Below are 110,215 nucleotides of genomic sequence, written 5' to 3' on the forward strand. Positions count from 1 at the left end.
GACAGGAGATAGTTTTGCCTATCAGAGTGATGAAAGTTTTAAAAGCAAAAGTCAAGAGTACAGCAGTCTCTGTGGGGAGGGATGAGGGAGAGGAGAAGAAAGGCAGGGGTGTGCAAGTTATAATAACAAAGGTCTCGTCTTTTAAGTGGGACATGAGTTCAAGAGGTTCATTACATGTGTTTTATTTTTACAAGTATAATGCATGCCATCATTCGGGTGTAACACAGTATTTTAAAAGGTGAAAAAAAGAAGAAAGATAAGTCAAATGAAAATAGATACTTTTGCCCGTCGTAGTGATTAAAGTGTCAATAGTGGTTATTTCTCGAATGATAAGATTATGGGCTGCTGTCTTCTTTTGGCTTAACTGTATTTTCCAAAATTTTTAAGATAATGGTCAATGTTTTTATATTTAAAATTTTATTTTTAATATAAAAAATGAACTGCATGTATAGCATGATTCCTTTTTTTATACAACTATCTATGCATATATGTTTGTAAATGCACACAAAGGCTTCTGGAAGAATCCACTCAGGACTACTGGCAGTAGTTTCCCCTGGAGAGTGGATGCGGGGAGAGTGGGGTAGGTGCTATTTTCACTTTCTGCTTCATAAACTTCCGGGTGGTTTGCATTGGACTAATTTGGGAAGTTAATACCACTTTGTTTTTAATTAAAACAAAAGTCAGGGGGCCCCCAAGGTCCAGCCTCCAGGCCATAGGAGGCACTGCCCACCAGGCAATGCGGGGGAGCGGGGTGGGGGGCGGAGTGCAAACAGCCGCGGGTGCATGCAAGGCTTCCTGCCCCCCTGGTGTCCACCTCCATCTGCTTCCTGAGCCTCAGCCCCATCCTCACCCCAGCCCTCCTCGGCACCTGACCCACCCTGCTGGCCACAGGACAGAAAACCACAGAGCAGGAGGCCCGGCAGTCAGGCAAGACACCTGATGAACGTAACTGCTGGGAGCTCAGAGAACGGGAGCCCCTTGCTTGAGGTCACAGGCAGGTTAGAGGCGAGGGGTGGAGGCACCCAATCCACCCCTCGCCCTTCTCCCAGCTCCAGGCCAGTGACCTAGACTCCGGAAATAAAAGGGTGCCGCAGCCCAGCTCCTGGACCAAATCCGGACCTGGAGCTCCCCCGTCAGGCCTGCTGTGTCTCTAGGGCCAGGCTTGCTCCAGGAGGCTCTGCTCTAGGGCTAGCTTCCCTTTCCTGGGCCCCAAGAACAATAACAACCATTTCCATAATATTAACAAGGGGACTTCCCTGGCGGTCCAGTGGTTAAGACTCTGCACTTCCACCGCAGGAGGCACAGGTTTGATCCCTGGTCGGGGAACTAAGATCCTCCATGCCTCGCGGCACGGGCCAAAATAATAATAATAATAACAACAACAACAACAAGGATACGAAAACCCACACAGCTCCATGTGTGTCGGGTGCTTTCTCCTGTGCTAATAAGCCCTTTGCAAACATACCTCGCTGAATCCTTAAAATAACCTATGGGCGCTGCTGTTACTCCCACTTTCCAGAGGGAGAAAATGAGGCACAGAGAGTACAGAGGTGCCCCGAGCTGGGATTCCCGCAGACCTGTCGGCTGAATAACCACAAGCCTTTCTGCCCCCTGGAAGCCCCAGGCCTGCCTCACACGCACGCCAGGGCCTTCACGGACGGCAGGTTGCGGCCAATCCCGGCACTGCTCCCCGACCCTGCCTGCAGCTGGGCAGTCGGTCCCCCACCCCGGAGTCGCTCCCCCATATGGTCTGAGGGAGGTGGCCTATGCTTCAGCCCTTCCTGCCCCAGGATGGGGGTCCCGGGTGTGACTCTCCCCTTCTCACCCCTTAGCAATCTTTACACTGTTAGGTTTCTTCCCTTCCATGGGATACTGGAAAAAGCCCTCAGAGGCCTCTGGGCAGTGGGTCTGGAACCAGGAAGTACTTGGTTCTTCTCAGACAGAGGCTGGAGCGGTCAGGCTGGCCCAGGTGACGCCGGACATGGGTGCCCACCAGTACCTAGGAGAACCAAGGTTCCTGTCCTCACCTGGCTAGATGAGGTTTGAATGTGAGTTCCTGACCTGGCCCGAAGTTCCTTCTGAGGAGAGGCTCCTTAAGATACCTCCAGGCTATGAGACTCACCCAGCTTCCCCTCTGTCCTCAGGAGGAAGCAGAGGGGGTCCCCAGCAGGCCTGCTGAGGAGACAAAGGAGCCTGGGGGCGACAGGAAAACAGAGGCCCAACGAGGGGCTGCACGCCAAGGTGCCCCCCCAGACACACTCCTCAGGGCTGGGAGGTGGCTCCTGTCCCCCAACTCACCTCCCGGAAGCTGTAGGAACTGCAGTGGCAGAGAAGGGGGTCCAGAGAGCTGTCAGCAGGCCCAGATCCAGTCACCAGTCACCTTCATCTGCCTGGAGGAAGTAGCTGGTGGATCGTCCCTGCCGGGTCACCAACCCAGAGACACAATACTTGGGCCAACACAGCAATAAACATCTCACCCACCCAAGGCCAGGGCCAAGACAGAGATGCCTCTGTGCACTGGGCCCCAAGGGCTGGGCCAGCATCTCCCAGGCGATGGAACAGGAGGAGGAGGCAACCTGCTGGGAGAGGGTGGAGTTGGAGTCCTAGCAAACCCAGCAGACGCTGGGCCTTGCAGACGGCGGATGACGCGGTGAGCAGACACAGCTGATGGGAGTGGGAAGTCTTCCTGCCCAACTATCACCACCGAGGAGGGCAGGGTTGGGTGAGCAAGGGTGACCCCATTGAAAATGATGGCTCCCACATATCAAGTGCCAGCCCTGGGGACAGGTACTTTACGGATGCCATCTCTCCCAGTTTGTACCATCCCGTGAGGTAGGGACTACTTTAGTACCTTTTACACACGAGGGAGGCACTAACCTGCCAGGGTCCCGCAGCAGGAAGTAGAGCCAGAACGAGGCCAGGTCTGACTCCAGAGTCCTCCCTCTGGGCCCAAAGTTCCCCCACCAACCCCTCTGCCTGCCAGGTTACATTCCCCCCTTACCTCTGCCCAACACCTGCTCATAAGCACTCGCCGGCTGCTGGGCCAGCAGCTGTGGCTCAGCTGCCAGCCTGCTCCCTCCCAAGGGCGTGCTCCCTGCCCCCCAGCCCAGGGCTCTCCTCCCACGCCTGCAGAGGCTTCTGGGCCCACCTGGCACCCGGAAGGGGGAGGCAGGGCACAAAAGGCAGGTGGGCCAGGTGCCAGGTCTCCAGTCTCTCCTGAGAAGGCTGGGGGTGGGAGAGGGACTGTCCTGGGTCACCCAGACTCCCTGGCACAGATGGTTACATGATTTGTGAGGTCTAGTGCAAAAGGCGCAGCCCCTTGTTAAAAAAAAAAAAAGAATTTCAAGTGCCAACAGCAGAACGCTGAGCTAAGCGTGGAGCCCCGGGGCAGTTTCTGCACAGGTCACCAGCCAATGAAGTGGCCAAGCCCCGGAGCTGGAAGCTAGAACCCTAGGGCTCCATCCCAGCTGACAGCCTGGGGTCCCGGCCCTCCATTAGTCTCCTGGTCTCCAGAAGAGGGAGGGAGGGAGGAAGGAAGTTAGGAGGGAAGAAGGGAGGAGGGGGGTGAAGCCTCCGTGGGCTTTTTCCAGCCCCCTGGTGCAGGGCCCAGACACTCAGGCGCAGCTCTCAGACCTTGGATTGCACCCTGGCTCGGCCAAGCAGCTTCATCTCACCTGTAAAATGGGCTATAACTCTAACCCACCCCAGCGTGGCTGTACACCCTTGCTACCTGTTCATTGGTGGATGTGCTTTTCCACTTTACAGGTGACCAAACTGATACTCAGAGAAGGAAAGCCCCAGGCCTGCCCTCCTCCTTCCTTTCTAGCAGTGTAACCAACCCCAGAGTTAACTGGGAATTTAACTGGCAAGGCCAGTGGAATTTGACCCTGGACCAGGAAGTCAACATGATGTGGAAGAATTTCCTCCCACCCTGACTCTCCTCCCACTGGGTACAGGGTGGGGATCCCATGGAAGCCTCTGAGCTGGGGTGTTCCCTGGGTCAAGTGCAGTCATGGGGTCAGACTCCCTGACCTGGTGGGGAAGTGGGTAGGTTCCTGGGGAAGAAACATGCAGGCAGATTAAATGGCCAGAAGCCCAGCCGGCTGTAGGTCTGCCCTCAAGACAACAGGTCATGGCATTGTGGCGGCGAGAGGAGCCCCAATCCCCACCCCCAGACACGTGACAACAGCCAGGACAGGCTTTCAGAAAACATGTTTACCCATACACTCCAGAGGCGGCCCTGGCAGTCACAGTTCAAAGGCCCCTTCGCCCAACAAACCCCAAGCTCTGGGTTGCCCTGACCAGGGCGACCAGCCTGGGAAGTGTGGCACCAAAGGCAGGTGGAGAGGGAGTGCAGAGAGGAAGGGCCAGGGCTGGTGCTCGGTTGAAATTCATGGTGCTGGTGAATGAGGCGCCACCAGCCCCGGGAGCAAACGCCACCGGACAGACTCAGAGGTGGGATGAACCTGACTCAGATTACTCAGGGAGCAAGGGTAGGGAGGAGGGTGCAAAGGTCACCACGGCCCTCCTCTTCTCCCCCTAAGTCTGGAGGCCTGAGATGGCTCCACGTGTCCCCAGGGTAGGGCAGGAAGGGAACTTCGGTCTGCTCGGCACATGATAGGCGGCAGGATCCATAAATTAAATGTTTTTGGTGGAGTGTGGTCGGAACAGAGGCCTGGTGAAGGCGTTGTGGCTGGCTGGGCGATGGGGCTACTGGGTCCTCCAGGACGGGTGGGCGAACACGATGGGCCTCTTCTTGGCCCAGCGGGAGAACACGGCCTTCTCAGTGATGAAGCGGTGAGCGCTGCGGGGTGCCCGCTCGTGTGCCAGGTACATCTGACACTCGTCCAGCCGGCCCTTCTCGAAGTAGTGGTAAGGCACTGAGGGGTGGCTCTCCTCCCTGTGGGTGGGGAACAGGGACGAGCGTGAGGCACCAGGACTCGCCCGCCTCCCACCAGACCCTGCCACCTACCGGACCACCCCTCGCCAGGTACTACAGGCCACAGAGCCCCATGCTTGGTCCCAGGGGAGGCCAGAACAAAGGAGGAACAGGGCAGACCCTGAGGATCCCAAAGGCCGGGGTTCAAGCCCTGGCTCTGCCTCTTGCAAGCTGGCTGACTCTAGGCCAAAGACGTACGCCGTGAGCTTCAATAACCCATCTGTAAAATGGGGATGGTGATTATCTACCTTCTCGGCTGAAACCACCGGTCAAAATATGCAAAGCGCCTGGTGCTGGGCTCTTGGGGACGGACCCCTCATTCCCCGCAGCATGGAGCTGCCAGCCCTGCACACCCACCTACACACTGGCTGTCTGGCCAGGTGCCATGGCAGAGGGCACACGGGCTACTTCCATCTCACCCACGTGCTCAGCAAAGAAGTTCCAAAAAGAAAAGAGGGTGAAGACGTGGGACCCTTTCAGTTCAGTTAATTATGTCAGTTATGATAACGTTGAACTATATAATATCACAAGTCAAAACTTAGGTGTAATAGATCACTGACACCATCAGCCCTGATGCTGTGGTAGGCACTTTGGTAGATTATTCTCTCTCTAAACCTTTCCATAACCTTCTGAGGAAAGTGTGATTATTTTCTCTCTTGGACATGAGAAAATAGAGGCTCTGGGAAGTGGCGGCCAGGCCCAAAGGCCACACGGGCAGAGCGGAGGCTGGTATCCAGCCTGTTCCAGAGGCCGGGCTCCTTCCCACCCTGGGCCTCGGCCACCCATCGGGAAGCCCACGCACTCTCCAGCATGGACAGGGCCCACGCATGGTGCCCTCCCGCCCGGCGTCTGGCTGGCCTGACCTGCAGTAGCTGTCGCTGACCATTCCATAGACCACGATCTCCTCACACAGCTCCAGGGCGAGAATCATGGTGAACCAGCCGGTGCTGAGAAAGGAGCCCGACTGCCTCCTGGCAGAGGGAGGGAAGCAGTCAGCCAGCCGCGACCCCCAACTCAACTGGGAGCAAGGCGGCCCCAGCCTCAGCTCTCTCAGGGCACAGCACTGGTTCCCCTCCCAGCAGAGGGCCTCTCACCTTGACGCCCACAGTGGGGCTCTGGGGGTGGCTTAGGACGGGGCAGCCCCAGCCCAAGGCCAGCAGTGGGCAACAGGTGGGGGCGGGGTGCAAAGCTGGGTCCATTCAACTCTTCCTACCCACAGAGGACTTGAGCAAACCACCCCTCCCCCAGCGGTGGTGCGGCAGCCTTGATCACATCCTGTCCACAGCTAAGGGACCAAGCTTGGGGAGACAGCACGAGGCAGCAGAGCACCGTCGTTGAAAGTGGGGAAGAGGGTCGTCTGGAGTCAAATGGTCTTCGATTTGAATCTGCTCTGCGGCATCGGGTTTGCTCGTGAACTTCTCTGAGCCTCAGTGAGCCATCCGTGAAATGGGGATAATTATGGGTGGTTATGGAGAGGGAACACTGTCAGCCTAGCTCCTCTCCCAGGCCCCAACACCCAACTCAGAGCAAGGAACTGTGTGGCCACCCCAGGCCTCGACTCTCTCAAAGCACCAGCACTGGTTACTCTCCCAGCCGAGGGCCACTCACCTCCACCTCTACCGAGGGGTTGTGGGGTGATTCAGTCATTCAAACTGAACACCTCCTAAGCCCTGTGCTGGCCTGAACCGGCCCCGCCCACTGCTAACATTCTCAAGGGAGGGGGCAGCTGGGAGAGAACTGCTGGGAAGACGAAGAAACAAAAGAATGGGATGAAGGATGTCAGGTAGCAGATGCTCCTTCATTTGGGGTCAACATGACCCTCCATCCACATCTGGAAGCAAAGAGTCATCCGTGGGAGGACCTGGGGGAAAGAACGGCACGTGCACAGGTCTGCAGGTGAGAGCAGCGTGGATGTCTGAGGAGGCCCAGACAGCCAGGGTGGCTGGAACAGGGTAAGCGAAGGAGGATGAGGTCACAGAGGCAGGCAGGGGCCAGATCACGCGGGGCTCACAGGCCAGGGGAGGGAGGAGGTGGGAGTCTGGACTTTACTCTCCCCGTGATGCGAAGCTGCTGTAGGGTGAGGGCGGGTGACTGATGGGATGAATTCCCTGGGGCAGTTGGAGCTCAGACTGCAGGGGGTGCTGCGAGAGCAGGGGGGATGGTGGCTTAGGTCAAGGTGGCACCCGTGGGCACGGGAGGAGATTCGAGAGCCCATCGTACGTGGCGGGTGATGAAACAAGGGGAGTCAAGCGCAAAGCCCAAGTGTTTGTCTGAAAAACTGGAGGGAGGCTGGCGGCCGTATTTTCTGAGCTGGGGAGGTGGCAGGGAGGAGCCCGTGTGTGGAGGAGGGGGCCACAGGAGTCGGCGCGCTCTTTTAGGCGTGTGGTAGAATGAGATATTGAGGGCAGCGCCTGGTGCATGAAAAGGGCTGTTAGAACTGTCACTGTTGCTTTCCTTATCAGGAAGGGACGTCAGAGACCAGTTCAGGTCTCAGAGCACCCCCTCCAGAGAGAAGAGCTCCCTGGCGCGGGCTCACACCAGTCACCCCCGAACGTGTGCTGGCGAGGCCGAACGCCCCTCACCACCATTTGGAATTCTTCATCTATATGATAACTCGAAGAATGACAGCCCTCTGATTCCCATCCCCCATCACAGGGCAGGACCACGTCCGCCTGTATCACTGCCGAGCCCCGGCGCCTGACAGAGCAGACCCTCGATGGACCAGAGGCTGCTGCAGAAGGCAGGCCCCCAGCCTCCAGGGAGACCCCAGCAGGCAGGCCCCTGGCTCACCGGTTCTTGCCCGTCTCGTCCTGGAAGACCTGGTCGCAGTAGGCCATCATGCGCTCGGTGAAGGTGTACACCTGCAGGCCCGGGTACGTCCTGGTGAGCTGCAGCAGCACGCGGTAGGTGCGGCCGCCCAGCGCCCGGTCCATGTGTCTCCCCTGGCCCCACACCACGTAGACGGTGTCGCGGGCCTGCTGGAAGTAGTGAGAGTAGTTCCGCAGCAGCAGCGGCACGCTGGTGTGGGAGATGACCCGCAGGGTGCTGCGCCGGCCCACGTCCGCCTCGAAGCCCACGGTGGGCGCCTGGTTCATGCGCAGCACACACTCAGCACTGTCGATCTTGGCACCCAGGCCCGAGCCCAGCATCTGGCCCGAGCTGGACACCACGGCACAGCTGCGGCACGGCTCTCGGACCAGCGGCTGCAGGGGGAGGGAGAGAGAAAGAAAGTCCTGGGGGGCTTCCCTGGTGGCTCAGTGGTTAAGAATCCGCCTGCCAATGCAGGGGACATGGGTTCGAGCCCTGGTCCGGGAAGATCCCACATGTCGCGGAGCAACTAAGCCCGTGTGCCACAACCACTGAGCCTGCGCTCTAGAACCCGCGAGCCACAACTACTAAAGCCCACACACCGAGAGCCCGTGCTCCGCAACAAGAGAAGCCACCGCAATGAGAAGCCCGTGCACCGCAACAAAGAGCAGCCCCCGCTCACTGCAATTAGAGAAAGCCTACTCGAAGCAATGAAGACCCAACACAGCCAAAAATAAATAAAATAAAATAAATTTATATAAAAAAAGAATGAAAGCTAAAACAATTCTTTAAAAAAATAAAAAGAAAGTCCTGGGCACACAGCTTCCACCTGCCAGCTCCCCCACCCAGGAACACCCCCTGACCACACTTGACATCTGCATCAGTAAGATGTATCAGTAAAGGGATGTAAGTCCCTTTATCAACCCATTTTGCAGATGAGGAAACCGAGGCTGGGCAGCTGGCGTGACTTTCTCAAGGTCAGACCGATGACAAGTGGCAGAGCTAAGATTCTGCGTTCAGGGAATCTTCGTGCTTCCTCATCAGCCACATTCCTGACCCTGGTCTCTATTGCTGAGGCCCTAAGAGGCCCTGCATTGCATTTCCTCATTAGGGTTACATAAGCAAATATTTATAAAGCACTCAGAGCAGTGCCTGGCACAGACTGGGTGTCAGGTATGTGTTTGTTAGGTAAATATGAACCTCAGCTCTTCGGAATCACTCTTAGGTCACTCCCTTCTCCGCCCCAGTCCCATTCTCATTGTCCCAGTTTATAAGTAAAGGCAGTCTTTAGTGCCCACGACAACATTGGGAACCTCTCGTTCTGAGCCTCAATCCTGGCTCTGCCCCTTCCTAGCTGTGTGGGCTTAGGCAAGTCACTTTGCCTCTCTGAGCCTCAATTCCCTCATCTGTAAAATGGGGATGAAAATAGCATCTACTTGACCAGGTTGTAAGGAAGGATTCAATTGAAAATGCCTGGAGAGTGATCAGCACAGACCAAGGGCACAATAAGGGTCCAACCCTCACCTCATTATCCCCCAAGAGGCGGAAGCTGAGCCAACAAGCCTGCAAACATTGACTGGGTGTCAGGGGTCAGGGCTCCCAGAAAATGACTTGCTGCCTACCCCAGGCCTCCATTCCCTCCTGGGGGAACACAGGTTTATGGAGGCGTGTAAAGGATATGGGAACATTAATTCTAGTCAATAAAAGACACAGTGTTGTAGCCCACTCAGGGACATTTTATGTCTGACATAATGTTGATTTAAGGGCTCGTAGCCCCATTTTCCATGCCCCAGCAATAAACAACAAGACTTCCTTATTCTGCCCTCAGTTTGAGCCTGACCTGACAACTGGGGTCTGGTCAGATCCAATGTCACCATCAGCCCCAGGAGGTGTTCTGCTTGTCCTACACAGGGTCTTTAAGACAATTAATACTTAATTTATAAAAATCAGCCCTTTTGACATTCCAAACTTAGATTTCGTGCTCTGTTAACAAACTTGGGGGACTTCCCTGGTGGTGCAGGGGTTATGAATCCACCTGCCAATGCAGGAGACACAGGTTCAATCCCTGGTCCGGGAAGATCCCACATGCCACAGAGCAACTAAGCCCGTGTGCCACAACTACTGAGCCTGCACTCTAGGGCCCGCAAGCCACAACTACAGAGCCCACGTGCTGCAACTACTGAAGCCCGCCCGCCTAGAGCCCGTGCTCCGCAACAAAAGAAGCCACTGCAATGAGAAGCCCACACACCGCAACGAAGAGTAGACCCCAATCGCTGCAACTAGAGAAAGCCCGCGCGCAGCAACAAAGACCCAACGCAGCCAAAAATAAATAAAAAACAAACAAACAACAACAACAAAAAAATTCAGAGGATCTGGCCACCCTGGGCCCACGGCACCATGAGCTCTGAGCATCTGAAATGAACATTGGCCGTGACCATGGAGCTGGGACAGCGTCCACCCAGCCCACCTTGCCATTTGTCCCACCTGGCCAAACCTGTATGGCACTTGAGTTTGTCCCCCCGACCCCAGCTGTTTTTGCATCTTGATCAAAGATTTACACAGCACCCGTTCTAAACACTGTCCATGAATCATCCAGTTGGACGTGCACAGCAACCCTACTGAGGTAGGAACTGTAATGACAGCCTTTTGCAGATAAGGCAACTGTGACTCAGAGGGATGAAGGCCTGAAATAGGTCTCCTCCAAGCCAGGGTCCCTGAGCACGCCTCCCTCTGGCCAACACTCAGAGAGCTGTCAAACTCCGAACTGGGAGCTTCCTGCACCGGGTGTCATTGGGGGATGCCTTTGAGAAACATACCAGATGGGGCCGCTGAAATCAGGGTGAAGGGGATAAAGTACTCCAAACCTCGCCCAGCAGAGCAAGCATGGGGAGGTGCGTGCCGTGGGGCAGGGGCCTCAGCTGCCTTGTCACCCCCGGGCCCCACTGTCCCTGTCTCTCCCAGAGGGAGAGCTCTGGGGCTGATATGACTTTTATCTGTGTCATCTGTATCCCCAGCAGCAATCAGCACAAGGCAGGGCACATCCAAGGCACCAAATACACACTTGCTGAACAAACGGATTGTGCGTAGACAGGTAAATCTAAAGACACACGCATCACTGTGATGTGATGATGTCTGGCTCCCCTCGCTGGACTGGGACTTCCGGGTGGCCACCCTGTCTGACTCACCTTTTTTTATCCCCAGCACCCAGCTGAGAGCAGCCAGGCAATTATTTGCTGAATTTAAAAAAAAAAAAAAGACATTTGGGAATTCCCTGATGGTCCAATGGTTAGAACTCGGCACGTTCACTGCCATGGCCCGCGTTCAATCCCTGGTCGGGGAACTAAGATCCTGCAAGCTGCGCGGTGCGGCCAAAAAAAAAACAACAGACATCTCCTCTTAGAACTTGAGGCTCAGAGAGGTAAAGTGACAGGTCAGCTTGTGAGCAGAGGAGCCAAGCCCAGGGTCCAGGCTGGTCTGACATGAGCCCATTTCTCACAATCCCGAGAGTTGGGGGGCACCCTGGTAGCCTCGGCCGGGCCTGCCCCCCACATGTTGCCCGGCCAACTCACCTTGCCATCTGGCACGCTGCTGTAGCCACTGAAGTGCTGGGGCCCTGGCACAGTGGGCCTGGGGTTGATAGAGAGGTGGCAGTCCAGGCAGGAGGCCAGGCAGAAGGGCAGGCACGTCCAGCAGCACAGCAGGATGTAGACAGCGGAAAAGCCCAAGGAGCACAGGAGGACGAGTCGGAGCCGACCCTGGGGGAGGCAGCTGTCACGGGGTGGGAGTGCGGGTCGCTGGGACTCCTAGAAGCTTTTGCAGGCGTGCTGTACCCCAGCCTCATGGGTCCAAACCCCAGCTCAGTAGTTCCCAGAACATCAGCAGAGGCCACCATCTCCGTTAACCAGGCCTTCCTCTGGGCTGCCAGGCTCAGAGCACATGACCCTGAGATAAGCCCTATTAGTATTCCTATATTCTAGATAAGGGAACCCATCTGGGGTGAAATGGGTAGCTCAAGTCCACACGGTAAGAAAGTAGCAGGGTGGGGCCTCAAAACCAGAAACGGTGCTCTTAACCAGAAGCTGAGGTGTACTGTGCAGCCTTGGGTATAACTCTCCACCTCTCTGGGCCTGCTTCCTCTTTGAAATAGATAATGCCTGCAGCGTGAACTTACTGTGAGGACAGTGGCCAAAGCACTACCATGAAGCGCTGTGCACATGAGGACAGGAGAGTGGCCCATCAGAAGGGTAACCAGCCCCCTTCAGACCCTGGGTTGAGGCTGCCTGCATGCCCATAGCCCATCCCCTCCCCCAGCTGACTCAGTGGCCATCCCCCTAGCTGATGATCGCGATTTGGGTCAGCAGACCGGCTGAGTAAAGGGATGGTAGAAAGGGATGTGAGGGGAGCATCATTCAACGAACGGCTTCAATAACTGAAAGCTGCAGCCCAGAGGCTCCCGCCTCCAGAAACCACGTGCCAAAGGCCATCTGAACCAGGAAGCCCTCCTGGCCCACTGCCCGGCGGGCAGACTTAATGAGTACCCCCCACCAAGCCTTCAAGGTGGGGTTGCCTAGTGGGGGACACAACCCAGGCCTGCCATTGTGCGCTGAGCCACCTTGGTCACCACCTGTGTCTCTCTGGGTGCTAACTCTCCCCCAGCCTGCCCAAGGCACAGGTCCCTCTGCCACCCCTCAGAAACCACTGAGCAGCTGGCTGGGCCTCTGTGAAAATCAGAGGTGAAAAAGCAGCCCCACCAGCTCCCCCAGGCATATCCTGCCAGAGGCCCTCGCTTTTCTGCCCACAAGCCACTTCAGCTTCTAAAAATAAATCTCTGTGTGGCCAGCTGTGCGGAGGAGGGGGCTCAGCCCTGAAGCCTCAGGCTGTGCCTGGCACCTGGTCCCCTGCCCACAAGGGACCCAGAGACCTTGATTCAGGCAGCCGTGGCTGACTTCCCACAACATCCAAGGCTCTCACCAGGGGCTCCTGAATAAAATCAAGAGCAGCTAAACTGAACTTTCACAACATATTCCACTCCCAGGTAGACAGATGCCTCACCTGGGTGACCCTGGATGCTCACAGGAGGTAGTACTATTATCTCCGTTCTACAAGGAAGAGGGGCAAGGCCCTGAAACCAGAGATGGAATGCCACTTGCCTGGGGCCACACAGCCTGCCAGGTCAGGGCTGGCCTTAGAGGCCAGTCTGGCCTTCTCCTCAGCTCAGGAGCAGTGGAGTCGGAAGTGATGGTCAGCCCTGGGGTGGGAGAGGCTACTGAGGCTGCTGTGCCAGAGGCCACCTCCAAGTCCCCTGTGAGCCTTCCTCCTTCCGCCACTTACCGGAGCCTTCATGCCGTCACTGCCGCTCAGTAGCCGGGGGGCTGCTGCCTCCAGGGATCACGCTGGGAAGGGATGGGAGCCGGGGACCTGCCAAGACCCAGACACTCAGAGCTGGGTCCCAGGCCTCTGAGGAAACTGCCCAGGGAAACTGAGGCAGGGGAGGGTACAGGCCGCGGTCAGGGCAGATGGCTTCTGGTAATCAAACGCCTTAAAGTCCCCAAACACGGGAAAGCACTGTCCCCATCCTAAAGGAGCTGGAATCAGTGACCCTTGGGAAACCTCCAGCCAACCCAGTCCCCATTGCACAGATGGGGAAGGAGAGGCAGACAAGAGGAGCCCTCGGCTCAAGGTCACCCCTCGACTCTGGGTCGGACAGAATCAGGAGCCTGGAGCCTCGACTCCCATCCCATCCCTCCTACCTCACTAATGGAGAGGCCTGGGGCGGGACAGCACGAGGGATTTCCACCCCACTCCCAGATTCCACCACCCCTCACCCGGCCGGGCGCTAACCTGGAGGGCAGGTTGGGACGCGCCGGCTGCTCCCGATCCGCAGCTCCGAGCTCCATGACCCGCGAGCCGGACGAGCCGGGCAGGAAGCCGGAGCCCCGGGGCGGAGGCAGCACCGTCGCCGCAGCTTCTGGAGGCTGGAAACTGAAAGGGCTGTCGCTGCCGGCGGCAGGGGCGGGGTTTGCCAGGACGGGGAGGAGACAGGCGCGCTGGGGGCAGGGCTGAACGGCGGTGGCGGGGCTTACGAGCGCGGCTTGCGCGGCGTGAGTGGGAAGTACGCGGCTGGCAGTGGCGGAGGGGCCTCCGGGGCTGGGGGCCGGGCCTCGGCAGCTGGGGGCGGAGTCTGAGCTGCAGTGTCTCCCGTTTGCTGTCCTCCCGCACGTCTCCCAAGCTCCTGCCGGAGGTGGGTTGGGCGGTCCGCCTAGGAAAGGGCTAGAGGGTGTCGGAGCCAAAGTGCCGTGGCTCCCTTGTCGTCCGGACTGGAGTTTCTCCATTTATGAAGTCGGGCGGCGGGGGGCGGGGAGGGGAGCGGTGCGGGACGGTAATTAAGCGGGGTTTTAGGCTCAGGCAGCCCCGGGTTTCAAGCTTGGTAGGGTTGCCAGATTTAGCAAGTAAAATACAAGATGCCCACTTATACTGGAATTTCAGCAACAACCAATAATTATATTAGAAATCTGAAATTCCAGTGTCATTGGGCGTCCTGTATTTTCTCTGGCAACCTTACCTGGACTACCTCGGGTGAGTTCACCTGAGCCTCAGTTTTTCTCCTCTGTGGAGTAGGGGTGATGATAGCACCTACCTGATGATAGCATCTCTCAGTGAGATGGTGCAGAGGCATCTTGTGACAGAGCCAAGATTCCAACCCTGGGCGGTTACTGCAGAGCCAGGACTCTGACCACCTACTTTCACCTCCCAAACACCTCCGTTTTGCTGCAAGATCCAGCGGTAAGACCAGGTTAGAATCACAGGACTGGGGATATACAGAACATAACCATGGGACTTCCCTGGTGGTCCAGTGGTTAAGAATCGGTCTTGCAATGCAGGGGATGCCGGATCGATCCCTGGTCAGGGAACTGAGATCCCACATGCTGCAGAACAACTAAGCCCATGCCACAACTAATGAGCCTGGGTACTCTAGAGCCTGCGCACCGCAACTAAGACCTGATACAGCAAATAAATAAATAAATATTTTAAAAAAACAAAAACCATAACCAGTATTCAATTCATGAGTCACTTGGTTTATTGCACACAACACAGGTTAGTGGGGAAAATAGGAAAGGGGGTAACAAACAACAAGGAGAAGACTGGGAAGGTCACGTCTCAGCACGAGCGAGCGGCGGGCTTTGGTCCAGCTGAACCAGAATCTCATGACAAATGTGAGTGGGAAGTCGCCTTCCGCTCCAACAGAGCATCCGTCTGGAACAGCTCACAGCAGCGCCAAGTCCTCCAGCAAAGAGCCTTCAAGTTGCTCAGTCTTGTAGTCTCATTTTAAAGGATCTGCCTGTAAGGTGTAACAGTTATGCCCCAAAGAATCTTGTCTCTATCAGTCTCTGTGCCAGTAGAGTCTTCCCGAGGAACCAAACAAATTCCTTACCTAAAGCAAAACTACTGGGACTTCCCTGGTGGTCCAGTGGTTAATACTCCACGCTCCCAATGCAGGGACCCCGGGTTCGATCCCTGGTCAGGGAACTAGATCCTGCATGCCGCTGCACGTGGCAGCGAAGATCCCACGTGCCAAAACTAAGACCCAGCGCAGCCAAATAAATAAAGCAACACTGTTAATTTTTTTTTTTTGGCTACGCCAGGCGGCATGTGGGATCTTAGTTCCCAACCAGGGATGGAAGCCATGCCCCCTGCAGTGGAAGTGCAGAGTCTTAACCGCTGGACCGCCAGGGAAGTCCCTAAAGCAACACTATTAATTTATGACACTCAGACACTTGCAGTTCTGTACTGGACAGTTCACAACAACTAATATGGAAGTTCACATTGGCCACTGTGACTCCATCTTGAATTACTGAGCTTAAACCCTATGAGTTTCACACAAGATGAGGAAGAATCATGGTACAAAAGAAGTCACACTATAACACCCCCCTTCTCAAAGTGTCCTCCAATTCGAAGCCAACTCAGTGTAGGGCCCCTGCAGGTGCTGAAATGTGTCCCATTCGAAGGCTCACCTGGGGTCCCTCGGGGATTCAAAGTCAAGTGCTTTCCGGGGCCAGATAGGATCGAAGGGGCAAATAGGAGGCAATAGGGAGAGGTGGGCCTGGGGTGAAGTGGAGAGCATACTTCCCATCTAAACTGTTTTTCTTTTTTACAAAATGCTTCATGAGCATTGAAAGAAAGCTCATCTTACCACACGCATCCCCTTCTGCAGGGCCCTGGCCTGGGAACCAGCCTGGGCTCTGGCTCTGGTCCCATTTCAAACTCCATTTCCCTTTTCTAAGAGGTTCTGGTGTGGGCACAACAGCAGGGTATCTGTGTTGGATATCTGCACCCAGATCAGCAGCTTTCCAGGGCTAGCACTCCATATGCAAAGCCAGATTCCCCCAAGCCGGTGATCTAGGCCTCCATGCCTCTCCCCATCCTGCTGGGGGCTGCTGTTGAAGCAGCCCTGCCCCCGGGGCCTCTGTTGAGCACAAGCCTTCCTTGTATCCCCCACTCCAGCCTGGGCACACCTCAGTTCAGTCTCTCTCTGTGGCCCCAACCCCAGGGGGAAAATGGTGAGATGTTCCCTATGGATTCATTGATCACCCACAATGGCTGGTGACGATTCCTTCCCCAGAGAGGCAAATCCTTCCTTGCTAAGGCCGCATGGAGACATGGTCAAGTTCCTGTCTTGATAAGCCCAGACATGCCCAAATGTCCTGGGCTCCCAGAGTAGATGAGGATCATACATCCACAGTGGAACTGACACTGGGAAGTCCCACAGCCTCAGATGAAGCTCTTCAATTTGGCTTTGGCAAAAGTCCTCTCCTTACTCTTCTTCATAGAATAAGGAGGCCCTCCTGCTTCCTTCTTAATCACCGTCCACCCACCCTGGCCGCCGTTCCAATCTCCAGTTGCATTGAGCTCGTTCCTACTTCAGGACTTTTGCACTTGCTATATCCTCTACCTGGACTTCTTTATTCAGATGGCCGGCTCTTGTCATTCAGCTCAAATATCACCTCCTCAGAAAGGCCCTTGCCAACTTTTCTATCCAACACCGCACCACCATCCCTCTTGTCCCAACATGATTTATTTTTTTCATAGTACTTGTCACACTCTGAAATCATGCTGTGTATTAACTGGTTTTCTTGTTTATGGTCCATCTGCCCACCAGCTTCTAAGCTCCATGCGGGCAGTCAGGCCAGTCATGTTCTTAGGGCATTTCTGACACCGGCACAGTGCTCGACACACACTCAGTGCTAGAGAATGTCTGTTGAATGAGCCAGTTAGAAGAGCCAGGAGTCCTGGGCCTCGTGAGACCTTGGACAAACCACTTCCTTTCCAGCCGCAGGCCCTGCCTCAGCCCATTGCCAGAGATCCAAAGTGGGTAGGGGCTGAGCCATCCCCATCTCTGAGCGTAGGGCTCGGGCCCTGACTCAGCCCTGTCGGATCCAGACCCCAGGGAAATGTAGGGCCAAACCCCAGTTTCCTGCTGTGCTGCCCTTCCACCACAGAGTCTCCACGACCCACCCACCTCCTTAGTGATGACCTTAATGCACTCTATGTCTCAGCTTCCTGCTGAGCCAGAACAAGAAATGCTCTGTGGCTTGTGCCAGCTCAGAAAGGTAGAGTAATCACCCAGAGTCACCCAGACAGCTAGGGGTGGTGTCAATTATATATATGTATATATATTCCAGGAACCCTCACTCCAGCCCTGCAGCTTAAGATTTCCCTTTCCTCTCCCTTCCCCCACCAGCCATTTCTCCTCCTTTTCTCTCAAGGCCAATGGAATGGCAGTGGTGGGTGTAACTGAGTGAATTTCCCAAGGTCTGGAGTCATCCAGTCCAGGGATCAGCCATTGGCCCACAAAGCCCCCCACACCATCACACTGTCCCCCCAGCCCTGAACTCCAACCACAGTGTCATGTTTTTCTCTCTAGTGCCAGGCTCTCTCTTACTCCAGATCTTTGTTGTGTCCTTGGCTTGGGACCCTCCCAGAGCTGCATCTGATTCTTCTGGTCTCAGTGAAGGGGTTAGAGCACACCCACCCATCAAATAATTAGGTAGAGGCTCCTTCCCTGAGCTCCACGGCCCCATGTGCCTTCACAAGGCTTTGTCACACAGGTTGCTTTTGTCACTGTCCCCCCCCCGACTGTGAGTTCTGTGGCGGTGGAATCTATGCATCTTGCTCCACCCCACGTCCCCATTTCCCAGCAGAGGGCCTGTCATATAGCAGGTGCTCAGTAAATATTTAATGAGTTAAATGTTTCCATTTTAACGATTAGACCACTGAGGCACAGAGAGGTTTAGCACCTTGTCCTGATCACTCAGCCAGGCCCCAGAGAAGCTCTAGAGGAAAGGGCCACTTGGGCATGGTCGGATTGGACTGGGGTCAAAGGCAGAGTTGGAGTTTCCTGGAGGGGGGAGAAGGAAAGATCAGAGGCTATGCAGGCAATTTTCTTCTCTGCTCCCAGTGATGTCTGTGTGTCCAGGTCCCTCTGTCTGACCACCAACCCCTGGTCCCATTTCACAGATGATAAAAGTGACTCCCAGAGGAGGGCAGAGCTTACTCAAGATCAATAGTGGACCGCAGTCTAATGTTTCCCAGAGCTGAAGCCCCCCCACTCCCCCACCTCCTCCCACCTGCATCCTAGAGGAGCAGGAGTGAGGGGGGCCACCCCAGAGGGAGGCCAGTGGGCCCTGCTTGAGCCAGGGCGGGGGGGTGGGAGGCGCGGGTTCTTGGGCTGGCCTTGCCACTTACCCGTGCATAAGCCCCTTAAAGTCTTTGGGCCTCAGTTTCCCCATCTGGACGACAAGGGGGCTGGGCTTGGTGGCTTCAGCCTCCCCCTTTCCCCAATGAGGACAGGGCTGCGGGAGCTGGTGAGTAAGAATACAGGCTCCTGAGTCCAAAAGGCATAGTTGAGTCCTGGTTCCAGCATTTATTGCTGAATGATCTTGCTCAGTCCCTTCACCCCCTGAGCCTTCATTTCATGGTCTGTAAAAAAAAAAAAAAAGAATAATAGCATTTTTTTTTTTTTTTTGAGGATTAAATGAGCTAATGTAGGGGAGTCCCTGATAACAATGCCAGGCACAGCATCCCCAGCAAAATGAGTTCATAATATTAATTAGGGGATGCTGCCCTCTGGAGGCCAAGTGGAGGAACAACAGGCGAGGAGAGCCCGACCCTCTGCCCGGGCCAGGCTGGAACCCGCGTCCCCAGCGGGCGACCATTGTCCAGGTGGGGAGAGCGCGGCTGGGCGCCGGTCACTCGGTGTGCGCCTCCACCCACTGGCAGAGGCGACGGGCGTAGCGAGTTGGGCTGACGGTGGAGAAGGTCCGGCCTGGATAGCGCAGCGTCTTCCACAGGTGCTCCAGCCGCTTGCGGAGCCCGTAGACTGTGGCGAGGTCCACGAGGCCCAGGAAATAGCGTTGCTCTGGCCCGTCCAGGATGTGTAGGGCGTTGGGGGCGTCGGGCAGCAGCCGGCGGTTCTGGGCTTCTGGCTCCTCCAGGCTCTGTACCCCTCGTATAGACCTGGGGGCAGACAGGAGGGTGAGGTTACCACCTCCTCCAGGGAGCCCCAGCCTATGGACCCTGTCAGCATGGCCATGCTGCCCCTGGGTCATTCTCACACCTCCCGTGTGCCCGGACCTGTGACGTCAGATAAACTGGGCGGCTGAGTGAAGTGCAGCTGACGGTCTAAAGCTGAGCTGTTCATTATGCAGCCACCAGCCAGCCATATGTGGCCACTGAGCACTTAAACGTGGCCAGTCCCAAATGAGATGCGCAGTTAGTATAAAATACATACTGGATTTCCAAAACAGTATGAGAAAAAGAATGTAAAATATCTCATAAATGTTTATATTGATTAGATGATGAAATGATAAAAGTTTGGATGTACGAAGTAAGTGAAATATGTTATTAAAATTATTTTTACCTATTTCTTTTTTACTTTTTAAAATGAGGCTACTAGAAAATTTAAAACTACATGTGTGGCTCGCATTAAATTTCTACTGGGTAGCGCTGGTCTAGAGCATTTGGGTCACACAGACTCTGGCTCTGCACTTATGTGCCACATCACTTTGGGTAAGTCCCATGTTTGGGTACTTCCTAAACTGCTGTTTGGGGTCGTCCACCCCTGGAAGTTTCAGGGTGGCAGAGTTGAAACCTTGCAGACAAAGTCCAACCTGAGTTTGCAGATGGTGTGTCTTTTTGCCTCAAATTGTATTCCAAATCAGAAGATGCCTCTGGCTGGGCCCCCAATCCCAACCAGAAGCAGGCTCAGTTCCCTAACATTGTCCTCTTGTGATGGTGGGAGTTTGGGAGTGGGGGTCGCGCGGTGGGGGGGGTCGCTGAGGGCTTTATCCCTGCCCTGCCCAGGTCTTGGGGGAAAAAAGCCAATCAAAGAAAGCCCCACCCAGGCACCAACCAATCAGAACCGAGTGGTCTGGGAGCCAGGACAGAGTGCTGGTACCCTCTGCAGTGCCAGGGTTAACCTGGGGGTGGTGGGTTCTGAATGAGGGGCTGGGAACTGGGTGGGGGTGGGGCTGTAGCTGTGACCATTTACCAGGCAGCATGGAGAAACAACCATCGTAGGCAAACTTGGGTTTACCTGCTGAATGACGGCTGTAATCTGAGCACCATCTGGGGGTAGAGGGCAAGGGAGAAGCTGACCTAGGTTGGATGGGCAGACTTGGTGGATTCTGTGCCCCATGGCAGGCATTCCACCATCTGGTCAGGATGTGCCCACCAAGCCATTACCTTGGGTTGTGCCCAAGACTCACCCATCCCAAGGTCTTCCTCCAAAGGGTGGGGATGGGGGCTAGGTGAGTGGACATCATTTTTCACTTGTCTTGTCCACCCACTAGATCAATGAACTTATTTCCTTGAAGTGCCTGTCTTAATCCCTGAGTAATTCGGTTCAACCACAGATGTGGGCCTTGGAGGACTGAAATCCAAGTAACTAACCAAGTACTAACATGAATCCTCAAAAGTCATTCTACAACTTCACCTCCTCTCTCTGAGGCTCAGTTTCCACATCTCTAAAATGGGAACGAGCCCATCCTCTCAATGAGGCTCATAGTCAGCATGCAAGGATTGGCTGCATGCAAGAGGAAGGCAACAAGATGATGGTGCCAGTGGTGATGACTTTGGGGTCCTCAAAGTGAAATGACCGAGTTAAGGGGCAAGGGCTCTTTCTAAGGCAAAAATTAAATAGTTCTGAAACCTTTAATGGCTCCACATCTCCTTCTGGAAAATGGGCAGATTCCTCAAAAGCACAACTGGATCTCACCTGGTCTTTCCTCTGCTGTGATCCATCTGTGCCTGCTACCCCTGCCGGCCAGACTTCTCCAGCCCTCCACCCTACACACACACACACACACACACACACACACGTACACACATACACACAAACACTGCACTTTCCAGTCTTCGAGCCTTTGCCTGTGCTGTTCCCCCACTACACCATCTGTCTTTTCCATGTTCTCATCACCTCATTCTTGCTGTTGCCTCTGGGGGGCCCACCTGGCTGTGCGGAAGATGAGGCTACTGCCTGGGCCCCGCTCATCCTCATGGAGACGCTGAAAGGCCATCAGGAGGCTGTAATCCAGCACGTTGAGCTCCCGGAGGAAGGCGGTGTCCAGTTCCATCTGGCGGAGGAGCCAGCTCCGCTGGGGCCCTGCCGGAGCATCAGTGCCCCCACCTGAGTGCTCGTTGTGTGCCAGGCAAGTTTCTGAGGGCTCCACACACATCTGCCCCAGAAGGGCAGATGTCATTACTGTCCCATTTCACAGATGAGGAAACTCATCTGTACTTTGCCTTGGTCACCTAGCTAGAAAGCTGTGGAGTTAGGATTCTCTGCCTGACTCCAGAATCTGGGCTCTTAAAGACTCAGGCAGAGAGCAGTGCCAGGGACACCCTTCTAACTTCACTCTAAATGGAGGAAGAGCAGGCAGTGACCGCCCCCGTGGCTCACCCAGGTTGATGGTCTTGCCCTGAAAGTTGAGGTCTTTCAGCACCAGGACAAGGGGGCTGCCCTCAGGGGCGGGCTCCACCCAGCGGCTCACCTCGCAGCCCTTGATGTCATACCTGGGAAATGAGGGGTGGGGGAGACAGAATTCAACCTTATAGAGACTTGAGACATACAGGGAACTCACAAGGTAATAAGAAACAAGAGCTTCCACTGGGTGACTGTCCAGATTCTCAGCACAACCCCAGTCCGTTATTGTCCCCATGTTAGAGATGAAGAAAAAGCCTCAGAGAGGTTTTTTGTTTTGTTTTGTTTTTAATTTGCCCAAGACCACACAGTGAGTAAAAGGGCAGAGCAGGGATTCCAACTCAGGCCCTTGAACGTCCAGTCCAGCCTTTACCCCTGCCTGTGACTGCCTCTTGGAACCTTGTCATCCCTGGGGTATCCTAGACAGAGGGGCCCAACCCTAGACGCAGCACCAGAGGGCATGAGTGAAGTCCGCGGCCCTGGGAGAGCACCAGAGTGGAGCTCGGAGGCAGAGGCAGGGCTAGGAGGCTCAGAGGGCCACCTGCAATCAGAGGCTAGTTTGAATCCCTGCTCCTCACGTAGTAGCTGTGTGGCTTTCCCCTCCTCAGTTTCTCTTCGACAAAATGGGGATGATTAGGACAGCTACCCCTCAAGAGTTGTTCTGGGAATAAGGATGGTGATGAATGCAAATGGCTCACACAGCGCCCATGGCATACTGAGTGCTCAAGAGATGCTGGTCGTGGGAATCACTGTCTCCGACCCGTCAGGAGATCTTGGTAACGTCCCTTCTCCTCCCTGCGCCTCAGTTTCGCTGTCTGTCTAGTGAGTGTGGGTGCTTCAGGTGGCACATTCCGGGTGGGGCCGGGAGGCCGACTCACCTCTCGGAGATGCGGCCGGTGGGATAGAAGACGCTCTGCATGATGATGAAGTATTTCTGGAGACGGGGGTAGGGAGTGAGGGAGGACAGGATCTCACCCTCCCCCCGCCCCCTCCGGCCCGGCCCCCTCGCCTCGGCCTCACCCACCTTCTTTCCCCGGGCCACCCGCAGACTGTGCACTCCTGGAAAGGGAGAGGGCGTCAGGTAGAGAGGCCCCAAACTCGGCAACGCCGGGTGCATCCTGCCCCAGTTCCAGGCCACGCCTCCTTCTCGCAATCCGCCGCTTCCCGAGCCTCCAGGCCACGCCCCCATACCCCTTCCCCAGCTTGGGGTAGTGTCCCAAGTCGACCCGCTTCTAAATTTAGCCCCAAAGATGCCGTGTCCCCCAGGCCTAGCCCTGCTCATATATCCTCCTCCCGGGACTATTCAATCCCAACCTCGCCCCCTTTGGGCCCCGCCCGAGGTCTTGGCCCCGCCCACCGACCCCCGCCCTCCTACGTTGCTGTCTAGGACCCGCCTCCCCACTGAGCTCTGCCCCCAGCCGGCCCCGCCTCCTGTCCAGTCCCCTCCACCCTGCTCGGGCTCAGGTCCCCTACAGCCCCCGTCCTGAAACCGCCCACTCCCTGAGCCCCTCCCCTTCTCGCTCTCTCTCTTCACCCCTCCCCTCGCCCCGCAGTCCCGGGTCCCTGGCCGGTCATACCCAGCAACCGCGCAAGCAGCGAGTGTGGGTGCCGCTGCAGGTGCTGCACGTAGCGGGGCAGGTGGGCGAGCAGCGCCCGCACCTCCCGGCGCCGCAGGGTCTTCAGGAAGAAGCGCTGGTCGTGGCTGGGGGGCGGGACGGAGAGGTCACTGACCAGGTGGGGCAGGAGCCGCCTCCCCACCGCCCCTCTCGCCTCCTGCCCTCGCCCTCAGTCTCTCCTCCTCCATCTGACCTCTATCTGGCCCTGACCCAACCTGACCTGGCCATTCTGTCTCTCTCCTCAAGAGCCCCCCTCCACCCCGGACACCTCTCCCACCCCTTCCCCACCCCAGCCGCCAGCTCACGACAGGAAGAAGCTGGCCTTGCTCTTGGAGGTGCTGAGGAACTGCAGGTAGGGGCCGCCGGGACCCAGCGCAGCCTGATAGTCCTCCTCTGCCAGCCCTAGGGAGCGCCGCAGTCGGGCGAAGGCGGGGCCAGCCAGGGTGCCCAGCTCGAAGCCCTGCGGAAAGGAAGAGCAGCCCCAAGAGTGTCCCTGGGGCCCAGGTGTGTGCAGTCGGCTCTGGCGCGGGAGGGTCAGGGTAAGCACACCCTTCCTGCAAAGCCCCGGGGCAAGCCATCATTCCCACTGCACAGATGGGGAAACTGAGGAGAAGAGCAGAACACACCCCCTCCCATGCAGCACTCTTGGGCTTTCTACCTCGTGAACCTGGGTCAGGACCTCAGAGAAATCCTCCTCCGTGGGCAGCCCCTGTAGCAAGGAGCAGAGGGGCTCAGGGCAAGTCTCAACCCCCCGGTGCCAGCCCAGGGTCTCCAAGCATCCTGTACCTGGCCTCACCCCCGTTCCCCCCAATTTGATTCCTCCAGCCAATGGGGACCACTCTGGGTGTGCCTGAGTTGGGCAGATAGACTGCCAGCCCTCCCAGAGCTGGAGGGAGGAGGAGAGTAACCCAAGGCAGGTCCTAGGTGTGTCTCATTCACTGCTGGGTCCCCAGCACCAGTCTCTGAGTTAGAGCCTGACACATGTGCCCAGACACACGTTGGCCAAAGTGTCGCCAGATGCCCTCCCAGTCGAAGGGGATGGCCTAGAAGCCTAGGACTGTCTGACTCAGCCTGGGAGAAGCAGAATCAGAGAAAGCTTCCTGGAGGAGGTGCCCCCTAAGCTGAAATCTCAAGGGTAGTGGAGAGAAGGAGCAGGGTGCTCATAGGAGCGGGAACAGCAGTGGGGGCCACCAGGAAGGGAAGGAGAGCCTGAGTGACTGAAGCGAGTAAGGATGGACTGGGAAGGAGGCTGGACAGTCGGCCCTTGGGGTTGAGCCAGCAGGACCGTGAGTCCAGGCTGAGTATTGGGGAGCCATGGAAGATTTTCAGCAGGTGATGAGATTTAGAGGACTCCTACTCTCTCCCTGGACCTCCAGGTCCCTGTGCTAGGACCTGGCTCACAGGATGTGGTCACACTGTGCACACATATGCACACACACAAACAACACACATGCTCACCCGGGCCGTCCAGCTGCTGAGCTTGCAGTGGGCGACCCTTTCTGCTGAGCCAGCCTGGCCCCAGCCTGAGCTCCGGGGAGGATGGGCTGGGCTGGTGGGGTGGGGGCGGGGTCCCTTCTCAACCACACACCCTGGCAGAACCGGGAGGGCCTCAGAGACCAAGGAGTACAATCCCTCCCACCCATTATACAGAGGTGACATTGAAGCCCAGAGAGAGGCAGAGACCCACCTAGATCACACATCAACCACCCGGGTCAGGGGGTTCCTCGCACTCCCCACACACCCTGGGCTTTCTGGCTTCCTGGCCTCAGCCCCCACCCCAGAATGTCCCTCCCTCCCCTCACCAAGCCCCTGCCTTCCTCTCCTTCTATCTAGCCCGCTCTGTTCCCCAGCCCTGCAGTATTAGCAGGACAGGGCATCAGCCTGGTCTTGCTGTCTGTGCTGTGGAGGTGCATGGGACAGACTGGCCACTCACCGTGGGCGGGTGGTCCATGGACACTTGAGTGGCAGCCCACAGCCCTGCCTGCATCATACACGTCAGCTGGTGCAGCTCATGCCCTGGGCCAATCTCAAACAGGCCTAAGCGAGACTGCTTGTCTCGTAGACGCCAGAGGAGGCCACGGCGGCCAGAGCTCGAGGTGGCAGCTCTGTGTCCAGCCTCTGGGGAGGGGGCCAGGACCTGGGGTGGGAGGCACCAGAAGCAATGAGCCTGAGGCAGCAAGCATCCCACAGGGGAGAGACCCTCGTCTGAGTCCCACGTCCACTGCTTGTCAGCTCACCCCTCATCCCTCTCTGCCTCAGTTTCCTCAGTTGTAAAATGCAGATAAGGCTGGTACCCACCTCACTGGGTGTTGTGAGGGGACAGTACCTGGAATGCAGTCAGCACCCAAAATAGTGATGGTTATTATCAGTAGGTAGAGCATTTGTTCTGCAACCTCTCACTAGCTTAGGTAAATCACCTAACCTTTCTGCACCTCGTTTTCTCATCTGTAAAATGAGAACTACAATAACTCCTTCGTGGCAGGTATTAACTGTTGTTACTGTTGAGTTTGAGCATCCTGCACAGGAACTCCTTATAGTAGGAGCTGTGATGTCAGTGATTCAGTCATCTATTCCACTCGTCTATGCCGAGTTCCTCCAGGCCAGCGCGGAGGGTCAGCACGAAGCTGAGATCATAGCTGCTGACCCCTTAGCATTGGGCACCCACCAAGTGCCCAGCACTGTCTGAGAGCTTGACCTCCTAACAGCCCTATGAAGGAGAAGCTTTTATCATTGTCTCCATTTTCCCGATGAGGAAACTGAGGAAGTTCTCGGGGGATACCCGCCGGACTCCCCGCTTCAGACCTGCGGCCCCATGTGGGGCGTGTCCCAGTCCCGCCCAGTGCAGGACCCCTTCTGGGCTTGGATGGGGGTGTGTTCGCCGTGCACGGGGAGGGGAGGCCCTGCCCCTGCCCTCCAACCCTTTCCTTTCCTGTCCTCTCTCGGGTCTGCACCTACCTCGCGGGGCCCCGAGCTCGGCGCGGCCATCGCCCCCGCAGCAGCTTCCCCGGGCTCTGGCCGCGTCCCCCGCTGCCGGGCCGCCCCGCTGCAGGAGCCAGGCCCCGCCCCTGCTTCTGGACCGACCAATCGCGTGGTGCCGGTCACGGCTGCACCCAATCCGAGCGGGGGCGCGGGGGATCGCCTGCGGGTCCCGCCCCCGGGTCCCGCCCCCGGGGCTGCAGCACCCTTCGGACCATGGTCCAGGGCGGGGCAGGGCCGCCGCGCGTTGATTAGGGCCCCCACCGGGGGAAGACCCCACATTCCTTTCCTGGGGTGGAAGACTCAGGTCTTGGGGCGCTCGGGGAGGCGGGTAACCTAAATCCAGTCCCGCCCACCCACCCTGGCGTGAAATTCCCACCGACCGTATTTCGGGTGAGGAAACTAAGGTCCAGAGAGAGAAGTGACTACCTCCAGGTCACACAGGAAGTCAGGGGCGTGCGTTCATTCAACACTTATTTTGAACATTCACTATGGGCCAGGAGCAGTGTAGGCCGGTGTGGCGTGGGGGGGGGGGAGGCGGATTTTAGTGGTGAGTGAGAGGGAGGAACACAGCTGCCAGCGTGAGCTTTTAAAAGCATAAATCGCATGATGTCACTCGCACGCTCTAAGCCTCCAGTGGCTTCCCACGGCACTGGAACAAAGTCCAAACATCTCGGTGTGGCCCCAGGCCCACCTGCCCGCTCTCCAGCCCCATCTCAAATCACTGTCCCTGCACCCAGCACACGGTCACAGGGGATCCCTGCTGGCCCTTGGCCACCAAACTCTTTCACACCTCCGGGCTTTTGCAGGTGCTGTTCCCTCTGCCTGAAATCCTCCCCCACCTCCACCCTCGACTTGATTTGCTTTATTCCTTATCACCTTGCCCGACTCTAAGTGTCCCCTCCCTTCAGTCATGATCACATCGCTTTATTTTTCTTCATCACACTTAACACTGTCAGAGACTGTCTTGTTCATTTATTTGTTTATTATATCTCCCCACCCCCACCCAGAGCGGGAGTACCAGGAGGGCAGGAACCATGCCAGGCTCCTTCCCTGGCTCAGTACCTTGCACAAACCAGTGTCTGAGAAGTATATGCTGAATCAATGTGAGTAGGATGTGCAGAGAACCTCAGTGAGTCCCAGGAAATGAAAGGCCAGTGTGACTGGAGTGAGGAGAGCTCAAGCGAGCATGCAGGCTCTTGTCGGCCAGCCATGGGAGGGAGAGGGACGGCAACCCAGAGAAGCATTGTAAGTGTGTGAGAAAGATTCTCAGAGGAAGAAAAAAAAAAAGCTCAGGGACTTCCCTGGCAGTCCAGTGGTAAAGAGTCTGCACTTCCACTGCAGGGGGTTCGTGTTCGATCCCTGGTTGGGGAAATAAGATCCCGCATGCCGCGTGGTGCGGCCAAAAATTAAAAAAAGAAAAGATGCTCAGATGTTTTCAAAAGGCCACTGGTTATAGTGCAGTCAGATTGGAGGGGGCCATTGTGGGCAGGGGAGAGCAGTGAGGAAGCCTTTGGTGATTTAGGGCAGGGGACGGTGACTTTGCATCTAGAAGGTGATGGGGGAAGGGGAGAAAAGGGGAGAATTGACAGGATTTGGGGTCATGTGGATGGGGGGGTGGAAGAGGAAAGCCAAGGTCAGTGATGTCTGCCAGGCTTCTGGCTGTGGGTCAGGGATGCAGGGTGATGATGCTAAGGCAGGGCACGAGGGGAGAGCCAGATTTGTGCGGGGGGAGAGTGAGGGAGTCTGAGAATTCAGATCATGACAGGATGAATTTGAGGTGTCACTACGACAGCCGATGAGGATGTCAGGTGGGCAGCTGGTGCATGTGCAGTACATTGGGGCTCAGAAGAAAGCTGGGCTGGAGGTGAGCCTGGGTAAGCATGAGGTCACCCAGAACAGCGTGGGGTGAAACAGCCTGTGATGAGTCCCGAGGAACCCACCCTCTCGTGGCAGAGGAGCATGAGTGCCAGAGAGAGCATAAAGTAGGAGAATGGGTCATCCAGCGTCTGAGGGTGTACCCAGGGGGGAGGTCACTGGCCAAATGTGGCAGAGGGGTCAAGGAAATGTGCTTTGGATTTAAAGACTGGATGTCACAGGTGGTCTGAGTGCAGCCCCCCTGGAATGCTGCCAAGCACAGCAGGGGTGAGCAAATGCAGGAAGCAGGTGTGGATACCCTTTTGGGAAGTTTGGCTGTGGAGGGGAGAGCGCGGGAGAGACCCGGAGGGAATTACTGGGTTGATGGAGGGTCCCTTAAACGGAGCTTGTAACATGTTCATTTAACACTGGGGGACCTTGTTGAAAGGCAGAGGCTGTTCCCTTGAGAGGGATCATCAGACAGAGGCTCCTGCTATAGCAGTAGGAGCAGACAGGACCCAGAGTCCAGGTGGGCAGCTCTGCCTGAACTGGAAGATGGAGAGAGAAACAGGTAAGGACAGGGCAGGTGTGCCTGTAGTTGCTCTCTCTTCTCTGATGAGGGGGACACCTTTGCTAACTGGAGGAAGAATGAATGTCCAAGGTGTGAGGGGTGGAGGCCCACACTGTGAATGGGAGAGCTGGCTGCCCAGTGGGGCATGGCGGGATTGCCAGGGACTAAGGCTGGGCCTGTGCCAGTTAACCTGAACACAGTGGAACCAGCCCTGCTCTGGCTCATAACAGCCCTCTGCTCAGAGCCACGCTAAGTTGGGCTGCTGGGTACAAGAGACAGATGACAGGCTTGGGTTTTCGGGGACTAGCCTGAGGGTCCTTAAAATACCAGTGCCAGCTGGCTAGGCTGGCACGGGGGAGACCTGGTAGAGGCTGATGTGGCGTCTGGCAGATCGCTGTGCCTCCACAGACTCCCCAGCCATCAGCTGCGCCAGGCCAGACACGTATCGGTGCCGGTCCCGGTCCCTGCTTTACCCTGTGTCCAGCACACAGATGGTCCAGGAGGCACCGACCGCACAAACCAGGGTCTCCTGGCCTGAGACCAACGCAGAGGCCAGCCCCCAGCCCCTCTCCAGCCCCTGGGCGGCCCAGTCCCCTGGTCAGGGATGGCACTGAGACAAACACACCATCAACGTTTATTGTTCAGCTCTCCCCAACAGGCCAGCACTGAGGCTGGGGGGCTGGGCCTCCATGAGAAGCGGTCAATCCAGGGGCCCCCCATGTGGCCACCCTAATGTGCTCTGGGGCCTGTCAGGCCTCCCCCTAGGCTTTCCAGGTCCAGAAGTCCTTGTGGGGTCTGGGGTATGTCAGACCTGGGAAAGCTGCCTTTGTGGAGGAGCAGGACATGGGGGGAGAGGTCACGTGATGCCCCAGAACCTGCCAAGTCGAGCAACAGCATGTGACATGAGGGAAACTGAGGCAAGAGTGTAGAAGCCAGAGGAAAAAGCGACAGGGAGCCTGAAAAGTGAGGTGGGGAGGACCAGCATTTTCCAGGCCCTGAACCTGAAGAGGGTGAGAGGGAGACTTCCAGGGACCCCTCCCTCCTGGCTTCTGGAAGGGTGAGCAGGGCCTCTGGTCAGTCAGGGCTGAGTCCTGAGCAGCTCCATCCCACGAGGGTGTCTGCAGGGTAGGCAGGCTTGAGGGGCCCTCAGCGCCTGGATGGGTCCTCTGGGCCCCCACCCTTGGTCTGCCCTGGAGAAGAAGCAGAGAAGGGGCCGGCAGCCTCATCCCTGCTGGGCCTTCACTGAGCCTTTTTGGTCACCTTCTGATTCTTCAGCATCACGTAGGTGATGAACACGCCTGGAATATACAGACCAGAAAGGTCAGGTAAGAAAGCTCAGGGCTGCTGGGAGGCCAGAGCAGGACACAGCATGGGAGAGCGACCCACACAGGGGGCCAAGCACCTACCCAACCACACTCCAGGCCACCTGGTCATCTCCCCAGTTGTTCATCAAGCCACACATCCACCCATTCATTCAAAAAACATCAGCCGGGTGCCTACCACAGGCAGTTTGCTGAGTTTGGTGCTTCCAATTCTACAGGGAATAAGATCCACCCAACTATCCATCTACTCACCCCGTCAACCACCTATCCTCCTACCTCCCCACTGACCCACTCAGCATCCATCAACCACCCATCCCATCATCCAGACACCTGACTGGTGATGCATCCAAACCACTTTCTTGAGCACCAACTCAGTGCCACAGCTTGTGCCGGGGGCTGAGTACATAGCAATGATAAAGCAATAGTCCTTGCCCCTTAAGAGGCCCACACACTAGACCCTGGGAGACAGAGAGGTGCAGGGATCTTGAACCGGGGTGACAAGGGGGTGAGAGGTGATGGAGGTGTGAGCAGAGTGATGGTGGTGGTGGACGGAGCAGGAAAAAGGGAGACATCCCATTAGAGTCCAGTGAGCCTGGGGCATCGGGAAGACTGACTTAAAGCCCTGAAGGATGAACAGGGAAACCCCAGGGGATGAGTTGGGGGCAAGGAGCCTCACGGAGATGTACAGCCAGTGACAAAGTGTAGCAGCATGTTCAGGGCTGGGAGAGGGTCATGGGGTCCCTCAGACACGCTGCCCAGGGTTGGGGGAACTTACCCACAAACAGGAGCAGCAGGAGGCCGGCAGCTAGTGGGATGGCAACGGCATAGGCTTGGGGCAGGAAGTACTTGTGGATGACATGCTGACTGTCGATGAATGGCTGGCATCGAGGGCAGAGCTCTGGTGAGCATTCCTCGCCCTGCTCAGCTCCCCAAGCCCAAACATCCCACCTCCTCCGTCTCCGGGACTGACCCCATCAAAGCACTGAGACTGCATTTGCTTTTCTTTAAGATGATGGCATTTGGGGTGCCTTGGTTTGTTCCCTTCCTTCATTTATCTAATAGTTGTGTACGGGGCACTTGCCTGGTGCCTGCCCTAAGTTGGGGCTGGGGACCTGGCAGGGGACAGAAGACAAAGGACTTGCCCTAAGGCCCCCACAGCTTAGCAGGGGCAAAGGGTACATGAGGAATCCTCGAATGATTCCCAACCTGGGCTCCAAAGTCTTCTTTACTAACATTTTTCTCCAAAGGATACCAAGTTCTGCAAGATTTTGCCTTCCAAACACTACACTTTTAAAGCAGTAACCAAGAACTTTTCCCACAGGGAAAAGAAAAATCTTAAAGACTCTCACAAAATCCACTGGCACCTGTCATGCCCAGGGGCCCGCAGGATAACGAGATAACGACTAGAACTCCCATCAAAGGCAGCGCAAATCAAGGACAGGACTTTACAGTGTAGTGGTTAAGGATTCCACCTTGGGCCTGAGGCTTCCCCCTGAGCTTCCGCTTCCTCGTGTATAAAGTGGGGGACACCGCTAGCATCTTCCTCATAGTGCTGTTCTGGAGCTTTCGTGAGGTATGCAGGTAAAGCACCTAGCACAGCACCTGTCATCACATTGCAGCTGCTTAAATGATGTTAGGAGTTGGCCTCAAGATCCAGGGATGGGAGGTGAGAGAGGACGGGGCAGCACACATACCAAGAGAATCACCCAGACGGTGTAATAGGTGAAGATGATCAGGCTAACGGCGACGAGGCCGAGTCCCACCACCTGGTCTGTTCCCGTGGCCTGCAGAAAACGGAGAACTCAACTGAGGCAGTGATGCTCCATTTAGGTGCACTAATGAAGGGGGGCGTTGCAGCCTGGTTACGCCCATTCACTCAGCAGACGTATCAGACGAGGCGGACTAGGTCAATTTTAGGCCGGTAGAGAGAGCGCCGGGCCAAGGCCTATCACCCGTACGACGGACCGGCGGGAGAGCGATGCCGGCTCCAAGTACTCAAGCCCCAGCTCCTGAGCAGACCCAGGACCCCACCCCAGACGCCCCCGTTTCCCGCACTCGGCCCCAAGCTCACCATCTCCCCAACGCTGCGGGCACTGGGGCAGCAAGCCTCACCCGCTTCCGGATCCGGGCCCTTCTGGCCTTGGGCCGCGGGGCATGCCGGGAGTCGTAGTCCTTAGGCCGGTCCAGGACCACATCGCCCGAGACAGGCAGGCACCGCCTCCCCTTTGCATGTCGGGAAATGTAGTTTCTCAAGGGCATTGTGGGCCGCGTTCCCGAATCTCTAGGGAATGGGACAGAGAGGGGCGGGGAGGGACTCAGTCTGGCTGGCATTTGTGGTCTCAGTCCTGTCGAACTCGCCCGAGAACAAAAGCCCCTCTCTCGATGTCCCAGAGTCCCATAGCCAGAGCGGGATGGGGGTGGGTGGTCGGAAGTCCCATATTTCCGATGGAGAAAATGAGGCTCAGAGAGGGGCGCGCTCTTGCAGGAGATCACAATCTGAGTCAGTGGTGTAGCCGACTTCAGAACCCGAGGGCACTACTTCCTGGTCCCGAGGCCCTAACTTGTCTGTTGAGGGTAGGGTGCAGAAAAAGTTCACCGACCGGCCTGGGGTGGGAGGAGGAGTTGGCTGGGGCCCCCAGGGATGGGGAGGATGTCGACTGGCTGTGAGAGGGCACCCCCTTACCATGCCAGGCTTCCCTGGCGACCCTTCGGGTGTCCTCTCTTCACTGCGTGAATGAGGCTAGGGTGACCCTACCTTCCTTCACCGTCTGCCTCTCGGGCCCTGGGTGTCCCGCAGCCCAGACAGGTCTTCGGACTGGGCCGGTGTGCAGGCCCCTCCCTAGGCTTGGAGGCCAGATCATCTTCGATGTCTCCTCCAGCTCCGAGGTCCGGAACACTGTCTCCTCACAGCTCATGGGGCTGGCTGCTTCTCCCGCATCCGGTCTCACTGGGATGCCACACATCCCAGGGAAGTGACCTTCACAGCTGGGCAGGGTTCCCTCCTCTGTGCTCCATAGCCCCAAGTGTGGCTCCAGGATGACACTTATCACTGCGTTTTAATTAGCTGATTTACTTGTTGATCTGGCCCACGTGACTGTGAGCTCCCTGAGATTAGCATCTGTGGTCACTGCTGTATCCCCAGTGCCCAGAGTGAGGCTGGGCACAAGTAAGAGCTTTGAATCAGTCAACCACCTTTAAAATTTCGGTGACTTCTGGAATGCTACAGAGGACAGCATGTGGAGACTCCAGGCCTCCTGAGTGGTTGTGTGGAGGCTCTCGGTGTGTTATCTTCACTTGGGGGGCCGGGGCACACAGAGATCGGGTCTGAACTGGGCATGACATGCTCCTGCTGGCAGCATCTGTCTCCTTGGGTCATCCAAGCCCATCACAAAGCTGAGAGGGACGTTTTTTCCCCCTACCACTTTGTATACTGATTTTTCACTAAGCATTACTGTGTTCCAAAGGAGCAACCTTTTTTTGGCCTACAGCCCAATTCCTTCCCTCTCTGTCTCAGGAGAATTTGAGCTCAGCCAGGAGCCACCTTTTCCCTCCCCAGGTGTGCACAGAACAGAGGAAAGGACTGAGAATCAGCCTCCAGGGTTTACAGGGGCCATGAGTGGGCATCAGCACTAAGAAAGGGTGGGGACAATGTGGTGCTGTGGCAGGGACAAGGCCTGGTAGTCTGGTCCCTTCTGTCTTGTCCAAAGCCCTGAGGATTCCTGCCACTTCTGAGCTCATTAAAGGCCCAGGGTGACTTGCCTTTCCCAGAGCTTGGCTAAGTCAGCTCTTCTGAGTCAGGGGCAGAGAGTGAGGGGTGGTCCCGGCCTGGAGACGGTGCTGGCCTGTGGCTTTAGAGAGGCTGGGGAAACGCTCGGCACCTCCCGGGGTCTAGCTCCCTAGGAAGGCCTGTATACCCACTTTCTCATTTGATTCACAACCCCATTTGCAGCTGAGAAAACTGAGGCACAGTTGTTTGTCCTCAGGCATGCCTGTTAGAGGCTACCTGACTCTGGGGAGGTTAGAACTTGGGCTCTGAGGTCAGAGCTACCACCTAGTAGGTGTGAGACTGGCAAGAGACTGCCCTTCTGGGCATCGGTTTCCTCCCCAGAAATCTGGAGTAATAACAGTGGTGGTAATTGTGATAACTACAGTCAGGACTTTGAGAACCCTGGGCACCGACATCTCCCCCACCCCCAGCATGTCACCTTATACATCCTGCTTCCTTCTGATGCCGTCTGTGACCCCGACTTCAACTCAGTAAAACAAACAAAAGCCAACATGCCATAACAAACAAAAACTGCAACATTTAATTTTTTTTCCCCCCAAAACCAAGACACTGACACTAGGTTGATTTCCCTTTACAATGTTATTTTCTACAATAGAAGCTGGGACAGAGATACAAACACAGCCCACTGAATCAGGGGGTGGCGGTGTTATAACATTCTGTTAGAAAGGAGGGGTGTTAAAAAAAAAAAAAGACCTCCCCTCCCCCCATCTCCCTGCTCACCTCCCTAAAGAGAGGAAGCCATGGACATTCTCCGTCCTGGCAGATCATGCCATGTGGTCAGTTTGTGGGGTGACCAGAAAAAAAAAAACAAAAAAAAAACTAAAAATATTGTAGACCTTTATTTCTTTTCTTTAAATCTCCTAGTAAAAACGTTAAACTATCTTTCAAGAAGATTCCAAACTGGCATTGCATAGACCAATTCCTTTCCAAAAATATCTCTAATATACTCTTTCTATCTCTCTCTCTATATATAGGATTTTAAGTCCAGAGCTGTGGGCACCTAATTGGAATTCACTGAGCTTGAGGCGACCAGAGGGCCGAAGAAGGAGCTCCCACGTGGGGATGAGGCCAGGACTCCAGGCCTCTGGCTCCAGCCAGCATTAATTTGGTTGTGGCCGAATTCTGTTAGTCCAATTACCCTGGCCCAGGGCCTAGCGTGGGAGGGTGTGGCAGGCTCTGTCTCCTTCTGGGTGACTGTCAAGTTCAGACCTCGCCTAGGTTGGGGCTAGGGTTCCTGGTTTGGGGAATTCTCCCCAACAGCACCAAAGCCAGCTATTTTATGTCTAAAGCCCCAGAACTTTGAATCAGACCCCAAATACACCCTGAATGCATCTCCTCACTGGGCTGAGGTCATGAAGACACAGAAGGGAAGGACAGCATTCCCCCATCTTCTGGAGGGTCACTTCAACTGGAGACAGTGCGGCCAGCTCCCTTTTAAAGTGCCAGGTGTCTGTGGGGCAGGAAGGGACCCGCAGAGCTGACCAGAGCCTTCTCCAGCCAGAGCAAATGCTCCGTCCTGCCTCAGCAGGCACCTTCTAACATTCATTTTCTAAAAGTTAGGTAATTAAAAACAACAACAACAAAAATCCTAGAAATGCTCTGGTCCCAACGCCAGGAGGTTCCAAGACCAAGACTCCAATTCTTGCCAGTGGGGCAGAAGGGCAAGGACCCCTCCCAGCCTGGGGAGGAGACACCCCCATCTGCACCCCACCCAGATCCCCAGCCCTGCTGGGACCCAGCCAGCGGGTAGGGAGAGAACAGAACCACCTCCCCTCGCCTGGGGGAGGAGAAAATACCAAACTGTGAACTCTAAAAAAGAAAAGAAAAAGAAAGGAAGGAAGGAAGGAAAAAAGAGGAAAAAAAGAGGAAAGAAAAGGAAAAAGGAATAGGGCTAAGTAAACACCAGCCTGCTGGGTTTATACAAAATGAGTGAAATTTAAGAGCGGCAGGGGGGTCTGTCCAGGGACTGGCTGGCAGTTAGAACCCACCTTCAAGCAAGTAACGAGGACTAGGGCGGGGAAAGTGCTGAGAGCAGAGGATTTAGGGAGGGGCGGGGGCGGGGGCAGGGCCAGACTGCCCCCTGCTGGGAAAACCCCATTAATGGACCCCACCTCACCCTTGCCCAGAGAGGGGATGCTTTCAGAGGATGGCTGAGGCTTTTCTGGCCAGGAAGCCAGCTCCAGGCCAGTCCAGTCACAGCCCACCTGCCTCTCCAGCACTGGCCCCGGCCTGGGCCAGCTGACCCTGAGGGGAGAGAAAGGGTGCTTTGCCTGCCCAGCCCAGCCCAGCCAGGCCACAGAGCTCCAAGGGCTTGGGAGGCACCTGCCCTGGCCTCCTACTGGAAGCCAGCTGCTCAGGACCCAGTCCCGGGCAGAGGGGAACCACCGACCACGCTCACACCTTTCTCAGCACGGGGCTCGGGACTGAGCTGGAGCTAACTGGAGGGGGGAGGGGCAGTGCCACGTTCCAGCCGGGCTGCTAGGGCTGGGCTGCTGACCGCACAGCAGGCAGCGCCCAGGAATCCTTGGGAAGGGCTCAGAGCACGGGCAGGTGAGGGCCAGGGCGCTGTGCTGGAGACAAGCGTGTGCAAAGTGCAGGCTGCCAGGGCAGCGGGAGAACATTCGTTGCGGGGGGAGGTGGGGTCTCAATCTGGAGTGTGGGTGGGGTTTGAGGTCTTGGTTCCCAGGAGGAGGCCGCCAGCAGGTCCCCCGGGACACAGGGAAGGGACGGCTGAAGCACTGAGCAGTCCGAGGGCCATGGTGGCAGGATTCCAGGGGTGGACTGGTCCCCCAAGGGCAAGGGAGCAATGGAGCAAGGCCCTGCCAGGGCCACTGGCTGGAACAGTGCTCCTGGAGTGAGCAGGGACACAGGACAAGAGGCCCCTCAGCCACAGGCATCCCTGCATGTGCAGGAGTTGCTGCATGTCCTCGCTGAGGGGCCAGGTGGGTGTCCATAGGGGCAGTCCCCGCCATGTTTGTCTGGCCCACCTGCTTCACAGGCCCATGTGTCCTGCCCTCTAGTGGTTCAGAGGAGAATATTCACAGTGGTGCCCGGGGCCCTGGCGGGCCATGAGCGTCCCAGCAATGATGGGAGGTCAATGGAATGATGCTTTGGGGCTGGAGTGCACGGAGCAGGCACAGATGAAATGCGGCACGGATGGTGATCCGAAGGGGAAGGTCCCTTGTGGAATGACTTGCGTCTGGACGCCTGTGAAGGCAGGGCCCTTCTCCAGCCTGGACGCCCGCTCCTCAATGGCTTTCAATCACGACTGGCTCATAGACCCCAGAGGAGACCCTGCGGGGAGAGACAGGTCAGCTTGTCATCCCTGATGGTCCTTTGGGCCAGGTCCTTTGGGCCAGGCCCTTGGGAGTACTTCACAAGCAGGCCCCATTTTGCAGAGAAAGAAACTGAGGCTCAGAGAAGTTGAATCACTTGCCCAGGGCAACACAGATGTTAAGTATCGGAGTCTGTAGGAGTGCAGAGCTGGCACAGACCATGCCCCAAGCCCTCCTGGGCACTGGCAGCTCTCACGCTGGGGTGTGCTGCGCCCATCCTCACGACAACTCTGGCAGGGAGGGTCTGCAGCTAGCCTCACTTGACAGGTGAAGAAACTGAGGCTCAGAGGGATTATGAGGCTTGCTAAAAGCGCAGTAGAAGGTTGGGGAGCTTGATTGGCTCTTCTCCCCACTGAGGGAGGCCAGAGCCACCCCTGGGATTGTGGACATTCAGGGCTCAGCATACAGCTCTGCAATGACCTTGCTGCCAAATAGATTGGTTCTTCCCGTCCTGCATCTCAGTTTCCTCATCCTCAGAGGGGGCTAGAGAGGGATGTCACAAAGCCCCAAAGAAGTGCCCTCTGTTTTCTTCTTGCCCACCCCACCCGGGGCAGCTGAGGCGGCCATGGAAAGATGGCAGTTGCAATTTCAAGCCTCAGCCAGTAGGGGTCAGCAGAGCAGCACCAGAGGGGAGGTCTGGAGGCCCTGCATGGCCCAGCCAAGCCCCCTTCTCGCTCCGGCCGGAGATGTTAAATGGGCACTTTCCCATCTGGCCCACAAGAACCAGGGGAAAAGGCTTCAGCACAACCCCGCAGGTGGGAAGCTCCACCACTCACTCATTCGTTCATTCATTCAGTGAGCCAGGCACACAGAAAGCATGCTGTAAGTGAATGATCATGAGAGGGCACTCTATAAAACTGTAGAGTTCAAGTCCAAGTTTGATCCTACCACCTCCTCGTCTCTGAACATCATGCAGCAGAAATCTGTGTTGCTCACTGCCGTATCCCCAGCACCTACGGATAGCTCAGTACCTGGTGTGTAGCTGGTGTGCAATAAATATTTGTTCAATAAATAAACAAGTCATCATCATCATTTTTTAGGAGTTCCCAGATCCAGGAGGAAGGGAAAGAAAAGTAGAATCCAAAATAAAGATGTATTAAGCCCCTGCTATGTGCCAAGCCTTGTGCTAGGCACTTACCAAGGTTCCTCAGAACCCCCAAAACCAAACCCAGGGCCTTTGTCCCAGGTTTCCAGGTAAGGTGGTGTGGTCCACATCATTTGACAGATGGGGAAACTGAGGCTCAGAGAGAAGTGACTGGTCCAAGGTCACACTGACAAGAGCTGGCATTCAAAGCTAGGTCAGTGGTCTACAGAAGCCATATGCTCTCACCACTATGCCCCAGAGCCACACTCGTGACCCACCCAGAACCTTCAGCCCTACCTGTTGGCCAGCTGGATGCCACTCAGGGTGGTGGAGCCATCACGGCTCACGAACAGCCGGAGGTTGCTGTCTGTGGGGACACAGGGAAGGATGGGGGCTGAGCGGGGCGGCGCCACCAGGGAGCCCCTGGGCATCGTCCCTGGCCCGCCGGCGCGGGCAGCTCACCCTCAGTATTGCTGCCGTCCGTGAAGTCCTGGCTCTGCATGATCTTCTCCACGATGTCGTCAGCGTCAATCCGCGTGTCATCCACCCACGTCGGGTGGCTCTCCACGGAGTCCTTCTTCCTCCTGGGGCGGGGCGGGGCAGAGTCACAACAGTCAGGGCAGCAACAGGCACGACGACGACAGGACCAAGCACCCGCAGCGCTCAGGAGGCTCAAAGTGCACGTGAGAGCTGGTCCAGACTGTATTCATTTAACCCTCACATCAAACCCTACGTGCGGATGCTGCTACGACCTGGTTTTACAGAGGAGGCCACGGAGGCCCTGAGAGGTTAAGTACCAGCCTCTGAGAGGCTGCAGAGCAAGGGAGCAGGCGGGGACAGAGGGGACACTAAACCGCACGCAGCAACCGCTCACTGAGCATGCGTGCCAGGCCGGGGCGCCGCGCCTGTGAGCGTCAGCTGGTTGAATAGCCACGCCCACGCCGCTGCGGCGGGGGCCCCCTTGTCCCCGTTACAGGTAGAGAAGCAGAGGCTCAGGGAGCCACCGGCGGGGTCTGCTCTCCAGGAGCACGTATGGTGAGACTTACCGAAACGAGCGGTCCGACAGATGTGGGGGCCGGGGTGGCCGCGGCGGCTTCTCGGGGGGCCGGTGCTCACGCTCGCTGCCCTCGGGACCCTCCACAGCTATGCTGAGGCCGCCCGAGGCGCTGCTGCTGGTGGACGTGTTCCGGCGGTGCGTCAGGTCCGAGAGGCTGGAGGAGCGCGAGTGCTCGGTGCTGTAGCCTGGGGGGCGGTCGGGGACGTTGATTACCGGGAGCGGGGAGCCGGGGAAGGTGGAAGGCCAGGGGCAAGGGGCCGGGCGGGCACTCACCAGAGATCTTGGACTGCTGGCTGGCGTAGCTGGAGTTGCGGGAGTGGCCGGAGTGGAACACCTCCTCGGGGCTGGAGAGGTTCTGGTCCGGCTCCTCTGGCACCCCTGGAAGCCGGGTAGGGGCAGGGGTTACCAGTGTGCCCGCCCTCGCCCTTGCTCCTCCTCTCACTGAGTGTGGCGGGGGGTGGAGAGCACATTATGTATTTCCATTTAAGAGACTGAAAAGCTGAGGTCCAGGGGAGCAGCAACCTGCCCCGAGCCGCAGGTCACCACTCGAACCCAGGATCATTCGTTCATTCCACAAATATCTGTTGGGGACGTCCTCCATGCCGGGCGCTCTACTGGGTGCTGGGAACAGGAGACGTGGTGTCACAGGCACCAATGGTGGGAAAGAAGAACGTTGAACAAAAATGACCCACGATCAACCACAACTGGCGAATGGTGCAGAGCAGGGAGCGTATGGGGGGGTCTGACCCAGTCTGGAATCAGGGAAGGCTTCTCTGAGGAGGTGGCCTTAATGCGAAACCTTCAGGATGCGTGGAAGGGAGCAGGCCAGATAAGGCATCAGGGAAAGGGCCTTCCAGACAGAGGGAACGGCATAAGCAAAGGCCCTGAGGCTTGAATGGGCTTGGGTCTGTGTAGCTGGAGTGGAGTGAATAAGGGGGTGCGGGAGGCGGGGAACACACTTTCGGGCAGTGACAGCAGGAGATTCCAGGGAACCAGGCGGGGTCTGCCCAGGGCTCCATGAGTAACCCCCACCCCGACCAGTCCTCCTGGTCAACACAGGAAGCAAGGACTCATCCATCCTCTCTTCGGAAATGAGCACACCCAGGCCATAGGATGGACCCCAGGCCTGCCTGTGTCCCCACCCAAAGCCACATGGCTTTTCAAGTCAGCAGGTTCTCCACATCTGAGGGGTTGCAGAAGAGGGAGAGCGAGAGGCAGAAAACCAGCTATAGAGGCCTGTGGGGGCTCAAATCCCACCCCCCGTGGGAGAGGCACCTCTTCTACTTTGCACAAAAGGCTCCATATTTGCTGGAGTGGCCTGGTCCCCAGATCTCTCCTCTGGGGACCCCCACCCTGAAGCTGGAGAGAGCAATGGAGCTGGGGAGCCCCCATTCCTGCATGCAGCCCCCAGGCTGAGGCAGCTAAGAAGCCCAGCTTTCTGCTCTGGGCCCCACTAGGCTGGGTGTGCAGGAAAAACGGGAGTGGAGGGAAGCTGGCCCTTGGGGTCAGAGGGTCCGTCACTGCTCCCATCCCCTGGGGGCAGAATCACCCAGCAAACAGGGCCTGAGGCCCTGTGCCCTAATTGCTCTTGCGGCACAAATTAGGGCTGCCGTGTGCCGCCTTGCTTACTGATCAGCTGAGGGGCAGTCCTCCTCCCAGCTCTGAGCTCACCCCCAGGGAAGGGGTGCAGAGGCCAAGGCTCATGCTCGGAGGGGCGTGCTTCACCCCGCACAGCACTCAGGGTTGCGGGGTGGTGCAGGCTGGAGCCTTCTCTCCTGGTATCACCTCCCCCTCTTAATTGCCACACTGATTCCTCTGGGGATTCAAGCTCATTTGCATTTTTCATAATATTAGTAATAATGATAATTTAGCAAAACACGTGCTGGGAAATACAGAGGACGTACTATGTGCCAGGCAAGGCACGCACGTACGTTTGCTCAGTTCATCCCCAGAGCAACCCAAGATGTGATTGCTACTGCTGATCCCATTTTGCAGAGGAGGACGCTGAGACCTGGAGAGGCAAAACGGCCAGTCAAGGTCACGCAGCAAGTAGCAGAGCAAGAGCTCACAGGACATCCCTCTGCCAGGAACACTGCACACCACACCCCAGATTCAGCTCAAATGACACCCTTTCAGGGAGCTTTCCCCAGTTGTCCCCAGGCGGACGCCTTCTGTGTCTCTCTGACATCTCGCGTCACAGCTGTAGGTGGACATGCATTTGACATATTTATTGTCTCATTGACACCTGTCTCTCCTGCTAGGCCAGGGACCCGGTTAGTCTCGGTCCAGGGCGCTGCTGTGATCCTGGGGCCACGCACAGAGCCCGGATCACAGGAGGGGCTCAGACGCCTGCCTAATGGAAGCATGGGTGGGTGAACGCCATCCCACTAGCCTTCTCTTCTCAGCAAGCATCCCCCTTGGGACCTAGGGATATGGGGAGGTAAAAGCCTTCGGCCACGGGAGGGGTAGGGAGGGCAGGTGAGGAACAGTACCTGAGCTGAGGATGGTGGGCCGGGCCTTGGGGGGCCGGGACCCTGTCAGGGAGTTGGTGCCACTGCCACTGCTGCTGGTCCCGCCACCCTTACACGTCAGCTGCAGGGAGGAATCCTGGCCTGGGATGGAGATGGACTTGGCAGTGGACGGCGGCCTTGGGAAGACAGATGGGTGTGACCAGAGTGCCCCACTTTGGGGTCGGAGAAGACAGGGGAACCCAAGAGCCTGGAGGAGGGGACAGTCCCTTGTCCCCCCTCCCCGTGTCCAGGACAGAGCCCCCACCCCTCAGGCACCCTGCACCAGCACTCACGTCTTGAAGCAGGGGTCTCCAGAGAGCAGGAACATTCCAATGGTGACCTGTGCAAAAGCCGGAGAAATCAGCCACGCCCCATCCACGCCCCAGCCCAGGCGCCCGGCCTTCCTGTGGCCTCCCTGCTCTGGCTTCAGATGGGCTTGGACTCTGATCCTATCTCTGTCCCTTGCTGGCCCTGGCAAAGCCACCAAACTTCAGTGAAGCCCAGTTTCCTCGTGCAGAGGACAAAACTGATCCTAACGCCTACCTTGTGGAATAGTGGAGAGGATGCTGGGCACCTGGCACGGGGTGAGTGAGGAGGGAAAGTCAGCTACTGTCATTGCAAAACTACAGATAGACTGTGAGGCCCTCGAGGGAGGAGCCGCAGACACTCTCCATCCTCTCCGTCCCTCGCAGCCCTCAGAGCGGGTGAGCAGGTGGGAGGGAGGCTCTCGATGCCTACGCAGTGGGGAGGGGTTCACAGATTCCAACACAGAGGGCAGGGGCTTGTGAAAGTTTGTTGAATAAAGTAAAGCAAGAAGCCATTAGAAATGTAACATCCACTCGGGCAAAGATTTTGGCAATGGTCTAAACAAGGCAAGGTTTGGGTCCCCAAATCTGGGCTGGGACGGAGTGACAGGCAGAGGGGTGATGGGGTGGGAAAGAGGTGCTCAGATCACAGGGACACCTCTGACAAAAATGGTGACCGCTGGGGTGAGGCTTTGTTTTTAATGGATTGTTTCATATGGCCATGATAGCAACCTACAAAGTACGTGATGGCCCCAGGCTGTAGACGAGGGAACTGAGACTCAGACTCAGGGGAAGGGACTGCTCAAGGCCCTGCAGACAGGATGTGGGGGAGATGGCCTTGAACTGAAGGCCACCTGCCCCTGGGGCCCCCTCGATCTGGCCTGAGGATGCACTGGGCCACTGGAGCGAGGCTGAAAGGGCTTGGCTCTCACAACAACTAGCCTGGACCTTTTCAGGTGCCTCTGGTTTCTTCGGCAAAAGGCCCAGGAGGCCCCAGAGCCCTTGCCTGCCACCTCTTGCCCGGCTCTGCCAGGCATAACATGCTCCCGCTGGGTCAGCTCGCAGAGGTGTGGTTACAACAAGACTGTTTTCTCAGCCAGGTGGAAGGGTGTGGGGACGAGGAAGAGAGGCATGCTAGCAGCGAATGCCCAGATATCTCTGTCCCAAGAGGCCAAAGCGGCAGCTGCCTGGGGGGAGGGTGATGCCCCGGCTGGGCCCTCTGAGCAGCCGGCCGGGTCTGCCAGGTCCGGGCACGGCAGGCCATCTGCTCACTGATGCTCTGGGAGCTCAGGCTGCCTCATGACGTGTGGGGCAGTGGTTGGGAGCTGGACCGCAGGGTCACGCGCCAGCTCTGCTTGTGACCCCAGGCGGATGATCTAACCTCTGTGCCTCAGCCCCCTGCGGTGCAAAACTGGGGCCAATAATAGATACCACACCCCACGGGGCTGTTGTCAGACACCACGAGATAAGGGGTGGTAAGCACTCAGCCATGCTGAGCTCACCGAAAGTGCTCACCAAAGCGTTAAAGAGACTATTGGGTCCACCCCTGACCCCCGATTATGGATGGGGAAACTGAGGCCAGTGCCTGAGCCAGGCCTTCGATGGTGGCTTCCTGACCCCAGGGCCCACGTCTTTCCCAGTGTCTCTCACTGCCTGTCTGGGGTGAGAACCTGTATTCTTAACAACCGTTCGGGGGACTCTGACACGGAGCACGTTTGCCCCCGCCCCTTGCTGGGAAGGGGCGGATGGGGCAGCGGAGCCCTGGTACCTTAAGGATGGAGTTGTCCTGTCGGGTGTTCTTCGTGTCATATCCCTCCAGCAGGCAGCAGCGCACTGTGGAGCCCGAGCCTGCAAACTCCGCCAGGTTCAAGTCGGCAAAGCCCAGCTGTGGGGACAGAGGAGAGGGTGGGAGGCTGAGGGGAGTGCGGGCGCATGGCTGGCAGCCCAAGGGTTAGCTTGGCAAGGTGGGATGGGGAGGGGAGGCAGAGCCCTTGGGCCCGCCCCACGGCCCAGAATGCCTGTTGCATAACCGGCACCCAAGGACAGAGGCCCGGGCTGGCGGCTCCAACGTGGCAAAGCCAGGAGCTCACATCCCTGAGCTGCACAAAGCGCCCTTTGTGCCATGTCCCAGCGTGCACCAGGGCAGCGCCTGAGATGAAAGGACATTGTTGTCTGTGACACAGACGCATTGTTCCCTGGGAAACAAGGCCGTGCTGTGGGAGCCACCAGGCCAGCGGACAGGAGGGGAGGGAAGGCCCGTGGGAACTTGGCGTTGGGCTGGGAGGGTGGAGGGCACTGCAGGGTGAGCAGGAGACCCTGGCGGGAGCTGGAGTGAGGGGCTGGTGGGAACTCCCAGCTGCTCCTGCGATGCAGAAGGGAGCAAGGGATGCGGAGGGAAGCGAGAAAGTGTGAGAACATGGTGTATGAGCTGAGAAGGCCTCCTGGGTGGAAGCCAAGTCTGCCAGACCTGGAGGTTGAGGTTGGGGGGATGCTGGGCTTGGCGACTTGGAAGACAAACCAAGCCAATCAGGGACATTTATTGAGCACCTGCTGCATGCAAGTCTCTACTGCAGAGCTTAGGGCACATGCTTCAGACAAGGAAATTAAGGTTCAGAGCGGGGAAGTGACTTGCTCAGGGGCTCACACACCTTAACCAGCAGAGCCAGAACTGACACTAGGCCTGATCTGCGTCAAGTCTCACCACCTTTCTGGGCCTCAGCTTCCTCCTCTGATTAAGGGGAGCTGAGCCTGTGGTGGAGGTTTGATTAAAGAATGGAAGGGAAGGGCCTGGCAGGTCTGACATGTGACATAGCAGGTTTGTGGGGGGGAGGGGGAAGGAGGTGGGATGTTCCGGCTGTTTGCTGGCAGTTTCTTTCCTGGCTGTCCTTCACCCACATGCATCAACAGGAGGAGAAATCTCCACTCCGAGAGCATCTTCCACAGCCCGGTTCTAGCCACCCTGCCCTCTGCTTCTGGAGAGGGCATCAGCGCCCCGGCCAAGGAGGAGTACAAGGCCTGGTCCACTGAGCTTCCTGGGCTCTGGTCGGTGGGAAGGAACACGCCCTGCACAGCACCTCCCTCGGGCTCTCCACGCAGAGTGAGGTGAGGCAGAGGCATGTCCCCTCTGGACTGACTGAGCCCACCCCCTGCTGCCGGGTGCCTCCCCAGGCCGCAGACGGTGGGCGAGAGTCCCCACGAGAAGGGGGCTTAGGGCAGAGCAGGCGGATTCAAAGCCAGAGGTAACCCTTCCAGAGCCGTCTTCCCCCACCTTCCGCGGTGGAAAAGGTTTTAATGCGTAGGCCTGAACTGTCTGTGGGCACAGGGAAAGCCCGGCAACCACACAGATGTGCAACAGCGGGGCCTGGCCGAGCCCTCTTCACCCAGCCAAACGATGGGCCCCGCCGCTGTTAGACAGCAAAAGGAAATTTGTGATGACACAAAAACATGCCCATGATGTGTTGGTAAGTAAAAAACCAAGTTGCAGAATCTGTTTAGAACAAGTCCCTCTTGTGAATTTAAAAATCATATCACCTGCGTGTGCGCAAGTATACACATAGGGTGCTCCTTGTATGATCCTCTAAACCATATGCACACGTTTTATTCACTGCTCTGGACGTATATTTCATGCATTTTATTTTTTTTTTCCTTAAAAGGTCTGGAAAGACCCTAACAAATCAAAATGGTGGAGTCTGAGGAGGAGGCCTAGAGAGGAATGGGGTGGAAACCACCCTTTCCCTCTGAAAACCTCTGTCCCATTTGTGCTGCAACAAGCATCCACTGCCTTTATGTTAAGTGCAAAGACTATCAATAAAGATATTTCAAAAAAATTGGGACTTCCCTGGTGGTGTAGAGGTTAAGAATCCGCCTGCCAATACAGGGGACACAGGTTCGAGCCCCGGTCCGGGAAGATCTCACATGCCGAGGAGCAACTAAGCCCGTGAACCACAACTACAGAGCCTACGCTCTAGAGCCCGTGAGCCACAGCTCCTGAGCCCACGCGCCTAGAGCCCGTGCTCCGCAACAAGAGAAGCCACCACAATGAGAAGCCTGCGCGCTGCAACGAAGAGTAGTCCCCGCTCACCGCAACTAAAGAATGCTCGCGCGCAGCAGCGAAGACCCAACACAGCCAAAAATAAATTAAAAAAAAAAAAAAAAAGATATTTCAAAAAAGTAATACATCTCATGGAGGGCAGGGCGTCTTCTGTTTGGGGCAAGAGAGGCGGCTGGAGGTTCGTCTAGGAGCTTCTCTCATGCCTGTCCCATCCACCCATCCTGTCCCACCCCGCCACCCCTTCACATGGTCCCGCTTACCTTGGAGTAAGCCTTCCCGCCTTTCAGCTCCTGCATGGGAAACAGACGAAGGCAGCAGGATGACTAGGGGATCCCAGGGACCTCACGGGTCTCCCCAGTCCACCCCACCCCCCAATCTGACTCCCAGGGAAGGAGGACAAGCAAAGGGGTTGACTGACTCACTCAGGGGATGGGCCTAAAGCCAGTAGCCCCGTGGCCCTACCAGCGCCCCCTGGCCTCTCACCTTGCGCACCGACACACGGAAGATGCAGGGGTCCAGCAGGCCGGTGGCCGGGTTGGCGCTCATCTTACACACGAAGGTGAACCTCTTCCGCCACCGCACACAGTTCTCTTGCACCTCCTCCCTGCGGGTCAGAGAGACAGTGAGCACAAGGGTACAGGGTCCACTTTTAGGGAGGTGAGGGCCCTGCTGCCTTTGGGACGGGGAGGGAAGCTCTCACTTTTCACTTTGTATCACAAAGTGACTGTATTTTCATAACAAGAATCTGCTTGCGTATGTGTTATAAAAAAAACAACAAAAACATAAAGATAAAAAAATGAAAAAACACAAGGCGAGGGTGAGATCAGGCTGGGGGCAGCTGTCTGTTTCCAGCACTGCCTGTCCCACCCGCAACCTTGCTCTGGGGTCTCGGGAGCTCCTTCGGCTCCCGTTACCTCCCCCCAGCTGGACTGCCACTGGCCATCTCAAGTGAGCCTCACACGGTGTTCCCAGGATGGACTCCCAGCCCTTTTTACAGATGAAGAAACTCAGGCTAGATACACTGCCCAGTACTGCCCAGCCAGGAAACAGCTGGCCCTCAGCCCAGTGCTGCCTGGCTCCAGAGCCCCCTTCTTCACCAGTAATAATGACGATAATAATAACAACAACAACAACAACAGCTAATGCTCACACGGCACTTCTGTGTGCCAGGCACCACCCAAAGCACTTCACAAAACCAGCTGCCACAGGAGCCTTCTCCAAGTGCTGGCGATCCAAGGTCACGCTAACCCTCCCAGCAACCGTCTGGGGCAGCTACTACCCGTAGTCCCAGCCCACGTTCAAAGAAACCGAGAGCTCTAGGGCTAAGACCCCGGCCCGAGGCCCACCACTGGCGGAGCAGAACAGGGACTTGAACCCAAGCAGCCTGGCTCTGGTGCCACATGCTCAACCCTCCCCGCTGGGTCAGGGCGGGGTGGGGGGGGCGGTGCTGGCTTTCCAGCCCCTGGAGCGCCTCCTGGACCTGAGGAGCACGACGACCAAGCCCACCAATTCAGCACCCCCCCCACTGGGGAGGCACCCTGTGCCCTGGGGGTGAGTGGGAGCCAGTGGGAGCAGTCCACCAAGCCTCTCCAGCTGCCTCAGGGGCCGGTGGGCCCCGGGGGCGGCAGCGGCACGTGGTGGAAATGAGCCCCCCTGCCACGGCAGGACACGCTCAGGAAGGGAGGGGCAGGCGTACGAGGCATGATCTCCAGCCTCATCCCACCTAACAGGAACGGCGAGTGGACAGCTGAGGAAGTGACCGCTCCACACCCTGGAGACCGGAGGGGCTCAGGTTAACGGCCAGACGGGGGCCGGTGGGCGGAGGGTCAGCACAGGTTGAGCATCTCCTGAACACGGGCTGGCCTGCTTCTCACGGCAACCCCGGAAGGAGACTCTGTGCCACCCCTTCTACAGCTGAGGGCACTGAGGCTCCTGGAGACCACCCAAGGTCACACCCCCGGTGATGGACAAAGCAGGATCTGAACTCAGGACGGTCCAACTGCAGAGTCAGAGCGCTCAGCCATCACCGTGGTTCACGGGTCAGGGGCTCGGGAAAGCATGGCAGACAGAACCCCCTGGGGTTGTGGAGCCAGCGGCGCCCTAATCTGCACCCAAGGTGTCTACCCATGTCTCTGAGTCCCAAGTATGCGCCAGGTGCTGGACGCTGCGGTGGACTTGATTCACAGACTGACATCTGACGGTCATCCCACTGATGACTCAGTGTCACCAGGACAGGGTAGGGGACGGGGTGAGTCAGGGAAGGTGACTGGCTGCAGGGAGGTGGCGTTCAGGCTCAGACCCGAATGAAGAGGGGGGAGTAGCAAGCGGGGGAGACGGTTCCTGGCAGAGGGAACCGCATGAGTGAGGAACAAACATACTCTTGGTTTCTCGGCCAGTGAAAGCCCCCGAGCCAAGCCTCTATGAGGAGCTCCCTCCTAGCCCCACAAGGCTTTGAGGATGGGACCAAGGCTTCCCCACATCCTGCCAGGGCTGTGACAAGAAGCAACAGGACTCAGTCGGGCAGACCTGGGCTCGCAGCCTCACACTGTGCAACTTGGGCTGGGGCCAATCCCCAAAATGCTCTGACCTTGTTAGGAAGGTGAGCTCCAGCAACCCCTGCAGACTGGGGACAAACAGAAAAGGTCAGGGCTAGAGATGAGGGGGAGGAAGGGAGAGCTCCCAACCCCCCAGCGGACATGGGCAGGGACCCTCAGGAAGCAGGTGCCAAAGGAGGAGTGGGAACCCTGGGCTGGAGCATCATCTGACCCAGCCATGGCGGCTCTCCTCATTCATTCATTCAAATAATTGAGCACCAGTCGTGTGCTAGTCCCTGTTCTATGCACTGGGGCCACAGCAGTGACGAGCTTACGTTTTGCTGGGAGTGGGAAGGAAGAACGAAAACTACCTCTTTTGGCAAATGACTTAGTCTTGTATGTAGAAAATCCTAAGGAATCCACTAAAAAAACTATTAGAATACATGAGTTCAGCCAGGTTGCAATATACAAAAATCAGTTACTTCTATATACAGTACTAGTGAACATCCACAGTGAAATGAAGAAAACAATTTCATTTACAATAGTATCAAAAAGAATAAATTTAACAAAAGAAGTACAAAACGTACACTCTGGAAAACTACAAACTACATTGCTGAAAGAAATTCAAGAAGATCTAAATAAATGGAAAGACATCCCACAGTCATGGACTGAAAGATTTAATATTGTTAAGATAATAATACTCCCGGGCTTCCCTGGTGGCACAGTGGTTAAGAATCCGCCTGCCAATGCAGGGGACACGGGTTCGAGCCCTGGTCCGGGAAGATCCCGCATGCCACGGAGCAACTAAGCCCGTGCACCACAACTACTGAGCCTGCGCTCTAGAGCCCACGAGCCACAACTACTGAAGCCCGTGTGCCTAGAGCCCATGCTCCGCAACAAGAGAAGCCACCGCAATGAGAGAAGCCCACGCACAGCAACGAAGAATAGCCCCTGCTCGCTGCAACTAGAGAAAGCCTGCGTGCAGCAACGAAGACCCAACACAGCCACAAAAAAAAAAAAAAAAAGATGATAAAACACCCAAATTGATCTAAAAATTCAATATGATCCCTATCAAAATCTCGGCTGGCTTCTCTGCAGAAAATTGACAAGTTGATCCTAAATCTTGGAAATTCAAAGGACCAGAATAATCAAATCAATCTAGAAAAAGTAGAACATAATTAAGGGATTCACATGTCTTGAATGCAGAACTTCTACAAAGCTACAATAATCAAGAAAGAGTGGTTCTGGCATAAGGATAGACACATAGATCAATGGAATAGAATTGAGAGTCCAGAAATAAACCTTCACATATATGGTCAGTTAATTTTCAATAAGGGTGCCAATGGGGGAAAGAACAGCCTTTTTAACAAACCTTGCTGGGACAACTAGATATTCACGTGCAAAAGAATAAAGCAGGACTCATTTCTCACACCGTATACAATAAGTAACTCATAAGTTTAGGAGCTGAAACTATAAAATTCTTAGAAGAAAACATAGGGGTAACTCTTCATGACCTGGGATTCGGCAACAGTTTCTTAGATATGACACCAAAAGTACAAGCAACAAAAGAAAAATATAGATATTTTGAACTTCATAAAAATTTTTAAATTTTGTGATTCAAAGAACACCATCAAAATAGTGAAGACAACCCAAAGAATGAAAGAAAATATTTGCAAATCATATATATGATGAGACTTGTAGCTAGAATATATAAAGGGCACTTACAACTCAATAATAAAGACAAACAACCCAATTTAAAAATGGGTAAATGATCTGAACAGACATTTCTCCAAAAAAGATATACAAATGGCCAATAAGCATATGAGAAGATGCTCAACATCATTAACTATCAGGGAAACACAAATCAAAACTATATAACGAGTTACCACTTCACACCCACTAAAATGGCTATAATCAAGACAGATAATAAGTGTTGATGAGGATGGGGAGAAATTGGAACCCTCGCGCACTGCTGGTAGGAATGTAAAATGGTGCAGCTGCTTTGGAAAACAGTCTGGCAGTTCCTCAAAAGGTTAAGCATAGAGTTACCATATGACTCAGCAATTCTACTCCTAGGTATATACCCAACAGAAATGAAACATATGCCCACACAAAAACTTGTACACAAATGTACGCAGCAGCATTATTCATAACAGCCAAAAAGTGAAAGCAACCCAGATGTCCATCAACTGGCGAATGGATACATAAAATGTGGTATATCCATACAATGGAATATTATTCAGCAATCAAAAGAAACTGAGCACCTAAACATGCTACAATGTGAATTAACCTTGAAAACATTATGCTAAGTGAAAGAAGCCAGTCACAAAGAACTATACGTTGTATGATTCCATTTCTATGAAATGCCCAGAATAGGCAAATCCATAAGAGACAGAAAGACTGATGATTGCCAGGGGATGGGGGAGCTGGGAAAAAATGGGAACGACTGCTAATGGGTATGGAGTTTCTTTTTGGGGTGATGAAAATGTTCTAAAATTGACTGTGGTGATGGTCACACAACTCTGTGAATATATTAAAAACTACCAAACTGTACACTTTATTATTTTTTTTTTAATTTATTTTATTTATTTTCATTGGGTCTTTGCTGCTGTGCGTGGGCTTTCTCTAGTTGCGGTGAGCGGGGACTACTCTTTGTTGCGGTGCGCGGGCTTCTCATTGCGGTGGCTTCTCTTGTTATGGAGCACGGGCTCTAGGCGCGCGGGCTTCAGTTGTTGTGGCGTGCAGGCTCAGTAGTTGTGGCGCACGGGCTTAGTTGCTCTGCGGCATGTGGGATCTTTCCGGACCAGGGCTTGAACTCGTGTCCCCTGCGTTGGCAGGCGGATTCTTAACTACTGTGCCACCACAGAAGCCCCCAAGTTGTACACTTTAAATGGGTGAATTGTGTGGTCTGTGAATTACATCTTAATAAAGCTGTTACCAAAACGAAAACATGTTCAAATAAAGAGAGAAAAATGGAGAAAACAGAACAAGGAAGGTGGGTAGGGAGTACTGGAGGGAGATGAGAAGGTGGGGGCTGCTACTTTGGGCAGGTGGTTAGGGAAAGCCCTTTGGCAGTGACGTCTGAGCAAGGTCTGGAGTGAAGTGAGGATGTGGGCTGAGCAAAGACTGGGGGAAGAGCTGTCCTGATGCATGAACAGCAAGTGCAAAGGCCCTGAGGTAGAAACAAGCTTGGCAAGTGGAGAAGCAGCATGGGGGCCAGCGGCTGAATGGGACTGGGGAGGGGAGCAGAGGGGACGAGGCTGTCGAGGGAACAGGGGTAGGTCATGCTGGACCATGGTGAGAACTTTGAGTCTTCCTCTGACGGTGCCTCTGTCTCGCCATTATGGATTCCAGTTTTAGGCAGAGGCTGAAAGCAGCCCTGAGGAGGTGAACGGAAGGGTGAAAAGAGCAGAATACTTCCCAAGCAGCCAAAGGCCCAAGCCTGAAAGCAGGGAAAGCTAGGGGGCGGCCAGGGCTCCCATGTGGACCCTCAGATCTCTGCCCACCCCCTCCACTTGCTTGAGCCAGCCAGGAGTTGGAAGCAGCTGCTGCAGCCTGAGGAGGAAGCTCACAGTGCTGGGCGTGTTGAAACACCCAGAGGAATTAGGATTCGTGTCTGGGAACAAAAGCCGATATCGAATTGTGGGCTCTCTCCCTTCCCCTTTGTGAGTCTGCCATGGGAACACCCGGCCAGGAAGCCTGCTTGACCGTGGTTCCTGCAGGCCTGGCCAGAGAAAGCCATGCGGAGCCCTCCCAGGCTCAGGTAACAGGCTGCTTCCTCTCCCGCTGTGGGAAGGTGGGCAGGGGCAGGGCTCACGGGATCAGCCCTGGGCCTCCCTCATGTTTCCACAGGGCTCTAAACACACACTCTTAAATGCCACCACTCCCATGGGAAGAAGCTCAGAGCCTCGCCCTGGCCCACCCCAGGAGGTCACAGCAAGGATAAAAACAAACACCCCAGCAGTGGCCATTCCCTGTGGGCCTACTGTGTGCTGCCTGGAACTCTTGAACGCTGCAAGTTGGGTGTTATCGTGGCCCACTTTACAGATGAGGAAAATGAGGCTCAGAAAGGCTGAGAAACTCACCCACAGTTACAGAGTGGTGAGGAGCAGAGCCCGGTCTTGACTCCAGGCCCATCTGTGTCCAGAGCCAGAGATGGCACAGCCAGGACTCAGCCCCGCAGCCGCCTCCAGGGCCCTCTGGAGAGAGGGAGCTGGGCACCCTCAGTCAGGTGGTATGGCTTCTCAGGCACAGGGCAGGGATAATGGGGGGAGATGAAAGATGAGCACAGGCTCAGGGGTGGGGGTGAGGGGGCATTCATTTAAAAAAAAAAGACAGGAATTAAGATGCCAAGCAGGGGACCATGAGCCCCAGGTGGGAGCTTGCCAGGCCAGGTTTGAGGGAATCTCAGGGGCTTGATTCATTCAAAAACCTCTTACTAAGCACTTATTAGGTGCCAGGTACTGCTGAAGGCCCTAGGGACATAAACAGTGAACAAAACAGAAATTACTGCCTTCAAGGGGCTTATAGTCTGGCAGCAGGAAGGAGACAGACAAAATAAGGCAAAACCACACAGATGGTGGTAAGTGCTGTGGAGGAAAAAGGAACAGGGAAGGAGGCAGGCAGTGTCTGGGTTGGGGGCGCCTGAGGGAAAGATGACCAGGGAAGGTGTTAATGGGAAGGTGACATCTGAGCAAACAGCTGAAGGGGGTGAGAGAGTGACCCACACAGACGCCTGGGGGAAGAGCAGTCCAGGCATGAGGAACAGTCAGTGCAAAGGCCCTGAGGTGGGAATGTGCCTGACATGTTTAAGAAGGCACGAGGAGGGGCTTCCCTGGTGGCGCAGTGGTTAAGAATCCACCTGCCAATGCAGGGGACACGGGTTCGAGCCCTGGTCTGGGAAGATCCCACATGCCGCAGAGCAACTAAGCCCGTGCACCATGACTACTGAGCCTGCGCTCTAGAGCTCGCGAGCCACAACTACTGAGCCCGTGCGCCACAACTACCGAAGTCCGCGCGCCTAGAGCCCGTGCTCCGCAACAAAAGAAGCCACCGCAATGAGAAGCCCGCGCACCGCAACAAAGAGTAGCCCCCGCTCGCCGCAACTAGAGAAAGCCCGCGCGCAGCAACAAAGACCCAAAGCAGCCAAAAATAAATATAAGTAAATAAATTTACTAAAAAAATAAAAAAAAAGAAGGCACGAGGAGGCTAGAGGCCAAAAAGCCACCCCAGGAACAGCAAAGGCCCACTGCAGCGCTGCCAAGAGCCCTGAAGGGTGACCAGGATCCTGAAAGTTGAGCACCGCTTGACACCAGCCATGACCTCGACGGACTGTGGCCCCGGGGGCAGGGACAGGGCCTGTGTGGGAAACGTGGATCTCTGCATACATTTCCCAACTCCCCAGGTGCAGTGAGCCAGAAAGAGGAAGAGCGTGAAAAACTTACGACAAATGAGCATCTATGACGAAAAATCATAAAGAAGATGCTCATTAAGAACACACAGGACTGTGCATCCGCCCCCCCACCCCAACCCCCGCTTGCCCCGCTAACGTGGCTGAAGATGTGCTGAGAACTGAAATGTAAAGATGATGGCACCAAGCAAAAGAGGACACAGTCCAGAGCCCTGGACTCCGGGCTCCCAAGCCGAGTGGCTTGTTCCACCTGCAAAGGGGCAGGAGGAGACAATGGCTGAAGGAAGGAGGGAGCTCGGAGCCGGTCTGGCTAAGGTGGGGTGAGGAACCGCAGGGCCACTGTCTTCGTGTCTGTCCAAGAATTGTTTCTGTAATTGAACTTGAAATTGAAAAATGAGAAAAGGGTGTGAGGTTAGAAGAGCTGGTCAAAAGCAAAGGGATTTGAATGCCCATCTGCCTGATTCAAGGCCTGAGCCCACACTCACCCTCCCGGCAGGACCGGGCGGCCCTTGGTAAGAGATGAAGATGGCCTCCCTAGCCTGGGGTTTCAGGGCTTGAGTCCCCAGCTCCATGCTGCCAGGGATAGGTAATTACAGAGACTGGGTTTTCAGGGGAGTTTTGTTTTTAGATTTAAGATACACAATTAGATGTCCAAATCCCAGAGAGTCAGGGCGAGCCCTCTCCACCCACCACAGCCCGCTGGCAGAATTCGGCTCTTTCTGGGTTGTCCTGAAATAGAGCAGAGCATCCTACCAGGCTGGTGTCTCCCTCGGAGCTCCCCTGGCCCCAGATCCCGACCAGGGCCTCTATGATGCATCCACAAAGCCTCACTGTGGACGCCGGCTCGGTGCCGGGCCCACGTGGGTGTGGGGACACAACGGGAGCAGACCTCCTCAGGAGCCCCCGGCTGAGTGGGGAGACAGACTCACACAAAAAGCAACTGACAACTGCCGCCAGCCTCCAAGGAAGTGGAAGGGGCTGCGAGGAAGCGGAACAGACTGGGGGCCTGACTTGGTCGGGGCAGTGACGCCATAGCTGGGACCTCTAGGCTGCGGTTGGCTGGGCGAAGACGTGGGGAGATGGTCCAGGTGGTGGGAAGAGCCCAGGAAGACCCAGAAGGAAGGAGGTGGCTCTCAGGAAGAGGCGAGAGAAGGCCGGGGGGAAGGGGATAATCAGGCAGGTGAGGGTAGGGCTGCATGAGTGACCCGGAGGCCCACCACCGGGAGCCTGGACTTCATCTGTGAAAGGGTGACACTGCCCACCGCGTGGGGCTGTCGCATGACCCTGCGGTGCCGTGTCCAGCTCCTTTCTCCACTGCTCACCCAGAGAGGCGATGCAGAGAATTCTACCGGCACGATGGGTGTGTAGCCACATCTTTCTAGCACCTGCCCTACCATGTGTCAGTGACCAAGAAAGGCAGCTGGCCACCATCGGGGCCCCACACAGATGGCACCTATCTGCCACCACTGCCTCCCCAGAGCTCAAGACAGAGCTGCACAGAGCGGGACCCTCGCTCTAGAACACTCGCTCCTGCCTCCCAGGTTCATCTTTAATTAATCAACAGTAAAACTCAGTCCTGTTCATTGAGCTTGTTCTACAGAACATGTGTTTTATATACATGAGCAACTACCACAAGCCTAGGAGGTATGTGCCATTATCATTCCCATTTTACAGATGAAGAAACTGAGGTCCAGAGAAGGGCAGAACAAGCCCAAGCAAGGTTGGACAGAAAAATAGGGTTGTATGCTGACCCAAGGCCATGCCTTCACCTCTTCCCCATGTTGGTTCCCTTCAGAAGCAGGAAGGTAAGTGGATACCTGGGAGGAGGGAATGCTTCTTCCCAGGGCCCCAACAACTCAAGATGCCTCAAAGGCTGTGAAGGGCAGCAGACCAGGTTGAAGTGAGCCACCATCCTCGGCCTCTCAGATGGGGAAGTTTGGGACTCCCAGCAAAAGGCCACCCCAGAGTCCGGGTTCCGTGTTTCCCCGAGGGTGGCTCACTGCCACATCCCTAGCACCTGGCCCAGACCAGCCTCACTGCCCAGGAAATGCAGCAAGATCTCAGAGCGTTAGCACCCCCCAGTCTCCATCACGCAGATGATGAGGGGTCAATTCCATGGGAGCCACCTCCTGGCCACAGGTTGCCCACGGCCCGCAGGGTCCTCATAGACAGGGGCCATCTGGGGCCCCTCCCCGGAGTCGGAGTGAAGGCACAGCCAGCAGTGGTCTCAGAGCAGGAAGTTGAGAGAAGGGAAACCGGGGTATCAGTGGGGAGCCATGGAAGGGCTCCAGCCTGACCCACCCTCAGTCCCTCACCTCCCCAGCAGCCTGGCTGCAAGTACTCGTCTGCACATCCGTCTGGTCACCACCGTATACCCAGCACAGAGCCTGCCTGGCAGGGGGCAGCTCAACTGTGGCCACTATCTACGGATGGGGGTGGTGAGGCCTGGGAGGACAGAGCTTCTCAGACTCAAGTCAACACTGAAAATTCCTTGGCTTGTCACAAATGAAGATTCCCAGGCCCTGCCAGAACTAGACTCTGTTATGGCAGGGTTTCTCAACCTCAGCACTACTGACATTTTAAGCCGTTCTGCTTTTTGGGGGGGTGTCCTGTGCATCACAGGATGTTTGGCAGCATCTGGCCAGTAGCACAACTCCAGCTGTGACAACCAAAAATGTCTCCAGATATTGCCAACTGTCCGGGGGCAAAGTCTCCCCTGGTTGAGAACCACTGCTGCAGGCCTTGGACTGGACTTTTTAAACCAGCTCCCAGGTGATTCTGAGGCAGGAGCTGGGCACCTGGCTAAGCGAGGGCATATCCATGAGAACTGAGTGGGACCCCAGGGGCTCCCAGCCCCACTGCCCTCCTGTGTTCCTGAAAGGGCTGGTCCCCGGATTCCTCCCCTTCTGCCCCCAGGATGAGAGATAACCAGAGCAAGGCCCCATCGCATGAATCCCTCCCCGCTGGGCCGGCAGTCACAACGTCCAGCCTGCACCTCCTCAGCCACACCCACTCCGTGATCTCCCCGACCTTGGTCCTTGGCCGGGGTTCTGGAAGAGCGAGCAGTCACAGTGATGCAATCAAGGTTCCCGGCTGATGAAACCCAGCCCAGGCTGGGTCTCGTCCAGGAAAGGCGAGAGTCTAATAAGGAAACAATTTAAATCGACAACATCTGCCTGTGCTTCCCTGAAGAGAAGAGAGTACAGCCGCCTGAGAGAAGAGAGTACAGCCGCCTGGGGAGGGGCCCACCCTGGGGACCAGGCAAGGCATCTGTCCAGGGGCTGCAGGGCGGTAGAGCCTCCATTCCAGTGACGTGGCCGACGTGGCCGCCCAGCAGCGTCTGGCTCCTGCCAGGAACTCAGGGCTGCATGCAGGGGAAGCAGCTTGTTGCAGTTCTGACACAGCCAGCCCCTCCTCCTGTGACACGATGAGGCAGCAAGAAGTTCCTAGAAGTCAAGCCACTCAGGCTTGGTGGAGAGGCATCAGTATTAGGAGTAAGGACTCCGGAGTCAGAGGCACCTGGGTTCTACTCCTGCTACTCACCAGCCCGGTAACCTGGAACCGCATCAAAAAACCCAAAGTGGGCAGATGCTGGCTTCCCCATTTTACAGACACAGGCACGCTGCCTCCCTGGTTCTGCCTTCGCAGAGGTGCCTGGACCCAGAGGCAGGCTCTGCAGGCAGCTCGAGCTTCCCTATCACCCAGGTGAATGTGTGGGCATGCTATTCTCAACTGATGCACAGCCCAAGAGGAGAGCAGGCCATTGAAAGGAATCCAAAGTAAACTGCTGGCTTTGACCAAGTGCTGGTCCAAACCCAGGCACCTGGGTGAAGGTGCCCCCATCACCAAATGTGGCCCAGCCTGGCTCCTGTTTCCCAGGTACCCTTCTGTGTGCCAGGTGCTGCTCAAGCATGTACCCTCTGCAGACACGATCAGCACCCACTTCACAGATGAGCAAATGGACACTCAGGGAGTCCGCAGGTCACTCAAGAGGTGAGGGGTGAACTGCACCTCCAAGCCCTACCTCAGGAGCACCCCCCCCCCACTGCCCTGCAGGACCGCTGGGAAGATGCTCTAAGATAGAAAAGCTGTTCTCAGGGGACAGCAGCAGCCGTCAATGTCCCTGCGCTTTGTGGGCTGACCCTTCACAAGTCTCAATACCAGGGAAGAGGCGGCCTTGAGACCAGTCTTATCCTAAAGGAGGGGTGGTCATGAGGTCAAAGTGTACGGTCAGTGGGGCAGGGCACTGGACCAAACTCGTCAAGACCTGCTGGTGTTGGGGACCAAGCCTGGTCAATCCAGGGTCGAAGGGAGAGTGGGGAAATGTTCCTATAAAAGTCCATAATGTCAGCTTCCTGCCTCCTGGGCATTTCCTACTTACTGGGCACTGAACTGAGAGCTCTCCCTGCCTGACCTCCTGGAGTCCACACCCCAAGCCTGGGAGGTAGCTACCATCATCCCCACGTCACAGGCAGGGAAACTGAGATTCAGAGCAGAGAAGCCACCGACCCCAGGTCTGGCTTGGAGAAGGCCGTGATCTGATCTGAACCCATAGCTGTCTGACCTCAGAATCTTAAACTGGGCCCAGGCTCTCGAAATTCAAAGCAAGGAGCCGCAGCTAGGCTATAGTAGCAATGTTCCCTCCTCCGTTCCAGAACCCACGACTGTAAAACACGGAGCTGTGGGGTTGGCTGTGCACAGGGAGTTTCCCTTCCTGAGCCCCTGAGATCCCCAGCGGGACCACTCACTCACAAGACAAGGGTACAGGAGGCAGATAGGCTGGGGACCAAGGCCAGGATCTGCCACTCACTGGACACGACCTCTCTGGGCCTCAGTCACTGCCCTACCCTGTCTCACGGGTTTGCTAAAAGGCCTAATGAGAGAACAGGGCCTGGCACATACCCAGAGGACACTCACACTGAAAGGGGGATATGGCCGCTACCATCGAAAGTAACTCTGAGACAGATGGTCCAACAGGAAGCCAGGGCCCTGATGGAGGCCCCACTTCCCCACCCCAGGACCATGGATCAGGACATTTCCCCAGACCTTGAACCTGGCTGGGACGTCCTGGGAGGTGGACGGGCAGGTAGCCCAGGCATGCTCAGGCCGCTCCTGGCTGACTCACGCCTGGGTGGTGTTTGAATCACCCAAGGAAGGGAAGAAACGGGAGGGAGGTATCCCCATCCCCAGAGCCCAGTTCCTTGAATAGCTGGACTCAAGTGAGTCACAGGGATGTCCCTGTCCTCTGAGCCCCTACCCAACCCCATAGCCTTTCCTGAAAGCACCCTCCCCACAACGATTGCAGACAAATTACTTCCTCTTCTGGACATGGGTCTTATTAATGGTGAAAACGGAAGGAGGCTTCCATGTCCCAGAGCGCAGGGGTCCTGGAGGCAGGGCCTTTGTTTCACTCACTGCTGCTTCCCATGTCCTAAGGATGGCACCTGGTACATGGGAGGTGCTCAGTAAGTCTCTGATGACTAAATTAGTGATATTCACAGCGCTGCTCCCAATAAGGGCCACCCTAGACCTTCTTCCACTGATATTTCCACCTCCAGGAAAGGGGCCTCCAGCTGTGGTCAGGTCATGTTCTCCAGCTCTCTGTAGTCACTGAGGGGTCAGAGGTCATCACCATCTCTGGATCTGCCCCCAGGTGTTCCCACTGCTCCACACCGCATTCCCCACGGCTCCTTGGACTTCTGAGGTGACCGAGGAATAATCAGGGACCACTCAGCCAGAGTCACGTCTCCTCACAAAACCAGCACAGACTAAGACCTGCTTTGCTGGCCATCCTCAGCAGCTCTCTGAGATTCCAACCACAAGACAAAGGGCTCGGGGTCAGGTGGGACCAGGAGGCCCAGACTCACCAATCTCCACCTCCTCCCCAGACAGCTGATTCTCCTGCAGACTCATGGACTGATCTTGGGCTAATCGCTGCCCCTGTCATTCACTTAGTCCACACACATTAACTGAGCACTTACTACGAGCCAGGCCTGAGTGGGACACTGGGAAACAAACCTGGGCCTTGGTCTTGTCTGCATCCAAAAGGGGCATGGCCATTCTCACCCAGGTCCATGTGATTCCTCTTTAGCCGACAGAAAACCCTTAGGAGGTGCTGGAGCCCTGGGTCAGGACTTCTCTCGCATTCAGGGAGAGTACCCAGTCAAAGGCCCATCCCCATAGACAGCGGTCAGGGCCAGAGCAGGCAGGAGTGGCTGATGCCGCCCCTCCCCCACCGTGCTCAGCACTGCTTGGAGAGCTGATGTGTCTAATGGTCTCCCCTGGCTCATGGGCCCAAGGTCAGGGGCCATGGCTGTCTCAGCCAATGCTGGACCCAGTGCCCAGTGCAGGGCCAGGGCAGCAGCCTGGCTCTAATCACAAATGTTTGCTGAATGGGTGAAACATAGGAAGAGAGAAGAGAAACAATTAAGGGGAGAGCAGGAGGAAGGTGAACCTTTCCTTCCTGCTCCCACCCCTGGATCCTCTCCAATGATTGCCCTGCATTAATACCAACCACTGCCAGCCTTTCCTGAGCACTTACTCTGTGCCAGGGGCTATGCTGGGCACCTAACGGGGGCGTTGGGGCAGGGGAGTGGTAATCCACTTAATCCAAGCACCAAGAAGGAGCTTATCACCCCATTTCACAGAAGAGGAAAGTGAGGCTCAGAGAGATCCGGTGGTCTGGCAGCCTTGGGAGCCCGCCCTCCTTCTGAACCGCCAAGCCCCACACCCAGCAGCCCCTGCCAGGGTTTGCAAGAGGCAGAGGAAAATCCCCAGCCAGAGAAGACTGCTGGCAACTGCTGAGTTAAGGCTCATAAGTGATGCTTATTGGGTAGGGATGGTTCAGGCTGCCCTGCCAGAAAGAGTCTGGAAAGACCTGAGGACCTCCTCCAGGGTCTCAGGTGCCCAGCACGATCAAAGGTGTGGGTGTCTCAAGGCCTTTCTCACACAGACACGTGCACACGTCAGTGCACAGCTGGCTGGCTCTCAGAGCAGTCCTGTGTAACCAGCCTCCTAGAAGCAGGACTTTACAGGTCCCAGAAGTCCCCTCCAGACATGACCGCCACCCCAATAAAGACAACATCATCCTGACTCGTATCAGGATGGGTTTTTTTAATCAGAATGCTTTTGAACTTTATATAAACGGCACCGCACAGCATGCTCTTGTGTCTGGCTTCCTTCCCTCGAGGTTGTTTGCGACACTGTCCTTGTTGTGAGTAGCACCGGCTGCTGCGCAGCAGGCTCGAGTTTTGTTTTTAATCATTCCATGATGACAGAGGTGGGAAACCGCTCCTCTCAGCTGACAGCTGCCTCCCCTCCTACAATGTGGAGTCCCAAGTGGTCAACCCCATGGCTGCCCTCGGGGGTTCTAAACTACAACTCTGACTCTGATTCACACCCCTTTGTGGGTCCCTGGTCAGAGAAGTCCAAGCCCCTCCCCGTGGCCTCCCCCGACTCCGAGCCCCCAGGCCACTAGCTCTTCCCTGCTCAGCACTCTTGCCCTTGCCTCCCTCTGCCCTGTGCTGCTCTTCTCTCCCCTCCACCCCAACCTACTCACCCACTGTCCCTGGGACGGAGCCCAGCATCCATTCCTGGGCGGGGCACTGCGGGGCGGGGCACTGCGGGGCGGGGCTGGAACCCCGGGAAGCTGCACGGGGGCCCCACACACAGAAGGTGCTCAGGAACTTGTCCCTGGGGGTCAGGGAGCCGCAGGTGTGCTGCCTCTGTGTGTCTGCAGAGAGTCCAGCACTCGCGCAGAGGAAGTGGTGGGAAGTAAGGGCGCCTTGCGTGCAAAAAGGGCGCAGACTTCTGCCTTCCCCAGCGCCCTCCCCAGCACGTTTAGTCTGGTTTCAGCTGCCGGGTGCCGGGCCCTGTGTGAGCAGGTCGCCCTGATCTAGGGAGCCCTCCCGCCCCCACATGGGCACCCGCACCCCACTTGATGGAGGAGCAAGCCCAGGCTGAGAGGACAAGGCTGTTGGCCACGGTCACAGAGCCAGTGAGTAGCTGCCGAGGTGCCTCCCGGGGCAGGCACCAGCCTCCGCCGCCTCCCCATCCCCCAGGAGCATCCCCACTCCACACACAGGGGCCACGCGACACAACCCATCGGTGCGGCCAGCTGCCTCTCAATCGCAGCCTCTGAGCCCAAGGCAGTGCCCAGCTGCATGGTATGCAGGCGAGGGCTGCTCCTGACACGCGCTGATACCTCCCGCACCAGGGTGGGGAGGGACTGGGCCCAAGCAGCTGGCGGTGACTGGCACTTGGTCCAGCACCATCAGCGCCCACACTGGTTCAGGGCCAAGGGAGAAAAGTTCCAGCCCTGTGCCAGCGCCAACCCTCGGCAGGAAGCCCCAGGAGTAAGATGCAACAAAGGCCACTCCTGCCCACGGTCTGGGGCAGGAGCTAAGACGCATGGCCCACAGGGGTGTACAAGGCCAAAAGAGGCCAGGGAAGGCCTCCCAGAGGAGGTGGCTCTCGGGCTGAGCAGGAATTCAGCAAGGTGAAGAAGCGGGGGCAGGGAGCTTGAGGACAAGGCAACTGCAGAAGCAAACAACTAGAAAAGTCAGGTGTGGTAAAAGTCAGGGAGCACCAGGGGCCTGCCACCCACCGAGGGCCCCTGGCTTTCTCCCCTGCTCCCCCGTCCCCCAGCAGAGTCTGCCCTCTGCCTCACGTGGGGGGCGGTCTTCTGCTTGCCAGAGTGGGTCCCAGAACTGGCTGTGCAGAGGGCCCCTTCCTGCAGGCAGAAGCCCCCTACACCCTAGTCCCGCCCCACCCCGGGAGCACTCCAGCTCTCACTGGCTCGGAGCCAAGCACCCCAAGACAGGGCAGGTTCAAGCCAACAGAGGCAAGAAAGTGCACAGGCCCCACTGGGGACCCTGAGCTCCAGCGTGAGGCCCAGCTCCTTAGACACTAGGTGTGCTCCTCACCTGCTTCCCATCCCTCCGGAAGTAGCCTCTCCCCACAGCACCCCTAGAATCATGAGACAGAGACAGCACCCCAGTCAGTCCTGGCCCACAGGGAAGTTCCAGCTGCCACAGAAGGGCAACTGAGGTGCGCCATCCAGCCCACCACCTTGACTCAGCCAGGGGTGGAAGGATGGGCGGCCGAGCTGGACGTTTGACAGGCATTATCTCACTTGGTCCTCCCAAGAACACTGCGAGGCAGACACCAGCAGCCCCTGAGGCTTAGAGACTGAGTCCCTTGCCCAAGGTCAAACAGGCGACAAGAGGCAGAGGACAGGAATGTCCTCCCCAGGCCTGTGCAGGGCAAGCCATCAGCCTGAACAAACAGGCGGCACGTCCTCCATCGGGGCTCCTTCCTCCCAACTGCGGGCTGGCCACTCCCAGTTGACATCTGGGCAGATGGGGGGGTGGGTGGTTCCAGGCCTGCATTTGAGAGCCATTCCAAGCCCAGGCCACCAAAAGAAGCTCACAGCAGAGACCGAGGGTTTGCAACGACAGTCCTAAGCAGACACCAAGGCCAGGCACAGGCTGGGCAGCTTCAGGCCTCACCAAGGCCACCAACGGCACAGTGTGACCTCGTGGAGAGCCAGAAGGCCCAAGGGTGATAGACCTCAGGTCACAGAGCACATCTGAGGCCCTGGGGGCAGGTCTGGTAGCCCCAGAACCCAAAGCACTTGCCAGGCCAAGTGGATAATGAAGAGAGACAGCCCTCGCCCCAAATTAGTTCCAGGTCTCGTTCTAAGCAAATCTGATGTCTCTCCCCTGCTCAAACCTTTCCGTGGCTGTCTGATGAGATGAGGATAAATCTATATTGGTTGCCATGGGTGCTATACTGCTCCTCCCAGCAGCGGGCAAGTGACCGCAAGGTCACCACACAGCAGTCACCAGACTCCACATACTGAGTCCCCAGGCTCGCGAGGCCCGTGAGCAGACATGCTAGCAGCTATCATGAGGTCCAGGCAGGGCTTCGTGAATGCAAGTCAGGACTTCCAGGTAGTGAACAAGCAGAGTTCAAAGGCACTCGGGGCCCTCCGACACACGGTGTGGTTGCTACTAAGAACCCCTGGCCAGAGTAGCTCCCAGAACAGAGATCAAAGTGAGGAACAGGCCTCGGGGAACAGCCCTGGCTCCACAGGGCCAGATCACCTCGGGTCAGGGCTCTGCCACAGCCAGGCTGGCAGGCAGGTGGCAGGCGCCGCCAGGGTGGCACCTGCCAATGGTGTGGCCAGCTGGCGGCAAAGGCTGGGCTCAAGGAGCAGACACCAAGGCCACGCACAGGCTGACCCCAAGGGAGCCCGCAGCTGGCCTGGTGCCACAGCCTGGCTGCCATGGGTGGTCTCTGCAGCCTGCCAGCAAGACATCTCTCCACAAGCACCCGCCTCCTCAGGCCCCAGCTTGTGCACGGAAGGCCTTCCACAAGGGCCCCGGGGACCAGGCTGGCCCGAGTAAATGAGGGAGGCAGACCACCGTCAGGGATTCAAGGGCATGCAGGGGGTCAGCAGGAGCCCAGAGCAGGCAGCCCACGGAGGAGGTAGCGCAAAGCCCCTCGGGCCAGATGCTGCCACGTGACACCGTTGCTCGATCTTCTGATTTAAAAGATTTTTGTTTATGCTGTCAGAAACTCTTAGAGCACTGTATAGGGCAACAAAACCCCAGCCGCATTTGGCCACCGTGCACTCTCTGAACTTCCATCTTCCAGCACCTACTAAGTGCTGGGTGTGGTGCCAGGAACTTGAGGACAAGGAAACCCACCTGCCGGCTCTACCCGCCCACCTTCTCTCCAGTGTGCCCACTCTTCTCCCTCTGCCTGCCACGGCCCAGCCAGGCCACAACTCCAACTTCCCTTACTGAGTACCGGTCAGGCACCCTGGCATCTTCTCCACCTGGCAGCCAAGAGCCAGCATCCAGGCACACTGCCCCCCTGCCCCTCGGCTGGACCCCCAAAGCCAGGAACTGTCCAGCCCAGCTACCCCCATCTTCATTTACTGCAGCCAGCCCCGTGCCACCCCTCTCCATTCCCCAACCATGCCAGCCCCTTGCCTAGATCACTGACCAAGTGCCTTCCAGCTGGGGACCTCTGCATGACCTCTTCCCAAACTCACGGAGCTTATGCTTTCAGGATGGGGCACATCACTGTGATAGGGAGGGCTTTCCCTTCGGCCCACAAGGCTCCCATGAAGGGTCACTTCCTCAGGGAAGCCCTTCCTCTGTGATGCCCGCAGGCATACTGCCCCCACCCCATGGGGAGCTCCATGGGAGCAAGGCTGTCTGGTCCCGGTCACCTCTGAAAGCCCAGGACCAAGAGGGTGCTCGGTAAATGTGGAAAAGGGACCTGTGCCTGCCAGCCTCCTCCCCCTCCTGCTCCTCCCCCCTCCCGACTCGGTCTCCAGAGCTCCTGATCTGTGAAGGGAAGTGGATGTCCTGCCTGCCTTAGGGTCCCACTGCACCTCCACATCCCTGCACCCTTGGGCCCAAGAGACAGAACTGTGTGTCCATCTCCACATGACCCTCCCTCCACATTAAGATGTGCATGAGAGCAGGCCTCGCAGGGCAGCAGATTCAAGTGGCAGCTGCAGCCTTTTCCAAGGAGGGAGGGAGAGGGCCTCGGGGAAGCAGAGGCCCAGCCAAGCCTGTGGTGTGTGTGTGCAAAAAGACCTGGCCTCCCCAAGCCCGGGCACAGGGCCTCCAGCTGCAGAGCTGACCTGTCCAAGGTCTTCTTCATGCCCCCCACAAATCCCAAACATCCCTCGGAGGTCTCCCGTCCTGGCCTGCTCAAGGCCAGGCCCACAGAGAGAAGTCAGTACCTGTATTGTGAGCAGGCATGCCCTCTTTCAAAAGGATGCCCAAATAAAAACCCCACCGAAGAGATAGTTGAGAATTCAAAGTTGCCAAAAAGAAAGGACGGGTGGGAGCCTGCCCAAGTCACACAGTCTGCTTCTTAGACAGCCTGGCACCCAAGTGCAGAGCAGGAAGAGCCATCGGAGGGGCCCCTCTTCTCTTTCTGACCCAGCCTGCCCCTTCGTGCAAAGAGGGATACCGCAGAGGGGACAGAAGTCAGGGCCAACCAGAGCCCATCCGGCTGTGCCATTAGCTCCTCCTATGAAGTGACCCTGAACAAGTGACTTCTCTGTCCCCAGCCTCAGTTTCCCCATCCATTGGCCTAGGAGGCTCACCCTGCCTGTCTCCTCCAGAGAGGACTTGCTGTTAGGTAAATCAACGCCTCCCTCTCGCTCCCTCCCACCACCAGCCACGTGCATGGGGCAGGCCACAGGACCAGTGCCAGCTCGGCACAGAGACCTCTCAGGATGTTTGGGATTCCTCCTGCCTGAAAGACAGATTGGCTCAAGGCTGGAAGCCTGTGCCCAGCCTGCCCTAGGGAGACCACAGCCTGGTCCACTGCTTCCCGACTCACCAGACTTGGCTGGGACGCATCCCTCCTGGGACCCCTAGGAAAGCCTCCCAGATGCCATTTGGATGCGTCTGCTGGAAGGCCTCTAGGCAGAGATGTTGGCAAATGCCCATTGTGCCCCAGTGCCAGCCCGTGCCTGGCACCAAGTCCACAGCAGTGGACTTCAGCCCCACCCCCACCTGTGGCCCCAAGGCCCCTTTTCCTCAGATCTCACAGGATCTAGCCCAGTGCCTTGAAATGATCCAAATCTGGATTTCCCTGTACCACCCAACCCACTAAAAAGAACCTCCTTCAAAAGTCTGAGGACATGACATGAGGCTGTAGCTACTTCAAGCCCTCTGCCACCAAGGCAAGGCAGGGCCTTGGAGCCGGACCTGCCCACATTTAAATCACAGCTCTGCCACTCCCTCGCTGAGTGACACGGGTCCATCACTTTAGGTCTCTTGACCCCAATTTCCTCATCAGCTCACGGGGTGGTTCAAGGACTCAGCTGATCATGCATTCGAGGTGCTCAGCAGGTCCCTGGCATCTAATAATGCACAGTCAAAGGCAGCTTAAACCCTAATGATAAAATGGTTATTTTCCCAATTGCATTTCTAGCCAGGTGACCTCTCCGGATGGCCGAGAGGATGAACAGACACAGCATGTGCAAAAACACTCAGCACGGCACCTGGCACGTAGCACTGAACATGGTAGCTGTGAGGATTACGGTTCATAAGGAGGCCTCAGAAAGATGAGGCTGGGGAACAGTGCAATGTACCACCTGTTCTACCTGCTCAAATTGGGTCAGGCTGGAGCTGTGTACCCAGCTGTTGCCATGGCACCCAACACACAGGGAAACACTCTAGCTAGGAGGGTGGCTGCTGCAGGAGTGGAGCCTCGGGCCTGCTTTGCTCAGACACCACCCATGCTGCCACCACCCCCACATCCTGGGACATGTCAGGGGTCTCTGGGGTTACGGACAGTGTGCTAATAAACTAAGCAGGTCTCGTCACCCCTGACCCTACCCCACCTCGAAAACAATAGGGCCTTGGCCCTCTGGAGAGGTGGGCTGTGAAGAGGGGCTCCCAGGCTGCAGACCAGGGTGTGTGGGATGGGAGTGGAAGGGTAGGAACCCAGGAACCCCCATCTCCTGGGCAAAAGCCAAAGCAGCTCCAAAGCAGCCTCAGGTCCCAACGTGTCTGTTCCCTCCAGCCACACATGCCCAGCAGCAAACAGGTACCCAGAGCCCACTAAGTGCCCAGTTGTGTGGGGTTCAATGTCAGCTCTTCCCTCCTCATGCCACTCAGGTTTCATCCAGGATGAGGGCTGGGAAAGCCTGTTTAGGCAGGCTCAGCCGGGTTCAGGGAATCCATGGCCCCTTGCCAAGAGGGAAGAAGGGGAGAGAGAGGTGAAATCCAGATACTGTGGGCTGAGACCTGGAACTTTCCAGACTTTCCCGGATGAGGGGGCAGGTTTAGGGCAATTGAAATGCTGACAGGTAGGGTGACAGTGGCCCCAGGGCCTGGGAAGCCAGCTGAGACCTCAGCCTGGGGCTGAATACTAATTCCTCAGTAGGATCCAAGACCCTGTCCCCAGCCCTCAGGTCAGATGTAGGCCCTCTGCTGGCTCCACCTGGTCCCCCCAAGACCTAGGAGGGGCTGGGGCCTGGGCCCCTCTACCATAGTAACAACAGTTGCTGCAACAATCTGCCTGGCCAGACATGGTATATACAGTACCCATTCCCCATCACAACTCTAGGGGTGGGTATGACTTCTCCCATTTCACAGAAGAAGAAACTAAGGCTCAAAGGCAGAACAGGCTAAAAGCGCATCCTGAGTTTGAATCTGGGCTCTGCTGTATTAACGCAGAGAAATCAATCCCTCTTTGAGCCTCTGAGCCACCTCTATAAAATGGGAATAACAATACTACAGGCCTCCCCCAACCTCCACTCTGCTCCATGGCATAGTCAACAGGTTAAGTGAGAGGTGCTAGTGAAACAGGGAGCAAAGCACCAATAATTGCTGGTTCTTGGAATCAGAGAGTTTAGGTAACTTGCCCTAGGTCACCCGGCCACTCACTGGCTGACCCCAGGCCCTAGCTCTGAGCACCACAGCCCTTTCCCAGAAAGGCTGGGCTACTCTGTGGGTGGCCACGGGATCACAGGCTTCCCAGGCAACGAGGACAGCCTCCCACCCCCACAGCAAAGGGCAGCCCTCGTCTGAATTCCTCAGATAAGCAGCTCCCAGCCTGAGCGGACCCAAGTGCACAGAAAAGGCACCCCACCCTGTCCCACACTGGAGATTCCTAAATCTGGGTTAGGCTGTATGCCTCCTCTCCCTCCTCCCAGCAGAACATTCGACCACCAGATTCATCCAACAGGTCTCCAAACAGGCCAAGTTCAGTTGACAACTGCCTCCTTCGAGGTCCCTGGCAAGCCACTTACTCCCTCTTTCTGGGCCTCAGTTTCTCCATCCGTAACAGGCACCCCATCTCAGAACTGTGAGGCAGCTCCAGCTAACTGGGCCCACAAGGAGGCCTGAGGAGCAAAGGGACAGACCAAGGAAGGGAGCCAGTGGGTCACAGGCACTGGGCCAGGCCCTGCACCGCATTCTCTCTGCTGAAACTTCTTCACAACTCTGACAGAGAGACCTGTATTGGGCCCACAAAGTGGCCGAGCTAGGACTCAAACTCCCATCTGTCACACTCCAGGACTATGTGACCCCAGATGGGCCCAGGCAGTGGGCGCAGCTTGGGAACTCAGCCGCCCTCAGCAATGAGCCGGGCAGCTGGACCTGCAGGATGGGGAAGAACACAAAAACTAAACTTGACCGAGCCTCTTTCTTTCAGAGAGGGCAGCAGCCTCCTTGACAAGGGCATTTGCAATGCAAAGCAGCCCAGCTCCAGCCAGAAGAGGGCAGTGACTCAGAGGGGGCTGGGCAGGCCAAAATCCAGCCACCACCCTCCAGCCAGACCAGGAGTGCCTGGGGCTGGACCTTCCCAGGAGCCAGGGAGTGCCAGGGAACCTGTGGCTGGCCCGGGCTCTAAATCATATGACAGCCCGAGCGGCCAGCTGGGTGCAAGATGCCCTGGAACACTCCTCCCCTTCTCAGCCCTTCGAGCCCAAACCCCGCTGGGCTCTTCATACTAGTCTGCAGAATGGGCCTACTGTGGGCTGTGTGTGCAAGGCCCCACAAGGGGGCTGAAACAACAGACCCCCAGGTATCTGGCTGGTCACCTGCAGATGGGTGCCCAGCACCCTGCCAGCTTCCTCAGGCCCAGACCTCCCAGATCACTCAGTCCTGCCTTGTGCAAACCTGCCCCAGACACACATAATCTCCAGGACTCTCTGGACCCCAAGAGGCACTTCCACACTCGCCAAGTGGCTAGATCTGGCTCATTATCCCCCTTCCCTGCAGGCAGGCCTGCCACAGCTCCTACCTTGACGACAAGCTGACAAAATCCCCGCCATCCAGCAGCCGGACCTTGCAGAAGAGGACCCCGTTCACGAAGGGGACCGCAGTCAGCTCCTCCAGGGTGAAAGTGGTTTGGAATTTGAATTTCTTCTTCTTCATCAAAAAAGCCATGAGCGAGTTCCCTGAGTCTGAAGCCCCGAAGGCCAAAAAAAGGGGGGGAGCCAGAAATCCCCAGGATTCCTTTCCCTACACCACACCCCCTCCTCAAAACACCAGAGCCGGATCCCGCCCAGATGGTGGCTGAGGCGGCAGAGCGGATGGGGATCTGAGTCCGGAGGGCCCTGGTCTGAACTATCAGTCCAGTTCGCAGGCCGGTTGGCTTCACCCTCGGGGAGCTGGGGCTTGGAGGGGTTCGGAGTGGCCGGGGGCTTCACCGGCATGTAAACACTGGGGCATGGCCCAGGAGTCAAGGGAAGGGGTGGCGGGCGGCGCGCGAGCGGCAGCGCTGGCGGACAGCATCCCGAGCCGCGGTCCCTAGGGAGCTCACGCCGCGCGACTGGGCGCAGCGGGCGGACCGGTGAGACTGAGGGCGATGGGCGGCCCGGTGAGGCCGAGGGCGGCCCCGCCCCCGCCCCGCTGGCGGCCGGGGGTAGGCGCCCACGCCGTGCCCACGCTCCCGCTCCTGGGTGCCAGGCAGCCGCGCAGGTAAGTCCGGGGAGGCTGAGGGCACCCCCAGGGGGCGGCCGGGAGCTCTGGGGGCCTCTCCGGGCTGGGAACGTCCAGCCACTGCCCCCTCCCGGCGGGCACCGGGCCGGGCTCCAGGCAGCAGGAGAGCCGCCTCCTCCTCGGTCTTGGGTCCCGCTCCGCGGGCTCCGGCGGAGCTGAGGCGCCCTTCCGGCCTGCCGGTGGCGCCCACCTCACCCGCCTCACCCGCCGCCTCTGGCCAGCACCCCCGCAAGCAGCAGCGCCGCCGCCTGCGATCCCGACGCCACCGCCCGCCAGACGCTGCGCGGCCCAGCTCGGAGAAAGCCGAGGCCCAGCGCGGCCGCCCGCGGAGCCGCCGCTGAGCGCGGGAGGGGCGGGGCGCCAGGGGCTCAGCCCGCCCACGATTGGGCGGCCCGGCGGGGCGGGCGCGGAGCTCGATTGGCGGACGGCGGCGTGGGGCGGGACTCTCGGGAGGCCGAGGCAGCTTGAGGCGTTCGGATTGGTGCGTCGCCCATCTGGGCCCGCCTCCTCGGTCGGGGCGGAGCGGAGGGAAAAGGCTAGGGGCCCTGGGGAGGCAGTGGGAGGTCGCGGGGCGGAAAGCCGGGGCCGGCAGGCCGGCAAGGCGGAGGGCGCGAGCAAAAGAAAAGGAGAAACAATGACGAGAAGAAACAATATGAGCACTATGGCTGAAGTGGCCCTCCAGTGTCCTCCCAGATTTGAGTTCGTTGACGACTAGATCAGGCCCGGAAGGTAGCGAGTCCCATTTTTCAGAAAACACACCCAAGAGAGGTGGCCGGAACTAGACCATGCAGGTGTTTGGCTTCGAATCTCTATTTCTCAGCACTGAGGAGGGAAGTGCCTGTAAAGGCTTCGCCAGGGCTTGAGTTAAAGCAGTTCATCACACAACCTGTGATAGAACCAGCTTCTCCCTTTCCAAGCTTCTATCAAAGCCTTTTGTTGTTGATTAGCTTCTTACCTAGTTATGGCTGGTCTCCCTGACTGCATTAACTGCCCTGGACACAGAGACCAATTCAGGAGCTTTTTACTTCCCAGGCTTTCAACATATTGCAGTTCATTGATTCAGTCCCCAAATGTTTAGGTGCCCCTGAGCCAGGCTCGGATTTAGGAGTGAGACTGGTGGGCCTGCCATCTCCAACCTCGCCAAGCTCAAGATCAGGTGGAGAAGCAGACAGGGACACAGGCAGAGACAAATCTGGTGGATGAGGACTGTAATGGGGGACTTAACAGGGAGCTCAGTGGAGGCAGGGGTGGAGGGGAGGGGGACTCAGAGAGAATGCCTCACAAAGTTATCCAAGCCACTGGCAGGATGCATACCCTGAGTCAGGCAGGGTCCAGGCAGAGGGAGCCTCAAGAGGCCTGGCGGCCAGAGAGTGCAATGCCCACAGAAAGCTGTGAGTACCTCCATGCTCCTGCACTGTGGCTCTTTGAGAGATGCAGGAGGCGGGAGGTATGGCTGGAAGGCCTGTAATGGCTGGATCTTGCAGAGTCTTGTAGATAGAGGAAGGAGGGGAGCTACGCACACGTTTTGAGCGGGAGAGTGACCCAGACAGATTTGCTTTTTGTTAGAAGAAGCTTGCTCTGACTACAGGTAGTGTGGAAGAGAGAAGATGGGAAACAGGGGTGAGAGGCCTGTTGTGGTGATCCAGGCCAGAGATGATGACAGCGGAACCACAGCACTGCAGGAAAACTGGAGTCCGAGAGGCATTTGAGAGACAGAATCAAGTGCACCTGGGGATGAGTTAGGTTGGGACATGTATCTGAGGACTCAGATTTCTGATTCCTTCCTGATTCCCAGCCATAAAATGGGTGGCAACCTGTACTTCTCTCCAGTTTGTCCCATAATTTGAAAAACACAGTTAGCCAGATAGGAGAAGAATGATAATAGCAGCTCCCAGTACTTTTATGTATCCCCATGTACAGCCAGGGAGGTTGAGGCCTGGAGAGTTTAAATTACTTGATTAGGGTCCTGACCCTGGAGCACAGGCATTAGAGTGCTAAGCTGTGCTGCTCACACTGGGGTAGGGGTGGTGGTTCTCACTAATCCTGGCTGGACCTGCTCCACAGGGGAAAGGCCTGCGGCTATCTGACCCCAGAAGGGGATTTCAGAGGAGGGAGCCAGCCAAGGATGTCCCAAGGCCCGGCTGACTTCTCAGCTGTGACCGTGAGTAACCCCAGGCCTTTCCAACAGGAAGCAGGGTGGGCCTGGCTGCCAGACTTAGCTCGGGTGGGGTATTTATCTCTCTGAGCCTCTGGGCTGGGAACCCAGGAAGTTTCCCTTCCCTCATTTCCCAGGTGGGTCCTGGTTAAAGGAGAGAGCTAGGTGCCAGGACAGGATGCCGCATTTGGGGTGAGACAAACCTGAGTTAGGATCCTGGTTCTGCTGCATATTGGTAGTATGGCCTTGGTTCGAAACACCAAGGCTCAGGGACTCCAAACCGAGAGGGGGTTCAGTATGGTCTGGCTAGGATTGCTTGCCCTGGAGCCAACAGAACTGGGTCCGAAATCTGGCTGACACAACACCGACCACCTGTGTCACACACACTTTGGGTATAGTTTTGCATGCATAGGAAGGAATCTTGAAGGAGACACCCTAAACTTTCCCATCTCTGAGCCACAATTTCTTCATCTATAAATTAGGAATAAGAATATCAACCTTTGGGACTTCCCTGGTGGTCCAGGGGTAAAGAATCCACCTTCCAATGCAGGGGGCAGGGGTTCGATCCCTGGTCAGGAAACTAAGATCCCACATGCCGCGGGGCAACTAAGCCCTGGTGCCACAACTACTGAGCTCACGCTCCACAACTAGAACCCACGTGCCGCAAACTACAGGGCCCATGCACTCTGGACCCCGCCTGCCACAACTAGAGAGAGAATAAAAACCCGCACACCACAACTAGAGAGAAGTCCACGCCACAACTAGAGATAAGTCCGCGCCGCAACGAAGACCCCGCGTGCTGCAACGAAGACCCGATGCAGCCAAAAAAATAAAGAAAATAAAGAAAGAAAATAAAGGAAGAAAATAAATAAATATTAAAAAAAAAAAAAAAAAGAATATCAACCTTTCCAGAAGAGGCTGTGCCTGCAAAAGGCTCAGGCCTGGAGGGACATGGGAATCTGAGCGAGTTAGTCAGCAGGGAGCTCCAGGCTGGCACTTCCTTACTTCTCCAGTCCCCTAAATTCCCAAGCATAGCCTGTCCTTCCTCCCTGAGGTCCTGACCGGACATATGAGGTAAACCAGTACCTAACAAGATAATTCAGACAAGTAAGTGGTCTGGAAAAGGAATCCCAGGAGAATTTGAGAGAGGATGATCAGATTGGGAGTCCTGATTTAGATGATCAAGGAAGGCCTCTGCAAGGCGTTATCTCAGCCCAGACCTACATAAGAAGGGGGCCCCAAGCACAGGAAGCTCTGGGAGCAGAGTCAGGAGCTGGCATGTTTCCAGGACTCTGTGTGCCTGGAGGGGAGTGTGTGGAGGGAGGAGAGAGGGGTGTGGAGTCAGGCGGGAGCCGGCTCACGTGGGCCCTCTGGGCCTGGGAGGAGTTTAGATTTTAGTCTAAGCCCAAAAGGACACCATGGGAGGATGTAAGCAGGTTGGTGACAAGGTCCAAAATACCTTTACGAAAGTTCTTTCCAGTTTGAAAGTTGTTTCCGGTTCTTTCCCTTCTTTGGAGAATGATCAATCGTCAGCAGGCGAGAACAGAGGCAGGCAGACAGGTGAGGCGGCTATTACAGCCATTCCAACGGGAAACTGGTGGCTCAGAGCACGGTGGAGCCAGAACAATGGGAAGAGAGAGGGAACACCTGTTGAGAAGTGACAATAGTCACCCACTAGAACTTTTTGAATATTCCCAGGATTTTGAATTTGACTGAATGGTACCAGGTTCTCCTAGTCAGGAGGTAAGTGAGCTGAAGCATTGGAATAGGAGTGAGGCAGGAGTAGAGGGGAATGGAAGAACTGCGTGGGACATCAGCCTGTAGAACAGAATCACAGCTGGAGAAAGTGGGGGTACCCTTAGAGAATCCTTACCTTTATCTGGCCCTAGACAAACTCTTGTGATGCTATCTTCTTCTCTCTCGTTACAGCATGAGCTTCACAGGATCAGACACCTCACCCATGGTGTCCCCACATCCAGTTCATGGCCTGTCACATGATAGCCAGTCAATAAATGGTTGTCCAAGGGATGGATGCATATATATCATGCATATGCATATATCCATACATATGTATGGATGTATATATGAATGGATGGATGTGTGGATGGATGGATGGGTGGATGGATGGATGACTGTAGACTTAACCTTGTCACCTCCTATTTTAAAACTCCTTGGTGCTGCCAATAACTATCAAAATTCAATATGCACAAGTCCATTTAAAGTAAGTTACCCAATAGCAATACTCACACATGCATACAAAGTTACATGTGCAAGATGGCCCTGCACCATTATATATTATACGAAAATATTGGCAGCAGCCTGATGTCTGACAGTAGGAAGAGGGGGTCTTTGAGGGGAAGGACTGTGTTTTGTGCCTTGCTCCATCCTCAGCACCTGGGACAATACCCAGTACCCAATAGGGTTAAATAAATACATATTTGTGGAATGAAGGGAAGCATCATCAGTGAGATGCTGTCCAGCTGTTGAGAAGGATGCTGGAGATATGTGTGGCAAGGCGGGAGATGTCCACCCTATCGTGGCAAAGCAATCACAGACAGTATATAAAGGATGTGCTTATTTTTGTCAAGAAAAATAGATCTATTTATGTGTGCATAGAAGAGAATCTTGAAGGATACACTAAATTGTTACCAGAGGCTTTCAACTAAGGAGAGGGTTTGGGGGGAAATGTTTATTATTTTAATGAATATTCTGGGATATTGTTTGGTTTTTGTAATATGATAGATTTATTTTATGATTTAATAATATATAATTATAAGGATATTATTAACAAAAGGCCTTCCATGCTTGTCCAACACCCTCTGGATAAAGTAAAAGTTTCTTTTCTTTTTTCTTTCTTTTTTTTTTTTTTTTAGGTAAGAAGTGGATTTCTTTAGAGAGGTACACATTCCATAGACAGAATGCAGTCCATCTCAAAAGGTGAGAACGGCCTTGGGAGAAACACACTTCACAGACAGAGTTGGGCCATCTCAGAAGGCGAGAGCAAGTCAAAGGTTCTTAGAGAAAAAAAAAAAAAAAGGTTCTTAGCCAGGCATTCAGTCCCCTTTGGAATCAACTGCTCAGCCTCTCCCTGCCTGCCCTGCTCGGACCCCAGCCGCCCTGCTCAAAGGTCCTGGCCTTGTCCTCTTGCCCACCTGGTGACACCTACTAAGTGTCAGGCTTCAGCTCAAGCATCCTCTCCCACCCCATTCCCCCACATCAGGCACAGTGCTCACTCCCTGCTCTGTGCCCCCAAGTTACCAACCATCTGTGTGCAGAGAAATGAGGGCTTGGCCTTCTGTTTTCTGTCACAATAACTGGTGTGTACTTGGCATTCATTGGAAAGGAGGTGGGAGGGTGGGAGGAAAAAAGGGAAGAAAGGAAGAGAAAATGAAAGGAAGAAAGAAAGGGGAAATCGAGATTGGGATGGAAAATGCCACTTGCCCAAACCACCCTGAGGGCAGGCAGCTACCCAGCTGGCCTGCTCTCTCAGTCACCTGACAGCCAGCACAGAGTGCCACGTCAAGCCGTTTTCCCAGCGCTGCTTGCCACAGGCAGTCAGTGCTGATTCAATGGTGACTCGGCTCCAATTATTTGCAGAACTGGAATGGCAGCTGAGCCACCCCAGCAGCTGACCAAGGGCGTATCGATTTGTGCTAGGCTCCTTGCTAATATCTGAGCCAGTCACACATGAAGATAAAGGCTCCAAAGAACTCACCCACGGTGATCTGTCCTGCTTAAACCTCCCACGGCCAAGTCCACAAGTCTCCCCATTGATCAGCCAACTCTGCCCTTTCCAACCCAAGCCTGACCATCACTCGTGGAGAGCAGTCATGGTTCAGAACATGAGATCTGGAGTCAGGCAGCCCGGGTTCCAGCCCAAGGATTACTGAGTCAAAGGGTATTTACATATTTACTGTTGAGAGATGCTGCCAAACTGCCTTCCAAAAAGTTGGACCCATTTATACTCCCACCAGCAGTGTAAGACAGTGCCCGTTCCCATACTTTCTCCATCTTTACCAATCTGTTTCAAAACAAAACAAAACAAAACACCCTCTACTACCATGCTTGCATTTCTTGCACTAGCATCTTTTCATCTTTTTTTGGCAGTTTGAATTTCTGTATATTGCCTGGCCGTATCCTTTGTCCATTTTTAAATATTTGAGTTGTCATCTTTTTGTTATTTATTTGTAGTAGCTTATTACATATTTGGATATCAACCTCTGTTATAAATGTTAAAGTATTACTTCCACTTAATCAGTGGTCACTGGACTTTGTTTATGGTGTCTATTTGCCTCACAGCAGCTCTTACCAAACCCCAGCTAAGAGATAGGAATCCACCTACTTCAGTGGAGAGAGCACTGGATTGGGAGTCAGGAACCCGGGTTTTGAGTTCTACGTCTGTCATTGATTCACTGTGTGACTTTGAACCAGTCCCTGACCTCTCTTTCACTATCTGCTAAATAAGAGCATTGATTTGAGTGGTCTCTGTAGAACTGTCCACCTCCATGGTCTAGACAAGCACTATTAATAGAACTTTCTGCAATGATGGAAATGTTCCATCTCTGCACTGTTCAATATGGTAACCACTAGCCACATGTGGCTATTGAGCACTTAAAAATGTGACTAGTGTGACTGAGAAACTGAATTTTAAACTCCATTGAATTTAAATTAAAAACTTAGATAGCCACAGTTGGCTAATGACTACCGTATTACACAGTGCAAGTCTGGATGGTCTAGATCCCCCACCTCTGAGTATGCTGTGATACAGTTTAATTAAGGCAGCAATGGAGAGTCCCTGTGTGACTTGGGGAAGGTCATTCAACCTCTCTGAGCCTCAGTTTTCCCATCTGTCCAGTGGGGCCAGAGCAGTCCCTATCTCCTGGGGTTGTTGGCCAGATTTGATTAGTGAGTGTGTGAAGGCCAAGGCCCAATGCCTGACCCAACACTGTGTAAAATCAGGCCAGATTCCCAGGTTGAAACATGAGAGTGTGTTTACACCATTTTCATTGTGTCCAGAGGCCCATGGGTGGCTTTCCCCAGAGCTGCTCGTTTTCCTCTACAGCTTCAAGGCCAGACTTATTTTTTTAAACCAGGGCTTCGGCTCCAGCATGCCTTCAGCCCAGGATTCCAGATCGCTGATGGGCCAAAGTCCAAACTTCAGCCTGTGTTCCCACCTCTGAGCGCTGGCCCTACCCTTGCAGTATTGTCATTAATACAACCTGCAGGTCAGCCCAGCCACCTCACCACCCTCCCCCTCTGTCTGTTGCCTACCGCAGCCTTCCAAGGTCTGCCAAGCACTTCATTCATTCATTTTTCATTCACAGATGTTTATCACGCCATCTGCTCTGGGACTGGGGCTGTAGTGGCAGGCATGTAGATGTGGCCCAAGTGATGAGAGCTGTGATACACCTGAGGTCAGGAGGAGCTCAGGGAGAAGTGAGGACACAGAAGAGGCCTGGCCTGGTGTGTGTGGTCAGGGCAGACTTTCCTGAGGAAGTAGCATGTAAGCCTGAGCCTGAGCAATGGATAGAAGTCAGCCAGGAGAGAGGGGAGTTGGTGGAGAGGAAAGACTAAGCTGAGAGAATGTAGGAGCCCAGGATCTGTGGGGGGTGAGGGCAGGCCTAGAAAGGTAGGCAGGCCCCATCCTACAGGAGGGCCTTGCAGGCCATGTTAATGAGGTTGTGCTTTATGCTAAAGGTAAAGGGGAGCCATGGAAGGTTTTAGAGAGAGGATGATGTGATTATTCCAGGCCAGCTCCCTACATGGCCTGTAAGATTCAGGAATTTTGGGAATCCCCTGGCAGCCTAGTGGTTAGGACTTGGTGCTCTCACTGCCAGGGGCCCAGGTTCAATCCCTGGTCGGGGAATTAGGATCCCACAAGCAGCGTGGCCAAAAAAAAAAGGGAATTTAGCCTCTTTAACTTTCCCTTCTCTGCCTGCCACCTGTATTTCAAGGTGCATCATGAACACACAGTTCTCGGGACCTTCCTTTTGTTTAAAGCAACCTGGGTTCAAATCCCGGCCCTAAAAAAACGGAAAGAAAAAAAAAAAAAATCCCAGCCCTATCGCTTCAAGCAAGTTATTAACCTCTTTCAGTGTCCTCACCCATAAAATGGAGATAATGACACCTTTGCACAGTGATACAAGTTATGAGGGGAAAGTGTATGGCACAGAGCCACTCTGGAAATAGAGTCCAGTTGAATTCCTTCTGTGCAAAGTCAAATGAAAGCCATGGAGGGGGCCTCTGAGGGTTTCCTGAAAGGGCAGGCAGAAGTCCCATTTCTGGGAAGTGTCACTGTGTCCCTGTTGGCCTCGACCAGGGTAGAGGGAGGGATTTGGCCTGAGGCCTTTCTCAGGCAGCCTGACCGTGTGCTAGGCGACCTCAAAGGGGACCTCCAGAGCTAGACTTGGTCTTCTGAACCTTTTCAGACCCCCACCCAGCAGACCAGGAGTCGGCAGGTGGACCCTGAACTTACCTAACTGGTCAGGAGTCCGACACCTTTCACCCAGTGATCAGGGCTGTGTTTACTGAGAGGAAGTGTTCCCAGGTCACCTCCCTACCTCTTAGGCATTCACACAGCCCTTTAGCCCTTGCTGAGCTCTGCTTATTTTATGATTTCTTAGTCACAGTGCCTGGTGTTACTGTCAGCAACAGCTATTTTTTTTAAATTGAAGTATAGTTGATTTACAATGTTGTGTTAATTTCTGTTGTACAGCAAAGGGATTCAGTTATATATATATATATATATATATATATATATATATATATATATATATACATATATATATATATACATTCTTTTTTCATATATTCTTTTCCATTGTGGTTTCTCATAGGATATTGAATATAGTTCCCTGTGCTATACAGTGGGACCTTGTTGTTTATCCATTCTATATATAATAACAGCTATTATTTTTAAATGTGAAAATCATCAGTGGTGCTATTTAGTGGTGAGGCGCTGGGGGATCAGTGGGGGACAGGGGCTGCAGCAGGGGCCAGGGTATGAGTCCCAGACTCCTTCACTCATTAGCTCCATGACCTGGATCCAGTCGCTTGGAGACACTGAGCCTCAATTTTCACAGCTGTAAAATGGGTTTAGTGACCATACTTACCTCATGAAATTCTTTTGAGGATTCTACAAGGTAGTAAAATGTACATAAAGGGCGTTGTAAATTACCTGGCACAGGGGAAGCACTCGTCAAATGTTAGCTATTAACATCACACCGTGTCTTGTAACCTGTCCCTTCCACTCAACTCACTACGAAACTCTTTCCAGTGACAGTGAGGAATTCAACACTTGGGATTTTCTAACGCATCCCAAACTCCTGACTGGGAACTGGGAATCCTGAATTTTACTCTCCTGCTTGGCTTTAGGGCCCCACCCTCCCAGACCTTAGTCCCCACTGCCCACTTGTAGAACAGCAGGGGAGTGGAGTGGAGATTGATGCTTGCTAAGGGCCCTGTTCTCTGATTCTGCGTTTCAGAACTACAGACCCCAGACCCTGCCCCTCACCCGTTCCTTCCTTCCTTCCTTCAACAAATACCTCCCAGGGTTCAAATTTCCAACTCTGCCACTACTTGGCTGTGTAACCTTGGACAAGTTATGTAACCTCTTTATGCCTCTGCTTCCTGATCTCTAAAATGGAAATATAGTACCTATTTCCCAAGGATGTTATGAGTAATGATTTTTGTAAAGTGCTTAGAATAGTGCCTGTTCGACTGGATCAAAAACTGAGTGCCCATTCTGTGCCACGCACTGATGTGAGCACTGGGGGTACAAGTGTGAACAATTGGGTAAGAGTGGTGATCTCAGTGAGGTTTTGTTGGCGGGGAGGGTTGAAATCAGCACAGCGATACAGTGATGTGGCCCCAAGGCAGGGCAGTGTTGACCATTCTCCTGCAAGGGGGTTGGCTTTCAAGGAGGCCCTGATGCTCTGATGCTGTCACTTCTCTTTGTCTAAGCAACAGCTTCTGTGTATTGACCTCGCCCTGGGGGCCCATGCCCCAGGCTAAGCCCTGTGCTCCTAAGTTCTCCTCAAAAGCCAACAGCCTGCAGGGGGTTCCATCACTGCTATAGACCAAATGTTTGTTTCCACCCCCCCCAAAGTCATATGTTGAAACTCTAACCCCCAGAGTGATTGTATTTGACAGTGGGGCCTTTTGGAGGTGTTTGGGTCATGAGGTGGAGTCCCCATGAATAGGATTAGTGCCCTTATAAAAGAGATCCCAGAGAGCTCCCCTGCCCCTTCTGCTATGTGAGGACACAGCAAGAAGACAGGCTCTCACCAGTCACTGAATCTGCCAGTACCTTGATCCTGGACTTCCCTGACTTCAGAACTGTGAGAAATAAATTTCTGTTGTTTGTACACCACCCAGTCTGTGGTGTTTTTGTTATAGCAGCCAGAACAGACTAAGACAATCGTTATCTCCATTTCACAGAAGAGTTCATGTCCATTCCCCCTCCCAGGCCAAGCACATAACAGGGAGCCGGTGAGTGAGTGGAAGAAAGAAGAAAGGAACAAATGAACACAGAACACGACTGACACTAATCCTTCCACAGGGTAAGCATCACACTGGGGCTCAGGAGCCCTTTTGCTCCTGGAGGGCAGGGAGCTCCATTGTACATGCTTGTGGCCACCATACAAGGCTCAGCGGAAACATCCTCTAGACTGTGCTGTTGCCACTGTCCCGTCCTCCCCCAATCATCACAGCTGACACTTCCCTGAACCTTAGTATGTGCTCCAGGCACTGATCTAAGGTTTTTAGCAGATGAACTCTTTCAATCCTCACAACAGTCCCATTAGGTATGTCCCATTTCACAGATGAATAAACTGAGGCACAGACAGGTGATGTCATGCCCAAGGTCATACGGATAATCGATGATGGAGCTGACTTCAAATCCAGGCAGTCTGGATCCTGGGCCTGAGCTCTTCACCACTGTGCTATCCAGACTTTCTCTTTCTCTTTTTAGTCACTGCTCTGCTGATCTCAAATGTAGCACACGCTCTGAAGCAGATTGAAACTAGAAATCAGTGGCAGGAGGAAAATTGGAAAATTCACAAATATGTGGAAATTAAACAGCACACTCTTAAGCACTCAATGGGTCAAAGAAGAAATCTCAAGGGAAATGAGAAAATATCTTGAGAACAAATGAAAACAAAAACACAACATACCGAAACTTACGGGATACAACGAAAGCAGTAATAAGAGGGAAGGTTACAGTGGTCAATGCTTACATTAAAAAAGAAAGATCTCAGGGAGTTCCCTGGCGGCCCAGTGGTTAAGATTTAGTGCTTTCACTGCAGGGGCCCAGGTTCGATCCCTGGTCGGGAACTAGGATCCCATAAGCCACACAGCGTGGCCAAAAAAAAAAAAAGATCTCAAAGCAAAAGTAACATATGCTCATCTTTGAAAAATTCAAGCAGCACAAAATAGATAACTAGTGGGAAGCAGCCGCATAACACGGGGAGATCAGCTCGATGCTTTGTGAACACCTAGAGGGGTGGGATAGGGAGGGTGGGAGGGAGACGCAAGAGGGAGGAGATATGGGGATATATGTTTATGTATAGCTGATTCACTTTGTTATAAAGCAGAAACTAACACATCATTGTAAAGCAATTATACTCCAATAAAGATGTTAAAAAAAAATTCAAGCAGCACAATTTCATGCTCTAGAAAGTGAAAGTTTAAAAAGTGACAATCCCCTGTGATGCCCCCTCCCAAAGATGACCTCCATTAAGATGCTTCAGGTAGCTTTTTTAAAGCTTGTAATACTGGCATCTTCAAAAAAAGAAAAGAAAAGAAAGAAAAATGGAATAATACAATACACATTGTTTTGTCACTTTTAGGTTGTTTTGTTTTGTTTTATTTAAAAGTGACTCTTAGAGGTTTCCCGTTGCTGGAACATTCTCTTTGGGGACTGCAGTTGTCCATGGTGAGGACATCCACACTAGATTTAGCCAGTTCCATCAGGATATGTTTGCAGTGCTTGCATTTTTTAACTACTTCAAGCCACTGCAGTGTGCACCCTTGTAAATGCCCCTTGTGTGCTGATGGAGGATCCCAGGAGGGGTAATTTCCAGATGTGAAATCTCTGGGCCAATAGTCAAGAGCATTTTAAACATTCCCTCCAAGAAGGCAAAACCAGCTTTGCCTGAAGAGCAGGAGACGGTGAGTTCCCTGCCCTCACATAATTGCTGCCACCTCTGCCCAGCTGGTTAGTATGAGCCCAAGCCATTGTCTTGCCCTGTTGAGTGGTGCCTGACCCTCAAGAATGACCCAGCCTCCCGTGTTGACAGCCCCTCTGTTGTCGTTGGGGTCCAGAAATTGACCATTCTTGTCGAGAATGTCATCAGATGCTGAGGCTGAAGCACTTCTCGAAAACCCCAGCGTTTGCTCTTGAACTCATTTAGAAAAGCCAGCAGTGACCACAATAAGCCCTTGGAAAGACGCCAGGGCTGCTCCACAGACCACTGGGGCCCCACTCTCGAGGTGACCAGTGGCCGGCCTGGCCTCTGATTAGCATCTCTACGCTTGGGTAGCCGGATCGGCTGAATACCCTTCCAGAATCCAGCAAGTAGCTTTTTCCCTGAATCATCATGACTCCCGCAAACTGGGCACTAAAGTGATTAGTGTCCTTCCGGGCCACTTGGTAGCAAACAGCGATTGAATACATCCACGGGTTTGTCCTGCTGCCACCTCGGACAGCTGCGGGCATTTGACGGTGACTGCCAGTGGGGAGGTGAGGCAGGGTCACAGAGAGGCAGGGCCAGTCACCTGGAGGCCAGGGCAGGGTCCTTATCATGCCTTCTCACCTTTGCCTGGGGTGACCCTCAGCAAAGCACTTACCTAATCTCGGGCATGCTGTACATGTGGTTCCCTCTCACCTGGACCTCTTCCTACCATAGACTCTGCCCTCTCCGCTTTGCCTCCCTCACTCCTTGTCACTCTGTAGACCTCAGCATCAGCATCAGTTCCGCAGGGAAGCCCTCCCTGACCCCTCCAAGCAAGGATGGTCCGTTCCTAGATTCTCTTAGAGTACCAAGCTTGCAGCTCTTAAAACAACAGCGACAGCTCCTCATGTGGGTCACTGCGATTTGCATCATTTTCCCCAGGCCCACAAGGAAGATGTCTGTATCCCAGTGCCTGGAACAGTGTCAGACACATGCCAGCGCCTGAAGGGGCAGTGGTTACAAGCATGACATCAAAGCCAGGCTGCCCAGGTTTGAATCCCACCCCCGTGAACCAGGGCAATTTACTGAATCTCTTTGTACCTAGTTTTCCCATCTGTAAAATGGGGGTAATAGGGGACTTCCCTGGCGGTCCAGTGGTTAAGAGTCTGTGCTTCCACTGCAGGGGGCACGGGTTCAATCCCTGGTTGGGGAACTAAGATCCCACATGCCGCATGGCGCAGCCAAATAAATAAATAAATAAATAAAATGGGGGTGATAGTACCTACCTCTTGGAGTTGTTAGGAGGGCTGCATGAGAGGATGTAATATATGAGGTGCTTAGAATGAGTGCCTGGCCTGTTGAAGGTGCTGGATCAGTGCGAATGTTAGCATTAAACGCTAGCAGTTAGACAAGGGGCTCTGAGCGTCTGTGTGTAGCGGGCACTGGTGGCTTCCTACTCGGGGTCCTCCTGCGTGGAAACTGCTTAGCCTGTCGGAAGTATGACTTGCTGTGCCTTGTTGTGGTGGTTGCTGCATCAGTGTTGCCGCGATGACCCTACAGCTCTGGTGATGGTCAAGAGCCATCACCATTATCTTGACTCCTCTGTCCACCCCGTGCGTATCTTTTCACCCCTGCTCCTACTGACATAGCTGACCTTTCTCCGCATAGCCTTGTTCAGATTCCTCAGAGGACTTCTGCCATTGCTGCCCTGGGGGAGGTGACTTAGCAGCTGTCACCAGGGATGTGCACAGACCTGGGTGGGGATCTGCTTCATGGGAGGGGGCTTGGACCAGGCTGTCCTTCTAATACTTGGGCGCCTCAGAACAGCTGCCACATAGGGAGGCACCATGCTGTCTGGAGGCTAAACCACCCAGTCAGATTTTTCTGTGTTCGTGTGTGTTCGTGGAGCGTAGTGGACAGCCTTTGGGGAGCAATCCAGCCGGCGCCTGCCCCTTCCCGGAGAACCCCTTGGAAGGCATCTTAGTATACTTGACCCTTCCCCATTGGCTGGATCAAGATTGTGTGCCACGTGACCCAAGATGGGCCAATGAGGTTCTGTCTTGGGAAATTGGCTCAGAACTACTCTTCGGTGGCCGGTGAACCACCCACCAGCCACAGGCCCAGGGAAGCAGGGAGTGAAGCGGGGAGCCCTTGGTATCAAGAACTCAGGAAGGTCCTGCTGGTTTTCCAGGTGCCTGTTTTGGTTCCTTGGGAGCTGGGCTGCACCGCCTCTTCTTTCTAAATCCCCACCAGCTTAATCCCTCACCCAAGCATGTGTGGGGGCCCCTTACTCATCCAAACCCTGCACGCATTTCCCCGCCTGACTGCCCTCCCTCTGCAGAGGAAATGCTCGGGCCCCTTCCTGGGGTGATTTACTGGTCTAGCCCAGGCTGACCCTTGGGCTTTCCGGGAAGCAGCTGCAGGGCTGCTCTCGTCACTGCCCTGGGAACCGCTGCGCGCGGGGACCGGCTCGCAAGCAGCTCTTGAGTCTCGGTCAACTCCCAGCCTCTAGCCGGACCGGACGGGGCAGGGGGAGGAGCCTCCCGGGGTGGGCGGGGCTAGACCCTGCTTAGTCGGTTTTCCTCTTGCAAAATGGAAGTTGTTTTATTTATTATAAAATATAAATACAAACCTGTGGTTGTTAAAAACCGTTACGTAAATGCAGAAAAGTTTAAAGAAAAAAGTCTACTTCACTTCTGATCCCATCACCCAGGAAATATACACAACACGCAAACGCCTTTTTTTTTCCAAGAAAATCAGACTGTGTATACCGTTGGAACCTGCCCGCCCCCTTTTAAAAAATTTATCAGTGTATCAAGAGAGCACTTTTTTTTTCTTCCAGTTTTATTATATAGTTGACATACAGCATTGTATACGCTTAAGGTGTAAAGCATAATGATTTGAATTACATACATCGTGGAATGATTGGGGAATTCCCTGGTGGTCTAGTGGTTAGGACTCCGAACCGATCCCTGGTCCGGGAACTAGGGTCCTCCCCAGCCAAGCCACGGGGCGCAGCCAAAAAAATGAAATAAAATATACATTTTTTTTAAAGAAATGATTATCACAATAAGCTTAGTGAACATCCAGCATCCCTATAGTTACAAAATTAAAGAAATAGAAAACTTTTTTTCCTTGTGATGAGAACTCAGGATTTGCTCTCTTAACTTTCATATATACCATACAGCAGTATTAATTATATTTATCATGTTGTACATTACGTCCCTAGTGCTTATTTAAAACCGGAAGGAGGGCATCTTTTCTAAAAAAATAGCTTTACTGAGTAATTGACGTGCAATAAACTACACATATTTAAAGTGTATGATATAAATTTCAACATATGTATATGAGTCCATCACCACATTCAAGGTGATGAACGTATACTCCCCCTAAAAAAACTTTCCTTGTGCCACTTTGTAATTCCTCCGGCCACTTCCCAGACTCCCCCCTCAACACACACTCCAGCAACCACTGATCCTTCTTTTTGTCACGGCAGATTAGTTTGCATTTTGTACTATCTTATATAAATGGAATCATACAGTATGTACTCTTTTTTATCTGGCTTCTAAATAATTAGCATAATTATCTTCAGATGCATCCATGTTGAATGGATTGATAGTTCATTTCTTTTTATTGCTAAGTAATATTCCATTGTGTGGCTACACCACAGTTTGCTTATCCATTCATCTGTTGATGGACATTTGAGTTGTTCCCAGTTTGGACCTATTACAAATAAAGCTGTTGTAAACATTTATATATGAGTTTTTGTATGGACCTACACTATTATTTATCTTGGGTAAATACCTTAGAATGGAATGGCTGAATCATGTGATAAGTGTATGTTTAACTTTTTAAGAAACTAGCAGGGTGGAACTTCCCTGGTGGTGCAGTGGTTAAGAACCCACCTGCGAATGCAGGGGACACGGGTTCGAACCCTGGTCCAGGAAGATCCCACATGCCGCGGAGCAACTAAGCCCATGTGCCACAGCTACTGAGCCCATGTGCCACAACTACTGAAGCCCGGGCGCCCTAGAGCCTTAGAGCCTGTGCTCTGCAGCAGGAGAAGCCACCGCAATGAGAAGCCTGTACACCACAACTAGAGAAAGCCCACGTGCAGCAACGAACACCAACGCAGCCAAAAATAAATAAATAAATAAATTTTTTTAAAAAAGAAACTACCAGGGTGTCTTCTAAAATGGTTATACCATTTTACACCCCCACCAACAGTATATGTGATTTCCCGTGACTCTACGTCTTTGCCAATATTTGATATGGTGAATCTTTTTAATTTTAGCTATTCTAATAGGTGTGTAGTAATATCTTGTCATGGCTTTAATTTGTGTTTCCCTGGTGACTATGGAGCAGAGCATATTTTCATGTACTTATTCAAGGCCATCTTTGTACACCTTTATTGTAATTTTTTTTCCTCTCATTTTATTACAATGAAGTTTAACAGTACAGAAAAGTCACATGACCTTGGTGGGTCTTACATTGTCATTTTTATTTATTTATTTTATTTATTTATTTTTGGCTGCATTGGGTCCTCGTTGTGGTGCACGAGCTTGCAGGCTCTAGAGCGCAGGCTCGGTAGCACGGGCTTAGTTGCTCCGCGGCATGTGGGATCTTCGCGAACCAGGGCTCGAGCCCGTGTCCCCTGCATTGGCAGGCAGATTCTTAACCACTGCGCCACCAGGGAAGTCCCAGTACATTGTCATTTTTAATCACCATGTGGGACCGCAATATTGGATCCATCCTTTTATTTCATCGAGACACTGTTGATGGACATCTAGGTTGGCTTTGATTTTTCGCTATTCTCCCTAATGCTGTGATGCACAACCTAGATGTTCATTTCCTTCTACATTTGTTCATTTCCTTCATGTGACATCATGGGTAAAAGGGATGTACATTTTTAAGGCTTTTGAAACACATTGACAAAAAGCTCCCCTGGAAACCTGCACCCATTGCAGCCCTGTTGGCAGTGTGTAGGAAACAGTCCTGCTTCCAGTTCAGGCGGAAACCTCCAGAGCCATGACTTGCAGGGTTTGAGGAAGTCTTTCAAGTATGACCCCTTGACTTTTGGCCAACAGCCAGAAATAAGGGTGAATTGGCCACAGGACTCCCTTGGAGCAGCCTTGGAAAATCACGAAGATGGTCTGGGGAGGGTGAGACCATACAGGGAGGGTTGGGGAAGAAGGGAGGAGCTGGGGTCAGGCCTGGGGGTGAGCCCTGCAATATTCATTTCTTACCTGTGACCTTGGGTCAGCCACTTGACCTTTCTAACCACAGTTTTCTCGGATGTGGAGCAAAACAAACACGACTTACCCCCAAGTATGTGAAAGCTCAGTTACAAACTCAAACACATTCCACAAAGGTGTGCTGTTAAGAGCCTTTGTTTCCTCTCTAGAAATGTAGGGAGCACCCACTCCCTCCTGGGTTCCTACCTGGGGGCAACTACTTTGGCCGCACCTTGGGGCTTGCGGGATTTTAGTTCCCTGACCAGGAATCGAACCCGGGCCCCAGCAGTGAAAACGCCGAGTCCTAACCACAGGACTGCCGGGGAATTTCTACAATGTCCACATTCCAATCCTATGATTAGTGTGAATACATTAGGTTACCTGGCAAAGTGGAATTAAGGTTGCAAATGGAATTGAAGTTGCTAATCAGCTGACCTTAAAATAGGGAGATTATCCTGGATTATCTGAGTGTGATTACATCCAATGTAATTACAAGGATCCTTCAGTGAGAAAGAGAGAGACTGAAGGAAAAAACAGAGAGATGGCAGCATGAGAAGGACTCAGCCCTACACAGCTGACTTTGAAGATGGAGGAAGGGGCCATGAACCAAGGAATGCAGGAAACTTCTAGAAGCTGGAACTCTCTCCTAGAGCCTCCAGAAGGCATTTAGCCTTGCTGACACCTTGATTTTAGCCCAGTGAGACCCATTTTGGACTTCTAACCTCTGTAACTGTAAGGTAATACATTTGTGTTATTTTAAGCTACTAAGTGGTAATTTGTTACAGCAGCCGTAGGAAACTGATAGAGGACAGGTGGGCCCCCATGGGCTGCAGGAATGACTGGGGAAGAGACTGGAGCACCCGCACTCCCCAAATTCCTGGCGGAGGGATAGCACCAGTGAATGTGGGGCAGCAGGCTCTCGGGCGTCCTCTGGGCAACACTGAACAGTGCCCTTCACTTTGGTGCAGGTTCATGCCAGGGAGAGATAACCCCAAGCAGGGGGCCTTGAGTGCCAGGCTGTGGGCATTCTGGAGGCAGTGGGGAGCCCTTGAGGGTTTCAAGCAGGGCAGGGAGATGATGAGAACTTGCTTTTGGCAGGAGCACTGAGCCTGGAGTCGAGAACTGAGTTCCCAGCGTTGCCTCCCTGGGTGGCCTTGGGGGCCAGTTACTGATGCTTTCTGGATTTGGACTCCAATTTCTGAAAACATTAGGGCTATTTCTGGGGTCCTTCCCAGTCAAGGGACACAGCTGACCCAGACTAGTCAGGGCCTTTGGGGATCAAAGAGAGTTTTCTGGCCTGATACCCCAGAGGGTGGAGAAAGTTAAAACTAGTAATAATAATAACAACATTTATTGTGCCTTAACCATGGGTTAAGAAATTTACAAGATGTTATCTCATTTAATCTTCTCACCATCAGTCAATGGCTCCCTAGTGTTCTTAGTTTAAAGGTCAACACTGGTCCATAAGGAGAGTGTGATCCTGTTAACCCCTTGGGTCTTATCTGAGTCCTCTCTCCCCTTCACTCTCTGCACTCGGGTTCTTTCAGTCCCAGAAATGAATGTGACATGCCCTTCCCACCTCGGGGCCTTTGCACAAGGCGTTCCACCCACCAGCAATGCAGTTACCCTGCTCTCCACTCTTTTAGCAGCTTCATCCTATGGTCTCAACTCAATGGCTGTCTCGTTGCCCACCCTCTAGCTAAATCAGGTTCCAGCGTACTTGCACTTGATTTCAGATGACATATTCCCCACATACAAGTACATAAAAATAGATACCTATGCAGTTACCTGGTCTGGCTCTGCCTCCCATTAGACCATGGGGACCAAGAGACCAGGATGCTTCTTTAGGATGTTTTCAGAAGGAAGAGAGAGAGAGAGAGAGAGAAACGTTTACTGAAGGAATAAAGAAGAGCACCCAAAGATTGGTATTGTTATCATCCACATTTTTTCTTTCTTTTTTTTTTTTAATATTTATTTATTTATATATTTGGCTTCGCCAGGTCTTAGTTGCGGCACGAGGGATCTTCAGTTGCAGCATGCAGGATCTTTAGTTGTGGCATGTGGGATCTAGTTCCCTGACCAGGATTGAACCCGGGCCCCCTGCACTGGGAGTGCAGAGTCTTAACCACTGGACCAACAGGGAAGTCCCCACATTTTTTCAAAAGCGGTTATGGGCTCCGAAAAGATCAGAGGTTTGTCCAAAGTCACAGGCAAACCTGGAAAGCTCCTCTCTTTGCACGAGGTGGGGACTGGGGCTGGGGCCCTTCTGAGCCAGAGGATCACTGTGAGCAGGGGTCAAGGCTGGAGGAACTTGAGCCTACCCGTGAAGCCCGTCTGCTGGGGAAGCGCCTTCAAGGGCTGCACCGAAAGAGGATGTGCTGAGCACAGCTGCCCACAGCAGAAGAGGAAGGAACTGAGGTGGGGTTGGGCTGGGGCCCCAGACCCTGCTCCCTGCAGCTGCAACAGAATCTTCCCCACGGTCCGGCACCTCACCGCCCTCCCCCCGCCACTTCTGTAACACTTTCACACACTCGTGCTGCCTAGTGATGCTGTTTACGTGGCTTTTCAAGCTTGGATAAGGGTTGGGGGCCTGGCCCGCTTACCCACTGTGAGTAGGAACACAAACTGGTACAACCATTCTGGAGGGCAGTTTAACCATATCTGTGAAAACTTTTCAAGTGCATACCCTTTGACCTAGCAATTCTGCTTCTGGGAATTTATCCTAAAGACACTCTAGGGACTTCCCTGGTGGCGCAGTGGTTAAGAATCTGCCTGCCAAAGCAGAGGACACGGGTTCGAGCCCTGGTCCGGGAAGATTCCACGTGCTGCGGAGCAACCAAGCCCGTGCGCCACAACTGCTCAGCCTGCGCTCTAGAGCTCGCGAGCCACAACTACTGAGCCCGTGTGCCACAACTACTGAAGCCCGCGCACCTAGAGCCCGTGCTCTGAAGCAAGAGAAGCCACCGCAATGAGAAGCCTGCGCACCGCAAGGAAGAGTAGCCCCCGCTCTCCACAACTAGAGAAAGCCCGTGCACAGCGACGAAGACACGACACAGCCAAAAATAAAAATTAATTAATTAATTAAGAAAAAAAAAAAGAAATGTCACAAAAAAGAATGAGCTGATCTATATGAACCGACCTAGGAGGATGTTAACGATATATATATGTATTGTTAAGATTTTTTAAAAGTTGCAGAACAATCCATGTTTCTATCATCTATTGCTTAGTTACCACTCCGAAACAGGGCAGTTCTTCAGCCCCACGAGGCATCAGCAGGGCTCACTCATGTGGATGCCTTCAACTGGGAGCTTAGCTGGGCTGGAACTTCCAAGGTGGCCTCTCATCTTCCAGGACCTCTCTCCACGTATCTGCTAATCATTCTGCAGTCTAGACTGAGCTTTCTTGCAGCATGGCGGCTGGATCCCAAGAATGAGTATTTCAAAAGGACAAGCCTCAAAGTGCAAGCCCTCATCAAGCCCTTGCTTGCATCGTGCTTGCTAATGTCCCTTGGACCTGATCATGATGTCGCATGATCAGATCCAAATTCGACATGAGAGGGGCCTACCCTAGGGCATGGATGCTGGGAGGCAAGATGCTTTGGGGGACATTACAATAACAATCTAGCACCATATACGTAATTAGATAATATTTTAAGAAACTCTGCATGTTCTTAATAAGATACCATCTTACACATATGTTGTTTAACACGTACAGGTATGTATATATGTTTATATGTTTGTGTACACATTGATCTAAGTCTGAAAGGCAATTTAATAAACTGCTAATAGTGGTTAACTTTCAGGAGTAGAAATTGGTGAGTAGAGGGGGACCTTTCAGTTTTTACTTTATAATTTTCTTCAGGATTTGAATATTTTAAAAGTGAGATGTACTATTTTTGCAGTAAAAACTTTTCATAATGTACAATGAAAACCTTTGCATGTCATTAGATGAAAATTTTCAGCACCAGTTTTGATAGCGTCACGTTCATTTCCCTAATGCAGGACATTTAGGCTGTTTCCAATTATTCTGCCATCGCAGGCAACATTCTGATGAACATCCTCTGAGCCAAATCTTTTCACAAGTCCTAAATTATTATCTCAGGATAAGTTCTAAGAAAAGGAACTGCTGAGTTGAAGGTTAGGAACATTGTAAGGATGTAATTATACATTAAGCCAGATTGTCCTGCCAACCGGCAGACAGATTCTTCCAGCCCATCAGCAGGCTAGGGGAGTGTACATTGTGGTCCAGTCTGGTGTCCACCCTCATAAGAACCCAGTGCCCATTTCACAGATGGAAGAACTGTGACCCAGAAAGAGGAAGCAACCTGCCCAAAGCCAACACAGCAATATGCAGCCCTGGGGGTGGGGCACCAGCCCAGCTGGGATTTCTTTGCTCCCCACCTAGCCTCTGATGTCCCATCCCAGGCCCTGTCTCCCCTCCTGCTCAAGGCAAAGTCTACCTGCTCCTGACGGTGAGTGATCTGGGCCCTGCTCACCTGCCTGCCCCCTCCTCCCTCATGACCTCCCGCCCTCACCCGCTTCCTCCACCCAGATTAACCTGCTTTCAGTTTCCCGAAGGAATAAAATGCTGCCTGGTCTCCAAACCTTTGTACAGACTGACTCCTCTGCTTAGAATACCCCGCTCACCACAACTCCCACCCCCCCCACCACTTCCTCCTGGAAGCCTTCCCTGATCACCTGAGAGGAAGTTCAGTAATGAAGTCACATGCACACTGCTGGATTTTCCATTCATTCATGCCTGCTTGCATTCATTTATTCACCCATTGCTTACTGGAGGCTAGTTTGTGCCAGGCACCAGGCTGGACAGAGGGGATGTGGGGTGAACAGACCCTCCCTGCCCTGCAGAGCTCAATCTCAGTCTGGGTTGGGGGAGGGGAGGGAATTGGGGATGGGGAACACAATGCCAGACCACACGTGAACAGTGCTGGGCTGGACATGGGCCGTACACACATGGTAGCCCAAACTTCCTCCAGCTCAAATATTATAAACATCCATTTAAAGGGGGAAAACCTCAAGAGCCCCAGAGGTGACAGATTATTTCAGTCATTCTCTTCCCTAAATATCTATGAACTTGATAACTGTACTAGCTCACATTTATTGCGCCCTTGCTCTGTGCCCCTGACATGTATTAACTCACCGAGCTCTTACCACCACCTGCGAGATAGGGATTGTTATTGTCCCCATTATACAGAAGAGAAAACTGAGGCTCAGAGACCTCAGTCGTTTGCCCATAATCACCCAGCTGGGAGAACCAGGGTTTGGACATACACAGTCAGGGTCCTGAGTCCTGTATTCTTGGCCACTACACCACACAGCTACAAATCAAGCACAAACCAAACTACAAGAACAACAGCATTCAAGCTACTGGACAAACTGAGTGTGACAGATGATGATGTTTTGTGGAAATGAGGTTGCCCCTCCACCGTGTTGAGTTCAGCCCTTGTGTTCCCCGGGGGCCCTGGCCTGCCCGCTAGATTTTCCTTTCCAAACCACAGGGAAATTGTCAGCTTTTTGTCCTTCACTCGGCATAACAGCAAATTTTTTCTTTCTTTTTTTTTTGGCTGCGTTGGGTCTGCGTTGCTGCGCGCAGGCTTTCTCTAGTTGTGGCGAGCGGGGGCTACTCTTCGTTACGGTGCGTGGGCTTCTCGTTGCAGTGGCTGCTCTTGTTGCAGAGCATGGGCTCTAGGCGCCCGGGCTTCAGTAGTTGTGGCACGCGGACTTCAGTAGTTGTGGCTTGCGGGCTTCAGTAGTTGTGGCTTGCGGGCGTCAGTAGTTGTGGCACGCGGGCTTCAGTAGTTGTCGTTCGCGGGCTCTAGAGCGCAGACTCAGTAGTTGTGGCGCACGGGCTTAGTTGCTCCGCAGCATGTGGGATCTTCCCAGACCAGGGCTCGAACCCGTGTCCCCTGCATTGGCAGGCGGATTCTTAACCACTGTGCCACCAGGGAAGCCCAAAGCTGGAACTATTTGAGCAACAAAATAAATAACAGTATTGGATTACAACTCAAAGTATAAAATAAGTATACAAGTCCATACTGATATAAGAAATTGATTGAATAAAGAATAAATGGGAGAGAAGGGACAAATCATCCTTAAAGAAGAATTCCAACTAATTTACCATACTCCTCCAGCAGGTGGAGTTTAATTCCCCACTCCTTGAGTATGGGCTGGATTTCGTGACTCACTTCCAAAGAATAGAGTACAAGGAAAGAACGGTAACCTTACAGTGGTGAAACATATCAGAAGCCAGTTTAACCAAGAGAACCAAGAGATGAAGTTTCACTCCTAGGTGATGTCACATGGGGATCATGCGCCCCCCCAATATAATGTAATGAGGAGGGCACTGCATCTACTTCTGTGGTTTCCTACTCCCAAATCCATAACCCCAACATAATCAAAGGAAAAACAAAGACAAACTCGAATTGAGAGACATTCTACAAAATACTTGGCCAGATCCCCTCAAAACTCAAGGTCATGAAAAGCAAGGAAAGACAGAGGAAACAGACCAGGAGAATTCAAGCAGACTTGACAAAATGCAGTGTGGTATCCTGGATTGGACCCTGGAACAGATCCTGTTCATCAGTGTGAACAGGAGTGAAATCTGAATAAAGGCTGGAATTTCGTTAATAACAATGTGCCAAAGCAGATTTCTCTTGACAAACATTCCATGGTAAATTAAGATGATAACATCAGGGGAAACTGGGTGAGGGATTTACAGAAACCCTCTGTGTTATCTTGGCAGTTTTTTTGTAAATTTCACATTATACCAAAAATTTTTAAGTTTAATAAGAAAATGGGAGTTCCCTGGTGGTCCAGTGGTTAGGACTCTGCACTTTCACTGCCAAGGGCCTGGGTTCGATCCCTGGTCGGGGAACTAGATCCCACATGCCGCAACTAAATTTCCCACACGTGGCAACAAGGATCCTGAGTGCCCCAACTAAGACCTGGCGCAGCCAAATAAATAAATAAATAAATATTAAAAAAAGAAAAGAAAAAAAGTGATGGGATGTCACTTCTGAGACTAGGTTATAGAAAGACACAGGCTTGGGGACTTCCCTGGTGATCCAGTGGTTAAGAATCCACCTTCCAGTGCAGGGAACGCGGTTTCAATACCTGGTCAGGGAACTAAGATCCCACATGCCATGGGGCAACTAAGCCCACGCTCCGCAACTACTGAGCCCACACGCTCTGGAGCCCATGCAACAAAACAAGGAGCCTGCATGCCACAGCAGAGGATCCCGCGTGCCGCAACTAAGACCCAACGCAGCCAAAAATAAAATAAATAAATAAATACTAAAAAAAAGAAAAAGAAAGAAAGACACAGGCTTCTATCTTGCTTGCCCTCTCTTGCTTTCTTACTTGCTGGCCCTGATGAAACCACCTGCCATGTTGTGCCGCCCTATGGAGAAGCACACGTGGCAAGGGACTGAGGGAGGCCCTGGCCAACAGAACACAAGGAACTGAATGCTGCCCATAAGCAGGTGAGTGAGCTCGGAAGCAAATCCTCCTCCAACTGAGCCTTGAGATGGGCCCCCAGCCCCTGCTGATTGCAGTTTTGTAAGGGACCTTGAGTCAAAGATTCCTGACCCGCAGAAACTCTGGGATAGTAAATGTTTCTTGTTTTAAGATGCTGCATTTTGGGGGGTGATAAGTTACATAGCAGTAGGTAACTAATACAGCTCCCCTCTCTTCTCTGTTATTTTCTCCTTGTCCTTGACATAGCTCTACTTGGCTCAGACACAAGCAGAAATGCTACCACAGACCAGGCTCCAGCATCCCCCCTAGTCCAGTCTGGAGGCTGGCGATTTTACTGGATTAGTGAAATAAAAATTAATAACTTGAAAATGCGCAGGGACTACAGTTTGAAAAATACCACTCCTCTGCTTCAGTCCTCGGATATTATCTCACTGTTCTTCAAGCAGAATCCAAAATCCTTACTGTGGCCTGCAAGGCCCTTGGGGTGTCCCCTACCCACTCTCTGAACTCACTTTCTATGTTTCCCCCTTGTTTCCTAGGCCCCTGATCACCGGCTTCCCTTCTGTCCATGCCTGCCTCAGGACATTTGCACATCCGTGTTCTCTGCCTGGTATGTCTTTCCCCACAACTTCCCATGGCCTCCATTCAAATGTCACCAACTGGGAGAGACTGACCATGATCGTCCATCTCCCTGTCCCCTGCGTCTCCTGGCACTCTGAACCACATCTCCCTACGTTCCTTGCTTCATAACATTGATCACTATCTGAAATTATCTTGTTTATTTATGTGCGTGTTTTCTGTGGGTTTTTTTGTTTTGTTTTCGTGAGTGTGCTGGTTAAGAGCCTTGGACTCTGGTTGGAACCCTGCCTCCACCACATCTAAGCTCTGCCCTTGAACAAATTATCTAGCCTCTCTGGGTCTCAGCTGCTTCATTGGAGTAATGATAAAAGGATTGTTGGAGGAATTTAAAGAATATGTAAAATGCCTGGCCTGTGCCTGGCACATCGCAAGTGCCCTGCATATAGGTATCCCTCGCTTTTTTTTTTTTAATTTATTTATTTTATTTATTATTTATTTTTGGCTGTGTTGGGTCTTTATTCCTGCATGCAGGCTTTCTCTAGTTGTGGCGAGCGGGGGCCACTCTTTGTTGCGGTGCACGGGCTTCTCACTGCAGCGGCCTCACCTGTTGCAGAGCATGGGCTCTAGGCGCATGAGCTTTAGTAGTTGTGGCACGTGGGCTCAGTTGTTGTGGCTCACGGGCCCAGGTGCTCCGCGGCATGTGGGATCCTCCCGGACCAGGGCTTGAACCTGTGTCCCCTGCATTGGCAGGCGGATTCCCAACCGCTGCGCCACCAGGGAAGTCCCCTATCCCTCGCTTTTTGAAAGTTCACTCTACGCCACTTTGCTTTGACAAAAGACCTACATTAGTACTTGCTTTCCCTAACTGAAAGAAATCCGAAGAGGATTTTCGTTTTCACAAAAAAGACGAAAGAGAAAATAAAAAATAGCATTCAGTGTTTGTTTTGCAGCAAGCCGCTATAGAGGCAGCGCGCACCCCATGCAGCAGACTGGCACCGCCAAGCTCCTTACCTGAGAAATACACTCAGCACCTCAGCGTCAAGCCAGCAAAGATTTGAACTGTGTCTGTGAGCATCGGTGTTTTGTCTCGGTTTATTTTGTGCATCCATTAGCAAGACGTGTCCTAAAGTAATTGCTTCTTTGCTTTATGCCATTTCAGCTTATGAAAGGTTTCATAGGAACACTCTACTTTCTGATAACCTCTATGTTTGCTATTATTTTTATTGTTATTACTATTCTCTGTCTCCTACCACCCCTGAGCATAAGCTCTATGAGGGAAAGGACTTAGTCAGTTTGGAGTTTTGCTCACTACTCTATCCTTTACACAGAGCCTGGCACACAGTAGAGGGATGAATGAATGAATGAATGAATGAAGTGGAGTAAGGGTGAGGAACACTGGGTTTGGAGTCAACAGACCTGCTTTCACTCTCTTCTCAGCCTCACCCCTTAGGAGCTGTGTGACCTTGGGTGAGTGATGTCCCCTCTCTGAGCCTCAGTTTGCCCATCTGGGGCTCCTCAGAGACTTGCGGGGAGGGTCTCGCACATTCCTGCGGGGGGGGGCCCTCAGCACAGGGCCTGGTGTGCAGGCAGGGAACAGGGAACAGCAGCCACATGCTTCTTGACCTTGGCGAGCCTGGTGTTACCGGCTTGCAGATACGTGCGGATGCACATGGCAGTTTGCACACAATTCCTGGGGCTCCATGACCCCGGGTTCATCCTCAAACAGCCCCACCCTAGGTGATGGGCCCTGCCCCCGGGAGGGGAGGCAGGAGGGGGCACCAGGTCAGAAGGCTGTGCTCCTCATTAATGGACCGGACCACACCGGACAGGCTGGGCCCCCCTCAGCGGAGAGGTAAAGTTCTAGAATGTAGCACATCAGCACTTCCTTCCTCTGGGTGGCCGGTAGCATCTGGGGGCAGCAGGAGGGCCTTGCCCTGATATTCCTGTGGCTGAGGTTCTCGGATGGGACAGCACGATGAAAGTTGACAGTCATCTTGGGCGGCCGAAGGGTAGATGGTCCTGAGGTCATGCACTCGGAGCCACAGCCAGAGGATCACTGAGTTCTGGCTAAAAGGAATGTGGGCAGAAGTGACTGAGCCTCATTTCCAGACCTGACCCACGAAAAATTCTCCCACTTCATCCTCTACCCTCTCTTTCCCCATGAGCCAGCTGGATGTCTGTGCCCAGGGCTGCCTGGGAAGCCACGTGTGAAAACACAGAGCCCCGTGAGCCAGCCAGATCCCCTGACAGCTCCGTGAAGCCAAGTCCTTCCCACCCACCCCTCACTGCTGCTGACTGAACTTTACAAGACTAAGAAATTAACTCCTAATCTGTTCAACACTGAGATTTCAAGCGTTATTTGTTATTGAAGCCAATTTACTCTAATATGTTTTTCTACCAGGCTCATTTTAGGCAAATCTTTTAAAAATATATTGTTTTTCTACCAGTTTACCAAACTAAGATGGTTACGTCATAAAACGTTCAAACATGACGTAAATAATGAGTGAAGGTCTCCTGTGCACCCTCCCTGCTTTTGCAATGAGAGAGAACACCACTACTAGTAGTTTGGATAAATTCCTCCAGATTTTTTGGCTGTGCAATGACAGCATATTTCTATACAAAAAACGTCACATGATACATATTGTTCTGTAAGATTTCCTTTCACTTAGCGTCATACCTTGGATATCTTTCCATGTTTGGACACAGGAATCCACCTCATTCTTTTTAACATTGGTCTAGCCTTCTGTAACACGTGTACATGAAAATAGATCTAATGGGGCCCTGTGTCAAGTTATTTACTGCTGTATAACAAACTATCCCAAAACTCAGCACCTTAGAAAAACAAACATTTAGGGACTTCCCTGGCGGTCCAGTGGTTAAGACTCTGCATTTCCACTGCAGGGGGCACGGGTTCATCCCTGGTCAGGGAACTAAGATCCCGGTGTGGCCAAAAAAAAAAAGAAAAAACAAACATTACTATCTCAGAGGTCCTGGGGGTCAGGAATCCGGGAGTGGCTCAGCTGGATGGTTCTGGTTCCGGGTCGCTGGGAGCCAAGCTGCCGTCTTCTGTAGGGACTGGAGAATCGGCTTCCAGGCTCACTCCTGTGATTGCTGCAGGCGTGCGTTTCTTGCTGGCTGTGCCTGGAGACTTCAGTTCTCCCCATAGGCTGTCTGAGTGTCCCCATGATGTGACAGCTGCTTGCCCCCGAGTGAGTAATGAGAGAGCCCGAGATGGAAGCCACAGTCTTTTACAACCTCACCTCGGAAGTGGTTATAATACTGCAAGGGCCGGCCACTCTGCCATCTCGGTCACTCAGAGCAACTCTGGCATGTGGGAGGGGCTTCCCAAGGTGGAACCCCAGGAATCCAGGCGCTCTGAGGCTATATGGGAGATGGAACATGGAGATCCCCCCCTTCTCTCCATCCCAAATCCTGCTGCCGCGAAGCTCCTTGCTTGTTTCCCTTTGCACGCCTGTGGAAAGGAGGCTTTCCATCGGGTAAGATCCGCTGGGCAATTTACACGTATTAACTCACCAAGTTCTCCCCACACGGCGGTTAGGCAGATACTGTCATTGTGCCCATTTCACAGATGCAGGATTCGATGTTCACAGGGGTCCCTCAGCTCGGTCCCATGAGGATGCCCAGCACCCTCGGGAACAGAAGAGTCTTGGGATGAGGTTTCTACATGGGCTCTTTTGATGCGAGAAGAGGGTCAATGGAGCTGAACAGTGAAGATGACCGTGAACCACAGTAGCCTCAGTCTCACCCCTCCACCTGCTGTAGGTAAATGACGGGGGGAGCAAGGCCGCCAGCCCCATCATACAGATGAGGAAACTGAGGCTCAGAGAGGCAGAGACTTGCCTCCGGCTGCACAGCTGGTCAGTGACAGACCCAAGGGTCACACCTATGTCCCCTGACCCCTAGACCCTCCTCCTAGATTCCCACCAGGTGCCGTGCACCACACAGAACACACATCAACCCCTGCAGTCTCTAAAGAAGAACTATGAGGTCAGTTTTACTCTTCCTCCCATTTGACAGAAGAGGAGAATGAGGCTCCGAGACACGAGGTGTGAAAATGCTGCAAAAGCTGCAGGCAGGCCATGGCCACGTGCAGGCTGGGGGCTGCGGGGGGCTGTGCGAAGGGCCAGAGGAGAGAGGAAGGAAAGAGGAGTCAGGGCTTCGCATGAGAGGTTAGCTCCTGAGGCACTGTTATCGACAATTCATATCTTTGAGGCAGAACCGGAAACAGGATGTACGTTTCCCTTGAAGAGGCTGGTGCCCCAGATGGACGTGTACCATCAGACACACAGAAACACCATGGGAGAGGCAGTGCTGCTAAGGGTTAGAGCACAGGCTCTGGAGTCAGACAGGCTGCTGGCTGTGTGACTGCAGATGCCTGGCTTGACATCTCTGGGCCTCTGTTAGGAGGGCTGGTGAGACACTCAGTAAATAGTGACAAGGGCTCTTTTCAGTGTTGGGAGGTGGGAGCAATTTTTTTGCCAAAAGAGGAGGCAAAGCCGAAGGACTGACTGGCCGGTTTTATCCCCCTCCCCATCGTGAGAACCACCAGCAGCCCTGTGCCCTGGAGACCTTGAACAAGCACACCATTGCCTAAAAAGAGTGAGCTTGCTACAGCATCCAGACAAGCCCCTGGTCTCCGCCCACAATGTCCCTCCACATTCGTGCCCCCAGGCTCCTCCTGTGGGGTTGCCTGGTCCTGAGGCCAGCCTGGCCCTGCTGCTGGTCCAGAAACTCACTGCTACGTTCGTGTGATAAGTTTGTTGAGTCCTTCCAGGTACCAGGTCCTGCCCTGCCCTCCCAGAGTCCACCTCTTAGGCCTCTCCCTGGGCCCCATAAATGGTGCCTGCATTTAGGAGCTGCAATCCAAACTCTCAGTGGTGTCCTGAGTATCAGGGTAACAGTAAGGGAGAGACCAGGTTCCAGAGAAGGACACTGGACTGGGGGTTAAAGGCCCAGGTCTAGACCCAACTTGGCTTTGTCTTGCTGTGTGATTTTGAGCAAACCCCTGTCTCTCTCTGGGTCTTACAACTGAAGGGACCATAGTTGGAGCACTTTCAAACTAATCAAAACAGAGGTAGCGTACTCAGGGGTCAGCCAGCCCCTAATTTTTTTTTTTATTGAAGTATAGTTGATTTACAATGTTGTGTTAGTTTCAGGTGTACAGCAAAGTGATTCAGATATATAGATATAGATATAGATAGATACATAGGTATTCTTTTTCAGATTCTTTTCCATTATAGGCTATTACAAGATATTGACTATAATTCCCTGTGCTATACAGTAGGTCCTTGTTGTTAATCTATTTTACATATAGTAGTGTGTATCTGTTAATCCCAAACTCCTAATTTATCCCTCCCCCCCTTTCCCTTTTGGTAACCATAAGTGTGTTTTCTGTGTCTGTGAGTCTCTTTCTGTTTTGGAAATAAGTTCATTTGCAATTTTTTTTTTCTTTTTTTTTAGATTCCACATATAAGCGATATCATAGGATATTTATCTTTCTGTGTCTGGCTTACTTAGTATGATAATTTCATTTATTCACATTTTAACATCTTTAAAATCAAGGCGAATCTTTTTACAATCAGTGGTGCACCTGACAGCTATAATTGGCTGTGGTTTTTTCTTGATGGTGCATAAGTAATGGTGCGTGTTACAGTTGGTGATGTCTTAGATTCATTGAAGTATGGCATTATTTTGATAAAATAACAATTATTTTAAATAAAAAAAGAGCTAATTGGAACAGCTGCTGTTTATTGCACTCCTACTGTAGGTCAAGAACTGGGCTTCCTGCCCATGTGCTTACTTAGTATTCTAAACAATTCTGGAGTATTATCACATTTTTTAGATGAAGAATTTGGGCCTCAGAGAGGCTAAGTGACTTCCTTAATATCACCCAGCCAGTAAGTGATAGATACAAGATATATATATATCTGAATCACTGTGCTGTACACCTGAAACTAACACGATATTTTAAATCAACTATACTTCAATTTTTAAACATGTGAATAAATGGACATCTTAGAATTGATGCAATTCTGTCTGTGCGTGGGAAGCAAAACCAAACTGTGCTAAAAGGAAGATAACAACATGCATGGTTTCCTGTCTGCCCCTCCCTCGTCTCCCCACACCACCCCACCCCAGAAGCAACCACTTTTGAGTCTTTGAGCTCGTTTTTTTTCTAGCACTTACACATCTCATATTTCTAAGTAATAAGCACATACCGCTGTCTTTTTATACATTCCTTTTAGCCATTATTTACTACCTACCCCGTTTTTGTTTTTGCTTTTAAAAGACTGTGGGGCTTTTTTAAAAATTATTTTTATTTATTTTTTGGCTGTGTTGGGTCTTCGTTTCTGTGCAAGGGCTTTCTCTAGTTGCGGCAAGCGGGGGCCACTCTTCATCGCGATGCGTGGGCCTCTCACTATCGCGGCCTCTCTTGTTGCGGAGCACAGGCTCCAGACGCGCAGGCTCAGTAGTTGTGGTACACGGGCCCAGTTGCTCCACAGCATGTGGGATCTTCCCAGACCAGGGCTCGAACCCGTGTCCTCTGCATTGGCAGGCAGATTCTCAACCGCTGCGCCACCAGGGAAGCCCTACCTACCCCGTTTACCTGTCTACCCTACACTACCTATACTACCTGTTATGATAAAGGAGGATTTAGCTCTCCTGCATCACCACCACCCCATTTCCTGTCCTCCCTCATCTACTGTGGAAGTACATTGCAATTTGGGGTTAAATCACTAGTCACACTTCAGATTTATACACTTTTTTATGCAACTCACTGAACATATTTAATACCTCAATTAAAAAAAAAATCACTCTTCAGTGTTTACATGATTTTTTTTACTGTAAATATTATTCATAGCTAAGCACTGCTTTACTTTCTTACTGTTTTTCCTGAAGTTAATAATTACTTTTGGGGACTTCCCTGGTGGTCCAGTGGTTAAGACTCCGTGCTCCCAATGCAGGGGACCTGGGTTTGATTCCAGGTTGGGGAACTACAGTTAGAGTTGCCACAACTAAGAGTTCACATGCTGCAACGAAGAGTCCGCGTGCCGCAACTAAAAAAAATATCCCGCGTGCCGCAACTAAGACACGGTGCAGCCAAAATAAATACATTTTTTAAATTACTTTTTTTTTTTTCACACACACACACTGTATTTTATTTTTACAAGAGATACATAGACTGACACCAAGCATTGTACATGGATGACCACAACAAAAGCAACAATGATTGCAATTACCAAACATGAAACACACTCATAAGTTACTTTTTATTACAGATTTATTGAGATATAGTTGATGAACAGTACACTGTGCACATTTAAAAGGTACAAGTTTCAATATGTGACCACCCGTGAGATCATCACCACAATCCAGATAGTGACTAGATCTGTTACCCCCATGACTTCCTCACTCCCCTTGGTAATCCTGTTTTTCCCATCCTCCCTGACGCCCCACCCTGTTAGGCAAACACTGATCTACTTTCTGTCACTATAGATTAGTTTGCATTTTCTGGGATTTTATAAAGTGGAATCACACAGTATGGATACTTTTTGTCTGCCTTTTGTCACTCAGCATCACTATCTTGAGATTCATCCATGTGGTTGCTATGAAGGTCAGCGATTCATTCCTTTTCATTGCCAGGTATTGTGGGATGGACACACCACATGGCCATTTGAGCCATTTTTGCCTATGGTGAATAAAGCTGCTATGAACATTCCTGAACAAGTCTTTAGGCGGACATAAGTTTTCATTCCTTTTGTGTAAATACCTAAGAGTGGATTTGCTGGGTGTGTAGTAAGTGTAGGTTTAGCTTTACAAGAACTGCAAAATTGTTTTCTAAAGTGGTTTTTCCATTTTCCATTCCTACCAGCAGGATATGAGACTTCCAGTCGCTCCCTCATCAGCACTTGGGATTATTGGCCTTTTTAAATGTAGCCATTCCAGTGGGCAAACAGGTTTCAGTTTGTACTTCCCTTATGACTAATGATGTTGAGTTATCTTTTTATATGTTTATTGGCTATTCATGTATCTTCTTTTGTGAAGTAACTTTTCAAATATTTTGCCCATTTTTCAGTTGAGCTGATTGTCTTATTATTGAGTTGTAGACATTGTTTTGTATATTCTGGGTACAAGTCCTTTGTCAGAGGTATGTATTGCAAATATTTTTCTCTCAGTCTGTGGCTTGCCTCTTTATTCTCTTAATGACAACTTTTGAAGGGCAAAGTTTTTAAATTTTAAAAGTCTAATTTATCAAGTTTATTTATTTATTTGGCTGCGCTGGGTCTTAGTTGTGGCATGCGGGATCTTCGTTGCCGCGTGCAGGATCTTTTAGTTGCTGCCGCGAACTCTTAGTTGCTGCATGCAGGATCTAGTTCCCTGACCAGGGATCAAACCCAGGCCCCCTGCATTGGGAGTGCGGAGTCTTAGCCACTGGACCACCAGGGAAGTCCGAGTTTTTCTTTTATAATTTGTGTTTTTCGTGTCTTTTCTTTAAAAAATCAATGGCTTAAAAAAAAAAATCTCTTTACTGTAGTTTTAGGAGGGAGACAAATTAGGCATGTACAATTAATCCACCATCTTACCAAGGAACTTCTCTTAGCTCATTTTCTTCAATGGGAAGTTCTCTCCCACCCTGTTCTGCATTCCCTTCCATTGCAAGAAGTCAGACAGATATGGTAGAAGGAGCAAACAGATCTACTTTTCACACATGGCTCCAACCACTCACAGTTCTGTAGCCTTGGGAAAGTCATTTAATCTCCTTGGGCCTCTGTTTCCCAATCCAGGGAGTAAGGGAAACATCTTGACCTCAGGGGCAGGTGGCAAGGTCAGACAAGGAGAGGGATGCCACAGGGCTTGGGGCTCTGCAGGTAAGCCAGTGGCCTTCTGGGCAGCTGGTGGAGGACTTTCAGCCACCTCAGACCTTTACTGTTAGGGGTCAGATGTGGCAGGCTCTCACGCCCTCACTGCGTGGGAGCAAGACTGGGGCCATAAAGGGACAGGGAGCCAGAATCACACAGCTTGCCCAGGCGAGGCAGGGCTGCGGACTTCTGTTCCTAAGTTCTCTCCACACCCAGATCTGCCTCTGGGCTAGACGGGCTGGTAGAACTGGCCATGGCTTCTCCCTGGGGTGGCGGAAGAGCCTGCTCCCCTCCAGGATAGGACACTCCTGAGGCCTCCCTCCAGCCTCACCTGTCCCCTCCCTCCAGCCTCACCTGTCCCCTCCCTCCAGCCTCACCCGTCCCCACCCTCCAGCATGGGACTTCCTAGGCTGTGCCCAGGGCTGCGCCTGACAGTGGCTGTCTAGTGCCACCTACAGGAAACACGGAGAACGACATGTCACAAGGCTCCCAGCCCCGATTCCCGAAACTCTGGACTGGGAAGGCGCCCGTGGATAGAGCGCTCCCCTATGGCCTCCCAGAGCTCTGTGCCCTACACGGGTCTCTAGCACTAAGTAAAATATGACACACTTCCTTATCACTTAGAAATTTTATTTTTATACTTATTGAATGCATTCTTTTAAACAGACATTTTAATCATATATCATTACTGGGTATAGATAAAAAGGAAGCTATGATCAAAATAACTTAGTGAAGATATTCCTGAAACTTTTGCACATGCAGGATCTGAATTTTTTTTTAGATTTTATGTTATTTATTTATTTATTTTTGTTGAAGTATAGTTGATTAAGAATCTGACTTTTCTATGTCACTTTTTTGTTGGGAGTCAGAGGTCTGTGTTGTCCCAGGCAATACTGTCCTGTATCATCAAGAGCATGGGTGATGCAGCTTTTCTTCAGAGTGTGCCACTCTTGTCTCGGGGATGTCCTTCCAAGCTGCACGTTTTGATGCACACGTGCAGGTATTGGAGAATATGTCTCAATTGCTACCTGGTCACTGCAGTTATAAAATATTTCCTGATTTCAGAGATGTTAAAATGTGGGGTGAAAACACATCTTAGAATGGATGATATAGGGCATTAGCACTACTTGTTCAACAGAATTACCGGGGTGCCTACTCTCTGCCTAGCCTGTGGAAAGGGCAGGAGACATGGTCCCAAACAAGACTGTATCCTCCCTGCTCTCAGGGAGCTCCCAGGGCCACAGGGAGACAGGCATCAAACAAATAATCACAGACATCATTGTTTAATGACCACAGCTGTGTGATGACAGAAATCAGCACCAGGAGTGACTGTGTCTGGGCTCAGGGAAGGCTGACCCCGAGGAAGTGGCCTCTGAGCTCTGATGAATGAGTGGGACCAAGCAGGGGAGAGAGGCTGAAGACAGGTAAGGCAGAGGTAAGAGCATATGTAAAGGCCCTGGGGTCAGGGGGGAGGAGTTTAGGGGCTCCAGCGTGACCAGAGTGTGATGAATGAGGTGGGGGGGGGGGCGCCGGGAGAGTGGCAGATGGAGCTGGAGAGGAGGGAAGGGGCAGATCATGAGGGCCTTTTTCCAAAGCAAAGTGAGGAGCCATTGCAGGGTTTTAATTTGGGACAGAAACTGAGGTACGTGAATGAAATAATGTCCTTTGCAGCAGCATGGATGGACCTAGAGATGATCACACTCAGTGAAGTAAGTCGGACAGAGAAAGACAAACATCATATGATAGCACTTATATGTGAATCTAAAAACATGATACAAATGAACTTATTTACAAAACAGAAATGACTCACAGACATAGAAAAGAAACTTATGGTTACCAAACGGGAAAAGTGGGGGGGTGGGATAAATTAGGAGTTTGGGATTAAAATATACACACTGCTATATATAAAATATATAACCAACAAGGACCTACTGTATAGCACAGGGAACTCTACCCAATATCTTGTAATGACCTATAGTGGAAAATAATCCAAAAAAGAATAGATAGATAGATAGATGTATAACTGAATCACTGTGCTGCACACCTGAAACTAACACAACATTGTAAATCAACTGTATTTCAACAAAAAATTTTTAAAAAGAGAAAAAGAAACTGAGGTATGAAGAGGCTAAATAACATGCCAAGTCACAGAAAATGATGGAGACAGAAATGGAACTCAAGTCTGGAAGGTTCCAGCACCCATGCTTTCAGTCCTCGCTGGAGGGGCCAGAGGGGACTGACTACTTGATCCACCTCTTCCCTATCCAGCAGAGGAGACTGGGGGCTCAGAAGGGGAAAAGACTGGGCCAAGTGGCAGAGCAGGAGACAGGCGCTATTCTAGAGCCCTGGTCTCCAGGCTCCCAGCTCCCTTCTCCCGCCCGGCTCCAGCAAGTCCTGGCCTGCCTTGACCAAGACCCCACCTCCCTGTGTCCCAGAGAAACTACTGGTATTTGGGGCAAAGCGCTGTCCTTTCTTAGGTCCCAGGTAGCTGTGTCAGCCAAGTGTCCCCTGTTCCTAGTCTGTGCTGGTGGTGGCTGGTTTGAACCTCCGAGGCCAGGCCAGGTTCAGGGTGGACCCAGACTCCTGATGCAGTCGGGCGAGACCTATACTGCACTTTCCTCCGGCCACCCTGCTGGGGACCCGTCAAATTTCAGCCTCACTGACCTCCCAGTCCCCCTGAGCCTTCCACCCAGGGCTCTGAGCACACAGGGCAGAGAATCAAGATCCCGGGGAGGCCAGCCAGGCATGTCTGCAGCCCCCTCCTGTCAGCACAACCCCAGGACCAAAGATCCTGGAACAGACAACTTACTGCTATTGTTTATTTACTTTTTCAGGAAAAAATTCCTAGAAGAGAACTCGCTGAGTCATAGGAACCCATATTTAAAGATTTTGATGAACTATCAGCAAATAGTCCTCTTAGGATTTTGCACCAATTTCCACTCCTTCTAACAGAGTTATCAGGAGTGTTCCCGCGACTCCCCTTCACCAATGCCTGAGGACACTCTTTTTTATTTTTGCCAGTTGGATGGGCCAGCACCTCTTACTGCTGTTTGAATTTGCAATGTTTGTCATTGAAGAGAGGTTCTCAGACTCAATGTGTATGAAAGTAATCTAAGGCATTTGTTACAAAAATGAAAAGGCATGCACAGACTAGGAGAGAATATTTGCCAAAATATAGCTGACAAAGGACTTGTATCTAGATAAAGAACTCTCAACACTTACTAATAAGAGGAGAATTTAAATGGAATAGTCACCTCATCAAAGAAGATCTACAGATGGAAAATAACAACACCATCAGTCTTAAGGAAATGCAAATTAAAACCACAATGAGATACTACTTCCCACCTACTAGAATGGTTAAAATTAAAACCCCACCAAATGTTGGCAAGAATGTGGAGCCACCAGAGCTCTCATACACCGTTGGTGGGAATGTAAAATGGTGCAACCACTTTGAAAAACAGTTTGGCAGTTTCTTAAAATGTTAACCATACACCAGCCATATAATCCAGCCATTCCACTCCTAGTATTTATTCAAGGGAATGTAAGCATTGGTACCCACAAAGACTTGTACACAAGGACAACACAAGGTTCACAGCAGCTTGATCTCTCATAGTTAAATATTGGAACAACTGAAATATCCATCAATATGTGTTTGGATAGATAAGCAAATTACAGGGTTTCCCTGGTGGCGCAGTGGTTAGGAATCCGCCTGCCAATGCAGGGGTCACGGGTTCAAGACCTGGTCCGAGAAGATCCCACATGCAGCAGAGCAACTAAGCCTGTGCTGCACCACAACTACTGAAGCCCGTGTGCCTAGAGCCTGTTCTCTACAACAAGAGAAGCCACTGCAAGGAGAAGCACCATGCACCGCAATGAAGAGTAGCCCCCGCTCACCGCAACTAGAGAAAGCCCGCACGCAGCAACAAAGACGCAACGCAGACAAAAATAAATAAAATAAATAAATATTTAAAAACTGACAAATTATAGTTATCCTACTTAGCAATAAAAAGTGAACTACTGCATTGATAAACACATCAATATGGGTGCTTCTCAAAATAATTAGGCTTAGTGAAAAAAGCCAGTCAAAAGAACAGTACACGCTGCATGATTTCATTTAGGTAAAATTCTGGAAAATGCAAACTCATCTATAGTGACAGAAAGGAGACCCATGATTGTTTGGGGAGAGGGAGCAGGGAGGGAAGGATGATTTTAAAGGAGCACCAAGAATCTGCAGGATCCAGGAAGTGTAGGGTCCAGGAATCTGCATTTTAAACAGATTCCAGGCAATTTCAATGCACATCAAACTTTGAGAAGCACTGTTGCAGTGAAATCCTTCTGCCACCTATACCCCATGTCACCAAGACCTCTCCTGATGGAAGGAGTGGTTTAAGCAGAGGCTCCTCTCTGAGGACCCGCCGCATACCCAGGAAAGGTATTATGTATTATGGCGCTAGTCATTTTACAGATAAGGAAACTGAGATCTTGAGAAATAAACTACAGCTTAGGTAAAGGTCTCTTGGTTACAAGTAGCAGAAATCACCCGAGTTAGTTACTGCAGAAAGTGGAAGGGGCTGTAAAAATACAGGGTTCCGCAGGCAGTGGGAAGGGGGACTTGCGCAGGGGTGTCAGGGCGGGGAAACTTATGGTACGGTGGTCACTTACATTGAACTCTCTCAGCCCTGCCTCCCCTCCCGTATTCTCTCCTTCCTCTCCCTCCTCTGAGCAACAATTTTTTTTTTTTTTTAAATTTTTTGGCTGCGCCACGAGGCATGCAGGATCTCAGTTCCCCCCTCAGGGATGGAACCATGCCCCCTACAATGGAAGCACACAGCCCTAACCACTGGACCGCCAGGGAATTCCCTGAGCAACCTTTTCTACTTCTTGGAGTGTGAGGTGGAAGTAAATTCAAACAGCCGCAAAAACTGAGCAGGTTTCTGGATCCCAATTCCAAATTTGGGGGAAAGAAAGCCAATTGGCCCAGTTTGGACCAGGTATCCTCTCCTCGTCCAATCAGCTGTGGCCAGATGTGTGGAATCATGTGATTCAAACGTGGAGGGAGGAGGGTGGAAA

The 110,215-nt window shown here is 53.5% G+C and overlaps 4 protein-coding genes and 1 long non-coding RNA gene across 10 annotated transcripts; 1 reads left to right on the top strand and 4 right to left on the bottom strand.

Moving 5' to 3' along the window:
• Positions 1-4,197: 4,197 nt before the first annotated feature.
• ST6GALNAC4 (ST6 N-acetylgalactosaminide alpha-2,6-sialyltransferase 4) lies at positions 4,198-13,743 on the bottom strand. 3 transcript variants are annotated; one of them, XM_082402714.1, is made up of 6 exons: positions 13,589-13,739; positions 13,079-13,165; positions 11,317-11,502; positions 7,730-8,142; positions 5,803-5,910; positions 4,198-4,900 (listed from the first exon to the last, which is right to left on the bottom strand). In XM_082402714.1, the coding sequence occupies exons 2-6, from the start codon at positions 13,088-13,090 to the stop codon at positions 4,711-4,713; spliced, it is 909 nt and encodes a 302-aa protein (XP_082258840.1). In that variant the 5' UTR covers positions 13,091-13,165; positions 13,589-13,739; the 3' UTR covers positions 4,198-4,710. The 3 variants fall into 3 exon arrangements, with proteins under 3 accessions (XP_082258840.1, XP_082258842.1, XP_082258841.1); XM_082402716.1 differs by lacking the exon at positions 13,079-13,165 and having other exon boundaries at positions 13,589-13,743; XM_082402715.1 differs by lacking the exon at positions 5,803-5,910 and having other exon boundaries at positions 13,589-13,731.
• A 5,105-nt stretch (positions 13,744-18,848) lies between these two features.
• PIP5KL1 (phosphatidylinositol-4-phosphate 5-kinase like 1) lies at positions 18,849-26,420 on the bottom strand. 2 transcript variants are annotated; one of them, XM_082402711.1, is made up of 10 exons: positions 26,297-26,420; positions 25,275-25,478; positions 24,000-24,050; positions 23,647-23,801; positions 23,303-23,427; positions 22,750-22,784; positions 22,604-22,659; positions 21,705-21,817; positions 21,254-21,407; positions 18,849-19,261 (listed from the first exon to the last, which is right to left on the bottom strand). In XM_082402711.1, exons 1-10 carry the CDS (start codon positions 26,324-26,326, stop codon positions 18,994-18,996), a joined length of 1,191 nt encoding a protein of 396 aa, XP_082258837.1. In that variant the 5' UTR covers positions 26,327-26,420; the 3' UTR covers positions 18,849-18,993. The 2 variants fall into 2 exon arrangements, with proteins under 2 accessions (XP_082258837.1, XP_082258838.1); XM_082402712.1 differs by lacking the exon at positions 24,000-24,050.
• Positions 26,421-29,363: 2,943 nt separating this feature from the next.
• Positions 29,364-32,241, bottom strand: DPM2 (dolichyl-phosphate mannosyltransferase subunit 2, regulatory). The gene is made up of 4 exons (XM_082403533.1): positions 32,139-32,241; positions 31,762-31,851; positions 30,843-30,945; positions 29,364-30,043 (listed from the first exon to the last, which is right to left on the bottom strand). The coding sequence occupies exons 1-4, from the start codon at positions 32,139-32,141 to the stop codon at positions 29,985-29,987; spliced, it is 255 nt and encodes an 84-aa protein (XP_082259659.1). The 5' UTR covers positions 32,142-32,241; the 3' UTR covers positions 29,364-29,984.
• A 2,105-nt stretch (positions 32,242-34,346) lies between these two features.
• On the bottom strand, positions 34,347-70,262 carry EEIG1 (estrogen-induced osteoclastogenesis regulator 1). 2 transcript variants are annotated; one of them, XM_082403523.1, is made up of 12 exons: positions 69,930-70,262; positions 57,390-57,557; positions 46,680-46,800; positions 46,457-46,486; positions 43,914-44,030; positions 42,134-42,180; positions 41,823-41,977; positions 39,604-39,708; positions 39,320-39,515; positions 38,736-38,857; positions 38,571-38,640; positions 34,347-37,148 (listed from the first exon to the last, which is right to left on the bottom strand). In XM_082403523.1, the coding sequence occupies exons 1-12, from the start codon at positions 70,073-70,075 to the stop codon at positions 37,103-37,105; spliced, it is 1,323 nt and encodes a 440-aa protein (XP_082259649.1). In that variant the 5' UTR covers positions 70,076-70,262; the 3' UTR covers positions 34,347-37,102. The 2 variants fall into 2 exon arrangements, with proteins under 2 accessions (XP_082259649.1, XP_082259648.1); XM_082403522.1 differs by lacking the exon at positions 57,390-57,557 and having other exon boundaries at positions 69,930-70,090.
• A 2,539-nt stretch (positions 70,263-72,801) lies between these two features.
• Positions 72,802-77,039, top strand: LOC309634033. Of its 2 annotated transcripts, XR_014247825.1 has the most exons (3): positions 72,804-74,345; positions 75,659-75,722; positions 76,383-77,039. It is a non-coding gene; the product is annotated as an uncharacterized lncRNA (long non-coding RNA). The 2 variants fall into 2 exon arrangements; XR_014247824.1 differs by having other exon boundaries at positions 72,802-74,345; positions 75,659-77,039.
• The last annotated feature ends 33,176 nt before the right edge of the window (positions 77,040-110,215 follow it).

The sequence above is a fragment of the Balaenoptera borealis genome (assembly GCF_965194805.1).
Source record: "Balaenoptera borealis genome assembly, chromosome: 8".
NCBI lineage: Eukaryota > Metazoa > Chordata > Mammalia > Artiodactyla > Balaenopteridae > Balaenoptera > Balaenoptera borealis.

What these genes read in the sequence shown, in the direction of transcription:
- ST6GALNAC4 (XM_082402714.1), bottom strand. An exon ending in GCAGCGTGCCAGATGGCAAG is followed by an intron (nt 8,143 to 11,316) that starts GTGAGTTGGCCG and finishes CTCCCCCTGCAG; the next exon opens with CCGCTGGTCCGAGAGCCGTG. An exon ending in GTCAGCGACAGCTACTGCAG is followed by an intron (nt 4,901 to 5,802) that starts GTCAGGCCAGCC and finishes CCCCACCCACAG; the next exon opens with GGAGGAGAGCCACCCCTCAG.
- PIP5KL1 (XM_082402711.1), bottom strand. Translation starts at nt 26,326, where the DNA reads ATGGCCGCGCCGAGCTCGGGGCCCCGCGAG. An exon ending in CGAGCTCGGGGCCCCGCGAG is followed by an intron (nt 25,479 to 26,296) that starts GTAGGTGCAGAC and finishes CTCCCACCCCAG; the next exon opens with GTCCTGGCCCCCTCCCCAGA. An exon ending in CCATGGACCACCCGCCCACG is followed by an intron (nt 24,051 to 25,274) that starts GTGAGTGGCCAG and finishes TCCTTGCTACAG; the next exon opens with GGGCTGCCCACGGAGGAGGA.
- DPM2 (XM_082403533.1), bottom strand. An exon ending in CCGTCTGGGTGATTCTCTTG is followed by an intron (nt 30,946 to 31,761) that starts GTATGTGTGCTG and finishes CCTCGATGCCAG; the next exon opens with CCATTCATCGACAGTCAGCA. An exon ending in CCTGCTGCTCCTGTTTGTGG is followed by an intron (nt 30,044 to 30,842) that starts GTAAGTTCCCCC and finishes TGTATATTCCAG; the next exon opens with GCGTGTTCATCACCTACGTG.
- EEIG1 (XM_082403523.1), bottom strand. Translation starts at nt 70,075, where the DNA reads ATGGCTTTTTTGATGAAGAAGAAGAAATTCAAATTCCAAACCACTTTC. An exon ending in TTTGTCAGCTTGTCGTCAAG is followed by an intron (nt 57,558 to 69,929) that starts GTAGGAGCTGTG and finishes ATCGTGTCACAG; the next exon opens with GAGGAGGGGCTGGCTGTGTC. An exon ending in TGCCTTGCCTGGTCCCCAGG is followed by an intron (nt 46,801 to 57,389) that starts GTGGGCCCCTCC and finishes TCTGACCCGCAG; the next exon opens with GGAGGAGGTGCAAGAGAACT.